The sequence below is a fragment of the Schistocerca piceifrons genome, chromosome 3 (assembly GCF_021461385.2).
Source record: "Schistocerca piceifrons isolate TAMUIC-IGC-003096 chromosome 3, iqSchPice1.1, whole genome shotgun sequence".
In the NCBI taxonomy this organism is placed as follows: domain Eukaryota; kingdom Metazoa; phylum Arthropoda; class Insecta; order Orthoptera; family Acrididae; genus Schistocerca; species Schistocerca piceifrons.
The window spans coordinates 124,949,007-125,070,902 of NC_060140.1; the positions used below are offsets into that span (position 1 = coordinate 124,949,007).

At 41.2% G+C, this 121,896-nt stretch overlaps 1 protein-coding gene and 2 non-coding genes across 3 annotated transcripts; 1 reads left to right on the forward strand and 2 right to left on the reverse strand.

Moving 5' to 3' along the window:
• Positions 1-56,524: 56,524 nt before the first annotated feature.
• Positions 56,525-118,037, reverse strand: LOC124788134 (E3 UFM1-protein ligase 1 homolog). The gene is made up of 13 exons (XM_047255272.1): positions 117,775-118,037; positions 117,542-117,687; positions 117,182-117,423; positions 116,910-117,099; positions 111,388-111,537; positions 111,105-111,280; positions 108,965-109,153; positions 92,741-92,887; positions 90,204-90,415; positions 75,382-75,679; positions 57,187-57,359; positions 56,898-57,109; positions 56,525-56,819 (listed from the first exon to the last, which is right to left on the reverse strand). Exons 1-13 carry the CDS (start codon positions 117,852-117,854, stop codon positions 56,665-56,667), a joined length of 2,370 nt encoding a protein of 789 aa, XP_047111228.1. The 5' UTR covers positions 117,855-118,037; the 3' UTR covers positions 56,525-56,664.
• Positions 112,676-112,750, reverse strand: Trnat-ugu. The gene has a single exon. It is a non-coding gene; the product is annotated as a tRNA-Thr (tRNA).
• Positions 112,930-113,004, forward strand: Trnat-ugu. Its single transcript has one exon. It is a non-coding gene; the product is annotated as a tRNA-Thr (tRNA).
• Positions 118,038-121,896: the final 3,859 nt, after the last annotated feature.

Sequence of the window (121,896 nt, forward strand, 5' to 3'; positions counted from 1 at the left end):
GCTAAGCGAAAGTTTCTGAATTCAAACCTTGTTTGGTGCTTAGTATTTTCTTTTTTAAGAAACAATATCGAAGTGTCTTACTTCATGAATTTTATTCGTTTGAATGAAATTTTTTGAAATTTATAGAGGCAACTAAAATCGACCATATGGAAAGTATACGTTATGGACTTTTACCTCCGCAAACTCTTCAAAATTTCGTGCATCTAATGCTGCACAACAACTGCATTGAACATCGAAACAAAATTAAGTCATTTATGGGGAGAAGGTATCAATCAAGAAGATATGTAAAAATCAAAATTTTGGGCCAAATAGTTTTTGTGAAATCGAATGATAAGTGTGTCAAAGCAGTCGAAACACCATGTGTCTGCATAGGTGAGCAGTGCCGTGATGACAAAATCGCGCACAGCGCGGAATGCGGGGAGCACGTCTCTGTAGCAGCGAAAGGGTTAATGCAGCCGTGGTGGCTTTACTTTTTAAACTGCGCGCTCCTCCCTAAACGTAAGTTTGCGAACTATACTATGGCGCTGCTTCTCTTGGCGCGTGCAACTGGCAACGCAGCAATCTCCCGCGTCTAGGCGGGCATGCGCGAACCGCCAAGATAAAAGAATTGAAGTATAGTGACCGCCGATGAGTGTGTACAAAGGGGGACCGGCAAAGCTAACCCCTACTCCGTCCGAGGCCCGCGTTGCAGGTCCGTTCTGCAGGTAGTCGGTAATGCAGGCGCTCGGCGTAGAGACATTAAATTTCATGAGACGTAAGTACATTTTTATTACTTTCTTAATCTTGCAGACTTCTTTTCGTCGAAAATAACTTCCATCAGAGATCTTTATTACGTGCTAGCAATTTCATGCAGATGTTTTTCAAATGAGCGTTTCTCCTATTGAATGCCGCTAAGGAATTTTGTAAACTGGCTTTATCTGACTCATTACAAACAATTTCAAGTATTGGCTCTGAGCACTATAGGACTTAACAGCTGTGGTCATCAGTCCCTTGAACTTAGAACTACTTAAACCTAACTAACCTAAGGACATCACACACATCCATGCCCGAGGCAGGATTCGAACCTGCGACCGTAGCAGTCGCGCGGTTCCGGACTGCGCGCCTAGAACCGCGAGACCACCGCGGCCGGCTTCAAGTATTCTTCCGTGGTAAAAACTTTTCTTAAGCCTCTATGCTTCAATAGATCTCGCGTTCTGTTGCACTTGGTGTGCTATCAATGGCGCTACTGGGACGAGGCAAATTACATGGTGGAATTGCATCGCTCTTAAGATCTCGTTTGACCGGTAAACTTACCAGTCCCGAACTCATGGATCTAACGTAGTCAGTTTCTGTGAAATGATGAGTGCATATTCTTAAACTGCAACATTCACAGTGTGTTTTCTATTGAATTTTCACAGCCAAATCTTCTGCAGACTTGCTTTTCGGCAGAAAGCATGAAGCACCACTTGAACCCCTTTAGTTTTATGACTGTGAGAATATAAGCAACAGCAGGTGAACCTGGCATCGCTTGCACTCACTGTAAGCACTCTCTGCACAAATTAACTAAGCAAAAACGACAACACTCACGAAATCAAACAGCCTCGAACACACAAATACGTAGTCGAAATGTTCCTCTCTGAAGCAATGCGCACAACGTCTAAAAAGCAGTTTCCTTCCACGCAGCGTTTACTACACTCCTTTGGTATAGCATGCCGTGGACAAAAAAAGGTTGAGAAGCACTGATCTAGAATCATCTCTTAATATTGGTTCTTGAAAACTTGTTAGTAGGCTTTTGCAGGATAGCTGATGCCCATCCTCAATCGTCTGCCAGTCCAGATTTTTCACTCAAATCCATGACCATTAGAACCACCCATGCAGACTGACCTACACTGATGAGCTAAAACATTATGACTTCCCGCTTAACATCGTGATGGTTCACACTTGAAACACAACATAGCAGCGATTCGACGAGTCGTTGGTAGGTTTCCAGAGGTAAGAGGCACCAGATGTATACGCACTAGTCACACAAATCCCGTCATCTATGGGTTAGAAGTTTGTGGGAGCAGAGCTGGTGCTCGATAGCGTACAAGAATTGTTCCATCGGTTTCAGATTCGGTGAACATGTTGGCCAAGACCTTAACGTGAGTTCATTAGCAGTCTTCGAACCACTATAGTACTATTATGACCTTATGACACGGTCATTTATCCTGCTGGAAGATACCATCGCCGTCGGGGAAGATATCGAGCATGAAGGGATGTACGGAGTTTGCAATGATGTTCATATAATCAACATCCCATTTATCTACGATTCCTTGCCTCTTGCAATTGTAATTAACTATCTGATTGTTTTTCTTCTATTTTCCTTGTTTTTAATTACAATAAACTTTCATTTTACAACTACACGACGAGGTAAGATACAAAAGGGGGGGGGGGGTGAGTAGCCTGTTCTTAACATCTGATCTTCCTTGTTCCCTTGCAGTGCCTTCTACTGTTCAATAACTTCTCTCGTTTCGTCTACCAACTCAGGCGATACTGAACTGAGTCAATTTTGTTGTTGTTGTTGTTGTGGTCTTCAGTCCTGAGACTTGTTTGAAGCAGCTCTCTAAAGCTGGATGCCCTCGGGAAAAATTACGGCTGTAGTTTCCCCTTGCTTTCAGCCGTTCGCAGTACCAGCACAGCTAGGCCCTTTTGATACTGAGTCAATATTTATTCTTATTTGGAACACTTACCAACATATTTGTTCTAAGGTATAAAGGTATAAAATGCCAAAAGTGAATCTTATGTTTTTATTTTTGCTATTTCATGGAAATGCTATAGCGCTATTTTTCCTTATATTTCTCTTCCTGGCACCATAGCACCTTTTTTATTGCAGCTGTTTGTTTTAGGAATAAACGTAGCAGATAGATTGCGCATAGTAAGCTGAATCACATCGTTAATTACAATTTTAGGAGGCACGGGATCGTGGATAAGTGGAAATGTGTCACCTTGTCAGTTAAATTACTTTTCTTGAAACACAAGGTCGCCTTCCATGTGAACAGTGATAAGTGTAATTCCACATGGAAGAGGTATTCCCTCTTTCAAATCCTTTCTTGTTCTTTGAAATCTTTACAAAAAGCTGCAATGTTGATTCCAATCCGCCCAAGCATTGGTGCTGATAAAGGCCCTGCATCTGCCATTCCTGCTGTGATATTAGTTCGAATTTCGTTTCCATGCTGCGCTTTTTCAACAATTTTACGCAAGCTTTTCGGTCCACCCAGGAACGCCCAGTTTCCATGTCAGCAGAGGCAAAACATTATTCCCGCACATGTGAATGAGAAATTTTGAGGACATCGTTATTTGCTCATCATTTTCTCCTATTACTTTCTACAGCGTATTTTTAACACCTGGTCAATGTTATGAACATAAACAGGCTAGCAGTTTAAAGATAGTAAAAGCCTTATTTACATTCATAGATCTTTCGTTTTTCTGGCACTTACCACTTACTTTGTTTCCTGTTCGCCCCGTATAAGCCATAATCTTCATTTTTTACGTGATGTGTTTAGTGTCCCTTTATGACACTTATGGCACAACAATTCATTCTTTTAAAGTTGGCAAGAAAAAAAACAATACACGTAACTTTAGGGAAAAGCAACAAAGTTGTTCAGGCATGTAATTGTACATGTTGAAAATAAAATGATGGTTCATCTGCTTATTGTCATTGTTCCGTCACCTGCTGTTGTGAACTTGTACCAGTATGGGCATCGAGACAAAAATATTATTAATTTTTATCGATATTCTGTCAACCGTAATGAACAGTGGTGAAATACAGGGTGATTCAAAAAGAATACCACAACTTTAAAAATGTGTATTTAATGAAAAAAATATAATATAACCTTCTGTTATACATCATTACAAAGAGTATTTAAAAAGGTTTTTTTTCACTCAAAAACAAGTTCAGAGATGTTCAATATGGCCCCCTCCAGACACACGAGCAATATCAACCCGATACTCCAACTCGTTCCACACTCTCTGTAGCATATCAGGCGTAACAGTTTGGATAGCTGCTGTTATTTCTCGTTTCAAATCATCAATAGTGGCTGGGAGAGGTGGCCGAAACATCATATCCTTAACATACCCCCATAAGAAAAAATCGCAGGGGGTAAGATCAGGGCTTCTTGGAGGCCAGTGATGAAGTGCTCTGTCACGGGCTGCCTGGCGGCCGATCCATCGCCTCGGGTAGTTGACGTTCAGGTAGTTACGGACAGATAAGTGCCAATGTACAACTAAATGAAACTTTATAGCTCCCTTAATTCGCCGACAGATAGTGCTTAGCTCTGCCTTTCGTCGTTGCAGAGTTTGAAATTCCTAAAGTTGTGGTATTCTTTTTGAATCACCCTGTATAGAGTGTGGTGTGTCGATTATGTAGATTCGTTACTGAAAGGAAATGAAAATATAAAAGTGTACGTTCCAGTTGTTGAAAATGTTGAAAGATATTCTAACTACAAGCTGTTTCCCACTTTCGAGAGCTTTTGCATACTGTCATACAATATGATAGCTCTAAGATGATTATATAACAATTTCCGTACCGCTTCATTAACGATAATTCTTAAAGAGAAGCATAGAGATTGTAAATTAATTACCCTTTTTGTAATTTCAGTTCTAAACTTCTACAAAGTTTTTCATTACTGTAGTTCAGTGGCTTTAGAACGTTTAGGTCCACGGCTCCCTTGACCTGAACATAAATACCCACGGCTCCTTTCGCCCATGTCGAAGGCGGGTTAAATGAACTTCTTTCGGAAAAAAATTAATAAGAATAGTTATTTCTTTTATTAACTGCAGATGCAACAAATTTTAATCAACTTTTAATGATTTACATCTTAGTCTTGCAACGAAATTAATGGAAAGGATGAGTTTGCTTCTTCATCATCAGTTCTTCTAATCTCGGCATAAGCAGGGCCGGCTTAAGGCCCAAGGGACGCAAGTGATTGCTGGGGCACCAAGCTAAGAGGGGTGTTAGTAGCGCCCCTAGTACAAAATTTGTACACTGGCTGTATCATAATTAGTAGTGGAAATTTTTAAAGATGTTACTAAATAGTCGAGGAACAGCAGCTAATAAGCGGAGGAGCACCAAATGATACATCGCTTTTGCGGAAAAAAGAATGGGGGCCGAATGATATGTCGCTTGTGTGGAAATATGTTCTCGACCTTGGTATGGGCACAACATTGGAAATTGCGACTCACATCTCTTCCTCCACAATCATTCGCTATCTATATTTCGTCTTGATGATGGTCAATGCCGACGAACCTACCTCACATAAGTACATTGTTGCAAAATGTATCAAAACTCGTAGAGACATGTGACGTACATGTTGATACTCCTGTTCCATCAAATTCCAAAACTAGAGCGGTGACGAGGAAACGAACTTCGATTTCAAAGTGGAATTTGAAGAAACTCAAACAAATCGTCCTTTTTAACTTTTGATAGATATGTTGTACTGAACTGTACTGAAAGGAGCTTTGATGCAGTTGTGTTGATCAACTTCCTCCGAAAGCAATCACTGAGTTGTGTTAAACGAGCCACAAACACAGACTTCAATTCTTCATGCAACAGAAAGTCATTGTCTTTTAAAATCTTTTGAAAACCAGGGAAAACGTAATGTATATCTTTTCTTCCACTATAGTAGTTTATTTTTGAAAGGTGAAATTTCGTTCGACAGTTGCAGGATGATGCTATAATTACCTTGAAGGGATACATTTGATGAACTGAGTTTTACGAAAATGTCTCTAAGATACGCCAGCTTCAAAACGGAACCACTTTCTAAGAACTTGTCGGAACTCATATATATCTCTTGAAAAAGACTGAAATTCATTCCTTAGTTCATACACCTTTTTCAGGACATTCACAAAAGTGAAAACCAACGAGAGTTATTGTAAGAAATTGGGAAAATGAGCTCAGTTCCCATATCAGCGCACATCTGTTACGAGCGTTTCGACTTAAGTAACCAAGTTTTAATGAAGTTTACTACTTTAACCATTGACTGAAGAACCTCATGAAGGACAATGCTCGTGCTTTATCATGTCAGTGCTTTTCGATGAATAAAACAGAATGTTCAGATAGTATGATGAACTCCTTCACAGATCAGAGCTTGCAATCTGATGTAGCAGTCAAACATACTACGACCCCCATCTTTACACACGGTTATGAAATTTTCCCAATTAATCTATTCGCTTCGTTGAAAGAGTGTAGTACTTCAAAGATCTCTTGCTGTTGTGTTAGCTGAACAGCTGACACCGTGTTACGAGTGGAGGCCGAAATGCACGCGTTTTAGCTCACGCAGGCTGGCGTGAGGAAGGAAGGACTATACTGACGTGAGGTCTGGAACATGACAAGGAATTAGAATTCAGAAAGCGGAGGTGAAGGTAAAGTGCCCTCCGCCACACACCGTTGGGTGGCTTGCGGAGTATAAATGTAGATGTAGATGTAGATGAACGGTACATTATTCACAATATTATCTGTTCAGAATACATTCTTGAAGAATATTGCGCCTTGCTAGGTCGTAGCAAATATCGTATCTGAAGGCTATGCTAAACTATCGTCTCTGCAAATGAGAGCGTATGTAGGCAGTGAACCATCGCTAGCAAAGTCGGCTGTACAACTGGGTCGAGTGCTAGGTAGTCTCTCTAGACTAGACCTGCCGTGTGGCGGCGCTCGGTCTGCAATCACTGATAGTGGCGACACGCGGGTCCGACGTATACTAACGGACCGCGGCCGATTTAAAGGCTACCACCTAGCAAGTGTGGTGTCTGGCTGTGACACCACACTTGCTTTTGTTCGAAGAGTTATTTTTCAGCAGGAAAGAAGATCTTCGTGAAATTTTTCTGAGGCAACTGACCATTAGTATAGATTACACTGCCGGAAAAAAAGTAATACTCCTGGAAATACGATTCCGATTTTTATCCGATAATGGCATATGCCACCTGGGGGATAGTAGATTTACTGATAATGGTTTCGACGTCATCCGCCAACAGATAGCATAATGACATAGGTACCAGAGCTCCATCTATGGCTACCCGTCAGTAGGGATCGCTCTAAGCCAGAAGTATCAGTGTGGTGCAAACGTGTGAAGCAAGTAGCTATGGAGACGCACGCCTGCTTCCTATAGCCAACTGGGCGAATATTAAAGGGGTAAAATTGTGATCTTCCGAGTGGCAGGACGATCCTTGGAGAACTGCCACACAAGTTGGACGTGCTACGTCAGTTGCGCAACGATGTTGGTATCAGTGGCCACGTGAACATTCTCACACCCTTTTTTGACGAGTTTCTGAACGTCCACGCAGCGCACACGCCAGCCAGGATCGACCTATTGTAAGGCCGGCAGTGGCTGATCTTACAGCTACCGCAGCACAGATAAGAGGGCTTGTGAGCCCAGGCGTGTTCACACGGTTGCGAAGCGGTTGTTGGCAGTGGGACTACGGGCACAAGCATCTCTTGCTCGTCGTCCACTCACCCCTACGGCATCGGCGTGCATGCCTCAACTAGTGCCGTCAGAGGGTCACTTGGAAGATGGAATGGCACACCGTTGTGTTCAGCGATGAAAGCAGGTTCTGCCTGCACGCAAGAGATGGTCGCTTGCGCTTGCGACGTAGACCTGGTGAGCGCAGTCCCGTATATTGCATTAGTCCAAGATACAATGGCCCCACCCCAGGCCTTATTGTCTGGGGTGCGATAAGCTACAAATCTCGTTCACCTTTGGCATTTCTGGAGGGGACGCTAACCAGAGATCGGTACATGCAGGATGTTGTTAGAGCTATTCTTTTGCTGTGCTTGCAGCAAGAAAGTGATGTGTTGTTCCAACAGGATAATACTCGCCCACACACTACCTGTGAAACTCAAAGTGCTCTGCAAGACGTGCAGCAGCTTCACCACCCAGCACCATCTCCGGACGGCCCCATTCGAGCACGTATGGGATGTGATGCGACTAGAAATGACTCGCGCTACTCGCCAACAACAACTCTTACACGAACTATGTAAACAGATCGCTCAGGCTAGCATAACATATCCCTGGACAGTATTCGCTATATGTACGATCGACTGGCTACACCATGTATATGGGTGTTCCAGCATGGGTCAATAACTGATACTTCAGAACCGCTTGTGCTATTGCTCCGTAAATGTTATAATTTCGTGTACCCCAAATGCGCTTTTGGAACACTAGTTTCTTGAATGAATTGGAAACCTCTAAAAGGATGTGCGATTTTTTTCCGGTAGTGTACATTTACTCGATCAGTTTGGTTGTTCCAACCATCATCAACTGGAGGAACTGAAAAAACAGAAGAAACTATATTTAGTACATACAGAAAAGAACGAAAAAATTAAATTGTGAACCACGGCGCTTAATCTTTAGCTTTTTATCATTGAACATTTTGTATTTTTATTTGTATACAGTTTTATTCTTGAAATTTGTTTTTGTATTTAATTGACACAGTGATGGACAAATGATATTTTCTTTTGTACTATCACTTACTTACTTTTTATTATCATTATTTGCATGTAAATATTGCTACTTTGATTTATAATCAGGTACACCCAGTGTTTATTACGGATGTAGCTCGAGGTCCAGGTTTTATATTATTAGTAGCTCGAGGTCTTTGTTTCATGTCCATTGTAACAACATACGCGTCTTACTGATTTGTTCAAATGGTTCAAATGGCTCTGAGCACTATGGGACTTAACTGCTAAGGTCATCAGTCCCCTAGAACTTAGAACTACTTAAACCTAACTAACCTAAGAACATCACACACATCCATGCCCGAGGCAGGATTCGAACCTGCGACCGTAGCGGTCGCGCGGTTCCAGACTGTAGCGCCTAGAACCGCACGGCCACCTCGGACGGCTTACTGATTTGTAATATAGGTTATTATTTAACATAATTTTCTGACATCTTCTGCTTCTACAACTATACATTAATTCTTTGTATTATATATACAACAGTTTCACCTCGCTATTTTTGAACGTTGAATGTTTAAAGTGCAAACAAATATTTTGCTTCCATGATCTTGTATAAAATCTCATTTGCCATATCAAGTACTTTACTTCCATGATTTTGTATAAAAGCTCATTTTCCATATAATACGTGATTTGACAAAAATTCCTTGGCATCGACTTTTACGGTGGTTGACCTGCCATTTTATTGGCGATAAATATGACGCTGATTGGTACTGTAATGAAAATTTGTAACCTTCACACTTCCTCATTGAATGATAAGCTTAATTGACGTAATTACTTTCTATATAATTTTGTAAGTACTGCTCATGCTGGTGGTTTTCATAGGTACAACTTTAATTTTTTCGTTCTTGTCCGTGTATATAACATTTCGTTTTTCTGTTTGTTCTGTTACTCCACTTGATGATGGTTGAAACAACCGAAACCGGTCAAATAAATTATATTTATACAGCTGACAGGCAAATAAAAATGCTTTTCTATAAACCCCATAATTTGATTCCAAATGACATTACATTTTATTAGAATGCTTGCTTTCAGTAAACAGAGCTTTGAAACAAATGACATTGTGGTCGTTTTTCATTTTCAGTAGTAGTGGACATAAAACTAAAATCAGAATAGTTCTCGTCAGACTTCCTACATATTCGTCTATTCATCTTTAGAATTGTATGATACATTTGAAGTATCACGTTTCATACTCACATTTAAAAACTTATCCACGCAGACAGAGAAACACAAATCACAGAATACAAACAATTAAAAACGATCAACATTCGACAAAACACATAGTGAAAGTGACTGTTACTGAATACAAACTCTACAGACCTTTGAAGTACTTGTGGATACTACAGCTTCATAAAGTTCCAAAACTCAAGCAGTGATGAGGGAATGAACTTTGATTTCAACTGGAGTACAATTCGCAGTCAAAGTGGTGTCACATAATCAGGATGGCTATTCTTTTAGAAAACCTGAAATTCTCAGAGAATTACATTTTACCCGTAAAATCAGGGATATCGCAGGGAATTTCATAAAATCTCGGATAAATCTTTGTTTTTAACCTAACACTGGAATTCAGTTTTATTGACGTTTGATAAATCACATATTTTAAAATACTTAATATTTCAAAGTATGTTAATTATGTGAATACCATTCCCTATAACTTATCGATGTTTAAAACCTGCGGCCGCGAGGGATTAGCCGAGCGGTCTAGGGCGCTGCACTCACGGACTGTGCGGCTGGTCCCGGCGGAGGTTCGAGTCCTCCCTTGGGCATGGGTGTGTGTGTGTTTGTCCTTAGGATAATTTAGGTTAAGTAGTGTGTAAGCTTAGGGACTGATGACCTTAGCAGTTAAGTCTCATAAGATTTCACACACATTTTTTTTTAAAACCTGCGGTCAAATTATCTCAACCGAGAGGAAAGAAAAGTCGGTATTGTGAGATGCACACTCTCTTCTCCCACTCACCACTAATTATAAGGAGCTTCTTAAGACACCATCTTGCTCCCTAGACTTGGAATTCTCAGGGATTTTTTTTCAAATCTGAGTAGCCATTCTGCATAGTAAAATTCGATTGCCATCTACAACGCTGCCAGAGTGACAACCTTACTTGCCGGCCTGCCAGATATCAGCACTATCGCGCACGTTTTCATTTACTCGGAACGCCAATGGACCAAATTATTATTTTTATGAATCCACCGCGACGCTCCTCATGTAAGGCTGCGGTGCTCGCGGAAGCCGCGACGAACAGTTTGAAAACTCTTGCCCTAGTTCATTTTATAACCCACGTCACATATATCATATTTAGGCCATTTTATCGACAATTATAATGTTATTGAAAAAATCCAGGCCCCGCGGCTAGGGGTCCTTTTTCGTATTCACAGTGAATTATTACCAGGGCTAGCTGTCCCCACTGCTCTCCCCCCCTCCCCTACCCTCTGTGGGCGCACATGACCCTACCAGCAGCTTTTGACATTTTTGTTTTTCACTGAAGCTATCTTATCGCTTCTTCATCTGTATTGGCTCAAATGGCTCTGAGCACTATGGGACTTAACACCAGAGGTCATCAGTCCCCTAGAACTTAGAACTACTTAAACCTAACTAACCTAAGGACATCACACGCATCCATGCCCGAGGCAGGATTCGAACCTGCGACCGTAGCAGTCGCGCGGTTCCAGACTGAAGCGCCTAGAACCAATCGGCCACCGCAATCGGCTTCATCTGTATTATTTACAAACATTAGATGAGAGGATGTCGTTGGGTCAGCATGGCGATACGTACGAATCGTCTGATAAGGAGCTCCATGTTCAAAACAGCGGCTGAACCGTGTACTCCGAAAAACTTGTACCCTGACTAGCGCTATGCTCGGTCCACGGATCTGGCATAGATCGTCGCCTTTCTTGCTTCACAGAGTGGGCATTTCTCGTTCTCTGATGACGCGTGGACTTTTGCAGTTGCCCGTGGTTTCACAGCGCTTCAACCGCTTTCCGTAGATGCTCACAACAGTATCACACAGACAGCTTAAATGCAGTTCGAGTTAATGTTTTTTCTTAACAAAAAAAAAGTTCTTTAATACGAGTTAATGTTTATTTTAAAAAAAGTTCTTTAATAAAGTGCTGCGAAGCTTTTCGCAAAGCGGTCTCCATCTTCTCATGGTCGTCCGACCTCGGCTAATACATCACAAATAACAACCCCGTCAAGATCTGGGTCGAGTGACAAAGACAATATCGCATTGGAACCATTCCCGTTAATTTTACAAGAATCCAAAAAAAAAAAAAGGATTGTGTGAATATGCCCTATTGAAACATAATTTTCGTAAAGACATTGAAATATTAAAACGTAAATATTAACCTGTCATCACTCAAGCAGCTAAGCAGTGCCACCGGTTGTATCTGCAACATTTCACGGATTGCTGTACAAAAAAGTGGGGAATGGAATCCAGAAAATTTTTCTGTACTCTAGTAGTAACAGAGGTGGTCCTCTTTCCCTGTTTCTACGGCAACGGCAATGGGGTGTCACAAGAAATTTGAATTCGATGACCAAAAAACCGATTTCACTGTCGTATTCAGCACCCTCGACTTCGCAAACATCATCATTTTCATTCTTTGTAACAAATATTTTGTTGACCAGTGTAATCAACTGAATTCATAATTAAAACGTATTTCCTTGGTAAAATGACTAATTGCTTGACGTAATATTTTAAAACTGTTTGGCTTGATTCTTCCGACAACTCTTCCAACAAAACCTCCGCCTTATTTTACTGTAGACCAGGCTCGTTCAGACTGTGTCCCTGGGGCGCTAGCGCCCGCGATCGCCCGCGGCCAGCGCCCCGGGCGAATTCGTGTGTTGCTGCAGTGGCGGAGCCGTGTCGCTTAGCTGGCCGTGCGGACCGCCCTCCGAGCCTCGCCATACCGCTGTACGCGCGCTTCGCACGTAATTGTATTCTTTAACAATGTTGACTGTAAGAATTAAAGAGCTTTATAACCTTCATTCTATTTTTTAATAAGTATTCAAACTTGGTCGGTTAAAATTATTACGTACAAAACAGCAAACTAAGGATCCGATTTCTAAACTCTGAAAAGGGATACAAAAAGATGTAGCCCGCTAACAGTAAGAATGAGACTATATCCCTTACATAAAATTACTTCTAAAATAGAATATTTATGACTCTAGTTTATTTAAGAAACTGATATATTTTTCAGAAGACGCCTATTGTACATAATGACGAGTGTGCATGTGCAGTACTAATAGAATGAACCTGTGGGTCAGAAAACAACTAACAAGGGAACCTCCCCATCGCACCCCCCTCAGATTTAGTTATAAGTTGGCACAGTGGATAGGCCTTGAAAAACTGAACACAGATCAATCAAGAAAACAGGAAGAAGTTGTATGGAACTACTAAAAAAATAAGCAAAATATACAAACTGAGTAGTCTATGTGCAACATATGCAACATCAAGGACACTGTGAGATCAGGAGCGCCGTGGTCCCGTGGTTAGCGTGAGCAGTAGTGGAACGAGAGATCCTTGGTTCAAGTCCTCGCTCGAGTGAATAATTTGATTTCTTTATTTTCGCAGTTATGATCTGTCCGTTCGTTCATTGACGTCTTTGTTCACTGTAATAAGTTTAGTGTCTGTGTTTTGCGACCGCACCGCAAAACCGTGCGATTAGTAGACGAAAGGACGTGCCTCTCCAATGGCAACCGAAAACATTTGATCGCAAGGTCATAGGTCAACCGATTCCTCCACAGGAAAACACGTCTGTTATATTCTATACGACACAGGTGACGGCATGTGCGTCACGTGACAGGAATATGTTGTCGACCCACCTAAGTTGTACACTTAGCGAATGGGTAAAAAGATTCTTCGACCTTGCCCGATTTAGGTTTTCTTGTGGATGTGATAATCACTCCCAAAAAAGTGATGAAAACATAAGAGTTTGTCACATAAACTGCAACAAATGACTGCAACAGTCGCACAGTTTTCCCTGTGCTCTGTCAAAACATATGTTTTTAACGTTTTCAAATTTTTCCGTGTGTAGACCGTCAAATCCTGCATATGTCCAAGCAAATCTGAACATGTCCTGGAATTTTGGAGAACGAAGTTGATTGTGTGTGTGTGTGTGTGTGCCTGAACTTTGATAACTGTCTGAAAATAAAAAATTAAAAATTTCACTCGGGGGAAGATTCGAACCAAAGACCTCTGGTTCCTCGGCTGCTCACGCTACCCACAGGACCACGGCGCTACTGAGATAGTATTATCCTTAATGTTATATATCATGAGCATGGACTACTCAGTTTGTATATTTTGCTTATTTTTTTCATAGTTCCACACAACTTCTTCCTGTTTTCTCGATTGATCTGTGTTCAGTTTTTCAAGGCCTATCCACTGTGCCAACTTATAACTAAATCTGAGGGGGGTGCGATGGGGAGGTTCCCTTGTAAGATATTCTTCGATTCTTGTTTTGGATATTGTTTTCTAAAGCTTTGCGTAATAAATCTGCCACACTAACACTAGTTGTTACCTAAACAGTAAATGTTTTGCTTGTTTTACCGCTCATCGATCTCTTTTACAGCCCGCCGGGCGCAATTCTTGGATGAGCCTGCTGTAGATGATATCATAGGCGTTTGCTAATACAACGATTTGCCAAGCTTTCAGCATGTCTTCTCAAACTGAATAAAATGCCTACCGCTAAAGTAATCAAGGTACCCTGTGACACCTTAGCTCTAATACTCTACTGATTTATTTTTCCTTTTTGTTTTATTTAATGTTATAACATTGAGTATACGTAAAGGTTATTGTATTGAATCGATAACACAGAATTGAATACTCCTTTCTTTGTAAAAACTTTGATGTCATGGTTTGATTCTATGCTATGTAGTATATCTGTCATTTAAATTCTTTCTCTCATTTGGAGGGAGACAAAACTTACTGTATATAATTGTAATTTTATTTAAATAATTTTTATAGAAACGACAAAATGTGCAAAAGGTCTGTTTTGTTTAAAATGATTGTTTGCTGTTATGTAAACTGCTAACCTTCGGTTAGGGTTCTTATTTGTGTCGTATGTGAAAGGTGTGGTAGCTCCCCTCGGGAACGGAACTGAGTAGCACGCGCAAGTTGTGGTTGGCCTAGGTAGAAAAGGTGGAACAAGAGTCAGTCGGGGACGAGCTACCAAACTGTGCACTGCCCATGTAGAAGTTGTATATTGTGCTAGTTCCGAGAGAAGCTTTTCCTGCCGCTTTCCAATGCCTCAAATGGTTCAAATGGCTCTGAGCACTATGGGACTTAACTTCTGTGGTCATCAGTCCCCTGGAACTTAGAACTACTTAAACCTAACTAACCTAAGGACATCACACACATCCATGCCCGAGCAGGATTCGAACCTGCGACCGTAGCAGTCGCGCGGTTCCGGACTGAGCGCCTTAACCGCGAGACCACCGCGGCCGGCTCCAATGCCTCGGATGGATGGATAAATAGCTGGAACAATTTTGGAACTGGTATCTATCATCGCCACCAAGAAATAACAGAGTCCAGTAATACTACCTGTAATTCCAACTACCAACATGCAATCGCCACCACATTGTGCAATCACTGTAATGGAGCACTATAGTAATATACAGTGATGCATCAGCTCATTGATGACTGAGGCTTCAGTAATTACTATATAACTCATTTCCTTGACGCTATGACAGTTTCAAAGCTGCCCCAAATCAGGGCTAATGAGAACTGCAAGATAACAACCCCAAATTAGTCTCTCCCATTTCTCTCTCTGACACTTTCTTGTATAGCCCTTAGCAAGTTGCATTAAAGGATCAAACATGACTGTCATATACCTACTAAAGAGCTGCTACCACTTTACAGAAGGATACACTGCTTGTCTCATCACGACTAGTACTGTAGTTTACATTTCTCCATGAACAAACAAGACCTGTAGTTACTTTGAAAAACTACACACAGTTTAACATAGCAGGAGCCGTTTTAATAGACCACAGAGTATACCCTCATGTTATACTGCAGGTGTGTTCATCTGTGTGGACCCAATTATGACAGTCAGAAGGAAAATAAAAAAATTTCTGCATTGGAAAGCATAAGAAAAGTCAGAAATTTCAAGGCTGAATTAGATGTCTACCTCGTAAGTCAGCATCTGAATTCTGTAGAATGAAACACAATGAATAATACAGTTGCAAATTCTGCAACGCAACTGCTATAATTGATCTGCTATCACATTACAGAGACAAGGACACTTAGTTCGGGTCTAGACTGTTAAGTCTGTTCTTTCAGACAATTTCTGGGTGCTTTTGGATGCCTTCACAATTAATGTAGTTGAGTACTTGCCATGGTTTACACGTCACACAAACAACCAAACAATATAGCTTTCACAACACATTTTGTTCCACTTCAGTTATGCCAGTAAACATTAAAAAATAAAAGGAATGAAATTAGTCCAACAAATACATTAAAATTATTCAAATGGCAAACAAATAATTATTTATGGCACCAAAGCTGTATAAATGATTTTTTTGAAGTTGATTTCATGTTTCCCCACACTGAAGAGTATTTATACAAATAATTGTTTATGGCACCAAAGGTGCATAAATGATTTTTTTGAAGTAGATTTCATGTTTCTCCACACTGAAGAGTATTTATACAAATAATTATTTATGGCACCATAGCTGCATAAACGATTTTTTTGAAGTTGATTTCATGTTTCTCCACACTGAAGAGTGTTTATCAATAACATTTCTCACTGTTTGTTTTGATGAAGTCGCATAGATTTCTCTGATGTTTTAAGCGTCAGCCTAATGACAGAAAATATACACTGAAGAGACAAAGAAACTGGTCACACCTGTCTAATAGCATGTAGGGCCACTGCGAGCATGCAGAAGTAGCATGGCCTCGACTAGTGTCTGAAGTAGTGCTGGAGGGAATTGACACCATGAATCCTGCAGGGCTATCCATAAATCCATAAGAGTATGAGGGGGTGGGGATCCCTTCTGAACAGCACGTTGCAAGGTATCCCAGATATGCTCAATAATGTTCATGTCTGGGGGGTTTGGTGGCCAGCGGAAGTGTTTAAACTCAGAATAATATTCCTGGAGCCACCATGTAGCAATTGTGCTCATACTGTGCTCATACTGCATAACGATTAATAGAAAGACAACTATCTATGAAAACAATAATTTCTTTATTCAAAAGACAGTGAGAAGTAACCTGTTAGTGAATTCCAATTAACTTTCATTTTAAATAGTAAAATATTTAACTGAGAGTGACTTAACCTGTGACCAGTTCACAATTTTTGCAGTGAAGTACATTTATAATTTTATGTCAACTAGGAAAGTGTTTGAAAAATAATACTTAACCTATGTCCAATTTATGTTTCAGCAGTGAATATTAATAGTAATGTTATAAAACTTATTCGGTTTGAATAAGCCCTGAAAGTAATAGTGTGTTCCGGTATCTGTTATATTTATGCAAATAATCTGTCCTGCTCCGTCAGCTTCCAATCTTAAACGTGAACATATGCAGGTGTCAGAGTTCATTGCACTCGCGTGTGGCAACATATACGTTGTTTTTGCCCGTTGAAGTTACTCATACCTATTTCCTTTAACAAGAATGTTAATCATTCTCTTGCCTAACTAGGCTGGCGACCATTTTCTTTATTCTTTAAACAGTTAGACAGGCAAAAATACTGTTTGTTACTGTTCGAATATTTGCGTAATTCTGACTTTTATTTCCGATAAGCCACCTCCGTTAGGCACACCACGGTCGACATAACAAAATTCCTCTCAGAGGGTAACACTACTCTGTTGCTTTATACCGTTATTACTATAACAAAATAGTTATAATTTACAAACTGCCTCCAGCTTCGAGGTTATGGTATAGCAGTAGCGGACGGTAGTGTTATAACCCGTCTGACCAGTCGAACTAACCGAAAATACGGCAGCAGTAAGGTCGCGGTTTGCTCTTGACCCAGCTCTGCAAATGGCTGTTGCGTCTCGAATGATATTTTGTGAGGCCTTCGTGACATTCTCTGCTATGAGACGCAATCTGTAATATCGTAAACTAGGCAGTTCTACTGTTTCAGTGGTCACATGTCCCGCATCGGTCGGCCATGGCGGCCCCTATATCAAACGAGTCGATTATCCTTTCCGCCCCCAGTGCTATCATCAAGCGCACATCCCTTGACATTCCCTCCCCCCCCCCCCCCCCCGCCCCCCGCCATCCCACTCCCAGCCACTGCGCAACGGGTGTCAGTAAATCTTTTCTTTATTAGTATTTCGCTTCCTCTGATTGGAAGCTTGTTTAGAACGGAATGGCGCAGGCAGATTTACTGCCAAATGAGTACAATAAAGCCGTCACTCTGCCCTTCCTAGAGCTCTAAAAACGTGGACTGCTGCCACTATGGGGTTGATCCTGCTCCTGTAACCTTACTTTCAAAAGGTACACCTTAAAATTAGCGACGTGCTTAGTTCAATTGACAGTAATAGGGGAAAGAAATACAGTGGAAGACGAATGGGTAGCTCTGAGGGATGAAGTAGTGAAGGCAGCAGAGGATCAAGTAGGTAAAAAGACGAGGGCTAGTAGAAATCCTTGGGTAACAGAAGAAATATTGAATTTAATTGATGAAAGGAGAAAATATAAAAATGCAGTAAATGAAGCAGGCAAAAAGGAATACAAACATCTCAAAAATGAGATCGACAGGAAGTGCAAAATGGCTAAGCAGGCATGGCTAGAGGACAACTGTAAGGATGTACAGACTTATCTCACTAGGGGTAAGATAGATACAGCCTACAGGAAAATTAAAGAGACCTTTGGAGAAAAGAGAGCCACTTGTATGAATATCAAGAGCTCAGATGAAAACCCAGTTCTAAGCAAAGAGGGGAAAGCACAAAGGTGGAAGGAGTATATAGAGGGTCTATACAAGGGCGATGTACTTGAGGACAATATTATGGGAATGGAAGAGGATGTGGATGAAGATGAAATGGGAGATACGATACTCCGTGAAGAGTTTGACAGAGCACTGAAAGACCTGAGTCGAAACAAGGCCCTGGGAGTAGACAACATTCTATTAGAACTACTGACGGCCTTGGGGGAGCCAGTCCTGACAAAACTCTACCATCTGGTGAGCAAGATGTACGAGACAGGCGAAATACCCTCAGACTTCAAGAAGAATATAATAATTCCAATCCCAAAGAAAGTAGGTGTTGACAGATGTGAAAATTACCGAACTATCAGTTTAATAAGTCACGGCTGCAAAATACTAAATTATTTACAGACGAATGGAAAAACTGGTAGAAGCCGACCTCGGGGAAGATCAGTTTGGATTCCGTAGAAATGTTGGAACACGTGAAGCAATACTGATCTTACGACTTATCTTAGAAGAAAGATTAAGGAAAGGCAAACCTACGTTTCTAGCATTTGTAGACTTAGAGAAAGCTTTTGACAATGTTGACTGGAATACTCTCTTCCGAATTCTAAAGGTGGCAGGGGTAAAATACAGGGAGCGAAAGGCTATTTACAATTTGTACAGAAACCAGATGGCAGTTATAAGAGTCGAGGGGCATGAAAGGGAAGCAGTGGTTGGCAAGGGAGTGAGACAGGGTTGTAGCCTCTCCCCAATGTTATTCAATCTGTATATTGAGCAAGCAGTAAAGGAAACAAAAGAAAAGTTTGGAGTAGGTATTAAAATCCAGGGAGAAGAAATAAAAACTTTGAGGTTCGCCGATGACATTGTAATTCTGTCAGAGACAGCAAAGGACTTGGAAGAGCAGTTGAACGGAATGGACAGTGTCTTGAAAGGAGGATATAAGATGAACATCAACAAAAGCAAAACGAGGATAATGGAATGTAGTCGAATTAAGTCGGGTGCAAAGTAACTGATGATGGTCGAAGTAGAGAGAATGTAAAACGTAGACTGGCAATGGCAAGGAAAGCGTTTCTGAAGAAGAGAAATTTGTTAACATCGAGTATAGATTTAAGTGTCAGGAAGTCATTTCTGAAAGTATTTGTATGGAGTGTAGCCATGTATGGAAGTGAAACATGGACGATAAATAGTTTAGACAAGAAGAGAATAGAAGCTTTCGAAATGTGGTGCTACAGGATAATGCTGAAGATTAGATGGGTAGATCATATAACTAGTGAGGAGGTATTGAACAGAATTGGGGAGAAGAGGAGTTTATGGGACAACTTGACAAGAAGAAGGGACCGGTTGGTAGTACATGTTCTGAGGCATCAAGGGATCACAAATTTAGCATTGGAGGGCAGCGTGGAGGGTAAAAATCGTCGAGGGAGGCCAAGAGATGAATACACTAAGCAGATTCAGAAGGATGTAGGTTGCAGTAGGTACTGGGAGATGAAGGAGCTTGCACAGGATAGAGTAGCATGGAGAGCTGCATCAAACCAGTCTCAGGACTGAAGACCACAACAACAACAATAGTTCAATTACATTAGCAGTACGCATGATTACCGCTGTAGGTGAATGACACATGAAGAAATTACTTTATTCTGCATATCTCGATTCATTACTGAGTTATGGAATCATTTTGGAGATGACGGGTGGAGGGGTGGGGGGGGGGGGGGGGGGGGGCAAACTCAAGCGGATAATATTTTCTATACATAGAATGAATCTATAAAAATTACATTTGATGTTAGTTTTGGAACATGCTGTAATAAGCTCTGCGAGAAAATAAATATTTTGACAACGGTTCCATGTATTTTATCATTACAACTTACTCTCTCTCCTCATAAAGCACTGCAAATTATGAATATAAAACTAGGATGAAAACATCTGCCCAAAGGTACAACGTCATTGCACAAAGGAGCAATAAACGCCAAATGAACATCAAGTATCCTAAATCTTGGATACGCAGATGATTAAATTTTCAGAGCAACAGCGCAAAAGTAAGAGTAACACCGTTTAATTCTCTTCGTAAAGAAAGGTTATGTAATGGGTTTCTCTTTCAGAAATACCATTTGAATGTTGGTTATTGAACCTACTCTCTAGACTAGCAGTGGTCAAACTTTCGTGTTCACGAGCGATACTGATGTTGTCGAAAGGCACCTCGGGACACATAAGTACTGATCTTATTAATAATTGATATCTGACACATTTTTATTTATTTATTTATACGTCAAGTTCCATAGGACCAAATTAAGGAGCAAATCCCCAACGTCATGGAACGTGTCAGTATATGAAATTACAAAGTAAAAGTAATAACAGATAAAAATAGAATGTTTATGAACCCAAAAAAAGTCAAGCCATAAGTTTAAGTAAACGCAATCATCAATACAACAAGAATCAGCTTAATTTTTCAAGGAACTTCGACGGAATAGAAGGAGTGACCCACAAAGAAACTCTTCAGTTTCGGTTTGAAAGCACATGGACTGCTGCTAAGATTTTTGAATTCGAGTGGTAGCTTAATGAAAATGGATGTAGCACTATACTGCACACCTTTCCGCACAAGAGTTAAGGAAGTCAGAGCCAAATGCAGGTTTGATTTCTGCCGAGTATTATCTGAGTGACAGTTGCTTATTCTTGGGAATAACCTAATATTGTTAACAAGAAATGACACTAAGGAATATATATATTGAGAGGCCAATGTCAAAAAGACCCAGACTCGTGAACTTACACCACTTATTGCCCGAATCGCCCGTTTATGAGCCAAAAATATCCTTTCAAAATGGGAAGAGTTACCCCAAAATATAATACCATATGACATAAGCGAATGAAAATAAACAAACTAGACTAATTTTTGTATCGAATGATCACTCACTTCAGATTCCATTTGAATAGCAAAAATGGCAGCACTAACTCTTTGAACAAGATCCTGAACGTGGGCTTTCCAAGACTATGTACTATCTATCTGAACACCTAGAAATTTGAACTGTTCAGTTTGACTAATCATTTGCCCATTCTGTGAAATTAAAACCGTGTTTTGTCGAATTGTTTGTTAGAATCTGTAAAACCGGAGTCTTACTGTGATTTAGCATTAGTTTATTTTCTACACGCCATGAACTTAAACCATGAACTGCACTACTTGAAACCCAGCCAATGTTGCACACAACATCCTTCACTGCCAAGCTAATGTCAGTATGTTCGAGCCCCTAATATTCTTGCTATAGTAAAGGCGTGATAAGTTGGCCACCAGCTCCCAACTACTCATCGTTAAAAGTCGGCACCATTCGTAACACTTCGTGACCACTGTTCCTTTACAAGTTGGTGCTAGCTTCAGCGACAGCAAAATTATGACACTTTAATTGCCTGATAAAGTGTTGTGTTGTTTGTGTGAACTGATGAATAATTAATTACTTAAATTTAAATGCATTATGCAATATGAAATATGATTCCAAATGTTTACCAACTGTTTTTAATGTCATTTATCTTCTACTCATTGCGCTGCATTACATCAGCCCTAATTTAATATTTCTTGTTACAAATATATACCGCATTTGTAGATCATCATCTCTTTAATGTGCATTTACGAATCCATGTTACTTTCGCTTTATACGATAGTAACTGATCGGTAGGAGAGCCACACGCCCACGAGTTGTCGGTACTGGAAGACAAACTATATAACACTCATTTCATTTGCTTTAACCCCTCGGTGGCTGCGCTACTTACCTCCAATGGTGTGAAACTCATACAAGGACTTCCAGTAACACGACCTTTGTTCGCTGCCAGACCACTTGGAGAGCTGCATCAATGCATCAATGCATCTTCTCGGTTCCCTACTGGCTGCTTTTTTAGTGTTTCGCGTTTGTTTTCCTTTTTGTGGTTAATAGAACTTACAGAACCTGGTTTCACCATATTGTGTTTCTCATTAAAACTTCTTGTGTGCTTTGCACACTTCGAATTCCATCGTAAATATGTAGCTCATATTAGGTACGTTACCACAGGCAGGTTTGTCTCCTTCCAACACGAACGTAAGTGTGTCAAAAATCGCCCGCTTGAGATTGTCACTCGAGAAGTCTCGGTCCCCACTTTACTCCAGCAATGTCCCGCCACTGTCCATTTCCCATTGCATATTTGATTTAAGTTGAGCGCTTCCTGCACTAACCAACTATATTACAAAAATATTTAAATAAAGAAATGTCATAAACATTCTGACACACTCAGATAATTTACAGTAACTATAAATAATGGTTCGTCATTAATAAATAAGCCAGCATTCTTGCGCAAGTGCGCTCACGACAAATTACGACAAATTGTTGTTAAATATTGTTTAAACCATTATTTATGCCTGCTTGACATAAGCGCCTTTTAGCACTTTTTAATGGTGGTGTCCGCTAACACACGCGACTGACCATTTTTAAATTAGCACAGTTTCTTAACAACACTTGCATCAACACTTAAAGTTCTGGCAGAATAGTACATTGTTCATTAAATAAAAACACAAGTATGATAATATGTGAGGTACTGATCCTGTGCCCATTTGCTGTGTAAATGTGGAGAATACGATGTTCTGACAAGCATTTGCATAATGACGAAGATGTAAAAGACGTCCAAAACCAATACATACAGATACGTAGCTTTCAGGGATGATAGCTATAAGGCAATGCTACCATCTGAGATACCGTTTGTTGAAATCGCATGAAGCGATTAAAAGTTGTTAATTCAGAGGTTCGCCGGCCGTTGTGGCCAAGCGGTTCTAGGCGCTACAGTCTGGAACCGCGCGACCTCAACGGTCGCAGGTTCGAATCCTGTCTCGGGCATGTATGTGTGGGATGTCCTTAGGTTAGTTAGGTCTAAGTAGTTCTGAGTTCTAGGGGACTGATGACCTCAGAAGTTAAGTCGCATAGTGCTCAGAGCCATTTGAACCAATTCAGAGGTTCATTGTGTAAATGCTTATTCACTCAGAAATATTAGCTTCTGTAGTTTCAATGATATTGAAATATTGTTGTGTCTCTGGATGCGCATCATTTTGCTGAGATTGCAAATGTATTCAGATTTGCGTTAATATTTGACTGTGAGTTATTATCGAATCTCAGAGAGCTGTAACTTGGCCATCTATAAAGAGTGTCTGACTCTCCGCCATTTCCTGGAGCATATTCTGCACAAAGGCAGAGCTCCCAGCTCTGGGATTTACCCCTTTCCGGCGACGCACTCATTGGCTCTGCATCTTATCTCGTCTGGGGAGGAAACGGTCAACTACATAACTGGACTGGCCGCGGCGCGCCCTCTGCCTTGGGCCCTCTCGCGTCCATCTGTGCAACAAATTCACCTTATCTCGTGCCAATTCTAGGCGGCCGCTTAGCTCGCCTACATACAGGATGACCAACGAACTGAATGAAAATCTGATTGTTGACTTTATAAATATGGGATTAAGCCCTAGTGTTGTTGTTGTGGTCTTCAGTCCTGAGACTGGTTTTATGCAGCTCTCCATGCTAATCTATCCTGTGCAAGCTCCTTTATCTCCCAGTACCTACAGCAACTTACATCCTTCTGAATCTGCTTAATGTATTCATCTCTTGGTCTCCCTCTACGATCTTTACCCTCCACACTGCCCTCCAATGCTAAATTTGTGATCCCTTGATGCCTCAGAACATGTTCTACCAACCGGTCCCTTCTTCTTGTCAAGTTGTGCCATAAACTCCTCTTCTCCCCAATTCTGTTCAATACCTCCTCACTCGTTATTTGACCTACCCATCTAATCTTCAGCATTATCCTGTAGCACCACATTTCGAAAGCTTCTATTCTCTTCTTGTCTAAACTATTTATCGTCCATGTTTCACTTCCATACATGACTACACTCCATACAAATACTTTCAGAAACGACTTCCTGACACTTAAATCTATACTCGATGTTAACAAATTTCTCTTCTTCAGAAACGCTTTCCTTGCCATTGCCAGTCTACATTTTACATCCTCTCTATTTCGACCATCATCAGTTACTTTGCTCCCCAAATAACAAAACTCCTTTACTACTTTAAGTGTCTCATTTCCTAATCTAATTCCTTCAGCATCACCCGACTTAATTCGACTACATTCCATTATCTTCGTTTTGCTTTTGTTGATGTTCATCTTATATCCTCCTTTCAAGACACTGTCCATTCCGTTCAACTGCTCTTCCAAGTCCTTTGTTGTCTCTGACAGAATTACAATGTCATCGGCGAACCTCAAAGTTTTTATTTCTTCTCCCTGGATTTTAATACCTACTCCAAACTTTTCTTTTGTTTCCTTTACTGCTTGCTCAATATACAGATGAATAACATCGGGGAGAGGCTAAAACCCTGTCTCACCCCCATCCCAACCACTGCTTCCCTTTCATGCCCCTCGACTCTTATAACTGCCATCTGGTTTCTGTACAAATTGTAAATAGCCTTTCGCTTCCTGCATTTTACCCCTGCCACCTTTAGAATTTGAAAGAGAGTATTCCAGTCAACATTGTCAAAAGCTTTCTCTAAGTCTACAAATGCTAGAAACGTAGGTTTGCCTTTCCTTATTCTTTCTTCTAAGATACGTCATAAGGTCAGTATTGCCTCACGTGTTCCAAACTGATCTTCCCCGAGGTCAGCTTCTACCAGTTTTTCCATTCGTCTGTAAAGAATTCGCGTTTGTATTTTGCAGCCGTGACTTATTAAACTGATAGTTCGGTAATTTTCATGTCTGTCAACACCTGCTTTCTTTGGGATTGGAATTATTATATTCTTCTTGATGTTGAGGGTATTTCGCCTGTTTCATACATCTTGCTCACCAGATGGTAGAGTTTTGTAGAGGATAAGGAGCTATTTTTAGGAAATATGGTACGAAATTATGATTTACTGTGTTTCACTGCACGATGCGCCAACCTCACGGCAGATGGCGGACGAAGGCTGGCTGGCACGGTATGCAGGTGACACAGTTTTGCAACAAGCATCAGTATGTGTGTACGTGCACGGCAGCCATCAACAGCCAGAACGCAGCATTAGCAGAATTACGCAGGTGTGGGCCGCGTGTGGCGTGGTTGCGTTTGCCAACTCATTAAGAACCTTCTAACAAACACGACGTCGCATAATCGGCAGATTCAGCAGCGGTCTGCACTATTTAAGGGCACCAGAGGTGGACGTCAGCATCGGTTTGACCAACTGGGCGTTCGTTCGCTGTTACGACGTCGTCATCAGACACGCTGTCCCTGAGGACCGGCCGGCGGAGGGCGTTGCCCGCTACTGCACTGGCAACTCCTGGCGTCGTCACGAGCTGCTGCGTCTGCAGGAGGTGGACTAGTCCGGGCCTCATGCTGCTAACCTCCTACCGCCTGTGCAGCCGCTGACCAAGCACGGCGTCACGTTCCCTGGGCTGCGTGCATCAGCACGTCTCCACCACGACATGAGTGGTGGGGCTGAACTACCAGAAAATGTATTGGAAGAACCAACAATAAAGAGGAAGATTGCTAAATACAGCCACCTTCTTCTACCCAGCCACGCCCTAAAACCCTGACCACGTCACCTGCTCTGGTCATCCTATTACAAGTGGTGTCAGTCGGGCAACCTGGGCGTCACACAATCCTGTTACAATTGGTGACAGTAGTGGTCTTCTCCCTGGATTTTGAGGAAATTGTGGCTAGTAATTGACGAGGACATGTGGCACCTGAGAAGGGCAACAATGGATCAGCAATCCTGCAACATGACAAGTACGTGCCAATTTTTCGTTTCGTGGTTTGTCTGAACCTGTAGCATAGTCTGTCTTCCCTTCCTGTTCTTCTTTCTGGGCTTACTGTAATCTTGATTCGATAGCTGGTAGTGATGGAGCAGTCTGTGTCAGCTGAGGCGGCTATTCAGCGAGTGTCGGAATTAGAGATAGAGCTTGCTCGGTTTAAAGAAGCGAGCAAGGAACGGTTTCCTGTAAATGCGGTAATTCTTGACACTAACGCTGAGTCTTTGGTCACCCATTTTTCGGGAAAAGCTGGGGAGGGTGTTACCATTTTTTTTCTTTTTTTTCTTTTGAGAACCTTAGTACGGCCGCTAAATTGGGAAATTGGGGTGCAGAAACACTTTTGCATGTGGCTAAGTTGAAAGTAACTGGGGATGCCAGAGCGTATGTCACATTCCATGAAGTCTCAAGGGATGCTCGGACATTTGAAGTATTCGAAAAAGGATTGCTGGAAAGGTATCGGAGGAAAAATACGTCTAGATATTATCGGGAACAACTGAATAGAATGTATCAAAGGAATCAGGAATCAATAGAATCTTTTGTTGATCGAATTCGAAATTAATACCTATGAGCTAACGGATTCCGATAGGGTTAATGAAGCCATTCTGCAGGAAGCTGAGCAGAGGGCACTAGGCGCATTTTTGTGGGGAATACAACCCGACCCTTCCGCAAGATTAGGGTGGAATTCCCTAAGACTCTCAATGAGGCAGTCGGAACCACTGTAGCATTAGAGGAAGTTGAAGCAGTAACAAAGACGCGTTACAGGAAAGCAGTGTTTAATGCAGAAATAAAATGTTTCAGATGTGGTCGGATGGGACACATTAGATGCGATTGCAAGGAAGTGCAGCGCAGGAAATGCAGACGTTGGGGTCATCGGGAGCGTAATTGCAATGGTTCATGGCAGAAACATGGTAGGAAACCGCGAGGTAGGCCTCACCCCCCTCAGTTAAACGGGGCAGGGGGTGGTGTGTCCACTGTGCAACACCCCCGGTAAGGATTAATGCTAGTGCAGAATCAGTGGCAGACTTTTTTCTGACCAGCTTGGTTAGGGGAAGGTTGTGCAAATTTTTATTGGATACCGGGTCTCAGGTATCCGTGGCGACTAGAAATGTACTCGGTAAAGTAGAAATAAAACCACCACACTGGGCGTTAAGTGGCATGGGTGGGAGACAGGTGAAGTCACTTGGATCAGTGGTGTTAAACTTCCGAGTGGAACTTCCAGGTGAAGGTAGAAGTTCTTCCAGTTGTTGGCAGCAGCTATGATGTCATACTCGGATTGGATTTCCTGGTTGAGCATCATGCAAAAGTTAACCTGGAACGGCGTACAGTAGAACTGGACGGAATAGAATTTTGCCTAGGTTCTGCGACCGAAAAACCATTACTGTCACAAGGAACCACCCAGACGTCAAGTGGGCCACCTAAACTGCATACAAGGTCCTTTAAGGTTAACTCGCGGGATACTATACCGAAGGGTACAGGGAAAATGATCTGGGCAGATATTGGAGCTACTGTGCCGGTAAATTCATTGTGTGTCGTTGAACCTTTGTCTGAGAATGAGGTGCTGGATAAAATGAAGTGTTTTACGCGCCATAGCGTGTCCTACATGCGGGAGATAGAAGGAAAAAAGGTTGTGCCTGTCAGTATCAATAATTTTGGCCTTGAAGAGGTGCAGTTAGCACGGGGTACAGTAATAGCGAATCTGGAGATAATAGAGGAAGATGAATTGGATAAGGATTTTGCAGCAGATTACACAATACTGGGAGAGTCTGTGAGCTGGTCCACACTGAGGGGTAAAGTAGCACATTTAGAAGGTCAAGACAGAGAAGTCATGGAGAACCTTTTGACGGAATATAAAGAATTATTTAATTCTCATGGTCCACCGCCCGCCACACCGTTAGTTTAGCATTATATCCCCATTGGGAATGAAGCGCCGGTGTATAAACGTCCATATCGCGTTCCAAAAAGTTTACAGCCTGTCATTTATTAATCAACAGCTTAGGGATGGGCTAACAGAAACCAGTAGAAGTCCCTGGTCCGCTCCTGCCGTAATAGTGGGTAAAAAATCACCTGATGGGGGCAAGGCACATCGTTTTTGTTGTGATTATCGTTTCCTGAATCAAAAAACTGTATCGGATGCATACCCAATGCCTAATATCACTGAAACTCTGGATAATTTGGGTCAGTGTCGGTGCTTCACGACCTTGGATCTTCGAAGCTGGTACCACCAGTTGGAGGTCGCCCTGGAAGACCGACCGAAGACACCTTTTTCAACACCTACAGATCATTTTCAGTATCAGCGAATGCCTTTCAGACTCAAAAATGCTCCGGTAACCTTTCAACGGTTACTAGATAGCGTGTTACGAGGGCTGAAACCTAACCAGTGTATGGTATATTTGGACGACATAATCGTTTCTTCAAAGGACGTGCAAGAACATGTGCGCCGTTTGCGCGAAGTTTTCGATCATCTGAAAGCAGCGCAGTTAACTCTTCATGCGGAAAAATGTCATTTTTGTTGCAAGAAGTCCGTTATTTAGGTCATACTATAGGACAGGAGGGTGTCCGCACGGATCGAAAACTTGTAGAGGCGGTAATGAATTTTCCGACAACTACAAAAGTAAAAGAGTTGCAGTCTTATTTAGGTCTCGCCAATTTTTACAGGAGGTATATTCCAAAATTTGCGGAAGTTTCAAGGCCCCTCACACAGTTGTTGAAGAAGGGAGCAAAATTTCACTTGTCAGCAGAATGCGAAGAGGCTTTTCAAAAGTTAAAAAATTTGTTGACGTCTAGTCCGGTTTTGGCTTTTCCAAATTGTAGTAAACAGCTTATATTATCTTGTGACTCTAGCAATTTTGCTTTGGGCATTGTATTATCTCAGGAAATAGATGGGCAGGAACACCCGATAGCATATGCTTCCAGACAGCTAAACAGTGCAGAAAAAAATTACTCAACAACCGAGAGGGATTTATTGGCATTAATTTTCGGAATAACCTATTTCCGGTGTTATTTGTATGGTCGACGTTTCAAGGTGATTACTTAAGTGGTTGTTAGGGCTTAAAGACCCAACGAATAGATTAATTAAGTGGGCTTTGCATCTTAGTGAGTACGATTTTGAAGTGATTCATCGACTGGGTAAATCGCACGGAAATGCGGATGGTCTGAGTCCTAAAGTATGCGCCATGGAATGCACGGAATAAATGAGATCAAATGGGTGGAGGCAGAAACCGCCGACAGAGATTGTCAATGATTTACCTCACAGCGACAGTTCGTCGTGGAAGATGGGGTATTGTACCATAAAACTAGGAATGGTCCATGCATAGTCGCGCCAGAAAAACTGCGAAGCGAAATTTTAAGGCAAGCGCATGATTCAATGTTTTCTGGTCATTCGGGTCGAAGAGCATCGGAAAGGAGGGTAGCACAGAGTTGTTGGTGGTCAACCCGAAGGCAAGATGTCGATCTGTACGTAAAGAATGCATTCCATGTGCTCAACGGGCGAAATTGAGTCATCAGAAAATTGTGTTGCAATGACCACCAGAAGCGGATAGACCTCTGCAATTACTTGGCATAGACGTCTTGGGACCGTTTGTGCAGACACCAGCGGGTAATCGCTATGTTTTAACAATAACATCATTTTTCGCGCCATGTGTCTATGACAGCTATTCCAGACCAGCGAGCCGAAACAGTGGCATGGTACATCAATGGATATTGAAATTCGGAACACCTGAAACTATAACTACAGATCAAGGGACAAACTTTATGTCTGATTTGATGGAACAGTTATGCAAGTTGTTGCATGTAAAGAAATTGAGAACGAGAGAGTTACATCCACAGGTTAATGGTCAGACCAAGAGAGTTCATCGTACAATAGCTAATATGTTAATTTATTATGTAAATTCGCAACACAACAATTGGGATACCCTATTGGCGTTTGTAACTGCGGCGTATAACTCAAAAGTGCATGAAAGTACAGGATTGTCTCCATATGAAGTACTGTTTGGTCAGAAGATACCATCTCCATTCGAATTGCTCAAGACCCCACCAGGAACCGATATTTCGGCTGTTAGAGACTTATCCACAAAGTTGAAAACAATCTGGTGGCAGTTGAAAAAAATGAACACTAAAGTGTTAGAGAGACAGGACAAAGTTCACAATAGAAAGGCGGCTTTACCCAAACATCGTTTAGGACAATGGGTGATGATGACTAATCCGTATGTGCCAAAAGGCAAAACCAAAAAAATTGTATCCTGTTGTCAAGGTTCTTTCCAGGTGATCAAGATGACATCGCCGGTGAATGTGAAATTACAGCTTACAACACGCCCTACTATTGTGCATGTGAGCCGAATTAGGGCTTTCTAGGGGAATTTTGAGGAGCTTCCTTCTTTGTCTGCAGTAACTTCTAATGGAGAGAAAGATGAATCTAAGAAAAAGAATAAGAAGGGACTAGATAAACAAGAGAACCAAGTTAATTGTGGAAGCGATCAGACACGCTATTATGCTCTTAGGTCACGCGTAAAAAGGAAGAGCTAATGCGAGATGTTTTTCTTTTGTATCTCAGAAGGCGTGACGTTCTGGTAAGACCAGCAGTTCCAGCATCATGGGTTGCGCTGAAGAGGGTAGAGGGAAGGTGTGCACTATCTCTCAGCATAGTTAATCTGTTTTGCTGTTGCAACTTAGCTGAAGCGTTGAAGGTACGTCCTATATCAAGTGGTGTTTTGTTCTTGCGAGAAGCGGACGTAATTATGTCCGGACATCGATGGACCTTAAGGGTGGACAGTAATATTTGGGCGGTTGACGACGAAATCAGTAAATTAGAGGATACATTTAATGAACTTCATTCCATTGTGGCTAATCAGCCAAGGTTTAATGACACACAGGGGGGAATATCAGCTACTACAATCAGGTTTTGCATGCTTACAAGCTCAGTTGCGGCAAACTGCAGAGTTAATCCCGCACGTCCGTAGGAAAAGAGGATGGTTAGATGCAGGTGGCCGTATCCTAAAAACTGTTTTTGGGACCGCTGACGCGGAAAATATTAAAAGTATTAATGAAACGCTATGACAGATACAGGATAATGTGAATAGCAACCAGGGAATGGTAGATCTTTACACAACCCAATTAGAGAGTTTGGAGAAAGATGTAGTTAATAATACGCACGAATTGCGAGATTTGGCTGCGACCTTGATGTCCCACAATAAGGCCACAGCCGACACAACCAATCACGACTTGGGTATAATCAAGTACATCGATTCACAGCTGATAATCGTTAAGCTGCTCCGTTTTCTTGCTGATAGTATTACGAAAGCATGCATAGAAGCCACGGAACTACAGGAGGCTTTGTTGAACGCAATGCGCGGGCACCTAACACCGGTACTGTTACCTTCGGAATAACTTCGGGCAGGATTACGGAAAGTTCAATCGGAAATGCCCGCATCCCTGGAGCTACTGACGACATTAACAGAGGAACACTTATCTCTGTACTACAAAATGCCCACTGTTACCAGTACGCAGATGGGTACCCTGCTGAGAATTCATGTCATAATACCATTAACATGTAAGGATTGTAAATTTGAATGTTACGCCTTTCATACATATCCGGTGAAGTGGGAAATTTTGCAGAAATTCGTGCAATTAACCGTATGGGAAATACTGTTAGTGGCATGTAACAGACAAGCTCGTGCGTTCCTCACTGCACAAGACTTGCTGCGTTGTCAACCAGGTCCAGTTACCATCTGCCCACGAAATTGTTACACACTGTTCCCAAATCTTGTGAGTATTCTCTATTCCACTCTCAAGAACCAGTCACGGAGTGCCCTAAGGAAATTATAGCAGGCACGGTGCAGTTCTTTCAGCATGTGGGTCCACATTGAGTATTTTCAGTAATGGAAAACACATTCGTTATTTGCGTTTGTTACGAGCAGGGTAAGCAGGGACTGTTAATTAATGGCACACAGTGTGACGTTTCAGGGCCAACTTTCCGTATACCAGCCGTGATTACTGGAGCTACAATCATGAACATAACACGCACATTGATCTATGTACCCGACCAACTGGTGCAATTCGTCACGAAAGAAAATTTCACTCTTTTGAATAACACATTAGACCCAACTTTGTTCGCCTCTTTGGACCGGATGCTAGCAGCTCAGGATGGACGTATAACTATGGAGCATCTTTTTCAACGAGTGAATGAGTACAATGACGAGCATAAGCAACGCTTACTAGTTATTGGATCATCAACCACTGCCACCTGTATTTTTATCTTTGTCGTAGGAATAGTGTACTATCGGCTCAAGAGGAAGGTAGCCCAAATCCCGCCCCTTCCAACCTTTAACCTAAGGGTCCAGACAAAATCACTGAACAGTTGTGAGGCACTGCAGCAAAACACTGAGTAATGTTTATGAACAAAGATTAGACTGAGGACAGAAGTGAATGAACACTGTGTAAATAGTGAATCAGTTGCACTTTGTGGTGTTTGTGCAGTGAACTGTAGTTGTTTTGACTTTGTGGTTGAATTCGGGGACGAATTCTTTTCATACGAGGGAGGAATTGTAGAGGACGAGGGGTTATTTTTAGGAAATATGGTGCGAAATTGTGATTTAGTGTGTTTCAGTGCGCGATGCGACAGCCTCACAGCAGACAGCGGACGAAGGCTGGCCGGCACGTTATGCAGGTGACACAGTTTTGCAACAAGCATCGGTATGTGTGTACATGCCCGGCAGCCATCAACAGCCAGAACGCAGCATTAGCAGAATTACGCAGGTGTGGGCCGCGTGTGGCGTGGTTGCGTTTGCCAACTCATCAAGAACCTTCTAACAAACACGACGCCGCATAAGCGGCGGATTCAGCAGCGGTCTGCACTATTTAAGGGCATCAGAGGTGGGCGTCTGCATCGGTTTGACCGACTGGGCGTTCGTTCGCTGTTACGTCGTCGTCATCAGACACGCTGTCCCTGAGGACCGGCCGGCGGAGGGCGTTGCCCGCTGCTGCACTGGCAACTCCCGGCGTCGTCACGAGCCGCTGCGTCTGCAGGAGGTGAGCTAGGCTGGGCCTCATGCTGCTAACCTCCTACTGCCTGTGCAGCTGCTGACCGAGCACAGCGTCATGTTCCCCAGGATACATGCATCAGCACATCCACCACGACACGAGCGGTGGGGCTGAGCTACCAGAAAATGTATTGGAAGAACCAACAATAAAGAGGAAGATTTCTAAAAACAGCCACCTTCTTCTACCCAGCCACGCCCTACCACGCCACCCGCTCCAGTCATCCTACTACAGTTTTGTCAGGAGTGGCTCTCCCAAGGCTGTCAGTAGTTCTAATGGAATGTTGTCCACTCCCAGGGCGTTGTTTCGACTCAGGTCTTTCAGTGCTCTGTCAAACTCTTCACACAGTATCGTATCTCCCATTTCATCTTCATCTACATCCTCTTCCATTTCCATAATATTGTCCTCAAGCACATCGCCCTTGTATAGACCCTCTATATACTCCTTCCATCTTTCTGCTTTCCCTTCTTTGCTTAGAACTGGGTTTCCATCTGAGCTCTTGATATTCATACAAGTGACTCTCTTTTCTCCAAAGGTCTCTTTAATTTTCCTGTAGGCTGTATCTATCTTACACCTAGTGAGATAAGCCTGTACATCCTTACATTTGTCCTCTAGCCATGCCTGCTTAGCCATTTGCACTTCCTGTCGATCTCATTTTTGAGATGTTTGTATTCCTTTTTGCCTGCTTCATTTACTGCATTTTTATATTTTCTCCTTTCATCAATTAAATTCAATATTTCTTCTGTTACCCAAGGATTTCTACTAGCCCTCGTCTTTTTACCTACTTGATCCTCTGCTGCCTTCACTACTTCATCCCTCAAAGCTCCTGTCAATTGTTCCGTTATGCTCTTCCTGAAACTCTGTACAACCTCTGGTTTAGTGAGTTTATCCAGATCCCATCTCCTTAAATTCCCACCTTTTTGCAGTTTCTTCAGTTTTAATCTACAGTTCATAACCAATAGATTGGCCTGACATGTTTCACATCACTACGAGGCGTCGTATTCATGATCTATGGAACAAGTACTAATCTAATCTAATCTAATCTAATTGTGGTCAGAGTCCACATCTGCCCCTGAAAATGTCTTACAATTTAAAACCTGGTTCCTAAATCTCTGTCTTACCACTATATAATCTATCTGAAACCTGTCAGTATCTCCAGGCTTCTTCCATGTATACAACCTTATTTTATGATTCCTGAACCAAGTGTTAGATCTAGTATGTGTGATAATGAGATTCATTTGAAAAAACCGACGTTTACATGCACTAGTCTATACGGCAACACATTTCACTGCAATCTCCAGCAAATAACCAAGAAATCCTCTAAGCATCGCTCTGTCTGGAAACCAAAAGCGACGACATAAGGTTTTTTTACTTGTTTTAGCATACGTTATTCCAGGATTTTCAAGCTAAGTCGAAAAGTCCAGCACTTTGCACATTCAGAGACAGCATGTCTGCAGAAGACGAATTGCCAGCGAGATGAGGGGCACTTCGCCATGAAGCTGACATTATAAAGCTACCGGTATATGTAAAGTATAAATCTTTTTTATGAATATTTCCTGTAAAATCGTGTGAGAAGGACTACAGGGATAATGGAGCACGCATGACGTTCTATCCGCAATGGCACTGCTGCATCTTGGTTGTTGTCTGGCTGTAGTTCGAGCCACAAATTTTGGCAGTTTGCGCGGATCGTGACACCGATGGCGATTGCATTGTTCCCAGTTCAAATCGACAGTTGTGGTAAGCGCATATAATGCTTTGCGAATGATGAAAGCCTGTATTCTGCAGATTTGTTTGTGAACCACCACCATCATCAGTCATGTCAACTCGCAACAAATGGAATGAAAATTCACTAAATAACTCGCTATGATCACGATTAATGCTGACATTAGTTACGACATTCACAGCAGAACGCACAGAACACTACTGAACGGCTGTCGGAGAAAATCTGATGTTTAGTGCACAGAAGGAGCCTAAACTTGATTGCCATCTTCAACTTTTGTAGTCCTGTCTTGCTCAGTTGCTTGTAATATTACGGTATATTGATAATTTTTATTTTTGGTATAAGACGAAAATTGTTTTTCGTTCACTTGTAGTTCGACGGTTCAAAAGTAAAAATTATCAACACATCGTAATTGATCGCCATCGTTTGTGACTCCAACTATACCATGGTTCAAAATGGCTCTGAGCACTATGGGACTTAACATCTGAGGTCATCAGTCCCCCAGAACTTAGAGCTGCTTAAACCTAACTAACGAAGATCCAAGGTCGTGAAGCACCGACACTGACCCAAATTATCCAGAGTTTCAGTAATATTAGGCATTGGGTATGCATCCGATACAATTTTTTGATTTAGGAAACGATAATCACAACAAAAATGATGTGCCTTGCCCCAATCAGGTGATTTTTTACCCACACACGTCCATGCCCGAGGCAGGATTCGAACCTGCGACCGTAGTGGTCGCGCGGTTCCAGACTGAAGCGCCTAGAACCGCTCGGCCACTCCTGTATCATGCTAACCAGCCTTGTCTGAGCGCACCCTTAGGAGCGTATAGCTGCGCTCGAAAGTGTGTCGAGTTGGTACGTCGACAACAGACTTTTTTCTGTTCTTACACTTGGCGTACGCACGCACAGGTGGGTAGGGATCGGCTATCTAAACTGCTGATGTGCAGCCAGTCTTGCAACCGCTTTCGCTATCGTACCGCATTAGCCGAGCACCTGCATGCAGGAATGGCCAAGCAGCTCGCGCATGCGCCGAGTGCGTGCCATACAGCTGCCTGGCAGATTGCCTATACTACCTGTGCATGTCTGCGAGGACTATGTGGGTTTGTCCCATGGAGCAGCGCTGGAACAGCCTATTCTAGAGGAACTGTTTGAAAGTATCCAATAACAAACATTTAAGGCGGACAAAATCGCTGAAAACGAAGTCAATCAAACAAGTGGTTCTGGTTGTTGTATGTAGCACAAATAGTGCTACATACAAGTGTAGGTGTAAGTGTTCCAAGATGTAGAAGGAAACTAGGGCTAGTGGTAAACATTTCCAGTCCGTTAGCAACTAAATGGCTCTGAGCACTATGGGACGCAACTTCTGAGGTCATCAGTCCCCTAGAACTTAGAACTACTTAAACCTAACTAACCTAGGGACATCACACACATCCATGCCCGAGGCAGGATTCGAACCTGGGACCGTAGCAGTCTCGCGGCTCCAGACTGTAGTGCCTACAACCGCACGGCCACTCCGGCTGGCGTTAGCAACTTAAAAAAGCTTCTCAAGTACAGGTTCTTGCAATGGATCTCAGAGCGACAACCACTCTAATGGCAACGAATGTTCAAACTCTTCCATCACGAAAGAACAAATTCAGCGCTACCTACTGAGCAGCACTGTATAAGAAAAAAGACGCACTGCCAGTGTAACATTTAGACTCTGACTATTTGAATGATGTAACATTGTTTTTGACAAAGATGGTGCCAGCTTGATTACTTTATCTTCTTTTGAATAATGAAGACCGCGCCCCCCCCCCCCCCCATCGGAGGTTCGACTCCCTCGTGTGTGTGTGTGTGTGTGTGTGTGTGTGTGTGTGTGTGTGTGTGTGTGTCTGTGTGTGTGTCTGTGTGTGTGTGTGTTTTGTCCTTAGTGTGAGTTAGTTTAAGTTAGATTAAGGAGTGTGTAAGCTTAGGAACCGATGACCTCAGCTGTTTGGTCCCACAAGACCTTGCCACAAATTTCCAAATTTTGAATGATGAAGGACTTTTAAATCTTTCAAACTAGCAATCTTTCAAACTCCAACTAAGGCCTGAGGCAGCCAATGGTCCTTGCTCAAACGCTAAATGATTACTGTAACCGTGGAGCACAGAGCTATAGCCTACAAGATTACGACTAACCCCTATCCCACGACACCTCCCAATTCTAAGGAGGGATTTCATGTAGAACTCGCTCTGATGAGGAGATTGTTTTGTGATGTGAGGTGGGTAACATGTCAGGTGCCTCAGGCACTACTGGCCAGCAAGCTGCTTCCCCGGCCGTTATCAGGTTTCCAAACCTTGGAGCTACTACTTGTCATTCAAGCAGCTCCTCAACTGGCATCATGAGGCTGAGTGCACCCTGTTCCAGTCGCCTCACCAAGGAAACATCCTTGGCAGTAATTGGAACTGAAACTGGGTCATCCTTATAGCAGTCGTACACACTGACCACTCAGTTACGAAGATGAACATAACTGCTACATCTATCATTTTCATATTACTACCTTTTTCAGATTTTGTGATGAGCTCCTCAAGTCTAGGCGCTGGATAAGTACCTACTTTAATTTCTGAAGTGCCTCGTCAATGTCGTCCGTTTGACAGCCACTACTCGATAAATGCCTCCGCTAGATTTATCCATGCATTATGATATTCTGCTACCACCCATGCTGTTCCTGCATGTTTGAAACGTGTAGACAGCATGGGAAAGGGGGACTTGAGAGGTGCGTGTTTGTGGCTGAGGATGCTCAGGGCTGACAAAGTTTTATTGCAAAACTTCTTCCTTCTTATTTTTTTTTTTTATTTCTGTTCTTTTGCTCTAGAGCACATCAATAGTTGGTTGGATGCACCGCCCATCCAGACACTCTACATCCTTTCATTGACCCATGTGCTGGAAGCAAGGAGCCGTAGTACTGATTGGTTTTCAAATACTTAGATTTATTTCTGAATCTCAAGGCATTGTTTACACGAAGTCACTTGACCAAGGAACTTCTAAAAACACCTAAGAGTAAAAGTGCAAGTGTTGTGACTCAAAATAGGAAACACAGATAAACAAAACATTATGCTCATATATAATGTTGATTAATAATTTGACACAAAACTTCTTTTTAAATACGTTAATAAAAAGAACTTACTTTAACAAAACGGAAATCCAATGTGGTTCCAGCAAACGTGCAATGTTTACATCAGGTTTATTCTTATGATGAATGCATTATAGTTGTTTTTCCTTTGTGTGTGGTTCAGACTAAGTGAGGCAAAGATAAAAATTCTCTATTTTAGTACCTTACTTGCAAGTGAAACATGTAACTTGTGTCTTATCTTAGTTATGATTTGTTGGCCATATAATAATTTGGTTATGCTTTGACATATTGTCCTTTTTTGAAAATTCTTGTTTGTTTATGACTGTCACCTTTCGTCTGCTTCATAAGGAATGGGTAGTTATAGCTAACATTTTTGTACTCTACAGATACAGGGTATTTATAAATTAGTCACACAGAAGTATCCTTTAATTGTGAAAAGGGTAAATAACTTACATAAATGTTTGGCACAGCGCTGAATGCAATACAAGTTTTATTCCCGCCTAACACTGATAGTTTCCAAGTTCCCGCTTGATGGGAGCCACAAATGAGTTATTCCAACAGTCATCAAGGAGTTGTATAATGGCGCAGAGAGTGTGCAGTGTTTTTTATGGTTTCATAAATTCAAATCCACTGCTGCAGTTCAGAGACAATTCAGTACTAAATGTCGCAAGCTACCACCTCACTGACAAACTGTTACATTAATTGATGCAATTGTTTTGCCGAAACTGGCTGTCTATCATACAGGATGCCAGGTGAAGGTCAACCGGTAGTCTCTGATGCGGCAGTTGAATAAATTCATCAGTTTTACATTCGTAGCCGGAGTAAATGAATGAGACGTGCCAGCTTAAAATTGAATATGCCTAGCATTACAGGGTGGAAAGTATTACAGAAACGCCTGTCATTCAAACCCTACAAACTGGAACTATTGCAAGCTTTAAGAGAATGTGACACAGAAAAGCGAGCTGAGTCTTGACAACAGGATATGCACAGAGAATTTATTTTCTAGCAAAATGGCACACCACCACTTCATCATCATGAAGCTGTTGCATATCTCTTTAGGGATGTGCCAGCTTGGACTGGGCGTGGTGGAACAATATCCTGGCCAACACAATCACCTGATTTAACCCCAATGGACTTCTGAGTACGGGGCCACTTTAAAGACAGAGTGTTTGTTCCTCCACCTTCAGAAAATGTTGACAAGCTCTGACAGTGGATAACACAAGAAGTAGCCATCATACATCAAGACTTACCTCATAGAATTTGACAGAAAACTGACCGCAGATGGGACATTTGTCATGTTACAAAACATAACCACATTGGACATTTGTAAATAAAACTATTAAATATTGCTTTTGTTTAACTAATTTATATACACACTGTATAGTTTACCCTTAACTGCAGTGTATTAAGTGATTATAGCTGTAATGGTGTGGCTGGTTGTTGGTGAGTGGTTCTCTGGAGATGGTAGGGAAGAGGTGCAGACATGTTGGTATCGCCGCTTCTCATCCACACAGTTCGGCTGTGCTGCCTCAGCTCCTGTGGCTACAGGTGGTGTGAGTCCACAACAGTATCAATGGCAGTTGGCAAGGTAAGCTAGTCGGCAATGTTGCTCAGGGTCAAACCCAGACTGGTCACTGGAGAGCAGCAACTGTAATCAGTGGATCCCAGTCAGCTCATGGCTGGAAGGCCAACAGTTCATATCTCAGACCAAGAGGTGACAGCTGGGCCTCTGGCAGTTGGTTCCATGTGGATGGCAGCAAAGCGTAGATGGTCGATGATGAAAGCTGTCTGGCATCGCTCACTGGTTTGTAATCCTGCTGCATTTATGATGAGAGTGTTGACGACTCCATGTCAGAGACCAACACACAAGAATTGCTAACTGATAACCTATTCATGCCAATGAACTGCTCAGCTGGCCTGCAGATATAAATGTAACAAAATGGGGCCTGTTAATGTGGAAGGCATGTACTACACATACTTTAGTGCTACCAAAACTTCTTCAAGGCTAGTCATTGCTCCAAGAACTTGGATCAGTATTGAGGAAGCTATCAATATGGCAAAATGCTACATCACCTAGGTGCAACTTTCTTCTTCCTGGAATCCAGAGTACAGACTTTTACTATACAACTTATTAAACATTGCAAAGCATGATTGGAAATACTGAGGCTTCAGCAATTACTATATAACTCATTTCCTTGACGCTATGACAGTTTCAATGCTGCTCCAAATCAGGGCTGATGAGAACTGCAAGATAACAATGCCAAATTAGCCTCTCCGATTTCTTTCTCTGACACTTTCTTGTGTAGCCCTTAGCAAGTTACATTAAAGGATCAAACATTACTGTCATATACCTACTAAAAAGCTGCTACCACTTTCCAGAAGGATACACTACTAGAACTGTAGTTTACATTTCTCCATAAACAAACAAGACCTGTAGTTGCTTTGGAAAGCTACACACAGTTTTATATAGCAGGAGCCATTTTAGTAGACCACAGAGTATACCCTCCTGTTATACTGCAGGTGTGTTCGTCTGTGTGGACCCAATTATGACAGTCAGAAGGAAAATAGAAAAATTTCTGCATTGGAAAGCATAAGAAAAGTGAGAAATTTCAAGGCTGAAACAGATGTCTTCCTCGTAAGTCAGCATCTGAATTCTGTAGAATGAAACACAATGAATAATACAGTTGCAAATTCTGCAACCCAACTGATGTAATTGCACTACTGTCACATTAGAGAGACAAGGACACTCTTAGTTCAGGTCTAGACTGTTAAGTCTGTTCTTTCAGACAATTTCTGGGTGGTTTTGGAAGCCTTCTCAATTCATGTAGTTGAGTACTTGCCATAGTTTACACTTCACACAAACAACCAAACAATGTAGCTTTCACAACACATTTTGTTCCACTTCAGTTATGCCAGTAAACATTAAAAAATAAAAGGAATGAAATTAGTCCAACAAATACATTAAAATGATTCAAATGGCAAACAAATAATTATTTATGGCACCAAAGCTGTATAAATGATTTTTTGAAGTTGATTTCATGTTTCTCCACACTGAAGAGTATTTATACAAATAATTATTTATGTTACCAAAGCTGTATAAATGATTTTTTTGAAGTAGATTTCATGTTTCTCCACACTGAAGAGTATTTATCAATAACATTTATCACTGGTTGTTTTGCTTATGTCTAGCAAAGATTTCTCTGTTGTTCTTATTCCACTTCTATTTCTAATTTTTTATTTTAAGTGTCAGCCTAATGACAGAAAATATACACTGAAGAGACAAAGAAACTGGTTACACCTGTCTAATATCATGTAGGGCCACTGAGAGCATGCAGAAGTAGCATGGCCTCGACTAGTGTCTGAAGTAGTGCTGGAGGGAATTGACACCATGAATCCTGCAGGGCTATCCATAAATCCATAAGAGTATGAGGGGGTGGGGATCCCTTCTGAACAGCACGTTGCAAGGCATCCCAGATATGCTCAATAACGTTCATGTCTGGGGGGTTTGGTGGTCAGCGGAAGTGTTTAAACTCAGAATAATATTCCTGGAGCCACCATGTCACAATTCCAGATGCATGATGTGTCACATTGACCTGTTGGAATTGCCCAATCACAATGTACATGAATGAACACTGGTGATCAGACAGGATGTTTACATATTTGTCACCTGTCAGAGTCATATCTAGATGTATCAGGGGTCCCATACCACTCCAATTGCACACACCCCACACCATTACAGAGCCTCCAACAGCCTAAACAGTCCCTTGCTGACATGTAGGATACATGGATTCATGAGGTAGTCTCAACAGCCGTACACACCCATCTGTTCCATACAATTTGAAACAAAACTCGTCGACCATGCAACATTTCCAGCCATCAACAGTCTAATGTCATTGTTTACGGGCCCAGGCGAGGCATGAAGGTATGTTTCATGCAGTCATCAATGGTACACAAGTGTGCCTTCAGCCCTGAAAGCCCATATTGATGATGTTTTGTTGAATGGTTTGCATGCTGACACTTGGTGATGACTCAGCATTGAAATCTGCAGCAATCTGTGGAAGGCATGCACTTCTGTCACATTCAATTATTCTCTTCAGTTGTCATTGGTCCCAATCTTGCAGGATCCTTTTCCGCCCACACCGATGTTGGAGATTCGATGTTTTACTGGATTTCCGACATTCAAGGTACACTTTTGAAATGGCCGTACAGGAAAATCCCCATGCCATCGCTACATCGAAAATGCTGTGTCCTGTCGCTCATGTGCTGACTGTAACACCACATTCAAACTCACTTAAATCTTTATAACTGCTGTTGCAGCAGCAGTAACCAATCTAACAACTGCAACAGACACTTGTTGCCTTATATAGGGGTTGCCGACTGCAGCACCGTATTCTGCCTGTTTACATATATCTGTATTTGAATGTGCATATCCATGCCAGTTTCTTTGGTGCTTCAATGTAGTTTGTTAATATTTTATAGCTTTGTTTTATAACTCATTGGATATGCTTAATTTGATCATCTGAGGATGTAATTACAGATCTATAACTCAAATATTGGCACCCATGATGTGATATATCATTAATACACTCTTAGGTTAACAGAAAAGTTAAAAAAAAAGATCAAACAATGGAAACTCCAAGTAGGAATATCAACAATGTAGGAAAAGATAGATTGCTGCTTGCTGTAAAGAAAATATGTCAAGCAGCAGACAGGCACAATTAAACGCCCTTGCATAAAGCCTTCAGCCACAGCCTTCATCAGTAAAAGGGAGACACCCACACAATTCACGCAAACGAGTAAGTACACCTCACGCACACACAACTGCCAACTACAGCATCATGGGCCAGAATGCAGCTATCATGTGGGATGCAAGCAGCAATCTGGAGGGGGCACAGAAGAGGAAGGGATAGTAGTGTACGAGTGCGGAGCGAGATGAACACTGTCTGATGGAGTGTGCAGGAACCAGACTGACAACAGGTGCAGTGTTAGGAGGTTTTGGAGCAGGGAGGTGGGGAGGAATGGAGCAAAAAAGAGGAGTGGGGAAAGATGAATGGAGGCACTGGCAGAAGGCTGCAAATAAACAGGATGAGAGATGAGAATCGGCAGGAAATGATAGGACAGAAAGGGTGGAAACTGTTGAGTATAAGGTGTAGGGATATTATGTTACAGTAAGTTGAGGCCGAGATAATTACAGGAGTGGAGAATATGTTGTAAGGATAACTCCCATCTGTGCAGTTCAGAAAAGCTAGTGGTTTGGGTAGTGAAGCCACCATTGAAATCAAGTGTGTTATGTTCAGCTGCATATTGTGCCACCAGATTGTCTACTTCACTCTTGGCCATAGTTTGGAGTTGGCCATTCATACTGGCAGACAACTGGTGCAATATAAAAAGCTGTGCAATGACTGTCCTTCTCAGCCCACCATGCCACATTCCTAGATGTTAACCTTCTCCCCTCTGATGGCTCCACCTGCACCTCTGTCCACACTAAACTCACTGATCACCAACAGCACCTGCATTTTGACAGCTGTTGTCTCTTGCACACCAAAAAAATCCCTCCTATGGAGCCTGGCCACCCAGGGATGGCATATCTGCAGTGACAAGAACTCTCTTGCTAAGTGTACTGAGGGTCTCACCAAGGCCTTCACAGAGAGGCACTTTCCTCCAGATCTAGTCTGCAAACAAATCATCCATATCATTTCCCCTCATACCCCCAATCCTTTCACCACCCACACGAACCAGCCACAAAGGAGAGCCCCTTCATCACCCAGTACCATCCCAGAAAGGAACAACTGAACCACACCCTTCAAAAGGCCTTTATCATTACTTATCATCATGCCCTGAAGTGAGGGACATACTTCCCACTCCTCATAGAGTGGTGTTCTGTCATCCACCCAACATCCACAACATCCTAGTCCATCCCTATACCTCAATCCAACCCCTTGCTACAAGGACCATATCCCTATGGAAGACCTAGGTGCAAAACCTGTCCAATCTATCCACCCGGCACTTCCTACTCCAGTCCTGTCACAGGTCTATTCTATCCCTTCAAGGGCTGGGCCACCTGTGAAAGTAGCCATGTCATTTATCAGCTCTGTTGCAATCATTGCTCAGCTTTTTTATGTTAGTATGACTATCAACCAGCTGTCCACCAGGATGAATGGTCACTGCCAACTGTGGCCAAGAGCAAATTAGACCACATGGTGGCACAGCATGCAGCTGCACATAACACACTTGTTTTCAATGGTTGCTTCACTACCCAAGCCACCTGGATCCTTCCCTCCACCAACAGCTTTTATGAGCTGCACAGATGGGTGTTATCCTTACAACACATTCTCCACTCCAGAATTATCCCAGCCTCAACCTATGGTAACTTATTGTCTCCACATTCTCCACCCAACAGTTTCCACCCCTCTGTCCTGCCATCTCCTCTCCAGTCTCATCTCCCACGCTGTTTATTTGCAGCCCTTTGCCGATGCCTCCACTCATCTTTCCCAGCTGCTACCCTTTCTTTTGTTCCTTTTCTCCCCACATCTGTGCTTCACAACGTCCTGACACTGCACCTGTTGGCAGTCTAGTCTCTGCACACTCCACCAGACAGCATTTGTCTCTCCCACACCTGTGCACTCTCTTCCCTGCCCCCTCCAGATTGTTGCTTGCATCCCACATGATAGCTGCACACTGGCCCGAGATGCTGGGGTTGTGTGTGTGTGTGTGTGTGTGTGTGTGTGTGTGTGTGTGTGTGTGTGTGTGTGTGTGAACTGTGGGACTGAAGCTTTATGTGAAAGTCTTTTAGTCTTTTAATTCTGCCCATCTGCAGGTTGACGTGTCTTCTTTCCAGTAAGTAGCAACTGTCTTTTTCCTACAGTGTTGGGAAAAGAAAGAAAGAGATTGATGCAAGATGAAGGAATTATCCTAACAGAATGGGAATCAACAGATGTGACATACATGTACAGCCAAACAAATTACTACAGTTTCAGAAAAATTGCATGATTTATTCAAGAGAAAGAGCTTCACAAATTGAGCAAGTCAGTTAATGAGCTGGTCCACCTGTGATCCTTATGCAACCAATTATTTGGCTTGGCATTGATTGACAGAGTTGTCGGATGTCCTCCTAAGGGATATCATGCAAACTTTGTCCAATTGGGCATCACACCATCAAAATCCAAACTGCATGGAGGGCCCTGCCCACAACACTCCAAATGTTCTCAATTGGGGAGAGATCCAGTGACGTTGCTGGCCAAAATAGGGTTTGTCAAGCATTAAGACAACTTGTATAAACTCTTGCCAAGTGTGGGCAGGCATTATCTTGCTGAAATGTAAGCCCAGCGTGGCTTGCCATAAACGACAGTAAAATGGGGCGTGGAATATCATCAACATACCACTGTGCTGAAACCTTGCTGCAGATAATAACCAAAAAGGTCCTGCTATGAAATGAAATGGCACCCAAGACCATCACTCTTGATTGTCAGGCCATTTGGAGGTGACAGTCACCTTAGTATCCCACCATAGTCCAGTGAATCTCCAGATTCATCTTTGCTGGTCATCAGGAATCACTTTGAAATGAGACTCATCATTCAAGATGCGTCCGCTTCAGTCAACGAGATTCCAGGTCCTAATAAGCAGTGGAGACCACCCAGACAGTCGTGGAATACCAACGTGACTGTCATATGGCTTGACAACCAGGATCTGGTGTACCCTTGGTTGCCATCTGTGACACCCTTACAGCACAGCAGTACATTGACAATATTCAGCACATCATTTTGTCGCCCTTAACGGCAAGCCATCTTGGGATTACATTTCAGCAAGATAATGCCTGGTTGCACTTAGTGAGAGCTTCTATTGCTTGTCTTTGTGCTTGCCAAATGCTACCTTGACCGGAAAGGTCTCCCGAACTGAAAATCTTTGGAGCATTATGGGCAGGGTCCTCCAAACAGCTAGGGACTTTTACAATCTAATATGCCATCTGGACAGAGTTTGGCATGATGTCCCTCAGGAGGACTTCCAACAACTGTCAGTCAATGCCAAGCCAAATAACTGCTTGCATAAGAGCCAGAGGTGGACCAAAGCATTATTGACTTCCTCAATTGGTGAAGCTCTTTCTCTTGAATAAATCATCCAGTTTATTGTTTGTTTGTAATGCACATCACATCTACTAATTTCCATCATATTCAGATAATTATTTCACGATGCTACTTTTTCTGTCTTAGAGTGTATAGAAGGATGTACCTTGCTTGTAATAATGAAATATCTTTATATTTTAGGTACCAAAACAATTTATTCAAAAAAAATTTAAGTGGGTAACTAGAACCTAGTTTAAATACAATAACTTTAGTATATTTCTTGTCAGATTTGTTCTTGGAACATGATATGTCTTTGAATTCCTCAGTCAGTTAAAGGTACATCAAATGTAACAGTTTTAGAATATTGCCCTATCTTGGATAAATTTCTGCAGACGCCCATGGTACCACCCACTTCCACAAAAAGATTGCCTGCAAACTGTCTGTTTCATAGATTGTGGATGGAATTTCAGTTGAAGGACTGGGTGCATGTACTGAGGAAATCGTATAAAGAAAGACCAGGCCAAAAACCAGGAGTCATACCCCTCATCAACATGTACTAAGTGATGGGAAGCATAGTGTGAAACTGGCCTAGTACCACAGGTTTCCACTGTAGCAAAGCCTCAGTATCCTGTGTCCAGTCAAAGCAGATTGTTGATATAATGAACAGTGAGAAACAATATCCCTTTGGGAAATGGCAGGCAGGGATGAATATGAGAACCATGTGCATTCAGTATGTATTTCCACTAGTACTTATTTAATATGTGTAAAGGTCATCCCAGCAATGCTTGAAGCCACAGATTGCAATTTATAGTGTACATTGGAACAAACAATGCATGTTGCCTTGGTTCTGGAAGGGTATATTAAAACAATCAGGCATGTTCATAATGTTTCAACGAAGTTAACAGTTTACAGTGTTGGTGATAGCACTGTCTGTGGAATGGCTTTGATCTGGGTGCAAGGCCTTAATCAAAGAATTTAGAGATGCTGTGACAATCTAGATTGCAGCTTTCTAGAGTTGTAGAGCATGATTGAGAGATGAAGGTTCGCTGCAAATGGCAGAGGAATATATCAAAACTAGTAGCAGCAACCACCACTGTAGCTGTGTCTCAGATGCATAGTTTCCTCTCTCTCTCTCTCCCCTCCTCCCTCTCTTTCTCCCTCCCCCTCCCTCTCTTTAATTAGATGACTCACTTCCCTAATGCAGAGGGCACCAGAGCAAGCATATCAGATGCCAAGAAAGTAGGTGAGAAAATAATAGGAATCAGCTGTCCAACCATTTACAAACAGTGGCATTAATTGAAGCATCACTGAAAAGCTGTATGACAGACATAACACTCAATACCATGGGTTGAGTATGACCAGGAATTGACAGAAGTGAGATCTTTGGGACAAATGGCTGTACACCAAAAAGGCTGGCTTCACAAGATGGGAGGCAGAGTATTCTGTATCAGTAGATAAGAATTTTAAATCAAGTGAAGTAGAAATTTAATTTGTATGCAACGTAGTATGTATTGGAAACATTACAACAGCCACCAGTGGAAATATGAAAGTCATACACAGTGATTATAGAGCTACTGGACAAAGAATTGTAACTATGACACAGGAACAAACCCCACAATGTCTACATGATAGTAATGCATCACTCACAGTGTTGGTTCAGTGCTAGAGAACAACAAGTGTGGACCTAACTACACTGGCAATCCGACATTGCCCATAGTGGGTAGAGTGGTGATGTGCATTCCATTTTATTACCTTCCACAGTTCTTGAAGAACAAATACCTCAAACTGAAATAGACATAGGAACATTTTAGCTTGTGTACAGTTCTCACTGTCCTACAGTGATGACCACATTTATTAGATACTACTGCAGTTACAACTATAACTAAAACATGATAAAATTTTGGTTTGGTCCATCCATTGGCGTAAAGACTCATCTACAGACAGATCCTCAGTTCACCGATTTTTATATTCTAAAGTCATACCTACATCTACATGAAAACTCCACAGGCCACTGCATAGTGCATGACAGAGCATGTCTTGCATCATTATTAGTCATTTCCTTTTCTGTTCTACTCGCAAATATCACAAATAGAGAGAGGGAAAAACTTTTCCTTATCTTCACAGTCCTTACACAAAATTTATGTTGGCAGCAGTAGAATTCTTATGCATCTGCCTCAAATGCCCATTGTCTAAATTTTCTCAATAGTCTTTTGCAAAAGGAACATCATGTTCCCTCCAGGATTTCCGTTTGAGTTTGGGATGTTCACCTGCTTTATTACTCTGTTGATAGTCCTTGGTGTCAACGTACTGGGTACTGGCTGAAAAATATGGGGGTGGAAGTTCAACACTGACTGCTATAACTGATGGATCCAACAGTTGCACAGTTGCTTTTCGCAGTTCTTTACTTTAACAGATCCCCCCCCCCCCCCCTCCAAATAATACACAGTTATATGGCCAGTTCACTATTGTTTAACTTTCGATAAGCCTCATAAATAGCTTGCAGGCAAACATCAGCATACTGCTACTATAGTTTACTGTTGAACATCTATGAGCAGTAAAAACCTAACCACACAGTTCACAGTTCTTGCAGAATAATACGGTACATATTGAATTTCTCCTACCATTTCCGTGCCAATTCCGGCTATCCTCCATCCAACCATTCCTCGAATTTCTACTATAATTGGTCCTGTTCATTCCACTTACCTGAAATTCTGTCCCTAATGATTATTGTCATGAAAATTCCTCCTATAATCTTCCACTGAGGGCTTCACCCTCCCCACTTTATCAACATAATTCAAGAAATCACTAAGATTACCCCTAGTGGCAGTACAAGCAATTCTCTAACATTCTGAGGCAACTTAGTTTCTAAACCCATAATTATTGATTCACTACCTAGCTCTTTGTCCAGATATTTCAGTTTGTTTGTCCAAAGCTGACAGAAACCTTTCACAATACCCTTCCTGGAGCCAAATCTCTCCCCTCCCTAAAATTCACTCAAAATTCTCTGCTGCTTTTCTTTGGACTGACATTCATCTAAAAATGCTTTCTCTAAGCTATGTCATTAAGTACAACTATCAACTACCTGAGTTGTCCATCCATAAGCATCCCCTTTCAAAAAACCTCTCACAAATGACATTTGCTTTTTGTCATTCCGTGTTTCAGGCAAATCATTAAATTCCCTAATGAAATCCAGTGGATGCACTTCCCCATATGGTTCAAAATTATGTACTTTCTTACAACTAACAAATGAAGGGCTGTTTGGGTTACTACATATTCTATGCTTCAGATTTTGTACCTCTTCTATCTTTTTCTCCATTTCAGCCAATTTTGAATCCACATTTTTATTTACTTTTACGTTTCTCCTCTACCACTACTGAACACTTGGTATCTACCTCCGTTTCAAAATCATTTTTAAGCTGATCGATTTGGTTCTCAAGTTTAACCCTGCTTTCAGCACAAAATTTGCTGTCAGCTTTGACTTCATCTTTACACTGTTTTTTGGAAGCCTCCACACTCCTATTATAGTCATCACAAAGCTTCTTTCCCTCTTCTACACATTTACTACTCATTAATGTTAATTTCTCATTAGTGTTACGTACTACTTTCTTTATCCTTTCATCCCAATCTTTAACTATCGTCTCATCCTTTAAGCTAACCATGTCAGCTCTAGTGCTATCAGTTTTCTTTTCCACCCTATTAATGTCTTCTTTCACACTATTTTCCACCCTAATAATATCTTCTTTCGTACACATACTACTCAGACTACTTATAATTTGCCTTAACATCGCTTCCACTTTTCCGTCTGCCATAACCTTTGGCCCTTGCTGATTTTTGCTACTAGATTCCTCCCCCTCAAACTTAATGATTTCATCTGCTTCAGTACTGTTTTCGTCCATTTCGCTAATATTACCATACAATGTAGATGACGCTTTTATCATTTCATCTACAATAAGACTTCTGTCCCCATCATTCAAAGTTACCTTATTCTTATTCACTTGTCTCCTGCTGCTGTGGCTGTTATCTCGATTTGTCATCTGCATGGCTGATGCAAGTTAATTCTCCCAGCGAGGTGTCTTGTTTGGATGTGTCCACCTGCATGCTGACTGGCTGCTCCTGTACTCAATGGCTGCTTCCATAGAACCCATACGCTGATTGGCTGCTGTCCTACTGTGGCGATGAAACCCATGCGCTGATTGGCTGTTGTAGTCTCCTTCGTTAAAATCACTGCACTGTAAACCGCTCTTGAGTTCACTGTTCAAAGTGCACGAGTCCTAGTTTCTTGTGCCCACATAAAATAGCATACTGCTACAATAGTTTACTGTTGAACATCTACGAGCAGTAAAAACCTAACCACACAGTTCACAGTTCTTGCAGAATAATATGGTACGTATTTCAGACACTGTCATTGTTTTAACACACAACCTAACTGTGTTACACTTAGTTCACAGTTAAGTTGACGCACTGTTGTTGTTCACACCATCACAGGTTTCTTGTCTGAAACTCGGCCGTGGATTGACTGCCTCGAGACCAAAAATTGGGCCGTTATATATCATCACAATAGTAGGTACTGAAACTATTCATTATTTTATGTTTAATTTACAGAAATTACAATCAAAACATAACTCATTAAATTAACTGAATACATCAAAAAATGGGTTCTTTTTAACAGTTACTTCTACCACAGGGGTTAAGCCAAATTATTTGTTTAAATGATGAAATTAATGGATATAGAAATACAAACAATACTTTTTATGAAATTGGTAATTATTTTGGAATTAATTAAGAGCTGGCTTTGCTAGCAAGTTCACAAAACATCCCCATACTTGCTTGTTGATTGACTCTACTGGTAACCAGTCCTGCAGTATGCCTCTAAACTGCTTCGATGTCTTCCTTTAATCTGAGCTGGTGTGGATTCCAGTCACTTGCAGTGGTTGAAATTTTACCGCCATTAAAATATACAAGGCAAACAGTAATAAAAACGACAAACTGCAAGAACAGATTCCTGACTGGAAATGGAGGAAAAAAGGTCCTTTTAACACATGTCTGGAAACGCATCATTGCCACAGTAGATGGCGCTAACCATTAGCCGTGCATTCCTTGTGTGTTGCAGGCTGTGTGATTGACGCAACATACTGCAAGCAACAGAATAATCTGGTATTCATGTCAGGAACGAGTCAAGGTGATGTTTGTGTACAGCCAAGCAGATGAAAATGGTCAAGAGGCAGCACGGCTATACCCAAACAAGTACCCTCACAGACACCAACCACATCACACAACATTTCAAGCCATTTTTAAGTGTTTGTATAATCATGGGTCCCTTCAGACAGATGAGCGTTGTGTGATGTAGTTGGTGTCTGTGAGGGTACTTGGTTTGATATATCCATACTGCCTCTCGACTGTTTCCACTGCTTGGCTGTACACAAACACCATCTCAGCTTGTTGGTGACATGAATACTGGACCATTCTGCTGCTTACAGTATGTTGCAACAATTACACAGCCTGCAACACTAAAGGAATGCACAGCTCCTGGTCAGAGCAACTTTCATTCGTCAGTGCCATCAACATGGCAACGACGCATTTCCTGACACATGTCCATAGGATCTTTTTACCTCCATTTCCAGCCAGGAAATTGTCCCTGTAGTTTGTCAGTTTTATTAACCTTCACCCCATAGTGATCCATGTCATTCACAGAAGGGCATATACCACATACGTCAAATATAGAGTTCAGAGTAAAGATTTACGTGATTGCGATCAGACGTCAAATATAGACCTCAGAGTAAAGATGTACATTATTGCAATCAGTCTTTAAACATTGGGCTACGTATTGTGGGAAAGTATTAGTCAACAGGTGGGGAGTCTACTTGCTGGAGAGCATTTGTAATCTCCATGGAGCAAGCCTGAAGGAAAGAGCTCTGGTATCATGGAAGATCTCCAGCACCATGAAAGAAAAATATATTGTATACAGGCAATTGTTGTTATATATTATTCATACGAGGGTGGTTTGAAAAGTTCTCGGAACAGAATAGAAAAAAAGCACTTGCAGCACTGAAACTTTTTTTATTTTTCAATGTAGTCTCCTTGTAGATTAATGCACTTGGTCCAACTTGGTTCCAGTGCTTTGATCCCATCTCGAAAATGACTTACCTCCAGGCCTGCAAAATAGTTGTCAACTGCAGCTATTAATTCTTCATTTGAAGTGAGTCTTTGTTTACCAGGAAAAATTTTCAGATCTGGAAAGAGATGGAGGTAGACAGAGCCGTATCAGCTGAATAAGGCAGGTGTGACAACAATAATTCATACCTTAGTTCATGTAACTTTGCCACGGCGATGGCACATGTGTGCGAGCGTCTTGATGGAAGATGACTTTCTTCCTTGCTAAACCTGGCCTTTTTTCACATATCTTTTGTTGCAATTTGTCCAGGAGGTTAGCAAAGAATTCTCCAGTAATAGTTTTCCCAGTGGAGCGTTAATCCACAAACAAATCCCCTTCACATCCCAGAACACTGATGCCATGACCTTTCCCGCCGAAGGAATTGTCTTTGCTTTCTTTGGTGGTGGAGAATCAGGATGTTTCCACTGCTTTTGTCTCTGGGGTATAGTAGTACAAGTTTCACCTGTGGTCACAAACTGGCACAAAAGATCTTGTTCGTTTCTCTTAAAACAGGCCAAACATTGTTCTGATATGTCCATTCTCAAGCATTTTTGATCCTTTCCTTTCTAATTCTTAGGTTAAAACGTGGTATACCCATTCGGATGACATCTGGCAAGCGTGAGCAATTTCACGCACTTTCAATTGGCGATCCTCCATGACCATTTTGTGCACATTTGCAGTGATTTCTGGAGTAGTGACACATCTTGGCCAACCACTGTGCAGATCATCATCTAAGCTCTCCTGACCAAATTTAAATTCATTTGTCCACTTGGCAACAGTTGAATATCAAGAAGCAGAGTCCTCCAGTGTATTCTGGAAATCAGCATGAAAGTTCTTTGCTTTCATACCTGTCTTTACGAAGTACTTAATCACTGCTCAAATCTCTATTTTTTCCATCTTCGCAAATCACTACGCGGGAACAACAACAGAGCCAAGTCTCTTCCAAGAGTACTGACGTGGCACGTGTTTACAGCCAACAGTCCAATGAATATCACGTGAACAACTCATTGCACTAGTGCTGACCTCTCGTGGTGATTCCAAGAACTTTTAAAACCACCCTCGTAGAATGTTAACAAGAGGTCTTTGAGACTAACATTAGTTGGTGCCCATGTGGTGTGTAACCTTTTGTGAAAGGTTGTGACAATACATAGAGGTAATTGGAACCAATCTAGACTCTTAAGTAGAGAAGCAGTGTTTTGTTTCATAGCCACTTCACTTATAGAAATCTGCATGGAGGAAAGAAGTTTGATGTCAAGGAAGAATAAGGGACAGCATAGCTGCACTCCGAGGTAAATCATAAGAGTTGGAAGGATAAATATCTACATCAATCTAATAAGAGTGTGTTAAGGTAGCAGTGTTAGTTTTAGCTGCATGGATTAATAGGTCTAGAACAGACATTGCTCAAGCAGTCAAAACATCGCCACACTAGCTAAATACAGCAGTCATCAGCCACTAATAAACACTCCAACCCTGTATATAAAACTGCAAGCGAGTGTAGCATTAGCATATTCAATAAAAATGATTAGGAGTGCCAGCAGGAAGAAGAAGATTAGTGATTAATAGTATGTGTAGAAGCAAAATGCCTTTGTAACACAGCTATTCAAATAAATTTACAAATTACATCTATTTAATTTATAAAAAAGGAAATAATAATTTGCCCATTATTGACTGCGAATTTCTCAGTGTCATTACCAGGATGTTTAAATTGTGGTTTCTATGAGAGAAATGGAACTGTCAGGCAGACTTAGATGAGAGCTGAAGTGTGTATTTTTACTGGGCATAGATCCTGCTGTTATCGGCACAAAGGAAGGGATGCTGCAGACGGCTGGCAGCAACTTGGCTGCGGCATGTAGTCGAGAGGTAATGCCTGTTCTGGCAGCAGACGAAGCTGGTCATCCCACGGAAGGCACTCAGCAACCAAATGTTAACTCTTGCCCCTCAGCAGGAGGTCTCTCCTTTTCTTTCTGGACAGCGAGTGTGTTCTTTCCCAGCTCGGTCACCAGTTTCCCTTCAACACGACCTCTTTGCATCCTCCATAGGTATGTCCCTGCGCATGGCCATACATTCAGCTAGCTGCCTCATATTCTTCTCTGGCCAATCAGATCATTGTTCACTATCAGTATTAAACAGTTTTGTACAGCCCACAATTCCCAAATTCTTGTGGTAAGACTGATGACCACATGCACAGCTTATCGTGGTAGAACTCCGTCACTGCGCAAGCTCCATGTTGCCAGTTAAGAACAGATAACCTGTGCCCCATCAATTTGTCACCTACAACCCCTCCTCTGGTAAAACCTTCTTTCCCACATTTTCTCTTGGCAAGAGAGCATACATAGCCACTAAAAGGCACTTAATACCAAGCATTCTTTCCATAGAAAACTGCATATTGTCATTTCACATAGGCGTCTTATGTCTCATGTCCTGTAGAGGAATCCAGTTGTCCCCGTACGTGGCACACTGCAGTTTTTCCGCATCCCTTCCATTCTTCTTGGGAGCACAGAAAAACAATCTTTCAGATTACAGATTTTGTCCCGGAAATGAAGGGAGGAGGGGGGGGGGGGGGGGGGGGGGGGGGAGGTGAAGCATTCCTATTTGGTCCGTCAGCACCTACCTACTTCAACCAGGGCAGTCAAGGTCTGGGTGAGGGTGTGGTAAAGTCTCTAACGACAGGTCCATTACATCCTCAAGCAGTATTCAAAAAGGGGTCACACTAGTGCTCTATATTAAGAAGTTTTCGAGCCATCCACATACCCAAGAATCTAATCCATATGCTTGGTCCTTCATTAACATTCTGTAGTGATGCACTACGTCAAACACTTTCCAGAAATCTAGGAATATGGAATCCATCTGTTGCTCTTCATCCATGGTTCACAGGATATGTGAGAAAAGGGCACCAGTGATGCTTTCTGAATCCTTGTCGATTTATGGACAGAAGCATTTCAGTCTCAAGGAACTTTATTATATTCAATCTCATACTATGTTCAAGAATTCTGCAGCAACCCCATGTTAAGGACATTGGTCTGTAATTTTGCAGGACCATTGTTCTACCCTTGCTGCATACAACAGTTATCTGTGCTTTTTTTCCACTCACATGGGACTTTGTGCTTTGCTAGATGTTCACAATAAATGCAAGCTAAGAAGGGGGCAAAGTCACAGAATATGCAGTGAAACAAAGTAATTTGCTTGCTGCCAATTATGCTGGTGAACCTGCAAGAACCAACAAAAAATTTGAAAAGGGAGACATCTGTTGTTGAATCTTCTCTTCGTACTCCTGGAAAAAGTACCAGAGATCTAACGAATACTAGTTTCATTGTGATAATTTCACAGGGATGTGATACAGCACAATAACAGACACTTCTTTTATACTTGCAGGGAAGAGTGTTCCTCCTACACTGAGCTCCTCACAGAAATCAGGAAAATAACTGAATTTCCACGGTCTGTCAAAACATTAAGGATACTGTTACATGCAATAGGATTTAAATGAGAAAGATGGACTAGCAACAATAAAACTTTGATTGGGCACCTAAATATTATACATCAGAGTGCAATGACTGTGACTGAAAAAATAAACTATGTTGCTTCTTGAAGAACCAGCAACCAACCAACTACAGGATTATGTTCTCACTTAAGGGTGTGTGTCTGTCAGAGTGACTGAGGCACGTTTTTTGTCATTAAATTAGTATATGCATAACAGGGCAAGGCATAGGGCACAGATTGATATGAACACACTACTCATAGTAATACTGTGTATGCAACTACTAAGATGTGTTCTTGTCACTATTTACGTCACATTATTTACTTAAAACTTGTTAGTTGTGACATTCTATAATCTGTTTCTCACTTAGAAACAAACGTGTTGCCTGCTTGCACTTTCCTTTTTTTACCCTTGACACTTGTTTTTTCACTCATTTTTTATTTACTGTGTAAGTCAAAATAATTGAAAAATTTTTTCATATGCGCATGCAGACATCAAACCCTCACTGCATGCAAGAAACAGATGAGGTACACAATATTTCATGATATTTTAACTGAATAAGATGAAACGTGTCTTGCGACAAGCAAAAGCACATTTCACTAGTTATGATGTATTAAATGGTTCCAAAAATATTTGAGACAAACGCTTTAGTTCACTCATCCTGCGTGTTTCATCACCCTAGCTTCATTTCCTGTTCCATAAGTGTTTACAATATAATTCTGAATGTGTACACTATAGCTTTGTGTATTGGTTTCAAGTACACTAAGTTTTGTGGATATAACAGTTTGTTGGGAAAGAACGAATGTCCTTAGTTGCACAAAAACTGATTTGCCTCATACAGAGACTATTTCTGAGACATGACAGCTTTATTGTAAGGCCCTTTTTTTTAAATTTTACTAAAGAAACCACAGTTATATATTTTTATTGTATACCACTTCTTGTTTTACAACCATATATTTCCACTTTCCAACAGGTTAAATTAACTGAAAAGGCACATGGTAATCACATATCCAGAGGTTTGCTTGAACTTATCCTGAAACTGTAAGTTACTCTGAAACTTTCTGTTGTCTTTCAGAGGCTGTCAACTTCTTGAATGTGTTTGCTATCTCCTTTATAGCTGGCATTTTATCCACCAAAGTTGCCATACATTCTGAAGAACTGTCAGGATTCTGCTCAGCCTGTAAATTCTTCCACACTAGGCCTGAAAGCAAAGGAGAAATAAATTGGTAATAGCTAACACTGAGAAAAGTACAGGCTAGACATTTGCTGGATAAAGTACCATAATATTCCTGCAGTGTGTTGAATGTGTCTGCAGGCAAGTTTGGTTGTAAAAATGACAGAATGTTGTTAACAAATCTGCCAGATGCATGTACTGTGCTCTGGGTCACAGCTTGAAATATCAGTAGCACAGTAATAAGAAGTACTTTAGCTGGCTCTTGTGAGGTAGACAGCTCATCCAAGAGACTCTGTCGGCGATTCAACAGATGGATTCTGAAAAAGTGAAGAATTAGATATGACTGGACAAATTACGTTAAATGTTAAATGCATACAGAAAGAAATAAATGTACCTTTCTTTCTTTTTATCTGGCTTACGTACTATCATGTCACATATTCCTTGACCCATTACAACTTCTACTGCAGACATGAAGTCTTCCACTGAACTTCCACTCAGTGACTTGTGAAGCTTCAAAAGGGGTTCCTTCATATCATTTGACACTTCATTTATGATCTTCATTCTTGCCTGCAAAGAAATATGAATGGGGTTAGTATTATGTAACAATCTGATATTACCTAGATTGCTTCACTAAAATAATAAATGAAATTTATGACAACTGAACTACGATTCAAAGAGGCTTATAACCTAAGGGTGGCGAGCACCAACCAGGAGTAAATGAAATTAAAGTAGTAAGATACTAAGAGGGAAGGAAATCAGCGACTTCCAAGTCGATAGTACTGAACTAAAGGAGTAAATTACTGCATGTGTAAATTACTCCAGAGGAAATTTTTCATTTACTTCCAAAATAAATTTATTTAATCCATCACTGGTAGAGAGCACCATTGAGGAGTACACTACTATGCTAGTAACGTAAGGAGGAAATAAGGCCAAAACTTACTCTTAGGCACTAGTAGTAGTAAAGTGAGAGAGTAAGGTGCAATCTTCGCATTCTGTGTTTTAAGTGCCAAACTCCACAGATTACCTGGACTATGAAGAATATATGGAGATGGAGGAAGAGGTGAACATCCCAAGAATGGGGATTGTAATGGAAAGAAGAGACCCATTTGCGATGTTAACGACAGTGATTTCAAAGAACAAATTGGATTTCGTAAGGAATCTTTTGAGTTGCTGCTTGGTATACAGGAGCCGTTACTGCAACATAAATCTGACAGGAGCTGTGCCTTATCTCCTAGGCTGCAATTTCTTTGTGGATTGTGAATCCTTCACACAGGTACTTATCAAATTGCAGCATGGGAAATCATTAATATCCATCATACTACTGCTGGAAGAGCTTTTTACGGTGTGATAAACAGTTTAACTGCCTTGAAGCCACTGTATGTGTCCATGCCACAGAGCCAAGAAAATACGAGGTTAAGTCAATTATTATCCACAATTTAGTTATATTTTGGTTTATTTTGGTAGTACTGTCATTTTACGTTGACGACGCTTGCTTTGTTTATTTGTTGTTATATCTTTGCAATTTTCAAGGTGCTAGATTAGTTTCGTTATTGCTGCCATGCTGTTAATCATGGCTCCTCCACTGTATTTGCAGCAAAGAGGAGCAATGTTCAGTGATCTGTTTTTTGTGGTCGGAAGGCGTATCAGGGGCTGAAATTCATCGAAGACTTTCAGTACAGTACGGGAACAGTGTTTTCCTACAACGGAGTGTCTACAAATGGATTGAAAAATTCTGAAATGGTCACACAAGTGTTACACATGATGAAGGAGCCGGACCACCACTTACCGCCACAAATGAAGAATCCATTGAGCATTTATGTTAAATGATTCTCTTAGACAGACGATTAACTATTGACAAAGTGGCACATTGTCTGCAAATTTCTGCCTACGAAATCATCCACAACAGACTTGGGTTTCATAAAGTTTGTGCCAGATGGTTCCCAAAACAACTCGCACAGTTGCATGAACAAACGCGCTTGGACATCTGCAAAAAAACATTTGGATCGCTATGGTAACAAAGGGGACAACTTCTTGGACAGGATCATTACTGGTGATACATCATTACAAGCCGGAGAGTAAATGGCAGAGAATGGAATGGAAACATCCAAATTCAGCGTATAAGAAAAAGTTCAAGACCCAACCGTTTGCAGGAAAACGGATGCTTACGGTTTTTTGGGATGCACACGATCCAGTACTGGAACATTATGGGGAATGGGGCACAACAAAAAACAGTGTATGTTAAAGTGAGATGCTTACTGCCAGGCTAAACCCTGCATTTTGAAGCAAACACCAAGGATTGCTGTCAAAAGGTGGTGTGTTGTTGCACGACAATGCCTGTCTGCATACTGCTGCCCACACTGCTGAAATGCTCCAGAAACTCAAATTTGTAGTTTTTTCCCTTCTGACTATCACTTGTTTAGTCCACTCAGACAGGCATTAAGGGGCTGTCGATTTGCCTCTGCCGAAGCAGTGAAAGAAGCGGTGCATTCCTGGCTCGTAGCTCAACTGAGAACCTTCTTTTATGAGGGCATCAGGAAGCTTGTACAACGACGGACCAAGTGCATTGAAATGCAGGGAGACTATGTCGAAAAATGATGTTCTTGTAAGTTTCCTATTTGATTACAATAAAATTTTATAACTACTTTGTGGATAATAATCGACTTACCCTTGTATATAAAAGAACAAAAGGGAATTCTACTAAACTGGTGGATTCCCAAATATCATAGGGGCTATAGATTGTGTACACATACCCACACACTGTCCTTCTGAAGCACAAGCAGAACAATACAGAAATCACAAGAATTTCTTTTCTATCAATATACAAATCATCTGTGATGCCAATATGAAAATTTTGAAAGTGGTAAGCCGTTGGCCGGGTTCCATGTACGATGTACGCATTTGGGACAATAGTAGAGTTGCTGCAGGATTTGATAATCGACAATATGATGGGTTGCTTGTTGGAATAGTGGTTATGCTCTCTCCAAACATCTTATGATGCCTGTGGTCCGAGTCCACACAGGAGCTGAATGGCACTACAATAGAGCCCATATTGCTACCAGATGTGTAACAGGGGAGCGTTCAGTGTTTGGAAGGAACATTACCAAATTGTCACTAAAACAATGTGATTTAAACCAAACAAGTGTGGGAATGTTATTGTGGCTGCTGCAGTTGTACACAACTTTGGAATAGAAGTTAGAGATGTGTTTCACCCTGATGCTCTGGAGGTGAATGACATCAAACAATATGCATTCCAGCCAAAGGCAGATGCTGCAAGACAAACTGTCAGATGGTCTATAATACTTAACTACTTTAATTAAAATTGTGCCTTGCTTGCTAGTAAAATTAGAAGTTAGTGTAAAGACTTTTCCTTCTTAAGTGAATAAATATGCCGATGGATTGTCACTACTGCATGAAAAGTGACTCATTTTATTTATGTGTAATTTTATAATTACGTTCTGTTTTTCATTCTTTCTTTCTTGGTTTTTTTTTTTTTTTCCTAGGGGATTAACATTCTCATTTTATTTCTTAATTGAGTATACAAGGTCATATAATGATTTAATCATTTCTAAAAAAAGGCTTATTTTATAATACTGCAAATTCAGATAAATATTAGAATGTGATGTTAGCAAAAATTAGTACTGATGCTGAAATGATAAACACAAATATTATGCCATACAAGAACATATTAACCATTTGAAAAAATATCAAGGAAATAAAAGATGTTTTAAACATATGGATATTTTCTTATTCATTCACAAAAACCCAAATTTCTTGAGCACATCAGTTGGAGAACTGGAACCTGATGTTTGCTCCATTGCGTTTGTGAACTTATTCATAATTTCCATTTTAAGATTATGCTCTTCTTCTATGATTTCTCTTTGTCTTTTTATTAATAACATTTTTGCATTGTATTCCTCTCATATTAAACATATTTTTAAGGAATGAAGCTCATCTGCTCTTTTCAAGAACTCTCGGTTTTTCACTACAACTGCATGTTCTCTCCATCTTTTGCTGGGCACATTGTCTGATAAGTTCCCACCAGAGATTGTAGGCCGAGGTTCATGACTATAGGATAAAGTTCCATCTTCAGCAGTTTCATTGCTACCTTCAGAGTAGTTATCATCATCGAAGTTGCATGAAAGTATCACATTATCTTCAGATGTGTCACTGTCGTTAACTCTAGCTATCCCCTAGAAAACTTGCATGATCATATCAACACTCATTTGGCATATATCGTTGACCTTCGTCTCACCTACTCCACAGCCAGTTTGAAATTGTTCTCGATAACATTTAGCTTCCATTTTCTTTGCTTTCAATTTCATGCCCTTCTAAATTAATTTAAGTTGCTCTTGTGATCTTTATGTAAGAGCTTCTGTGTTGTATTCAATGTGTATTTTTTCCCAAGCATCCTTTCCTTTTTAGCATGTTGGCATCATGGTTTTTAGATTCAATAGTAGTTATGTACTTTCTCATTATCTCAGCAACTGCTCTTTTTAATTTTCTGGTATGTTTTTTTGAACGTTTCTTGGTTACCTCCATGTTGCAGCTAGCTTGTATCTCAAACTGGTGCTTAAATTAATAAGTGTCACCAACCATCAACGGACATTGGTAGCTGTACATGGTGAGGTTAACAATAGATTCGTCCATTAACAGCACGTTTCTTTTTCATAATACACAAATCTTAACATTAATTAGTACAATAGCATTTAGAGTTTCCAATTTTAATAACTCAATTTAATAATCCTTTCTAGCTTCTAAAATCATAGCGAAGAACATAAATTACACAAAAGACAATGCAATAATGAATGCCGACAATCAATATTTTCTGAGAAGTAACATCATGCATGTGCCAGCTGCGGGCAGAGATGACTTAATTCTGTAGTAAAAAGGTGTTACTACTTTAGTTACAACTAAAGAAGTAAACAGAAATTAAGCTCTCGAACAGTTACTAAATAGTGTATTACTAAAGAAGTAATTTACTAAAATACCCCAGATTAAAGAAGCAAGAGTTACTACAAGAGTAATTTATACAAGTTTGGTGCTCACCACCCTAAATGTTTAGTATTTTATTGTCGTCATCTAGCTATTCAGAGTTCTCCTCATTAAAATAACCACTTGCGAGTAGGATTTTTAACTATAGATGTGTTCTTGTTTAATCAGATACATCAATCAGTCTACAGTTCATACTCTTTCGTTTCATATAAGAACTTCAAAATCTATGTTTAACTCTGAAAAACATCTGAAGAATGAAATAAAATAAAACATTTCTAGTTGAAAATTTTCACCAATATGTTTAGGAATGAAGTGATACACCCATAAAACACTGGATTCACCTTTGGATTGCACTGTGTCCAACAATGATCTAATTCACAGCAAGTCCTTGTAACAAACTCATTATTAACAGATTTCCCAGTTCTTTTGAGAACTGAACAGTTCTTTCATTTTAAATGACTCTTAAAATATATTGAGTTACATTTGAGGCAGCATGAATTTTTTGAATGTTAAAGATTCTTTCAACACACACAATCACCACTTCTTAAGTTTCACCATGCAGCGAATAAGCAGTAATAAAAGGTTCTCCTTTTTTTAATTTTTTATTTATTTAATTTTTGAGAAAATGTCTCAAAATTGTTATTGGTGTACCATCTGGCATCGAAAAACCATTGAATTTGGACAGAAATATTAAATGAAAAACAATACTAACACATCCTGCACCATGGTGACTGCGAATAAGAAGAAATTAGTATTCCTTTAATTTAATCAAATTCATACTGTTTTTCTGTCAACTATCAGTTATCCAAGGACTATACAGAAAAAGATTAAGTTCCCCCTCCTGGCTATCATATATTTGAAGTTTATATCACTCCTTGAGAAAAAGAATCATGTGGTACGTAATACAAAAATAAGATACAATGGAAAATCCAGGAGGAAATAATGACAATATTATGAAAAAGACGGACTGCTACTCACTACAAGGAGGAGAAGCTGAGTTGCAGACAGATACAACAAAAAGACTGCTGTACATTTGAGCTTTCGGCCAAAAAGCCTTCTTCTAAAGCAGGAAACACACACAAATTCACACAAGCACATCTCAAACAACCACTGTCTTGGCTGTTGAGGCCAAACTGCATACAGTAACTGCACCTCATAGGAGAAGTGATCTGTTGGTGGTAGGCGTAAGGAGAAGGCTTGGGCAGGGAGGGAGAGGGATAGCAGGGTAGGGGAACATGCAGTGCTGCTTGTGGGAGTGTCCAGTGGGGTGGCAGGAACAGGGTAGGGCTGCTACACTTCCTTCATCATAAGAATAAACCTGATGTAAACAAACAAAAACGCGATGATTGGTCAGCAGCCATAGCTCTTGTACACTGCTGCTGTTCTGCTCTTAGAAGTAGGTCCAATTTATGTATTAGATATCTTATTACTATGTCACTGTAAATGAAACTTTAAGACATTCTGAGGTATTAACAGCCACCAATGTTTTTGTTAATCATACCAGAGCTACGTAATTTTTATTTCACCAAATTGTGTACAGTCACAGTCTTTGTAAGCGTTTCTTGTGCTCCGATTGTCTCGCTGTTCATATGTACCACAAAAATGAATGACACTGCTTCCTACTTCATAATGAAACAGTACACCATTAATGGCTAGAAACAAGTTGTTTTTAATGTTTTTCACAAGATTACAGAGAAAAATCGGCTTTGACATTTTTCTTGGCTGATGGGCAGCACTTCAAAATCTGTTGTACCCTATAATTTTTTTGTTCTGTTGGTATACATAAATCATTTAAATATGAAATTCATCAAATATACGAAGGCTGTTCAAAAAGTAAGGTACTTTTCAAATTGTGTGGGCAACGTACATTCAATTATTGATTTTTTTTCCCCTTTTTTTTGTTATTTTGGTACACTTGTCCCGAACATATGTTCACAGTTTCAAGTGTACAGCATACTTCATTTGTTTTTCACAGACAGAAAGGTTAGAAGTGTTTCACATTATAAAAAATGGAGCCAAGAATTTGCATCAAATTTTGTGTGAGAAATGGAATCAAATGTTCTAAGATACTTGAAATGTTGATAGTGGCATATGATGCATCTGTTATACCGGGGAAAAAAAAAAATGTTTACAATGGTACAAGATCTTCCAAGATGGTCGAGAAGATGCCCAATGACGAACCTTGCTTTGGACGCCCCAGCATATCAACAACAGATGACAACGTTGAAACTGTGAAGAAAATTGTTTAATTGTTTTGGAAAATCGTCGAATTACTGTAAGAGAAGTTGCTGAGGATGTTAGCATATCAGTCAGCTTGTGTCGTGCAATTTTTTCGGATGTTCTGGGCACAAGCTGTGTGTCAGCAAAGTTTTTTCTGAAACTTCTCAATTTTGATCAGAAGAACTGCCGCATGAGCATTGCTCAGGAGCTCTTGAATGACGTCGATGATCCTGATTCGGTCAAAAGGGTCATAACTGGTGACAAAACATGGGTTTAAGATTACGATGTCGAAACCAGATACGAATCGCCCCAATGGAAGCATCCCAGAGAGCCAAGACTGAAAAAAGCATACCAAGTTTCCAAGTTTGATCAAATGTCAAAATCTTGCTCCAAGTTTTTTTTTTCTTCTTTTCTTTTTTTTCTTCCAAATACTGTGGCATAGCGCATCATGAATTTTTGCCTCAAGAGTCGTACGGTCAATAAGGAGTATTACATTGATATTATGCACCGTTTGCAAGAAGCAATACGCAAAAAACTCCTGGAATTGTGGAAAAACAATTCATGGCTTTTGCATCACAACAATGCACCTGCTGATTCGTTGTTGCTTGTGAGAGATTTTTCGGGCAAAAACAACACAAAATCATGCCTCTGCCACCATATTCAATGGATTTGGCCCCCCCTGCGACTTTTTTCTGTTCCCAAAACTAAAGAGATTTATGAAAGGATGAAGATTTTCAACGACTGAGGAAATAAAAACTGCATCGATGGAAGTACTCCAGGCTACACCTAAAAGTGCTTCAAGGATTGGAAGAAGCATAGGGGACAACATGAATATTGATGAATAAATACATATTTTTTCATAAAAATATAAAGTCACTTTACTTTTTGAGCACACCTTGTTATGTAATTAATTCAGACTTAACCATCATTTTTTTTTTTTCAAGAAAAATGAACATCATCTGGTTTCTAATAACATATCACGTGCAAAATTCTGGTTTTCATTGCACATACATATTCTTAATTATTGACATTTTATAAAAGATTGTTAAAGACTGCTGAAGTTAATAAAACACTACACAGTTTAATTTTTTGGAGATAAATGAAAAATCAAACACGCTTTGTGTACCATATTCCTCAGAGTCTGATACGGAAGGCATTCAGAAATTATCAGACGACTGACTGTATTACCTTCAGTGGCTTCAATATTTAACTACACGGTGAAATCCCAGCAGTCCGCTTTTACTCTGGACATAGCTCATGTAGAAAAATTACCCTTTTAAAAGTCAGGGATTTTCATCACTCTTATTTTTAATTATAATGCTATGTTAGCTAAGATCGAGAGCATGTTATGTTTTCCATCAGATCACCGATGAAGCATATCACCTGTGTTTTACCATTACTTCCTCAAGTTCAAAACTTAAATGACATCCAATGCTATATTGTTCTCTGCTCATCTCTTTTTATGTCTTTACTACAACTGTTCACATCACTGCAGGTTAGTTGATCCAGGTGGCTGGCCAGTGTCATCTAAGTTAAATGCGCCACTAAAGCTATTGTCCCGTATTATTGCTCAGTCGATGTACAAATAACACACAGCATAAAATGTATCCTCATTGTCATAATTGACTGTGCTTGAGACAGCTTGGGTTCTGCTCCACGCGAAATGAAATCCAATGAGTTTTCTGCATTTAATGTTTACATGAGGTTTAGTTTTATGGTGAACCAAGTATGGATGCAGTCTGGAGGGGAACCGCTCAGCATCACAGCCTAGTGACAAGCAGTCCCTCCTCCAAATATATAAAGGGTCTCACTGACGCCTTTACAGACAAAATAACCCTCACAAACTTCTTCAGAAACAGATCTCCCTTGCCTTGTCCCTCCAGACATACACTGCCTCCAGCATTCCCACCATCAGGCCACAAATGATGACTTCCCTCACGACTTGGTGTCACCCAGAACTGAGGCAACTGAACTGCATTCTCCACCTGGCTTTCGATTACTTCTTTTTGCGCTCTGAAAGGAGGAATATCTACCCACTATCCTTCCTAACACTCTCACAGTATTCCACCACCCACTGAACCTACACAATATCCTTGTCAATTCCTACTCTACCCTTTCTTCCAATCCCTTGTCTCTTGGCTCATGTCTCTGCAATAGATCTACATGCAAGACCTGTCCCACACATCCTCCCACTACCACTTACCCCAGTCTGGTCACAGGCATCACCTATCTATCCCATCAAAGGCAGGGCTACCTATAAAAGCAAACTAAGCTGGCAACCACTGTGCTGCTTTCTACGTAGGTATTACAACCAACAAGCTGTCTGTCCACATGAATGGCTACCAACAAACTGAAGCTGAGAGACAGCTGGAGCACCCAGCTGCTGAACATCCTGCTCAGCACAACATTCTTAGCTTCAACTACTACTTCACAGCCTGCACCATCCGAATCCTTCCTATCAACACCAGCTTTTCTGAATTGCACAGGTGCGAACTCTCCCTGCAATATACAATGAAACCCCTATTTTATGTTATTGTGTGGTCCAGGCTTTAAAAACACAAAACTGAGGAAAATGTTAAAATGCCTCCAAAATATGAGCAAAAACACATGTAATTTGGCATATGTGATTAAAAATCACAATCCTCTCCAATACTTTGTCTAAGTGAGGAAATTAAAAGTACAAAAACAATGTTTATACAATAATTTGTGGCAATGAATTTAATCAGTTCCTAAAAAAATCAAACATGTGTAACAGCAAGTAAAAACTCAAACTCACAACAAAATTGAAACTGGTATCTGGGTAAAAGGTAATCTAGCTATTTTGCGACATTCTATGACCGCGAATCGTATGTTCAAACACGAATTTTTGAGAGATCATCCTTTGTGCTCACCCACAAAAAAGTAAAAATTGATTAAAATGGTGAATTAAACCAAAAACATCACAGCAGCTTAGCAGTTAAGCCCTAAGCATAAATTTGGACACCTGCTTAATGACATATTTTATCACTATTGCTGTTATTGTTTAATGTTTTTCTTATGAGCTGCACTTCACATGCTCACCACGATTAAAGTGTTATTTTAGGCTTGTTGAGAGAAACAAAGATGTGAAAAAATGAGTTTACTTTCTCAATTGATGTTACAAGTTTATTATAGTTGGCTCGGTGAATTTCTGCGTACTGTGTAAAATGTTAATTTGAAAGAAAGCTCAGGTGCTACAGTTTCATTTTATGCCCTCTGTCACTGATGCCAATCTTTATGAGCTACAGTGTGTGGTGCAAAGTATATGCATGATTACTGTACATAGCTGTTGCAATTGTATCATGTGTTGTTGCAACTGTATCATGTCAGATTTGAACACAAAAGTCTTTAAAATGTGCTATCGCAAAACCCTTGTTCTATTTCCACATGACATCTCCGTCATAGCACATAATTTGCACAAAAAGAGTATTTTCAGCACTTCACCAAATGCTTTCGCCCCAACCTGCACTCCCAACAATGAAGGGCCACACCCCCTCTACACACATCCAGTAGGCGAGCTCATTTTGCATGTATTGGTGGCTGCAATGGCTACTGCGTTACTTAATAAGTCACCGGCCAATAAGAGTTCACTAGACTGAAATGATCGATGTTTCCTTGATTATGACTAAGCATATTCTTCAAAACTCAGACTTCAAATTTAAAAGATTGACGACATTTTCCTGCTGAACACCGTATGTGGGAAACATGTGAAAAACAATGAGACTAAATTACAAGTGGCACAAAAGGTGGTGGCTGGGACTCTTCATCAAATATTGGCTCAGTGTGCAACACTTCACATTGACTGTCTTGTTTTTCCTTTACCGCAGCAACCTTGCAGTAATTGTATCATAACTGCATGGTGAAGGTAAATGTTGCAAGTTGTGCTGGCAACACCGATCATGGATTATATCAGCATTTCCTGTCTCACATCCCCCCTCTCCACAATGGCCAAAAATATTCCCGTAATTCTGCCACCACCTGTGGTGCAAGCTATATGTCTTTTGAGCCACTTGTAACTTGTTTAATGACATCAAATATCAATGGGAAGACAATGAGATGAAGTTAAGCGAGACGTTGAGTATGAACTTATAATCGAGGTAAACCTTAGTTGGACAAAATGTAAAAACAGAGAATTTTTAGCATTGATCTTGTGGGTTTTTCACAGGGGCTATGCATTTGTCAGAGAAAGCAAAATCGAAGTTTCACTGTATCCTGCATTCTCGTAACTGCCCCCTTGCCTCAGCCTCTGCTACTCTCTGTCCTTCACTCACCTGTCATCTTCCCTGCTCCAACTCCATCACTACACAGCCACTTCTCTCTTTTTCCATCCCCCTCCAGCACCCCCCCCCCCCCCCCCCAGCTGCTGTCCCCAAATCATCTCGGCTGCACATAGCATCCCTACCCTATCCTATCATGTGTCTGCATGCTCCCAGAAGCACCATCCTCTACCTCTTTGCTACTATCTCTCCCCCTCCCCGCCGCAGCTGGGTTTCGGAAGAAATTCTTTGATGATCTAAAGTACATGCATATGTGTGCGTGCCCCCCCCCCTCCCCCTCACTCACTCTCTCTCTCTCTCACACACACACACACACACACACACACACACACACACACAACACGGGAGGCATGACATGTGCATGGGCTAAGCATGTGATACACAGGTACTGGAGATGATAAGATGCAGTGCATGATGAAGACGATGTGAAGATGTGGATTGGAAGGCATGGCAGGATGGAGGGAGATGAAACTGTTCAGTAGAGGGTGTGGAGACAGCGAGTTATCTGAAGTAAGGACATCCTACCCAACATCTTTCCCACCATTCCTAAAGTGGCATTCCATCGTCCGCCCAACCTGCGCAACATCCTGGTCTATCCCTTTGCCACTCCCACTCCCAACCTCTTGCTACAAATGTCATATGTCTGTAGAAGACTTGCCTGATTCATCTACCCAGCACTTCCTACGCAAGTCCTGTCACAGGTTTATACTATTCCATCAAAGATAGTGCCACCTGTGAAAGTAGCAATGTTATATACAGTAGTGGAAATCAGTATAAAGTGACAGATATTTATAGGAAAACTACTACTGTCAGTTGGCATAGTTGCACACAGTGTATATGCAGTAGTATGAGATCCAATATACTGACAAATGCAGTCAAATGGTATCACATTCGATGTCAGTAGCACAGTATATAACAAAATATCAGTGATTAAAGTGGTAGAGGATGAAACTCGACATAAAGGCAGTTGGCCCTGTGTGGTGTTACTGTGTGCGTACATGCCTTTCCTGCCAACAGAAGAGAGATACCATTAGTGACAATGCATATTGTGTACATAAGCCACGAATGTGACATAGCCATGCGGCAAACATTTATCATGCGACGAAAAAGCAAAAATTGAAGTGTACAAGGAAATGGGACACTCCAATTGTCAAATCACCAAGAAGTTGAAGCATTCAAGTGCAGCAATTTATTATTTCACTATATTCAGCACATGATATGGACAAAATGGAAAACATGGACAAAGTAGAAAATTATCCGAGGCATCAATACGATTACTTCAGTACAAAGCAAGGGCCACAAACCATCATTCATCTCAACTTGTTGCTGATTTACAGTTGCCAGGAACTGCCAAATCTGAATTACATATTTTTTCAAATGGCAAAACACCTTGCATTCAAGAAATGACTGCAGAAATATGTTCTAACACCTGAACATAAACAGGCTAGCTTGGAACTTGCTGAAAACCACACATCATGGACTCCAGAATGGGATAAAGTGATCTTCAGTGATGAAAAGAGGTTTAATTTAGGTGGTCTGGATGGATTTCAATATGACTGACATGATCTGAGAACAGAGCAGCAGGTAAGAATGAGCAGAAATTTTAGTGGTGGAAGTGTTATGATTTAGGCAGCATTCTGCACGAAATATAAATTGCAGCACATTGTTTCGGTGCACACTAGAATGAACTCTAATATGTACACTGAGATGCTAGAGACAGAATGGATTAGAATGTATGACGACCTATGGGACAAAAGTCTAGTTTCAACATGGAAATGCATCTGTGCAGATTCCTGCACAACCAAGAAGGGATTGGAGGCAATGATATCAATCTCTTGTCCTTGCCTGCATGCGACCTGGATTTAAACACCATTGGGAAATGTTTGGGGAACACTCTCAAGGCATGTTTATCACAATGGAATGCAATTTGAGACCATATGTGAGCTGAAATGACCGATACGAGAAGAGTGGGCAGCACTTGCACTACAAGAAGTACAAACCCTAACACAATCAATGCCAAAGAGAATTTTTTGAGGTATTTAGGAAGAACAGAGGATAGGCAAAGTACTAACAATGCATTTACACAACAGGACAGTGAGTGCCTTTATACCAGTTTCCATCCAGGAAATGCAAACGTCTTATTTTATTACTCATGTTATGAAAGAAACTATGTAGTTCCATCATGACTGTTTATGTCTTATATGCATCTACTACTTTCATAATAAATTGGACACGAGAATGGTTCAAACACTGTATTGCTTTTGTAGGAACCCTACCTTTATACTAATTTCCTCTACTGTGCCAACTCTGCTGCAATCAATGCACATCTGTTTGTACCAGCACAACAACCATCTAGCTGTTTGCCAGGATGAAAGGCCACCATCAAATCTTGGCCAAGAACAAAGTTGACTTCACAGTGGCATAACAGACTCCTGAGCACAACATGTTTTGAGTTCAATGGATGCTTTACAGCCCATGCTGTTTGGAGCCTTCCCTCCAGCACCAGCTTTTCTGAACTACACAGATGGCAGTTACCCTTACAACACATCCTTCACTCTCGAAACCCTCCTGGCCTCAATCTCTGCTAACTCACTATCCTCATATCCTCTAATCAACAGTCCCCCCCGGTCCCATCACTATGTTACGGCCACTCCTCCATATCATCTTAACTATGCACCACATCTCGACATCTCGCTGGCTCCGGTACACATTATCACATGCCTAGCTGTCCATTTGCCACTCCCTCCTGTTTTCCTAGCCAGCAAACCTGTTGCCTCTCTTTGAGCCACTAGCTACTCATCTGTAACGCTTCTCCCCGATTTTTCTCCCTTAACCCATCTCGTGCAACACAATCCCCATCCCACGCTAGTCCACCTACCAAAATGCAATCCTGGCAAGCACACTTTCGTTCTCTTTTGTATGTGCCTATCAACAACTCATCACTTCTGCTATTAGGTGTGTGGCCTCCTTCATTCTTAAATTATTTTCTAAGTACTAGCCCTAATCTGTCTCACAAAGTAGTTAAGGAAGGGTGTAAAATAAAGAAAAATCACTAGAAGGTTAACTAGTGTGACGCAAGGAAGGAAAAGTTTAAAATAATTTTAATAACAATATTAAACTGAAAGTGAGGCACAAATAAATGAAAATAGATTTCCAAAAGACATGACTTTCATTACATATATGTCAGTACGTGCAGTAGAGTGTCTTATGTTTAATATCTGAATTAAAATGAAAAGAGACAATGATCTTACACAACATACTGGGTCCAAATTGTTGTTGTTGTTGTGGTCTTCAGTCCTGAGACTGGTTTGATGCAGCTCTCCATGCTACTCTATCCTGTGCAAGCCTCTTCATCTCCCAGTACCTACTGCAACCTACATCCTTCTGAATCTGCTTAGTGTATTCATCTCTTGGTCTCCCTCTACGATTTTTACCCTCCACGCTGCCCTCCAATACTAAATTGGTGATCGCTTGATGCCTCAGAACATGTCCTACCAACCGATCCCTTCTTCTGGTCAAGTTGTGCCACAAACTTCTCTTCTCCCCAATCCTATTCAATACTTCCTCATTAGTTATGTGATCTACCCATCTAATCTTCAGCATTCTTCTGTAGCACCACATTTCGAAAGCTTCTATTCTCTTCTTGTCCAAACTATTTATCGTCCATGTTTCACTTCCATACATGGCTACACTCCATACGAATACTTTCAGAAATGACTTCCTGACACTTAAATCAATACTGGATGTTAACAAATTTCTCTTCTTCAGAAACGCTTTCCTTGCCATTGCCAGCCTACATTTTATATCCTCTCTACTTCGACCATCATCAGTTATTTTGCTCCCCAAATAGTAAAACTCCTTTACTACTTTAAGTGCCTCATTTCCTAATCTAATTCCCTCAGCATCACCCGACTTAATTAGACTACATTCCATTATCCTTGTTTTGCTTTTGTTGATGTTCATCTTATATCCTCCTTTCAAGACACTGTCCATTCCATTCAACTGCTCTTCCAAGTCCTTTGCTGTCTCTGACAGAATTACAATGTCATCGGCGAACCTCAAAGTTTTTACTTCTTCTCCATGAATTTTAATACCTACTCCGAATTTTTCTTTTGTTTCCTTTACTGCTTGCTCGATATACAGATTGAACAACATCGGGGAGAGGCTACAACCCTGTCTTACTCCCTTCCCAACCACTGCTTCCCTTTCATGTCCCTCGACTCTTATAACTGCCATCTGGTTTCTGTACAAATTGTAAATAGCCTTTCGCTCCCTGTATTTTACCCCTGCCACCTTTAGAATTTGAAAGAGAGTATTCCAGTCAACATTGTCAAAAGCTTTCTCTAAGTCTACAAATGCTAGAAACGTAGGTTTGCCTTTCCTTAATCTTTCTTCTAAGATAAGTCGTAAGGTCAGTATTGCCTCACGTGTTCCAGTGTTTCTACAGAATCCAAACTGATCTTCCCCGAGGTTGGCTTCTACTAGTTTTTCCATTCGTCTGTAAAGAATTCGTGTTAGTATTTTGCAGCTGTGACTTATTAAGCTGATAGTTCGGTAATTTTCACATCTGTCAACACCTGCTTTCTTTGGGATTGGAATTATTATATTCTTCTTGAAGTCTGAGGGTATTTCGCCTGTTTCATACATCTTGCTCACCAGATGGTAGAGTTTTGTCAGGACTGGCTCTCCCACGGCCGTCAGTAGTTCCAATGGGATATTGTCTACTCCGGGGGCCTTGTTTCGACTCAGGTCTTTCAGTGCTCTGTCAAACTCTTCACGCAGTATCATATCTCCCATTTCATCTTCATCTACATCCTCTTCCATTTCCATAATATTGTCCTCAAGTACATCGCCCTTGTATAGACCCTCTATATACTCCTTCCACCTTTCTGCTTTCCCTTCTTTGCTTAGAACTGGGTTTCCATCTGAGCTCTTGATATTCATACAAGTCGTTCTCTTATCTCCAAAGGTCTCTTTAATTTTCCTGTAGGCGGTATCTATCTTACCCCTAGTGAGATAGGCCTCTACATCCTTACATTTGTCCTCTAGCCATCCCTGCTTAGCCGTTTTGCACTTCCTGTCGATCTCATTTTTGAGACGTTTGTATTCCTTTTTGCCTGTTTCACTTACTGCATTTTTATATTTTCTCCTTTCATCAATTAAATTCAATATTTCTTCTGTTACCCCAGGATTTCTACTAGCCCTCGTCTTTTTACCTACTTGATCCTCTGCTGCCTTCACTACTTCATCCCTCAAAGCTACCCATTCTTCTTCTACTGTATTTATTTCCCCCATTCCTGTCAATTGCTCCCTTATGCTCTCCCTGAATCTCTGTACAACCTCTGGTTCTTTTAGTTTATCCAGGTCCCATCTCCTTAAATTCCCACCTTTTTGCAGTTTCTTCAGTTTTAATCTACAGGTCATAACCAATAGATTGTGGTCAGAGTCCACATCTGCCCCTGGAAATGTCTTACAATTTATAACCTGGTTCCTAAATCTCTGTCTTACCATTATATAATCTATCTGATACCTTTTAGTATCTCCAGGGTTCTTCCACGTATACAACCTTCTTTCATGATTCTTAAACCAAGTGTTAGTTATGATTATGTTGTGCTCTGTGCAAAATTCGACCAGGCGGCTTCCTCTTTCATTTCTGTCCCCCAATCCATATTCACCTACTATGTTTCCTTCTCTCCCTTTTCCTACACTCGAATTCCAGTCACCCATGACTATTAAATTTTCGTCTCCCTTCACAATCTGAATAATTTCTTTTATTTCATCATACATTTCTTCAATTTCTTCGTCATCTGCAGAGCTAGTTGGCATATAAACTTGTACTACTGTAGTAGGCATGGGCTTCGTATCTATCTTGGCCACAATAATGCGTTCACTATGCTGTTTGTAATAGCTTACCCGCATTCCTATTTTCCTATTCATTATTAAACCTACTCCTGCATTACCCCTATTTGATTTTGTGTTTATAACCCTGTAGTCACCTGACCAGAAGTCTTGTTCCTCCTGCCATCGAACTTCACTAATTCCCACTATATCTAACTTCAACCTATCCATTTCCCTTTTTAAATTTTCTAACCTGCCTGCCCGATTAAGGGATCTGACATTCCACACTCCGATCCATAGAACGCCAGTTTTCTTTCTCCTGATAACGACATCCTCTTGAGTAGTCCCCGCCCGGAGATCCGAATGGGGGACTATTTTACCTCCGGAATATTTTACCCAAGAGGACGCCATCATCATGTAATCATACAGTAAAGCTGCATGCCCTCGTGAAAAATTACGGCTGTAGTTTCCCCTTGCTTTCAGCCGTTCGCAGTACCAGCACAGCAAGGCCGTTTTGGTTATTGTTACAAGGCCAGATCAGTCAATCATCCAGACTGTTGCCCTTGCAACTACTGAAAAGGCTGCTGCCCCTCTTCAGGAACCACACGTTTGTCTGGCCTCTCAACAGATACCCCTCCGTTGTGATTGCACCTACGGTACGGCTATCTGTATCGCTGAGACACGCAAGCCTCCCCACCAATGGCAAGGTCCATGGTTCATGGGGGGGGGGGGGGGGGGGGGTCCAAATTACAGAGATGAAATCTACACTTTAAAAAATCCATACCAAAAATATATTACAAAGTAGAAAAAATTTGACACAAATTGTTAAACCAGAGTTAGTTTGTATGATCATACAAAGAACAAATTACTCTAAATGAACAAAATGTGTCTCCACCATCTGTGATTCAAAACCAAATCAACAATGCCATGACATATAAACATTTGGGTATACAATACGATGCACAATACTGAAACAGTTTTAGAAGTTCTATAGGCCTTCTACAGAACTTTCTGAGTGTGGCTATAAGAAGATTAGAGAGAGAGAGAGAGAGAGAGAGAGAGAGAGAGAGAGAGAGAGAGAGAGCACAAAAATAAGAACAATTGTCGTAATGGTTGTAAGCTATCATGATCATTACATGGCTGACTAACGAATTATTATTATTATTATTATTATTATTATTATTATTATTATTATTATTATTATTAGCAATAGCAGTGCTATAAAAAGAAGAACAAGAAATTACCTCTGCTGTTAGCTCCTTTGTTAAGTCACACTGAAGCATATTTTCCTGTGCAACATATGTAAAAAGATCAGTAACTATGTCAGTGCATAGACTCTTCAAGAGATATTTTGTTAATTGTTGCTGTAAATCTTTGTCATTAAAAGAGCGGAGCCCTTTTTCAAATAATCGTACATCGATCAATAGATTGTTCAGTTTCTCCTGTAATTCACTATGGGTTTTTCGACGATTCTGTGCAGTAGAAGCCATGCTGCTTTCAAACATTTTCTGGGCTGCTGCTTCAGCTTGGTTGTTTAAGGTACTGTAGAACAATAGCAATTTAATAATTTGCTGTTTTAAGGAACCAATCTTCAAATTTAAGATATTTCTTTACAGTAACAGACATCAGATGCATCATGAACATGTAAACTCTTGCTGGAGAACAAATTTAAGTCAAGACATTACATAAATGTTCAAATATCAAACATTGTACATAAAATTATGATAAGGCAATAGCCTGCTGGCAGGATGTATTTGACTATTTTGTTACATACACACTACAACTTTGCTTACGAAAAGAAACTTATGTGGAGCCGTATAAAATATATATACTGAAATAAACTCAACTTTCTCTAACATTTTTATTTTCTTCTTCCGTCAGTAATCAATCATATGACTGGAATCAAACAATTATCCAGTTCTTTCCACTTTGTGCCCTCATCTAACTGCAACTGCTATCCAAGCAGCCAAAGATGTGCAAATCACATGGTTAAGGATCTGGGCTGTACGGAGGATGTTGCAATGTTTCCCAACCAGGCTTCATCCGATTGTCAGTGTGGGCCGGGCATTATCACGCAACAAAGTAAGTCCATCCGACAGCATACCTGGGCATTATGACTTCATAGTTTGTTGCACTTTCTGCAAAGTGTCTTCATAGCACAGCAAATTGATTGTGGTTCCACACCCAAGGAACTCAATGAGCACAGGGCCCCTGCAGTCACACAAGAAGGCAGGATGTATACAAGGCCAAGAAAAAAAAATCCTGGATTGTTCCTGGATTTCCTGGTTAAAATATGCTTTTTACTGGATGCAAATACACTTTCTCTGTGTTAAATAATGTGTTTCAAAAATATCTTTGATGCGGCAACAATACGTACACTCCATATTTTCTTATTATGAAAGTATAAATACAAGCTGCACCATGTTAGTCTCCGAAGCACTGACATCGAGATTGCTATGTCCTTTTGTTAGCCGATCATAGTTCACATCATGTGTTCTCGCCAACCAATGACAGCAGACATTCAGAGCATATGACACGTGATGTAGACAGCCAATAGGAACATCATATAAGTAGCGCAACCACAAAAATAGAAAGAGTTAAAGGTTTAAACTAACATATGAGGGTTGGAACTTAAATAGTGGCAACTATTTATTCACAACCAATACAAAAGAGTTACATGTTTGCACCTGCTACTGTCCTTCAGTAGTCCCCAGCATTGTGCAGAACCTGTTCCCAATGACGTGGAAGGCGTAGTGTACCGTTAGCAAAGCCTGTTCTGTTGATGGTGCAAATGGAGTGGTCTAAAGTTAAGGTGGTTCTCGTGTACAACTGTGATGATGTTATCCTAACGCATTACATTCCTCCCCGGCAGACCATCAATGCACAGTATCACTGTTTGTTTTTGGAGAATCACCTGTGCAACCCTCTCATCATTTTGCATGACAATGCACGGGCGCATACAGCGCAAGCTGTGGCTGCTCTGTTCGGTCGATGGGACAGGGAAGTATTGTACCACCCACCATACTCCCCGGACTTTACTCCATGTGACTGATTCTGAAGATGAAGGAACCACTTCGTGGCATTTGCTTCAGAACTGTTCCAGAGATTCGACAGGCAGTAGACTGCTCCAGATAAGGAATGCCGAATAAGAAAAGCAGTCCTTGTTATAATATTAGTTTCAAAACTAGACTATACAACTAAAAATATCCTGATATTTTGCTATGTGATGACTTTAACATATTTTTATTTTATTCATACTCTGCAGAAAAACAGCTTATGTATACACCAGAACTAAGAACAGTAAGTTTTCCATGATTTTTTCAAATGGATAAGAAATCAACAAGGTTATCTGTGAAGCTAAGAAATTGTGTGATTGGCCATTTATACTGCACTCCAGGAGTAAAAATACAGCCTTGTGTGGAGTTACAGTGATAAAACACAGTGTGCTGCTAGCCTATAATATAGCGACGAATGGCATTCTGTAAATTTAAGATACAAGCAACATAAATTAAGAAATAACATAAAGCCTAGAGGAGGTACCAGACAAGCGATGAAACATGCCATGATTGAAAACCATTGTATTTCACAGAAGGCAGATTTGTAAAATTCTGCTAAGGCTGTCAATGTATTTGAAACAAAACATTTTATTCAATACTACTGACCAAATTTGCCTGCTTAGTCATCCTCAAGTGAACTTTTACACATGTATACAGCATTAAGAGAGCTTACATTATGTCATAAAAGGAACAGGACATCAGAGAATATTCCAAGATCATTGGAATTTTGTAAACCATACTCAAATGCATAATTAGGCTTAAAGTACACATTCGTATGTCCAGATTCACACTGAAGTAGGCCCCTACCTGGTATTAACTTTTCAGTGAGATTTTCTGGATGCCAGTTTTCTTGCAGTACCAGTACTGTATTATGTCATGATTCATTCTTTATTATGGCATTATGCCACACATACCAGAAGATGAAAAACGTGCACTTGAAATTCAGTGATCAGTTGAAACTAGCCTATAATGTGTAATGAAACAATTTGCTTCAAATAAATAGATTGCCTTTGTGGAAAAGATTAATGATAGCCAAAATTCTTTAACAAACCAACAAAAATAACATCACTGTTCTGCAAGACGATTAATGCTTGACTGCCAATAACGTGGAGGTAGAATAAAATCAGAAAACTGAAACAAATAACATATTTTTGGTCATCTGTAACTATATGAATGTATTTTAATTCACTTGATAGCGCCCAGACACAGAAACCCACTTTGTTTTCATTTGACATGAGAGATGTAAAAGAGAGAAAACAGCAAAATCATTAAATGTAGACATGGGACATGTGGCGACATATGACTCAAGACTGCTCACTGATCTGCACACACAAACCTGGCAGCCTGGGTGTGCCAGGAAAATTTTTCTGGTTAGGATTTGGCTGCTTGCTGCTACTGCTTACACAACTGAGCCACACCTCAAGTAACCAGATGCTGGATGAAGAGCTACTCATGCACGACTTCAGCTCTGCGCATGCACATGTGCCCACTGGCAACTACTCAACTGACCTAATGTAAACAGTTGTGACATCACACTCATCGGCAGAAGGTTATTGTTACAAAATATTGCATAGTTTTTTTGCCAAAGCCTTTGATACATTTTGCTGTCGATAGACACTTGTGTGTGCCCTGTGTCCTTGTTATTGTAAATGGCACTTTTTCTTTGCAACTAAATTTTTATGTTGGTATTTTTCTCTCACTTATATTGCTGCAGTATAATTCTGCAGTATTGAGCTAAACTAAAATTCTTTGCTAGAGTTTGGTTCTTAGCAGTTGAAATTACAAAAATTACAATGAAAAAAAAAATCCTAGAATTCTAAAAAATTCACGGGTTCTTCCCAGCTTTCTTCCAAATGAAAAAATTTCCAAATTTTTCCCAGATTTCCCAGTTGGTCCAGGGCATATACACCGTGATAAGATCATCATGATACCAGTACTTGGGGGTGCAGTTTTGGATTTCTTTTGCAGGGAGACATGAGATGTTTCCAGAGCTGACTTTTACACTTGCCCTTCAACTGTTGGAATGTTGTCTGGCAGAATCATTCTCTTGGCTGTTAATGCCTGCCCCCACACTACCAATCAGACAAAGGCTACGCTTCAGCAATTTGGTTGGGAAATACTGCAACATCCTCCATACAGCCCAGATCCTTCACTGTGTGATTTTTCACATTTTGGCAACATGAAGAAACTCGTGCATGGATGTTGGGTTCAATTGGACAAGGAAGTGCAAGAGTGGATGCAGTTGTAGATCCGTCAGCAGCTAGCCACATTGTACGAAACAGGAACTGATCGTCTCCTCTTCCAGTGGGATAAAAGTCTTAACACGTGTGGTTATTACTTTTGAATGGAACCATTCCCTGCTCCCACTGTGGTAGGTGTTTGGTTTTCATTTGACTGCCCTTCATAATATCTTAATCTATCCACATGCCAGCAACACACCCACCCCTCCCCTGACCACTGCTCTATAACCAGGTGAAATACCTACTATCTACTGTTGCAAACCTGTTACAGACATTTTTTATGCAATCAGAAGCAGGATCATATGTAAAGAAGCAATATTACACAGCTAAATTGCTATTACTTTGCACCATTCTATGTATTTATACCAACTTCCCGCATATCTACTGCTGTGCATCATTCTATGTTTTTATGCCTAATTTCTGTTTGTCAGAATGAATGAACACTGCCAAACTATCACTAATGCTAGCTTGATCATCCTGTTGCCAAACATACTGTATGTTGGAGCATAAATGGTTTCAACAGTTGCTTCAATATTAATATATCTCAGCTGAGTGCCTATGTGCACCTGTCACCTGCAGAACAGATCCATCAGGCTGGTCCTGGATCAAATAGAGGCCAGCCTGTCAGCTGACAAGCAGAATCTAGGTCCCACTGGCAGCTGCCCAGTGGCATCAGATATGCCACTAGAGCTTCCAACATACATGGACAAGTCTATTGTACACAGACACGTGACTGAAAATAGTGCACATAGTATTAATGTGCACAGCCAGATGATTGAAAATAGAGCAGCACTTGCAGGAGGAGAACATCCTCACACCCAACAGTCGATGGGCCTACCCGATTATGCTTATCAAGAAGCCCAACAGAGTGCTGCCAATCTGTGGGGATTTTGAGGACACCATTAATGATCAGTCAGTAGTAGATGCCTACCCGACCCTCAAAGTCGAGCATATCTTCTCATGTTTATCCGAGGGATGACTCTTTGCCAAAACAGATCTTATGGATGCTGAATTCAGGTTACCGATGGAGGAGGACTCCCGATGGCTTTTGGTAATAAACAACTCTTTTGGTCTTTTCAAGTATAATAGACTGCCTTTTGGCATTCCATATGAACCAGCTATTTTTAGAGGTATTTGGAACAGCCCACAAGGGAGATCCAAAGAGTAGCAAACTACCTCAATAAAATACTGATTGCAGGCAAGACTGCCCAGGACTTGGTGGACGACCTGCACTCTCTTTAAGATGATGCACCTTGAAGATGATGCACCAAGCTAACAAAGTATAACAAGAATAAGTGTTCTTTTTTTGTCCACCAAGTAGAATATCTCCAACATGTTTCCAGTGCTGCAGGAATCCACCCCAAGCCACAATATGTCGAGGCTGTCCAGCACCTGCCCGACCTTGTGACATTAGCAAACTGAAGTATGTTCTTCTTCACCTTAATTATTATTACTAAAAGCCAACTGAAGTCTGTTCTTAGTCACATCAATTATTATTATTAAGTTTATATTTTTATTGTACCACAGGCAGCTGCCACTGCTGAACCCTTACAAAGACTGCTCAACAAGAATGTGATGTGGCACTGGTCACTAGAGTGTGGCAAGGCCTTCCAAGCTTTGAACAGGCACTGTTGCAGCCCACTTGTTTGGCAGAATGTGATCCATTCTGACCACTGATCTTGGCAGTAGATGCATCAGATTACAGGGAAAGGGCAGCCCTTTCTCAAATCATGGACAGTGTAGTGCATCCTATCACACTTTTTTCCAAAACCCAGCCCAAAGAAAGCATAGACAAGTAAAGAATAAGACCCTGACAGTCATTTTTGAAGTTAAAAAGTTTCATGACTATGTTTATGGTCACCCGTCCACAGATCACAAACCTCTCCCCCTTCTCTGGTTCAGTGCCTACAAAGACGGTACAACATCTACAGCGATGGGTTCATTTTATCTCCAGTTATCGATATGAGATTCAATATCAGTATACTATTCATCAGGCATGCTGATGTACTTTCTAGGTTACCTCTGGGACGGGATCTGGCCTTTGACACAAAACTTTAACTGGCTTTCCATTTGGATACATCAGCTGAGGAACCGGTGTTCACACTGCTGCTGGATGCTATTCTCATCACTCAACACAAGGCAGAAGATCCAGTTCTGCATGAGATACTACACTGAGCACAGGTATGGTGGTTGGCCAACCAGAAATAGCTCCAGCATCCAGAGGTAGAAGCATATCAACATCATGAACTCTCAGTCCTCAGTGGGGTCATCCTCTTTCATGGAGACAACAAGTGAACCTGGGTCATCATACTCCCCATTCTACAGAAACGGGTCTTCAACCTTCTTCACGTAGGACTTTGGGGAGAGTTTCTAACTATATGGTTGGGGTGACAGCACATCTATCGGCGATGCACAGATGGAGACATCACCACTATGGTTACGGCTTGTCATACTTGTCAAACCAAGCAAGCAGCAACACACCGAAGGTTTTTTTCCTGGTTGAAGATGTTGGACATGCAATCCCATATCCACTTTGATTTTGAGAGCTCCTTATTAGTTCACACACGGTTGATCCAAGTGAACACTGATACAGGTTTCCCATATGCCTCTCGAACAGCAAATACTTCTGATCATGAAACTTTCCACATCCTTTCTTGCAATTTTTTTTACTGAAGGCCTACCTGAGATGGATAACTGTTCACAATTTTCATATGCGGAGTTTACCACCTTCTGCGCAAAAAATGGTATTGAGCTTATTCGTAGAGTTCCATTCCATCCAGCCTCTAATGACCTGGCCAAACATCCCATTTGCACATTTAAGACACAAATGTCTAAGCTGACTGTTCACCATCCTGTCAAAGTAGCACAGCTCCTCTTTTGGATTTTTACTGATCTGCTCTGCAACATGGTTCATCTCCAACTGTCTCTAAGGGCACTTACATCATTATCTGGCTTCTGTACTGCTTCCGGCACACCAAAATCCTCCCAATGAGCAAGAAAGGCAGTACCATTTTCCAGTCCACAGCCAGTGTGGACTCTGGCTTTTCCTAATGGACTTGGGCAATGGGGCCCCCAGATGTGTCTCTTGCTTGCTGGGCTATTGATAATTTAAGTCACACTCTTCACCAGCATGGTGTTTCGAAAACATACCAATCATTTGTGACCTTGCCATGGGGGCTATTCAGGTCCCTCTACCTCCTCACCTCCTTTGTTCACAGATGTGGCACCTTCATTGTAGCATGACCAAGTCCAGTTGCCCCAACATGATCTTCCACTTCCTCTGCAGTGCTGGCCAATGCTCCACCTACAGAGATGGAAATGCACCCCATTCTTTCAGTGCCACCAGAACCATTGTTGATCTGGAGGCCCCATAGGAGGTTGACATGTGCTGTGCTTTATCTTTGCTATTGAGGGGGGGGGGGGGGGGGCAAAAGGTATAATATATCTCAGCCAAGTGGGTACACACATCAGTCACCTGTAGAATATATCTTTCAGGTGTGTCCTGAAATAGTATGGGCTAGCCTGCTGGTCACCAAGCACAGTTCAGGTCACACCACGAGCCACCAGGAGATATCAGATATGCCCCTAGAGGTTGCAACATACACAGACTAGTATACTGAACACAGACATGGGACAAACTAGTGCACAGAGTTTTCTGCCAAAGGTAGCCCCACTCAAGGTCGCACACACACCACAGGAGGCAGTCTTCACTAAGTAAGAGCTGAGAGTAATCATTCTTCCACAATTAGGGGCTTACTCCAGTGCATCCAGGAAGACGCATCACAGTCCACTGCCGTTACACTGCTGATTCTTCTCCCCCCCCCCCCCCCCCCCCCCCCCCCCGGAGCAACCACTACACTCCAGACCATTACCACCAGTCCACGTGTGGCCTACAAAGTTGTATCAAAAGTCTGGATCTGTAAATCATACTAGTTGTTGATTTTGGCTGTAATAAAATCTGAAACTCTCACTTGTTGTGGACATTGACTGCAAATGATTATATCAAACTCCAGAAAATATAACTGATATACTTGTTTATTTTCTGCTCTATGTTGATAGCCAAATTCAGGCTGGTTTAAGTAATTTTCCATATCGACTTTCTGACAGACTAGTTAGTGGGGATATTCACGTTGTTCTATTAGAATTGGCCTTCTGCCAAGAGCTATTTTGTGATCTGAGTATTTAGTCAGAAAATTTTTGTTATTGTTGTAATTCGACCATCAGCCAATTATTGTTTCTTATTTCAGCCTTGAGCCATGGTCACCAACACTATAAAGGAATCTATGTTTACTGGCAGGAAATTAACTTTGTTTCTTTACATTCTGAGAACTGTTCTTGTCCACTGACTGTAGATATGATGCATCAATCAATACAATGTAGTGATACATCCAACTCCTTGAATGAGGAGTATCACGTTCTTAAATACAAACGTCAGAGAAAAGATGTTAGTGACAGTAGTCAATAAGTGGTTAGCACCCCACTATTGGGAGGTGCTTTAAATCGTAGGTGCTGATACCACAGCTAACAATCCAGTGACTGTATGGAAGGGGGTAGTAGTCACACGACCCTACCTAATGAGATGGAGATAAGAGTTCCATGGAAAGGGCAGTGGGGAAAAAGGAGCTCCATGAAACCTAAGAATGTGAAATGTCAAAGACAATGAATGTATTGCAACTGAAGTTGAATAAGAGCTCTGTTATATATATAGCAAGGAGAGGCAGTATATGAATTGGTAGCTGTCCCCATATATCATGTATTAAGTTGTAATTTTGAAGGTAATATAAGAAGGTGAATTGAATCTCACTTCTTATTTATGTCAAGGAGTGAAAGAGAATGACAAATTAATTTTCAGCTGTTTTATCTGCAGTCTGTAAGGAGGAAGTCTGAACAAAGTTAATAATATTTAACAGCAACCAAATGTTCAGTAAGCAACATTCATTGTATATAAAAGGAGTGTTCATGTGGCAATTTATTTAAGGCTTGGTGCATGAAGTGAAGTATAACAACCACCATGCAGGCCACAACAACCTGAAACACTTCAACAATTAGGCATACATCTGGTGATGTCATTAAGCATGGCACAGAGTGATATGTCTGTCAGTGCCAAGTCACCTGGGTAAACAGCAGCAGCATTCTTAGGACTGTCGCAGACCATCTCAGCCACACTTGTCTACGCCAGCTGATACGTATCATGTGCTCTCCTGTGGACTAATTTACAGCAACCTTTTGAAACTTGCTGAAACCATGGACATTGATTTGGACTCTCTTATTCCAGAGGGTTGACATTTGGCTTGAACACAGACATTTCTATACTCCTAATGCAGTGCAGAATCCATTCTCCACTCCACTACATTTCGCCTGCTGTGCGTGCACCAACAGCATGTGTGGGCAATGAAAGCGGTTCATATTAAGAGAAATTTCCAGCATGACAAAGTTACAATGCTTTCCAGCATTGTAGTGAAGTGCTCATAAGAATGCAGCAGTGCAATACATTCTTTGCAGAGAGAGAGAGAGAGAGAGAGAGAGAGAGAGAGAGAGAATCACCAGTGTGCTGTGTGTGTCTCTCCCCCACACCTCATGCTCCTACTGTTGCCTACCCTGGTAACTGGCTATGCTGTAATGAGTGCTACACCATACCACTGTTTATGCTCCTGACTCTCCTTAGCAGCATTTACATCTTAGAAAACTACTGCTGTCACTTCTTAACTAAATACTTTTTGTATTTGCTTTATGCCACCCATCATGAACAGTACACTGGCTAAGTAACCTTCCATACCTAAACTAAGATGAAAATCCACACTAAATGATCTATATGGACCTCTATGCACGTTACAGGCAGACATGGGCGGATGACACTATTGACTGAAGTGTCATATGGTACACTGCTCCTTGGCTACTGTGCTCTGCCCCACCAGCTGCCTTCTTATGTGCATATCATTATAAATGTTTAAGTTAATCAGTAAATTTCCAGAGTACTTTAATTGCCAACTCTAGAAGTATTTTTATCTTCTTCATTCAAGAAGTGTCAGGATGTTTTATTTACTGTGATTTATTAGTATCTGATTAGTGTGGTGGAAAAAGCAGATTTACAACATTTACTTATATTTATTCCCAACCCAACCCTTTCCACTCTCTTGCCCTAACTGTCAACAGATCCTTTTAATTATCCATTCCTGACTCAATAAATTTATGTCCTAAACATTTTACTCCATTTTCCCATTTCTTCATTCAGCCCCTGCAGTTTGGTGACTGATATCCCCTCAATCCGAAGTTTTCCCACTGCCACCCACAGACATACGACTTTCCTCCTGCCTCCTGGCACTTCCCTAACCCTCTTGGTACCATAAATCTTACCCCCACTAACACACTATATTCCTTTCTGTTACATCTCTTACATCCACATGTCCATGTGAATATTCATTAACAGTTAGTGCTGCTATGGCCCATAGATGATAGTGCAGAACAGCACATGCCTATGCATAGAAATTTGATTCACCCACTAAGAACACAACTGACTCAACCAACTTTCGAGTATTGCCCATCAGTCTGGTATCTGTATCTAGTAGGATTAATAGAGGAGATAAAGAGTTGATCCAAGGGAGAGCTGTACATTTTGCCAGGGGTTTGTTTACTACGCACAAGAGCATTATGACACTGCTTGTCCAACTCCAGTGGCAGATCACAAAAAAGTATAGTTTATTCTGGATAGGTGCTCTGTTAAAAATCTGGTAATATATGTTTCAGGATGAGTCAAGCAACACCACACAAGATTACCATGAAGGAAAGTAACAGAAAACTGAGCTATATGGAGACTTATTGGCAGTTCTTCACATACTCCATTCACAAATTCGAAGGTAAGAGGGAAATAGTAGTGGTACACACTGTTAAGTGGCTTGCAGAAAATTGACGTTGTATGGGAAGAATAAAATCTAAGCTATGATTATCTGACCTTTCTGTGTGCCTATGTGCCACACGAGGTACATCTGTGAGTGAGTGACTGAATTTCTCCGTCTTTTTTGCCAGTTATTTCTGTCTTGGAATTTTCATTTTATAATGAAAGGATCCTTCCCTAATTTCATACCCTTTCCTACTGTGTGCTTATTCATCACCAATGTTTTTTCTCTCAGTTTCATCCACTGCTTCACACCCCAGAGATGAAATTCTAATGTGTCCATGCAAGACCACTCATCAAAAAACAAAAAATTAGTTATTTTTACAAAAAGATAATTATTTTTATTTGTATCAGAAGATTTTTCCTCTGGAACATCTGGAATATTTTAAATTACTTGGTAGCATATGAATTTGCTGTGTCTCCCTTAATAGTTCAAAAAACCATTCTTTACTTTATAGCATGGCAAATTCCCAATGGAACTAATCCAGTTTAATACTTTTCTACAAAGTGTATCTTCTATAACTAAATATAGGAAAAACTATGACTCATCTGTGTGGTCTCCCATATAAAGTCACTGGACAAAATATTAGTCATACTTTAAAAGAGGTCATCGGCCACAGTAGAATGTCACTGTAAATGGTGTAGAGCTGATACCAATTCTTCACCATAGATATACACTAAAGCACCAAAGACACTGGTATAGACATGTGTATTCAAATACAATGATATGTAAACAGGCAGTAGATGGCACTGTGGTCGGCAATGCCTCTATAACACAACAGTTATTTGGCGCAGTTGTTAGATTGGTTACTGCTGCTACAATGGCAGGTTATTAAGATTTATGTGAGTTTGAACGTGGTGTTATAGTCAGTGCATGAATGATGGGACACAGCACCTCCGAGGTAGAGATGAAGTGGGGATTTTCCCATACAACCATTTCACAAGTGTACCGTGAATATCACGAATCCAGTAAAACATCCAATCTCCAACATTGCTGCCGCCGGAAAAAGATCCTTCCAGAGTGGGATCAACAATAACTGAAGAGAATCATTCAATGTGAAAAGTGCAACCCTTCCGCAAACTGCTGCAGATTACAATGCTGGGCCACCAACAGGTGTCAGCATGTGAAACATTCAACGAAACAACATCGATATGGGAGCCGAAGCCCACTCTTGTACCCTTGATGACTGCACAACGCAAGCTGTATGCCTCACCAAGGCCCATCAACATTAACATTGGACTGTTGATGGCTGGAAACATGTTGCCCAGTCAGACGAGTCTCATTTCAAATTGTATCGAGTGGATGGACGTGTACGGGTATGGAGACAACCTCTTGAATCCATGGACCTTGCATGTCAGCAGGGGACTGTTCAAGTTGGTGGAGGCTCTGTAAAGCTGTGGGGCATGTGCAGTTGGAGCGATATGGGACCCCTGATATGTCTAGATATGACTCTTGACAGGTGACACATATGTAAGCATCCTGTCTGATGATCTGCATCCATTTATGTCCATTGTTCATTCCAACAGACTTGGGCAATTCCAGCAGGACAATGCGACACCCACACATCCAGAATTGGTACAGAGTGGTTCTAGGAACATCCTTCTCAGTTTAAGCACTCCTCTGGCCACTAAACCCCTCAGACATGAACATCACTGAGCATACCTGGGATGCCTTAAAATGTGCTGTTCAGAAGAGATCTCCACCCCCTCATACTCTTACGGATTTATGGACAGCCCTGCACGACTCATCATGTCAATTCCTTCCAGTATTACTTCAGACATTTGTCAAGTCCATGCCACGTCATGTTGCGGCACTTCCGTACGTTTGTGGGGGCTCTGCACAATATTAAGCAGGTGTACCAGTTTCTTTGGCTCTTTAGTGTATGTCAGTACAGTGGTGTGTGTGTGGGCGGGGGGGAGGGGGGGGGGTCGCACACGCAGATCCATTGTATGCAACCAGTGCAGTAAAATGGGCTCATATGGTGATGTAACAGAATGATAGAAAGGAACTGTCACATTTGGGCACGCCCATGACCATACTGTGAATTATGTTGCTCAATTTGTTGGTGTATCAACATGCTCCATCTACAAGGAATGTTCGATCACTCTCTGCCATCTAAAGATGCATGTGGACAGTAGTAATAAAAATATCACAACCAACAGGAAATAGGGATGAATGTCACACCTTTGTCAACGACAATCAGTTTCCAACCTGACAGTAATTGCTGCCGTCATTGAATGCGGGTTCACCTTGACTAGTTTCTGAGTGAACATTTCCAAGGGAAGGTCATTTCTTGCAGCAATACACAAAGCTGCACATATTCAGAGTCAAACAATGCAGAAGCTGGACAGTATCTGACTGGAGGCACACAATGTGTTTGTTGTGACTTGCCGATTGTTCAAAGCGCCGCCACGCAATTACGTGCGTCCTCTACATGCGGCGCTGTCTGCCAGCCATGCAGCAGCTGCGCCACCTAAGCGGCCAGCCGAGCAGTGGCCGCTAGACTGAGACTCAGAGCTCATTCGAATGCTAATGTGTACACATGTCTTGCTTGTCAACTCACTTTGTGACTTATATGTGTTGTGTAGTTCTGAAATATATGTGTTAAACTTGACGTTATAATAGTGGTCCAACGACTCATGATTTTGCTTCTTTTCAGAAGATGCAAGATGTTAGGTGCACTGGTGGCGCAGTGTGGCATTTAACCTACAGTGTGGAAGGCAGAGTTGAAGATCGAGGAGGTTCTGAGATTTTTTTGGGTTGGTTTTGTACCATGATTTGGGCTCTCACATACATGTTGCTGAGAACATGAATCAGGATGTTTACTTCAACATCCTCAGTAACCATAAGTTGCCCTTTTTCCTACCGGTTCATTATGAATAAGCTGTGAACACTCCCATTTTTCAAGAGTCAGCCATGTCCACTGGGCTGCATGCATACATTCCTGTTTGTTCCACACTCTAATACCCTACTGCACCTCAGCTGGCTACCTAAATAATCAATCCTTAATCATTCAGAAAGTGCCTGTGTCTATCTGGAACAGCAGTTAAAATGAAGCAGTCAACATCCTCACAATTTGGTAGCCCTATTGGTTCTGATTATCAATGAATGTGTTCAGCTGCATATGGTTCACCTGAAGGAATTGCAGACATTCTACTGTGCAGTACTAGAGCAATTATCAGGGTGAGAGGCAGTATCACATTATATCAGCATAATGTCTACTGGGAGTGACTAATTTTTTGTCCAATGTGATTTTAGGCTTAACAACTGCAGAGACAACAGATTTGTCAGTGATATTTAACTATGCTTGAATTGCAGCTATGAGACTAATAGAGACCAGTAAAATTTAGGTCTTTCCTCTTATTCAAAGATTATTGTTCGGTCTGGAGAATAACTGTACATTTTGTCAGCAATAACAGGGCTCAAATTTGTTTGAGTATGCTTGAAATGCAACTACAAGAATAACAGAGACCACAAAACTGTAGATCTTTCCTTTCATTCAAAGATTATGGACACTTCAGAGAATAACTGCACATTTTGTAAGTGGCCCTTTTAGATCAGGCTTCCTGAAAAGCATTCTCCACAATCTAAAGATAACTTTAATAATATTTCAAGTTCAGATGGCAATGGGATAATATCATTTTCTCCAATATCTATGTCTTCTCTTTTCACCACAAACTGGAAAGGGTATGAAAGTAGGAAGCAAGAGGCAGATGAACAACACGAGAACAGGAAATGAATACGAAGAGGTAAGAAGGCAGGGAAGGTGGAAAGGACAAAAAGAAATACAGGAGAAGGGATGAGTAGCACCACCAGCAGAAAATAGGAAGAGAAGAAGAAAATGCTAGAGTAATCGTGATTGACAGTGACAACTTACGAATGTAATGTTGCTGCGATTTCAGACACCAGTTCATCAAGTTCATCATCTTGTAAGGACTTCTCCTTTCTTAAAACGTCTTCAATGTCTGAAATACTAAGAAGTTCAAGCTTCTTAGTTGGTACTGGACCAGCATCTTCATCTGAATCCTCATCCTGCACATGACCACGCTGAGGTTTCTTCTTCAGAGATTTCATTTTTGTTTCACGACCCTGAAAAATAGAATGAAAGAAGAGGGGATTAAAGCTGAGCCAGGCTTAAAATATATGGAGTTTACTGCACGATTTAAAAGTGGAATACTCTATTTAAGCAACGTTTTTGAATTGGAATACCATTACTTCATAGGTGTATGTGTGGTTGGATATGGGTGTGTTTGCGAGTGTATACCTGTCCTTTTTTCCCCCCCTAAGGTAAGTCTTTCCGCTCCCGGGATTGGAATGACTCCTTACCCTCTCCCTTAAAACCCACATCCTTTCGACTTTCCCTCTCCTTCCCTCTTTCCTGATGAAGCAACCATTGGTTGCGAAAGCTTGAATTTTGTGTGTATGTTTGTGTTTGTGTGTCTATCGACCTGCCAGCACTTTCGTTTGGTAAGTCACATCATCTTTGTTTTTAGATATATTTTTCCCACATGGAATGTTTCCCTGTATTATATATATAAAATCACAGCATTTCCTTTGGGATGATGAATAAAGTTCGTAGCTGCATGGATTCAGGATAATCTTGACTTCAATTTCCCATAAAATTAAAATAAGAAGCTACAATGAACTGCATTTTCTTACATAATTATCACTTTTGAGGGGTGCTTGTCTAGTGGGAAATAGTAAGTGTTGAACTTGATGCATTTATTAGAAACAGCAATATGATCAATTACCAAACTAGTGGTTTCAGGCATTGATGTGTTGTAATAACTGTACATGTGTTCTGTATCTACCTTTAGGGAGAAATTCGCCGCTACACAGTAAAAACTGAAAATTCCAGGGACAAAGAGAATTTCTTAGTATGACAAGAAAGATGGAAGAACTAATGAATTTAGAGCACTACTTAATGCTACGACATTGAAAGGACCAATGTTAATTTGGCTACCATCATAAGGCCATGAACAGCCCTGTTAAATGGCAGGTAAAGTTGTGATACACTATTGGCCATTAAAATTACTACACCACGAAGATGACGAGCTACAGACACGAAATTTAACCGACAGGAAGAAGATGCTGTGATATGCAAATGATTAGCTTTTCAGAGCATTCACACAATGTTGGCACCGGAGGCAACACCTACAATGTGCTGACATGAGGAAAGTTTCCAACCGATTTCTCATACACAAAGAGCAGTTGACCAGTGTTGCCTGGTGAAACGTCGTCGTGATGCCTCGTGTCAGGAGGAGAAATGCATACCATCACATTTCCGACTTTGATAAAGGTCAGATTGTAGCCTATCGCGATTGTGGTTTATCGTATCGTGACATTGCTGCTCGCGTTGGTTGAGATCCAATGACTGTTAGCAGAATATGGAATCGGTGGGTTCAGGAGGGTAATACGAAACACCGTGCTGGATCCCAATGGCGTCTTACCACTAGCAGTCGAGATGACAGCATCTTATCCGCACGGCTGTAACTGATCGTGCAGTCACGTCTTGATCCCTGAGTCATCAGATGGGGATATTTGCATGAGAACAACAATCTGCACGAACAGTTGGATGACGTTTGCAGCAGCATGGACTATCAGCTCGGAGACTGTGGCTGCAGTTACCCTTGACGCTGCATCACAGACAGGAGCGCCTGCGATGGTGTACTCAACGTCAAACCTGGGTGCTCGAATGGCAAAACGTCATTTTTTCGGATGAATCCAGGTTCTGTTTACAGCATAATGATGGTTGCATCAGTGTTTGGCGACATCACGGTGAATGCATATTGGAAGCGTGTATTCGTCATCACCATACAGCCATATCACCTGACGTGATGGTATGGGTTACACGTCTCTGTCACCTCTTGTTCGCATTGACGGCACTTTGAACAGTGGATGTTACCTTTCAGATGTGTTACAGCCCGTGGCTCTACCCTTCACTCGATCCCTGCGAAACCCTACATTTCAGCAGGATAATGCACGACCGCATGTTGCAGGTCCTGTAGGGGCCTTTCTGAATACAGAAAATGTTCGACTGCTGCCCTGGACAGCACTGACCACTTACACATCAGGATTTTGCATTAGTCTTTGCTACTAGTAATTCTTTTTTATGCACAGTGATTTACATGGTCAAACACACCCTTATACAAGCATTATACACATTCTGAAAAATTATGTGGAGTAGAAGCAGTTCCCAAGCAGTTCGAACCTCAGAAGTCCTTGTCTATTTTTGTATTTTTTTTTTTTTTAAATATAGGATATGTCTGTTCAAATGTTTGAGCATCAAGTAAAATTTTGAAGTAAAATGGTGAAGAACTTTTTGAGATTTAAGACAACAGTACATTTTCTGGTTTGTAAAAATGAAAACAGACAACACAGAAGAGAATCAAGAAGGGCAGATTCCAACACTACCTGTGTGCCACCCCCACCTTTTCCTCCAGCAGCTTTCTTGCGTCTTTCTTCACGACGGTCAACTTTAGTCTCCTGTTCCACTGCCACTTTCTTATTTGGTAGTTTGTTTTCTATCTGTGCTGCAATGTAAGCACCAGAAGATACTGCCTGAAAGTACCGAAAAAAGTAGACATAAAAAATTAATGGTAAGTTGTAAAAACAAAATCATTTCCTAACACACATACAGGAATATTAAAAATCACTTAACATAAAATTTCTACTAACAAGAAGCAGTGAACACAAGCATATAATTTTAGCCACACAGTCAGTAACTTTCAAAATTATAATTTCTTTAATATGGAAGTAGATAGGAAAAGTTTGGAAACATGAGACCATCCAGAAATGAACTAGGTACGGCACCCAAAACACCAACTCAACAATTTAGTGATACAGCTTGAGAACATGAGAAAGTACCTTATGTTCAACAGAAATAAAAGTAGCATCAGGTGTGCTGTAGGAAGTGCAATAGTACCACTGAAGTACATTAGTACAGGTAAACGATAAGATCAGCAACACATTCAGATTGCTGACAATGTTATTGTTTATAGAAATCTGTGCTCAACTGTATGCTTTGGTAGATTCGTTCTTAAATCTCTGCATGTTAATCTAATTTAATAGACACACATTTTGCATTTTCGTCAGTGTCTAGTAGAGTTTTGTAGCATATGTCAACAGTTGTTTTTCTGTTTGTTTGTTTGTTTTGAAGCTGGTGATCACTTGTTGGCACTAGTCAGAACAGCCAGCCAAGACAGAGCAGCAACAGGGAAGTAATCGTTGTTGTGAAATTTTACGGGTTCCTAACCAGGAGTGAATTATACAGTTTCATCTTTGCGCTTTGTTAGCTTAGTTTTTGAATTTCTGTGCGCTAATTTAATATTTAATAGACACAGTTGTCATGTTTTCATCTGTGTCAGAAACTGATTTTGTGACATATTACAAGTTCCTAATAAGGAGCGAATTATTATCACCTGCACACTTTTGTACTTTAGTTTTTGAGTCACTGCATGTTAATCTAATTTAATAGACACACTTATTGTGTTTTCATCAGTGTATATAGTAGAATTCCACAGTGCATACTGATAGTCCTTTGTCTGTCTGTATAGTGTATGGATAGGGACTGTGACTGCTGTCCACAAATGTGAGCCGAATTGTGAGACTTTGCTCTCAGCTCCAGGCTGTGTTCATTTCAGTTTCATAGCTTGAGGCTGCAGTGGATGGGCATCACTGTTGTGGGCCAGCAATAGGGATCCAATGGACATCCAGCACGACCCAAAAGTCCACCGATTGGTCCGCACCAGTGGCCAGCCCACATACTGCTGGCTTTGAGGTTGACCCCTCGCCTGTGGTTGAGTGGGAGGTCACCTCAAAGTGTGGCAGTCTGCAAGATACTTCCCGCAAGACTGAACCTAAGGCCTCCCCAGTTAGTCTGACAAAGAGGTTCCAGGTGTAATCAGTGGCTGACAGTGTCTCTCAGCCAGGTGCAGTCACTTGTCCTGTTTCAGAGAAAACCTCTCAGCCTACAAGATCTGGGCAGCCACTGAGGTTATGATTATTGTAGTTAGCAGCTCCAATGTTAGATGCATTATGGGGCCTCTTATGGACTTGGCTGCTGGTGTGGAGGGGCAGGGAGGGGGGGAGGGGGGTGAGTGAGTGAGTGAGAGAGAGAGAGAGAGAGAGAGAGAGAGAGAGAGAGAGAGAGAGAGAGCCAATGTGTACTCCTTGTGCATACTGGGTGGAGTCAATACAGACATGGAACAGGTCCTTCTGGATGCCATGAAGAGCCAACTACAAGTGGTAGCTCGCATTGGTACCAATGATGCATGTCGCTTTGTGTCGGAAGAGATACTCTCTGGTTTCAAGCAGCTATCAGAAGTTGTACAGGCTGCCAGTCCTGCTTGCGAGATGAAAGCAGAGCTCAGCATTTGCAGCATAGTTGACAGGACTGATTGCGAGTCTCTGGTACAGAGCCCACTGCAGGGTCTGAATCAGAGGCTCAGATGGTTCTGCAACTGCATAAGCTACAGATTCCTCAACTTGCACCACAGGGTGGTGGGGTTTCAGGTTCTGCTAAACAGATCAGGACTCCATTAGATTTATGAGGTGGCTACACTGGTAGTGGGGGCTGTGTGGAGTGGACTGGGCAGTTTTTTAGGTTAGAGTATCTCGGGGAATCAGTCTCAAAGGGCTCAGGTCAATCACAGGAAGAATGTAGATCTGGGAACCATTGGTATAACAATAGTAAATTGACGTAGCTGTGTTGGGAAAGTACCAGAGCTCAAAGTGCTAATAGAAAGCACTGATGCTCAAATTGTTATAGGCTGTGAAAGCTGGCTAATACCGAAGATAAGTTCAGACGAAATTTAAGCTAAGGGCCTAATGGTGTTCAGAAAGGATAGGCTAAATACAGTTGGCAGTGGTGTGTTTGTTGCTGTTAGAAGTAGCTTGCCTTGTAGTGAAATTAAAGTAGACAGCTCTTGCAAGTTAGTATTGGTAGAGGTCATTCTTGGCAACTGGAATAAAAAATAATTGGGTCCTTCCGACAAACTCCCAATGCAGATGATGCAGTTGCAGAAAGGTTAAAAACAATTTGAGTCTCACTTCAAATGTGTACTCGACTCATACAATTACATTTGGTAGTGACTTCAACTTACGATCAATATGTTGGCGAAAGTACATGTTTAAATCTGGAGGTATCTACATCTACATCTACTTAGGTACTCTGCCAGCCACTGTAAGGTGCATGGCCAAGGGTACCCTGTAGAAATACTAGTCATTTCCTCTCCTGTTCCATTTGCAAACAGAGTGAGGGAAAAATGACTGTCTATATGCCTTCGTATGAGCCCTAATTTCTCTTATCTTCGTGGTTCTTACGCGCAATGTATGTTGGCAACAGTAGAATCATTAGGCAGTCAGCTTCAAATGCCGGTTCTCTAAATTTTCTCAACAGTGTTTCTCGAAAAGAAAATCGCCGTCCCTCCAGGAATTCCCGTTTGAGTTCCCGAAGCTTCTCCATACCTCTTACGTATGTTCAAACCTACTGGTAACAAAACTAACAGCCTGCCTCTGAATCGCTTCGATGTCCTCCTTCAATCGAACCTGGTATTAATATGAAACCCTTGAGAAGTATTGAAGAATAGGTTGCACCAGCGTCTTACATGCAGTCTACTTTACAAGTGAATTACTCTTTCCTAAAATTCTTCCAATAAACTCAAGTCAACCATTCGACTTCCCTACCACAGTTCTCACATGCTTGTTCCATTCTCACATTGCTTTGCCACATTATGCCCAAATATTTAAACAACTTGACTGTGTGAAGCAGGACACTTGTAATACTGTATCCAAACATTACAGGTTTGATCTTCCTACTCATCTGCATTAATTTATATTTTTCCACATTTAGAACCAGCTGTCGTTCATCACACCAACTGGAAATTTTGTGTAAGTCATCTTGTATCTTCCTACAGTCACTCATCTTTGACACATTACTGTACACGACGGCATAATCATCAAACAACAGAAGATTGCTGGCTACCCTGTCCATCAAATGAATTATGTACATACAGAACAACAGTGGGCCTATCACACTTCCCTGGGGCACTCCTGATGATACCCTGGTCTCCGATGAACACTCATCACCAAGGACAACATAATGGGTTCTATTACTTAAGAAGTCTTTGAGCCACTCACATATCTGTGAACGTATTCCCTATGTTTGTACCTTCATTAACAGCCTTCAGTGGGGCACTGTGTCAAATGCTTTTCAGAAATCTAGAAATATGAAATCTGCTTGTTGCCTTTCATCCATAGTTTGCAGTATATCATGTGAGAAAAAGGGCAAGGTATGCATAAAACATCATCTGAAATTGTGCTAAACACATTTTCTGAAAATTATTTCAAGCAATTAGTTCATGAGCCCACTCCAATAGTAAACAGTTGTGAAAACACACTTGACCTCTAAGCAACAAATAATCCTGATGTAATAACGAGCATCAAAACAGATGCAGGGATCAGCAAACACAGGAATGTAACTTCCAAATATTCCAAAAATAAACAAAAAATATACGTTCAAAAACGCAGATAAAAATTTGCATGACACCTTCCTGAGAGACAATCTCCATTCATTTCAAATTAACAACGTAAGTGTATACCAGATGTGGCTTGAATTCAAAGAAAGAGTATCGATAGCAACTGAGAGATTTATTACAAATAAACTAACAATGGAGGTGATCCAACATAGTAAACAAAACAGGACTGAACACTGTTGCACAAACAATGTAAAAAGCATGCCAAATTTAAATGAACACCAAATCCTCAAAATTGGTGACATTTTAGAGAACCTCCAAATTTAGTGTGGATTTCAATGTGAGATGCTTATAACAGTTTCCACAATGAAACTTTGTCTCCAAAACCTGGCAGAAAATACAAAGAGATTATAGTTGAATGTAAATTATCTTAGTGGCAAGACAAATGCCTTCTCTGTGTGATACCAATAGAAATACTACCGATGAAGCACTGCTAAAGCAAAGCTACTAAACACAGTTTTCCAAAATTCCTTCACCAAAGATGACGAAGTAAATATTCCAGAATTTGAATCAAGAAGAGCTATCAACATGAATAACTCAAGACATTGATATTCTTGGAGTAGTGAAGCAATATAAATCACTTAATAAAAGCAACTCTTCCAGTCCAGATGGTTGGTTGGTTTAAAAGAGGGGGAAAGGGACCAAACTACGTGGTCATCGGTCCCTTGTTCCTAATAAAACAATGCCACAAGTGTGAGAATAAAACAGACAAGACATATAACACAAAACGGAAAGAAAGGAAAGACTACAAGAACGAAGGAAAGGCAACAAACACTAAAAGGAACAAAAGAAGACAAGAAAACAACAGAGAGATACAAGAAACAGAAGAGAGTAAAACAAGGAAGCAGATTACAGTGGCTGGCCGACCACAAAAATAATAAGGAAAAGCTAGCCACCCTGCAACGCATTAAAACCTACACACTAAAAGCACTATGGTTGAGGTCACAGAGGGACAAAGGACATGCGCTACAACATACCGAATGATAAAACCCACCCTCACAGATGAAACGTAAAACCAAATCAGCCGATGAGGCGTTGTCTGCTGAAATCAATGATAACGAGTCCAGCAACCGATCATGAAGTTGCAGAGCATCCAAAGAAGGACAGAGCAGAAGAATATGTGCCACTGTCCACCGGGCGCCATACCGACAGTGAGGTGGGTCTTCACAGCATAGGAGATAGCCATGGGTCACCCAGGCACGGCCAATGCGGAAACGGCAGAGAACCATGGAGTCCCTGCAAGAGGCCCTCATCGAGAACTTCCACACATTCGTGGTCCCCATAATGGCTCGCAGTTTGTTGTGTATACTGAGATTTTGCCATTCCATCTCCCAAAGCTGAAAAATCCTGTGGCGTAATAACGAACGCAGGTCAGTTGTAGGGATGCCGATCTCCAGAAGTGGTTTCCATGTAGCCTGTTTGGCCAGCCTGTCAGCAAGTTCATTTCCTGGAATTCCGACATGACCAGGGGTCCAGATGAACACCACTGAATGACTGGACCATTCCAGGACATAGATGGACTCCTGGATGGATGCTACTGAAGGATGATGAGGGTAACACTGGTCAATAATTTTCAGGCTGCTCAAGGAGTCAGTACATAAAAGAAAAGACTCCCCAGGGCATGAAAGGAGACACTGTAGTGCACGAGAAATGGGCACCAGCTCTGCAGTGCATACACTGCAGCCATGAGGTAAGAAATGTTGTTCAATATGGCTGCCGTGAATGTAGGCAAAGCCAATGCGACAATCAGCCATCGAGCCGTCAGTGAAAACCACTTCAGAGCCCCGAAACACGTCAAGAATCGAGAGGAAGTGACAGCAGAGAGCCGCAGGGTTAACAGAGTCCTTAGGGCCACGTAGAAGGTCCAGGCAAAGCTGCAGTTGAGGTGTACACCATAGAGGAATACGTGAACGGACCACAAGTAGAGGTGGTAAAGGGAAGGACTCCAGTCCGGCGAGAAGGGACCGCACACCAACCACAATCGTTAGCCCTGACCTGGGCTGCCAATGTGGTAGATGGATTGCCGCAGGTGGGAAAAGGAGACGGTAATTCAGATGCTCAGGAGAACAACGAATGCACAGGGTCAAGTAAATGCAGCGCTGAGGGTGCTGCCGAACCATAAATCACACTCCCATAGTCAATTCAGGATTGGACAAGGGCTCTGTAAAGCTGCAGCAGGGTAGAGCGACCTGCACCCCAATTGATGCTATTCAGGCAATGGAGGGCATTGAGGTGCTGCCAGCACTTCTGCTTAAGCTGACAAAGATGAGGACACCAAGTCAATTGAGTGTCGAAAACCAGTCTTAAGAATTGATAGGTCTCCACTACTGTGACTGGATGGTCATGAAGGTAAAGTTCTGGGTCCAGATGAATGGTATGAAGCCAACAGAAGTGCATGACACACGACTTTGCAGCTGAAAACTGGAAGGTGTGGGCTAGAGCCCTAGACTGGACCTTGTGAATGGCTCCCTGTAGGCACCGCTGAGTAACACCAGTACTGGAGCAGCAGTATGAAATGCAGAAGTCATCCGTATACAGAGAAGGTAAGACCGACGGTTCTACAGCTGCTGATAGACCATTAATAGCCTCTAAAAATACACACACACTCAATACAGAGCCCTGCGAGACTCCATTCTCCTGTATGTGGATGGAACTATGGGAAGCACCGGAACGACAGGAAGTTATGGATAAAAATCTGGAGTGGGACCCGGAGACCCCACTCATACAATGTGACAAGGATATGAAATCACCAGGTCGTGTTGTATGCTTTATGTAAGTCAAAAAAAATGGCAACCAGGTTTTGCCATCTCGAAAAGGCTGTTCCGATGGCAGACTCAAGGGACACAAGATTATCAGTGGTAGAGCGACCCTGGCAGAGGCCACCCTGACATGGAGACAGTAAGCCATGTGACTCCAGGACCCGACCCAACCACTGACATACCATACGTTCCAACAGCTTACAAAGAATGTTGGTGAGGCTGATGGGCCTATAGCCATCCACATCAAGCAGGTTTTTACCAGGTTTCAGCACCAGAATGATGGTGCTCTCTCGCCACTGCGATGGAAAGACAATATCGCACCAGATCCGGTTGAAGATGACGAGGAGCTGTCGCTTGCAGTCGGATGAGAGATGTTTAACCATCTGACTGTGGATCTGATCTGGCCCAGGAGCTGTTTCGGGGCAATGTGCAAGGGCACTGAGAAGCTCCCACTCTGTAAATGGGGTGTTATAGGATTCACTGTGGCGTGTAGTGAATGTGAGGACATTCCCTTCCAGCCGCCGTTTGAGAGTGCGAAAAGCTGGGGGGTAATTCTCCGACGCAGAGGCTCGAGCAAAGTGCTCAGCTAAGTGCTCGGTAATTGTGTTTGCATTGGTAGATAACACATCATTTATGGCAACACTGGGAACACCTGTTGGGGTCTGGTATCCAAAAACACATCTGATCTTTGCCCAGACTCAGGAAGGCGATGTATGGCACCCAATGGTAGAGACATATCTCTCCCAACACTCCCGTCATCTGATAAGTTGGCGAACGCAGGCACGGAGCCGTCTTAAGGCTATGAGGTGCTCCAGGAAAGGGTGCCACTTATGCCACTGTAGAGCTCGCCGATGCTCCTTAATTGCTTCAGCGACTTCCAGCTACCACCAACCGACTGCCTTACGATTTGGGCACCCTAAAGAGTGAGGTATCGCAATTTCTGTCGCAGAAACAATCGTTGTAGTCACCTGCTCAACCATCACATTGATGTTACCATGTGGGGAAGATTCAGTGGTGACAGCAGAGGTGAAAGTCTCCCACTTTGCCTTGTTTACAGCTCATCTAGGCAGATGTCCATGGGCCTGATGCTGGGGCAGTGACAGGAAGATGGGGAAGTGGTCACTACCACACAGGTCATCATGTGCTCTCCAGTGGGTAGATGAGTGAAGTCCTGGGCTGCAAATTGATAAATCAATGGCCAAGTAACTACCATGAGCCACACTGAAATGGGTGGCGGCCCCAGTATTTAAGAGGCAGAGGTCGAACTGAGACAGTAAAGTTTCGACATTTCTGCCTCGGCCAGTAAGCATGGTGCCACCCCACAAGAGGTTATGGGGGTAAAAATCTCCCGAAAGTAGGAAAGGTTTAGGGAGTTGATCAATCAGTGCAGTTAATACAATCAGGGGTACTGCACCATCTGGAGGAAGATATACATCACAGATAGTTATTTCCTGTGTCATCCTTATTCTGACAGCCACAGCTTCAAGAGAGGTTTGAAGGGGCACAGCTTCACTACAGACTGAGTTTAGGACATAAATGTAAACTCCACCTGTCACTCGATTGTAGTCGCTACGGTGGAAAAAACCGCTGCGATTCCACTGGAGGATGACGACATCGTGATACTGGGAAGGCATGGAACATTCAATGAGGCAGTTTACACCTCAGGTCACCTGCTGCCACTGACTTTTTGCTTGAGCAGTATATATCCATTGTGTCTGAGGGGCCGGTGAGATCTAGGTCCTCAGGAGACGCCAGAATCTCAACCTCATCCTCAGACACAGAGCTTGTAAGTAGTGGTGGTGTGGGTGCCACCACAGTGCCTTGGTTCTTGGGGGCCTTTTTCTTTTTAGGTTTCTCTCACAGCTCATTAGGTTTGTCTGGATGGGAGGGCTTAACTGATTCAGTCTCAGGGACTGAGGAGAGCCATGGAGCCATAAATAATACAACCAGCTGCTTTTGAGCTCCCCATAATCAAGGGGCCAAGTGTAGTCTTCCGGCTCTAAGACATGACTGGGGTTGGCAGGGCTGACGGTGCCAGAACTGTTGTAGCGGCGGCGTAAGACGATGTCATACATACAGGAGGCAGGTAATAAAATTTTCTCTTAGCCTCAGTGTAGGTCAGTTGGTCCAAGGTCTTGTACTCCATTATTTTACTTTCTGGAGAATCTTGCAGTCTGACGAGCAATGCTAATGGTGCTCTCGGCAGTTGACACAGATGGGAGGTGGAGTACATGGATTACTGGGATGTGATGAGCATCCGCAATCTCGACATGTGACACTGGATGTACAGTGGGAAGACATAAGGCCGAACTTCCAGCACTTAAAAGTGCCACATCAGAGGAGGGATGTAGGGCTTTACATCACAGCAGTGGGCTATCACCTTGACCTTCTTGGGCAATGTATCACCCTTGAAGGCCAAGATGAAGGCACCAGTGGCAACGTGATTATCCCTCGGACCCCAGTGGACACACCGGACAGAATGTACACCTTGCCGCTCTAAACTGGCACGTAGCTCATCGTCAGACTGCAAAAGAAGGTCCCTGTGAAATATGATACCCTGGACCATATTTAAGCTCTTATGCAGTATGATGGTTACAGATACACTCCTGGAAATTGAAATAAGAACACCGTGAATTCATTGTCCCAGGAAGGGGAAACTTTATTGACACATTCCTGGGGTCAGATACATCACATGATCACACTGACAGAACCACAGGCACATAAACACAGGCAACAGAGCATGCACAATGTCGGCACTAGTACAGTGTATATCCACCTTTTGCAGCAATGCAGGCTGCTATTCTCCCATGGAGATGATCGTAGAGATGCTGGATGTAGTCCTGTGGAACGGCTTGCCATGCCATTTCCACCTGGCGCCTCAGTTGGACCAGCGTTCGTGCTGGACGTGCAGACCGCGTGAGACGACGCTTCATCCAGTCCCAAACATGCTCAATGGGGGACAGATCCGGAGATCTTGCTGGCCAGGGTAGTTGACGTACACCTTCTAGAGCACGTTGGGTGGCACGGGATACATGCGGACGTGCATTGTCCTGTTGGAACAGCAAGTTCCCTTGCCGGTCTAGGAATGGTAGAACGATGGGTTCGATGACGGTTTGGATGTACCGTGCACTATTCAGTGTCCCCTCGACGATCACCAGTGGTGTATGGCCAGTGTAGGAGATCGCTCCCCACACCATGATGCCGGGTGTTGGCCCTGTGTGCCTCGGTCGTATGCAGTCCTGATTGTGGCGCTCACCTGCACGGCGCCAAACACGCATACGACCATCATTGGCACCAAGGCAGAAGCGACTCTCATCGCTGAAGACGACACGTCTCCAGTCGTCCCTCCATTCACACCTGTCGCGACACCACTGGAGGCGGGCTGCACGATGTTGGGGCGTGAGCGGAAGACGGCCTAACGGTGTGCGGGACCGTAACCCAGCTTCATGGAGATGGTTGCGAATGGTCCTCGCCGATACCCCAGGAGCAACAGTGTCCCTAATTTGCTGGGAAGTGGCGGTGCGGTCCTCTACGGCATTGTGTAGGATCCTACGGTCTTGGCGTGCATCCGTGCATCGCTGCGGTCCGGTCCCAGGTCGACGGGCACGTGCACCTTCCGCCGACCACTGGCGACAACATCGATGTACTGTGGAGACCTCACGCCCCACGTGTTGAGCAATTCGGCGGTACGTCCACCTGGCCTCCCGCATGCCCACTATACGCCCTCGCTCAAAGTCCATCAACTGCACATACAGTTCACATCCACGCTGTCGCGGCATGCTACCAGTGTTAAAGACTGCGATGGAGCTCCGTATGCCACGGCAAACTGGCTGACACTGACGGCGGCGGTGCACAAATGCTGCGCAGCTAGCGCCATTCGACGGCCAACACCGCGGTTCCTGGTGTGTCCGCTGTGCCGTGCGTGTGATCATTGCTTGTACAGCCCTCTCGCAGTGTCCGGAGCAAGTATGGTGGGTCTGACACACCGGTGTCAATGCGTTCTTTTTTCCATTTCCAGGAGTGTACATTCCCCAGCTTATCACAAGAGAGTAATGTCCGTGACTGGGCAGAGGATGCTGTTTTGATCAAGAGTGACCCAGATCTCATTTTGGAAAATCCCTCCACCTCCCCAAACTTGTCCTCTAAGTGTTCAACAAAAAACTGAGGCTTCATCGTCATGAAAGATTCCCCATCAGCTATCGAATGTACAAGATGACGGGGCGAATAAGATCTGCTGCCATCCTTAGCCTGATGTTCCTCCCATGGTGTGGCCAGGGAAGAGAACGATTTGAGGTTGTACTTCTGTGTGTTAAATTGAGCTCGTGAATGCTTAGAGACTGCTGGTGGTTCACCACCAGCAAGAATGATGGACTACACTTCATTGGGTGTCATCCGCCCTAATGCCACCCACTCCGACCAGGGGCCCTCCCCACAGGCACCACCCAGCCACAGCAAAGGCCACCTGGCAGGATGGCCATGCCGGGAGTCCCTAAGCCCCAGTGGGATGGGCATGTACCCCTTGGCATATGTGGGGAGTTAACGGCAAAGGTGTCAGCAGAGCAATCCCTGTGTGGTCAGAGGGCTACAACAAACAGGGTACATGGCGGTCCCACCACAGCAGACTGGCTACCGTGCTGGATATCAGGTGCAAAGAAGTCCATGTTCATCGTCAACTCAGACTGCGACACTGCATAGTGCATGGTGGAAAACGCACCCAGGAAGTTGTTCTCACCCAAGAAATGGAGAATGAGTGGGGCTGTATTGCGACAATGAGAAATTGGGCTAAATCTCAATGCACGATGGATACTATGCACCATGTAAGGCACCCTTCCCCAATTGGCTCGCTCTTCGGGAAAATTTTGAAAAATGGAGGTCAAACCCTACAGGTGCCATCACATAAAGACCGAAACATATGAGACTCCTTTTAATCACCTCTTACGACACGCAGGAATACCTTGGGTCTATTCTAATCCCCAGCCCTGCAGGAGGGTCTTCCAGTCCAGACTGTGGAGGAATTAGGTTCCTTTCACAGTATGCTGACGCAATAGCACCATACTTAATCGTATACAACTGCTCACACAGCGAAAGACTGGAAAGCTGCACAGGTCACACCAATATTCAAGAAAGTCAACAGGAGTAATCCATTAAATTACAGGCCCACATCATTAAAATCGAGGATGCAACAGAATTTTGGAACACATACTGTGTTCATACAAGGTAGTGTTATAGACACTCTGCTGTTCCTTATCTATATGAACAATTTAGCAGACAATCTGAGCAGCCGTCTTAGGTTGTTTGCACATGATGTTGTCATTTATTGTCTATTAAAGTTATCGTAAGAACAAATCAGATTGCAAAATGATTTAAGATAGATATCTATATGGTATGAAAATTGACAAGGGACCCTAAATAAAGAAAAGTGTATGATCATCTACATGAATATGAAAAGAAATCTGCTAAATTTTGGTTACACGATAAATCACAAAAATTTAATGCTGTCAATTTAACTAAATATCCAGGAATTGTAATTAGACAACTTAAATTGGAAAGCACGCACAGAGAATTTTGTCAGGAAAGCAAACCAAAGACTGCATTTTATTGGCAGAACACTTAGAAGATGCAACAGATCTACTTAAGAGACTGCCTACACAATGCCTGCCTGTCCTCTTTTGGAGTACTGCTGCATCGTGTGGGATCTGTACCAGATAGGATCCACGGAGTAGAAGGGCAACACATTTGGTATTATGATGAAACAGGGGAGAGAGTCTCACGGACATGATACGAAATTTGGGGTGGATATCATTAAAACAAAGGCGTTTCTTGTTGCAGCGAGATCTCCTCACAAAATTTCAATCACCGAATAACCCCTCCAAATGTGAAAATATCTTGTTGACACTAACCTACATAGGAAGATACAACCATCATAATAAAATAAGTGAAGGAGGAGGAGGAGGAGGAGGAGGAGGAGATTATTGTTTAACGTCCCGTCGACAACGAGGTCATTAGAGACGGAGCACGAGCTCGGATTGGGGAAGGATGCGGAAGGAAATCGGCCATGCCCTTTCTAAGGAACCATCCCGGCATTTGGCTGAAGCGATTTAGGGAAATCACAGAAAATCTAAATCAGGATGGCCGTACGCGGGATTGAACCGTCGTCCTCCCGAATGCGAGTCCAGTGTGCTAACCACTGCGCCACCTCGCTCGGTAAAAGTAAGTGAAATCAGGGCTCACACGGAAAGATAAAGGTGATCATTTTTCCGTGTGCTGTTTGAGAGTGGAATAACAGAGAATTTTTGTGAATGTGGTTCGAGGAATCCTCTGCCAGGCATTTAAGTGTGATTTGCACAGAATCCTTGTTGATGAAAGGACCTGAGACTGGGTTTTTACTACTTTTAAAACAGTACTAGCTGGCAAACCCGACACTGTCCAGGTACTCACTTTGCCAATTTTCTATAAGGAATAGACAGTTTCTGGACACTAGGCGAAACTGCTTTGTGTGTCTACAATGCGATTTTATAAAGGTCTCTAAGGCAATGCCTTTTTGTACCTCTAGAGATTGCTACTAATTTCACCTACAGCCATTTATGCTTCACAGCTGAAAACTATCAGAAGTGTTGCCAGGTGTCAGGAATTTCCCTAATTTGATCTTACTGCATGAGTATCTCAATAGTACAGAATATGACTTCATATATCCTAACCTACATTATGCAGGTGGTTCTCACTACCACAGCAATTGTTGGCCAACATTAAAGGATATATGTACCAAGTTTGGTTGAAATCACTCCAGTGGCTTAAGACAAGATGTGGGAGCATGCGCACACAATTTTTATAATATGTGTGGATTTTGGAAAGGGTATAAGACACCACAATTATAGAACACATACAATATTCAGAATACTTTTTGGAAACTAAGTGGTTATATGGTTTTCTGAGACATGCACCTAATGCCAATGCTACTAGATGCTGCAAAACTTGTGTATTGTAGGTGTGAGCCTAAAATGCATCTGTTCCTATTCACGTAGTTATATAAAACTACAATTGTCTTCTCTCAGTTTACATGCAAATGAAAGACTGTTTGCCTTGCAGATAAGCATCACTAGCTGTCAAACCAAATGGCAGTCAGCTACTCTGGTACACATTGAAATCTACAACCTGACAAGACAAGGGGATTCATACGCCTCATAAAATTTTTGAACCCATGTTATAGGCATATAATCACTGATTCTTCAGTTTCTCCTGGCATATTTGTTGCTCAAACAGTCCACAGGTGTACTGCTCGTCCATAGTGTCCAACGGGCACAATATTTCGGCGATCAGACACATCGCCATCGTCAGGTGTGCTGCCAAACTGAGCTCCTAAGGGCAGGTGGCCGTATTAAATCCCCTCCCCTCACGAGGTATTCTCTTCGCGGTCTGCGCCCGTGTGTCAGCAGTAGCTGAGAGGGCGGGGAGGGGGGGAGGGTTTCTTTGTGACAATTAATCAATTAATATTCCATATTCTGAATACCACATTGCATATAAAAACTTTATTAAAGAATAAATGTTACAAAATTAAGTGGAAATTAAATGTCACAGTAAATACTTGTATAACCTGTGTTACAAAAAATGCTAAAAGCATAACATAGCTGCTCACTTTTACAGGACAGTTTAAATATGGTGCTGCAAAATAGAATGACCTTGTCTCTTCTGAGGGAATGGATGCAGGTATGACCGTCCTCACCAGTGACAATATTGACTACAAAGGTATCTCTCATAATGTTGACACATTTTATTTACAAGTCTACTTGATTGCAACGGATTCAATACTCTGCTTGTCAAGAGGAAGATGGATTTCCTGGAAGTCCAGGGCAAGATTCTATATTTGATACATTTTTTGGTTACTCTGAAAAGCACTCTGCGAGTTGGAGCAGGTGAGTTAAGCCTCTGCATATTTCATCTCCTTGACAATAGTGAAACAAATATATAATTTTGTAAAAAAATGCAGGGCATTCTTTGAGTAAACAAAGGAACACCCAACTTAGTATCTGTGGAACCATCTGTGTCATCAAGTTTCTCTTTTAAAATGTAATGGGCTATAAGTTTATAATTAAATTTTCCAATGCTCATACAGAATTATTTTCTCTATTGTGCACTGCAAGAACTGATGATCTGCAGGATGGACAGTACCCACCTGTGCAGTTCAGATGTGTGAGTGTTGGGAATAAGAAGGCCTAAAGACACACATACTGAAGCAGCTGTTGGAACCATCAGTACTGTGGTATGTAGCTTTTTTAGCAATCACATCATACAGCTTGTACTTTGGCACAATGTTGAGGTCAGCCATTAGTGCAGGCAGACATTTGATACGTTGCCATATCTGCGAAGAACACTGCACAGTAACCATAACACAATTTCTATTTGATGTGGCTGTTTTCACATGTGGCATCATATTTCAACATACAAGAGGTGGCTATGTCTGGAATGCAGTAGGAAGTGGTGAGTGGTCGTAAATGCCAAGTCTCGTCCTTGGGCCGTCCACGTGGGAACTGACCTCTGGAGTGCCAAATTGGGAGTAGGTGTGACATGGGAATGATTGGCATAATGCTCACATTTGAGTAAGCAACAGAATACTATAAGAGCTGCCTTTTTAGTTTTAACAAATGACCACTAGATGGCACTACTGAGATGTGACATTACTGACTGTTATCCCAAAATGTGTAATTTGTTATTACTGAAACAATGACATCTCAAAACTGGCCAAGTAGTTTGCTTACAATGAGTGTTTAAAGCAGCAGTTTGTGAAAAACATAAATTTCATAGGACATTTTCATTGGATGATTTGTTAGATTTTTGTAAAGGCCTAACTCAACAACAACATAATTTATTTCCACTTTTGGCAATCAATCACCTTTAGAAAACTAGATTACAGAATTTCATCATGGCTGAGCTTCTGTGAAGCAAAACCCAGCTGGAAGGCTACAAATGCCTGCCTGACAACTCACTAGTAACCGACACTAAATTATCTGCACTGAATGGGTATAAGGGAAGTTTTAATATTTCCAAGGTTTGTTCAAAAGTTGCCTGAGTAAACATTGAATTTTAAGTTTATGTGAAAATAAAAAGAGACAACTTGGGGTTTATTCAGTGGTTACATAAGAATAATTTTATTAAATCAAAAATTTCCAAACCAAACATATGAGAGTCATTTTGTATGGTTGCCAATAAATTTAGTCCATTATAATGTGGATTCTCATTGTTCATTCTGTACTATTAAATAATTAAAAAATGAATAAACTGCCTCATTATAGGAGAGGGAAAACACTTTCTCATGAATAACTATGATAAGAAGAAATATAACAACTCACATTTTCTGCTTTCTTCTGAATCACTGTGTCGAAAGACTTAAGGAGCAGATGTAAAAAGGCATCAGAAACCAAAACAGTCTTGTTAAATATATGCATTTCTTGATTCGGGAACTTATTTTTAACATTCTTTACAACTCTTTCCAACATATGTTCAGCATCTTCTCTCTCAAATACTGGTGGAATAATATCCTGTGAATAAAATGCAGAGGAATATACATAACTGTAACTTTACCTGTGTGTTTTTAACATACAAAGAGTTCTATTCAATGGCAACAATAGCTAGATGTCTTCCCAAACACTTACAAATTACAGATCAATGTGCAAGCAGACTAATTTATTTGCAAAATATACGAAAATAGTGCCCTGCATTGAATAAGTTCACAATCAAAATACACTATAGTTTTCAGAGAAGTGACTTTTTAAGATGTATTGGAAACTCAGTGATAAGAGCTTGTAAAACAGATTTTGTATTGGGTATCACAGAACAGTATCCTGCCTCTGACTAGTATACTGTCCAGTTTATGACACATTCAGAAATTATCAAATAATTGAAAGGTACACCGCAAGGAAAAAAAGTATGCAATCACAAAGGATTTATCCAAATGGGACAGAAATCGGTACATGTGTTGCACATGTACAGACAAACAAATGAGTACAATTTCTGAAAAATCTGAATGGTAAGAACTTCACACATTGAGAAACTCAATAATGCATTGGTCCACCTCTGGCCCTAATGCAAGTAGTTTTTCAGCTTTTCATTAATTGATAGAGTGGCTAGATGTCCTGCTGAGGGATATCTTACCAAATTCTGTCCTTGTGGTGTGTTACATCATCAGAATCCCCATATATCTGGAGGGCCCTGCCCACAAAGCTGCAAATGTTCTCAAGTGGGAAGAAATCCAGTGACCTAGCCAGCCAAGCTAGGGTTTGGCATGCACGAAGACAAACTAGAAACTCTTGCCAAGTGTGGGCAGTCGTTATCTTGCTGAAATGTATCCCAGGGATGGTTTGCCATGAAGGACAACAAATCAAGGGGTAAAATATCGTTGACATACACTGTGCTGTGAAAGGTGCCACAGATGACAACCAAAGGGGTCTATGTAAAAAAATAATGGAACCCTAGACCATCAGCCCTGCTTTTCAGGCCATATGGCGGGTGACAGTAAGGTGGGCATACCACCGCTGTCTGAGGAGTCTCCGTTCATATCTTCGGCCAGGAATCACATTGACTGGAGTAGAATTGTATTAACGGAGCCCCAATGGCCAGATGATATGTCTGGAGGTGCCCCAGACAGCGGCAGGATTTCTTTTTACAGCACAACCCCTTTTTTTATAATCAACAGGACTTTTAAAGCATAGCGGTACTTCGACAATATGCTACACCACGTTTTGTTGCCCTTCATAGCAATCCATTCTGCACTTACGTTTCCAAGATAATGACCATCAGCACACGGCTGAGAGTTTCTAATGCTTGTCTTTGTGGTTTCCAAACTCTGCCTTGGCCAGCAAGGTCACCATCTCTCTGCCAAATTGACAATTTTTGGAGAATTATGGGCAGAGCTCTCCAACCATCTCAGGATTTTGATGATCTGACACACCACATAGACAGAATTTGGCAAGATATCCCTCAAGCGAATCCAACAGCTCTAGTGATGGATGTCATGCCGAATACCTGCTTGGATAAGAGTCAGAGGTGGACCAATGTGTTGCTCAGTTTATGAAGCCCTTCTCTTAAATATATCTGACATATATAGAGAAAATATACTCACAAAATAGTGGCAGACTGAAAGAAAAAGAAGTATATAAAACACTCAGGCTTTTGGATCTGGGGCTCTTTCTTTGGGAAGAAAACAAATGATTAAACAAAAAAAGGCTGGTCAGGGCTTAAAGTTACTGGGAAAGCCACCCAGTGCCAGGGGGCAAGGGACAGTAACCATGTAGGAATTATGGAGCTTGTGGTCCATTTAATAGAAAACCATGTGTGTCTTGCTGTATTATGTTATGACTTAGAGTATCTTTTGTTACTGCGCTGTACTTTTATTTATCACGTCGTATTTTAATTATTTTGTATATCTAGATCCTGGACATATGAAATAAAATAAATAAATCTGCTTTATACGTAAGGCACTTCAAAACTTACCTTTATGTCTACCCATGATCCAGTTGACATTGCTTCCTCAACAACTGATTCTATTTGACCAATAAGTTGAGGGCCCACGGCAAAGTTTTTAATTTTTATAAGCTTTTCTTTTGGGAATCTTTCATTAACAAAAGTATGTACATTGTTTACGCCCATTCTTGAGAGGTCGTCATAATCTGGAAATTAAACTCAATGCACTTTTTCTTTCTAATATAATGCAACTAAGAATTATGTTTAGCTTTCTCTCATGAATCATTCTTATACTACTGAAACCAAAGCTCACCTAAGTATCCATTCTGCTTATAAAAGTTGTCTGCATAATCCTGTAATGATTTGGCAAAAATTGCTGGCATATAAACACTGCTACTTCCAGCCTGTCGGCCACTCAAAAATCCTTGCACTTCTTTTTTCTCAATCAGGTTATCTATTATAGCTGAAACCAATTATCAAGAGACATTACTACAAAGGTAATTCTACGAAGGAAACAAAAACAAAAATGAGGAGACACAACCGCTCACATTCAGATGAATGATGGATTGTGCATAAGTACGGAAAAAGATTAGAAAATTTAGCTATCTGCTGGGTGACCATTCTTTGTTGTTGATCAGGAAACATTAAAATGTATGAAATAATTGTAGCAAATGGAAATGTGCACAAAAGTAAAGACCAATGCAAAAACATTGTTGTCAATGCCACTCAGTGAAGCAAGGTTTCAAAATTTGTCAACACAACAAGTTCACTGAGTCATATAGGATCATTGGATCTAACTAGAATCAGTTCTACAAACACAGGGAGTTCTGGGATGCAAACACAAATCAGAGTACTTTTCCATATCTGACTAAAATAATGACAAGGAAAGAAATCTCTTACAACCAAAGACTTTCCAAATGACAAAGGTGCTAGCTGACATCTGTGAGATCTCAAATTCATAGGTAGCATAATGGTGGTGTTACATCATCCAGATGAAGTACAACGTACTTGTACAAACATGTCAGTGAAATCACTAATTTCACCCCCTGAAAACTGACATCCACTGCTACCAGAATTTAAAAAAATACCACTTGAAACTTCAAAGTATCGTCCAGATTTAGACATGAACATCCGGCAAAACTGAAAATGTCCGAAAAAGCTCTGGAGTGTTAGCCTAGGGTGATAACATCACAATAACTAAATACAAGGGTCAGTCACTTATTATCCACGATTTAGTTATATTTTTGTTTATTTTGGTAGTACTGTAATTTTACATTCATCATGCATGCTTTGTTTATTTGTTGTTATATCTTTGCAATTTTCAAGCTGCTGTGCTGTTAATCATGCCTGCTCCGCTGTCTATTTGCACCAAAGAAGAGCAACATTCAGTGATCTGTTTTTGGACGTCAGAAGGCGTATCATGGGCCGAAATTCATTGAAGACTTTCAGTACAGTACAGGAACAGTGTTTTGCCACAACGGAGTGCCTACGAATGGATTGAAAAATTTTGAAATGGTCACACAAGTGAAATGATAATTAAATGGACACGCTAGCTGCAAACAGGCATTGATGTACTTCATTGGGGACATGTTAAAAATGTGTGCCCCGACCGGGACTCGAACCCGGGATCTCCTGCTTACATGGCAGATGCTCTATCCATCTGAGCCACCGCGGGCACAGAGGATAGTGCGTCTGCAGGGAGTTATCCCTTGCACGCTCCCCGTGAGATCCACCTTACCGACATGTTCACACCACTATTAGGCGCACTGTGGTGTGGACGTGTGGACATGTTGGGAATGTGGATCTCACGGGGAGCGTGCAAGGGATAATTCCCTGCAGACGCACTATCCTCTGTGCCCGCGGTGGCTCAGATGGATAGAGTGTCTGCCATGTAAGCAGGAGAGCCCGGGTTCGAGTCCCGGTCGGGGCACACATTTTCAACATGTCCCCAATGAAGTACATCAACACCCGTTTGCAGCTAGGGTGTCCATTTAATTATCATTTCATTTCTAGCAAAGCTGCATGGTCATCCACGGTAATTGTTCTTTCAGAACAGATACTACCGTCATATATGGTCACACAAGTGTTACGCACGATGAAGGAGCCGGACGACCATTTACCACCACAAATGAAGAAACCATTGCACGTTCACATGAAATGATTCTCTTAGACAGATGATTCACTATTGATGAAGTGGCACATCGTCTGCAAATTAGTCACTGTTCTGCCTACGAAATCATCCACAACTGCCTTCATTTCATAAAGTTTGCGCAAGATGGGTCCCTGCATTTCAAAGCAAATGCCGAGGATTGCTGTCAAAAAGTGTTGTGATGTTGCACGACAATGCCTGTCCGCATTCTGCTGCCCACACTGCTGAAACGCTCCAGAAACTCAAATTTGAAGTAACAATAATGAAACAACTCTCATTGGCAGAATTGCAAAACTCCAATGTCTGGTGGGTTGCCACTCACTAAGCCCTAGGCATTCTCTATTGTCTTTGCTGGGAGCAAGTCATGGAAATAATAGCAACCCATGCATTAACCAACAGCTGTTGCGTTAATAATGTTTTGTGGCATGTATACCTAAGTAGACTCTTTAATAATGGAGCTCCAAAATGAATCAGCAGTAATCAAAATGTTTTATTGTATTCCCTTGTACACTTGGTGGAAATACAATGTTCAGCAATGGCAGACTGAGAGTTGCAAAACCCAACGGTAAAGTTGATATCCTACGTAATGTTCTTCCATGGTGCATGTGGTCCAACCTAAATAAGCGGTACTGTATTGGCAAGGTAAAGGATTAGACTAAATGATTCAACGGGTGTCAAGGCACTGTTTATTAACAAGTATGCAATGTACAAATACGGTCGATACATGAAAAAACAGGTACACTCACCATGTTTAAGAAGCCCATCCTGTGGCCTGCATACATGCTAGATGGGAGCCCTGTGACAGTACTCTACAAGATGGTGGCAATGCAGAAGAGTTTTTGTGTGATGGATATACGAATGACTAATCAAATTTCATCTTTCAAATAGACAGGGTTCCATCTCAATGGAGCACAACTGTCCATGGCTTTCTCAAGAGAGATCTGCAACATCACTGGATAGGGTACGCTGGTCTGGGAGGTGTTGCCATGGCACCCCAGGTTGCCAGATCTTGTGTCGTGATTTCTTCCTGTGGGGTTATGTTGAGAACAAAGTTTATATTCCCCAATGAACACAAAGCTGCAAGAACTGCAGGAATGGTCAGCTGCTGCTGTGATGGACACTGATGCAAACGCACTAGTAAACATATGGACAGAGCTGGATTACTGTTTGGATGTGTGCTAGGTGACGAACACATTGAACATTTGTAGAATGTACCAGAAACTTTATGAGTGTGTATCTTCTCATGTAACTTCCATCTTTGCAGGTTGAACACTTGTTAATAAATTGTGCTTTGAAATCTGCTGAATCATTTGGCTAACACTGTATTTTAATACTCCAGCCTACCATAACAAATTACCTTTCACTGAACAAAAATATCTGCAATGTTAGATGGTGGATGGAAAACCATTTTAGCTTGAAATTTCCAAAGGATTCTGTCTATCTTGAATGAGATATTGCCAACAAATGGAAGATCAGCTGAAGTGAAAAATCAAGAATTTAATGAAACTTCCTGGCAGATTAATCTGCCAGGAAGTTTCATACCAGTGCACACTCCGCTGCAGAGTGAAAATCTCATTCTCAAACATTTAATGTTAGCTCACGACACATGCATATTAATCATGAACAGAACCTAACCATGCAAAATTTACATTAATAACATTTCTTCAAGCATTGAAGATAACTGAGAAGTGGTTTTGTATGAAGATTAAGCAAGCATAATTGTTATAGATTTAGATTAGGAACTGAGTAATATCATAAATCATAATCTAAAGAGAAGTAGCTCTTGGTTGCCTCTCAGTTGCAACTAAACAAGGAACGTCCAATTACTTACACATTAATCTGATCACACTAGCATTAAGCTCCCACATAATGTCGGCATGATTAGTGAAGCAGAAGATATTAGGTTTCTGGGACTGAGAGAAGATGGTAAACTATCACTGAATGTACCTTCATATAATCTCCTGCAAGAGCAAAACACAGATACCATTACAGTAAGAATGCTGTCTACCCATAACACTTCTTGTCAAGCAGCATATTTTGAGCTCAAATAATATTTTAAGTCCAAATCAAGCCATCTGGGTCATATGCGTGATGAAAGTCAAGAATAAGGTGAAGCGTGTACTTTTGTGTTTTGTCTAGAATGTTGTCAGCACTTGGTGTGAAATATGATGGGAACAAAAGATGATGTGTCAGATGTTTGTGTTATGCAGCCAATGACAGAGCAGCAGGCCGACAACATATTTTGAAGTAAACATTTGGAAGTTTTGAAGTAAACATTTGTAAGAAAGGGTTAAACATTGCTGTAAATAACAATTATAAATTTAATTGCTCCTTGTTTAAGTCACATCTATTTAAACCGTGCTAGTATCTGCAAACCAAGGACAGCGTCTCAACCCATGACTTATTTGAAAAAGCAGTGAAATATTTTTCTAGTCTGTGTTGCTTCGCAATCGATCTGCATGAGCACCCATAGTTAAAGGATCAATATTTTTTTAATGAAATCATGGGAGAAGGTAGCTAAATCAATGTTTTTCACTAAATCATGTGAGAAGGTAGGTGGATTAATGTTTTTTAACTAAATCATTGGAGATGGGAAGTGAATCAATTTTATTTCTGTATTGACTGTGCAACTCTATTGTGAATGAATATTGATCCACCTGCCTTCTCCCATTATTTAATTAATAAACACTGATCCACCTAGTGCGTTTGCACAGATCGACTGTATAGTCATTTCACCACCACATCTGATACACTTTTGCGACTCTGCAATTAATCAATGGGACATACACCAATATCAATCCACTTTACAGCACTCACTGCCATTATTACAAAATATTTCTCTCAAAATTCACTGATATACCAAGAAACAGCAAACAAAACAATGGTTTCAATTTTGACACTAGAAATATGTTGCCCCTCTTCTTGTCTCTCATTGATTACATCAAAGGATCATTCCACTGACTATATGAAACTGAAGTGTTGCAAACCTATGAGCAGTAGATAAGTGCCGCTGTGACTTCTGCTGGTCCTGATCTCCACTTTAGCCCATATGCAATATTAATTCATTAAGCTTATGCAAGCTGCTAATTAAATTGCCAGGAAATCTCACAATGACATTGCAGTATGTTAACTGCAGGCAATCGCACATATAATACAAATCACAGATAAAAAGTACATGCTCCACAAATTTTCATAACTGGTGTACATATATAAAGACAAAGTGGAATTGATGAGAGTAGCATGGAGAACATATCTGGATGCAAAACATAACTTTTCTACAAATGAAGAGCAAAAGGACAGCCAAAAAATAAGAAATACCAAAGTGTTAATGACACCATGTTTTCGTTCCAAACCACTAACTTTACAATGTTAGAAATCTACCCAACCATATTTCTCTTTCACTAACTTGCATATGAACACCAATCAATAAACTAATGACAACAGCTAATACTATATAACAGCAATATTTACAGTATACAACACACACACACACACACACACACACACACACACACAAAGTGCACGTGCCGCAATCATGTCAACATATCACAGTAAGAGTGTAAATATGTCAATGAGTGTTTATTCAAAATGAGGTTCAACAAAGCTATCTCATTAATACCCCGGAAAGCAAACTGCACATGCAGCTTAGTGCTTTAGTTGATAATGCAAGCTCAGCCTCCACATACCATAGAACAGCCGTTCATTTAAGCCACACTGTTTAACCAGTGTCGCTATACGAATAGGCGCAGTTGCTGCAGCCAATGCTCCACGTATACATGCTTTGTTACGAGCAATGTAAGAGTCTGTGAAGAAAACTCTAGGATCAGTTTTGTCTTGTTTTGCATGTATAACCTTCCCAAGATGGTTCTGGACAACCTGCAAACAATCCATATATAAATATGGAGCTAAGTGGCTTAAAACATTACTGCACATTAAAATTGACATGACAACAACGTACTGACTGCAAGAAATCAGCTGGTAAGTCATAAATCCTAGTCAGCTCTCCTATAGACACCTGTCCTTCCTGAACTAGTTTATCATTAATTTCTTGCGCTATCTGATTAAGATAGGTTTTATCAATCAATTGGCCAAGCACAACAGTGCATCCAGAGTCTGTACGTTCGATTTCCGCTGCTCGAGCTGAAATATGACTCAGATCCACGCATAAGATTTTTGCAAGATCCACCAAATTAATGCGACCTGTAGAGACAAGGCATTCTAATCAGTAAACAATATAACAAACACTGTCAATCGCATGTAATAGTTTTATTATAAAGTGACAAAAACTGCTAAATAAAGGGACAGAAATCAGCGTTACCTCCATGCACATACAGTTCGTCGCGGATTTCTGTTGTTAACTGCTGTGGAGTGACGTAGCCCTTCCCGTCATTTGTGAAGATCACATCCAACAACTTCAACTCAACAAGTTTGGTGACAATTTCTATACAGTTTCTTTCTGACAATCTAAAACATGGCGGAAAATTTGTTATTTGTGCTTTTCAACACAGAATAATGGAGATAACAGAAACTAAAAGATTATTTGCGGGTTACCTCTGAACAGTGGAGCTTAGCTGAGCCCTTTGAAAATCAGCTGCTAAACGCTTAACCTCATTCCAGTCAACAGCTGTCATATTTGATATCGATATCACAGCACAGTTTTATGCTTAAATCGTTTCTTTCCTTTCAGGAATCAACAACAAAAATAAGGTACAACCGACAGCATATCATTAATTACTAAATCTATGTTCTTCCGTTGATCAGGAAGATCCTCCACAACCCAAAACAACACAACTGCCAGGCGCTCACCTGTGCGATGTCAGAGATGTGCTGACGCTACAATGGTAAAAGAAAACTTGTATGTGTACACACATGCAACTACCGTGCCAAGAGCAGTGGCGTCACTGTAGTTGCGTGTGTGAACATGGTTTATGATAAACGAAATTCATTATACGTAGCTTTAAAATAAGCGTCCTTTGATTGTCTGTTAGCGGTTGAACTTCGGAACTTCACCAGTGTTTGTTTACAGTGGAAACCAAACAAACACCACAAAACTAATGTCTTGTCAATTGCATGAGACTCAATTTGACACAGTTTTGTACAGATATACGAAAAATAGATTACACTCTCAGAAATACTTGTTTTACTCTTTTACTTTCATCCGTATCAGGGGTAAGAGTGGGAATTTGTGTGAGATGGATAAACATTTCATTTGTTACTCCTTGATTAGCAATAATGCACGAAAATGTAACCATTTTATGTTGTACGATAATATCCTAACAATAACGACAGCAAAATTATTAGTGCGCGTTTATAGAAGCATGAGATTCCTATTCTTCATTTCATTTACAAACTTGACTTCAATCACTAGTTTCGTCATTCCAGTTACAGGCACACAGCAAACTTAAATGGTGAGTGTATACGAGGTTTGCCATCTGATCTCTAGATCAGGGGTTCCCAAATTATGAGAATCCTGATGAAACACACAGTTTATTTTGAAAGGTAATAAACTGTATAAAAATAAAAAACTTTGCTTATTCATTCATTATTTCAATTTTAAATCGTAACTAGATACAGAAATATTAATAAAATGTTTAAAAAAATTAGTAAGGTCAAAATGCCGAAAAAAAGGATTATTTAATATTGTTTCGCAGAACACCTATTCTCTTACCGCAGAACACCAGTGTTTTTTGGAACACAGATTGGGAAACCAAGCCCTAGATAAGGATTGACTCCATGTACATTACATTGTTTATAAACAAGAATAGTTGATTAATTAATAGCAAGGGCTGTCTGTGGTTTCTCAGTGGTACTGTTCACTTCTACAATGGTAAAACTTAAAGGCCTCACCTGTACAGTTAATGAGGCCCTATCATTCACTCTTTGTAGTTTATTCATATTTTGCTAATAGAACCATAACATGATCACAAATGAACTTATTGGCTGAAAACTGGGGTCACAAGAGAACTTTCAGTAAATTAGAGGCGCAATAATTTTGGTTTGGCTTAAGGTCCTATTCTTGGAATGTGAAACTCTAAGCTCCTATTCTATGTACTACTCGATGATTTTCAATTCTCAATTTATTGCTCATAATGTAATTTTACATGCATGTCCGTTTTCAGTGAAGTATAAATTTTTTACAATAACAATTTTTTAGTTTACATTCCTTTTTATTATATTATAATTCATGATAAATTGAGGTTGTAAGAGCATTTTTGGATAAGTCACTTTGGATAAGCTGCTTAAAAGTATCCCATGTCAATATTTTAACTCCCTTTGGTGACAAGATATTAAAAACAGCTCCTTTGATGAAGGGGCTTTTCGCTGTTAAGTTTAATCATTTTAGGCATATGAAAGTCTTTTCTATGCCTTGTTTCATAGTTGTGAATATCCATGTTTCTTTTTGTGATCTTAGTGTCTTCTTTCACTAGCATTATAGTTTCTAGTATATACATGGCATAAAGTGTGAGAATATTGTCTCTAATGAATAGGGGTTTGCAAGAAGTTCCTGGTTTTACTTTTGCTATGATCCTCAAGGCTCGCTTCTGCAGTATGAAAACCCTTTTCATACTAGTTTGGCATGTCCCACCCCACAGTACTATTCCTTAAACAAGAAAGGGTACACTAACCCATAATGTAGAGTCCTTAGGGTTTCAGAACTAATATATGGTGATAATCTTCTTAATACAAATAGACTGGGTGTTATGATTTTGCAGACATAATCAGCTTGCTACTTCTACGAATATCAATCATCTATGCATAAACCCAAGAATTTACTATCTGTACAGGTTTATCGTACAATTTCATTAATAACATTATTTTGTCTGTTTGGACCACTTCGTTTAAAATAAATAGTATTAGTTTTTTCTATGTTTGCTTTCAGGCTGTCTCATTCAAAATGAGCTCTTGCCTTTTCAAAAAAGTTATGTATCTTATCAACTAGGCTGGGCTCACTGTCTGCTTAGCAGACACCAGACATATCGTCAACATACTTAGTGTTCAATTGCTTATTGTCAAGAGAACTTGGGAAATCTTTTACATAGCATATGAATATGACTGGGCCTAAAATGGAGCCCTGAGGAATACCAAAATGTATATTTCTTATACTTGACCTGCTCTAAAGTATTTCTCCATTAGAGTATACAGTCTCCATGCACTGCTGTCTTCCTTTAAATATGTATCTAGCAACTGCATGAGTTTTCCAGTGACACCACTCTTCGCAATTTTTGATAAGAGCATGTCATGATCTACACTTACAAAAGCCTTGAGATGTCCAGGAATACTCCTGTTGCTTGGGATTTTTCATTTATTTTTTCAAGTACATGGACAAATTTTACTGCTGCTGATGTTGTACTTCAGCCTCTTCTGAAACCATTACAGAAATCACTTAATATCTCAGCATTGTTGTAATGTTCCAGGATTTTTTAAAATATTATTTTCTCTATCAGTTTGCTGAAAGTTGAGATTAGGGAAGTCGTTCTGTAGTTCTGTACATGCTTTATTTTCCCCTTTTTGTGTACTGGTTTAACTACAGCCAGTTTCAACTTGGCAGGAAACACACCACCTTCGAGAACACAGTTCATCTGGTGAACTAGAGGTTTCATTAGTTCATGTTTGCATTTCTTCAATATATGTGAAGAAAATTCATCTAATCCTGCTGATTTTTTGTTTCTGGGCAACCTACAAGCTGCAGAATGTCACATGTGCTTACTGTGGGTAGTGTACTGCAGTTCTGTTTGTTACTGGACTCAAATATGTGCTGTATATCCTGTTTCATAGAGAAATCATTTTCGACAGTATCTGTGAAGCAATTATTAAAAATGTTGCAGACTAGAAAATGATCAGAGATATCTTCATTATTTACAGTTAATTGTATATTATTAATTTTAGTTCCTGTTTCATTGTTTCTGATTTTATTGACAACTGACCAGCAAGTCTTTGAAACATTATCTGAACCTCATATCTGTTGGCTGACTCTTTCTGATTTTAATCTCCTGACTTCTTTGCAGTCCATATATTTCTGGTGTCTGTAGAGTTCTTTATGTAACTCTGAGTTAGTCAGCAGTATGAGTTATACACGTTTTCCATTCTTTCTTTCAGATCTTTCGTTTTAAAGTCTAGTGGCACAGGCTTCAATTTTGAACGTTGATTTTTCAAGACACTCACTTTTTTTAATGGATGGCTCTGTTTAATTGCTCAGTCAGAATTTCTGTGAACATGTTCGATTTAGTATTGACCCCAATGAGATTCATAACTGATTCCCATGATTCCTGTCTTAAACCAACTTAATGAAGCAATGTTGTCTGCAGATAGTATTCGTCCGTGCTCATACATTTTTCTTGGTTTCAATTTGGTATTAAATTTTAGCACTAGTGTTTGGCCAAAATGATCTGAGAGGAGACCATTTATGACATCTGTTGACATGATATGGTTATAATTTGTGATAACATCATCAACTGAACTACTATGTATGTTATCTGTTCACGTGAGTACCATTCCAAGAATATCTTTAGCCCCTTAAGATAGTATAATATCTGTAAAAGATTTGCTTTCCTGATCATCATGTTAAGTGTTGATGTTCAGATCTCCCAGTATGACAAGATTTACACTTCTATGACCTGACATTAATTTTCTTAAAACTCCATCAAGTGATTTCAGAAAATCATCAAAATTTCC

Excerpts from the sequence above, each read along its gene's own strand:
- LOC124788134 (XM_047255272.1), bottom strand. The coding sequence starts at position 117,854 with ATGACAGCTGTTGACTGGAATGAGGTTAAGCGTTTAGCAGCTGATTTT. Across the intron at positions 117,424-117,541 it reads CGAACTGTATGTGCATGGAG|GTCGCATTAATTTGGTGGAT; the intron begins GTAACGCTGATT and ends TTGTCTCTACAG. Across the intron at positions 90,416-92,740 it reads AAGGTGGGGGTGGCACACAG|GGTCGTGAAACAAAAATGAA; the intron begins GTAGTGTTGGAA and ends TCTATTTTTCAG.